The sequence below is a fragment of the Dermochelys coriacea genome, chromosome 11 (genome assembly GCF_009764565.3).
Source record: "Dermochelys coriacea isolate rDerCor1 chromosome 11, rDerCor1.pri.v4, whole genome shotgun sequence".
In the NCBI taxonomy this organism is placed as follows: domain Eukaryota; kingdom Metazoa; phylum Chordata; order Testudines; family Dermochelyidae; genus Dermochelys; species Dermochelys coriacea.
This window is the reverse complement of record NC_050078.2, coordinates 73,061,138-73,205,316: the sequence shown is the minus strand read 5'-3', so window position 1 is coordinate 73,205,316 and position 144,179 is coordinate 73,061,138. Positions and strand designations below refer to the sequence as shown.

The 144,179-nt window shown below is 43.5% G+C and overlaps 2 protein-coding genes and 1 long non-coding RNA gene across 4 annotated transcripts in view; 1 reads left to right on the top strand and 2 right to left on the bottom strand.

Moving 5' to 3' along the window:
* The window catches only part of SPP2 (secreted phosphoprotein 2), a 25,233-nt gene extending 4,661 nt beyond the window's left edge, over window positions 1–20,572 (bottom strand). The window contains exons 1-6 of one of the 2 annotated variants that reach the window (XM_038422431.2): window positions 20,437–20,572; window positions 20,224–20,348; window positions 17,937–18,059; window positions 15,451–15,561; window positions 10,969–11,023; window positions 6,718–6,825 (exon numbers count right to left, since the gene is read on the bottom strand). In XM_038422431.2, the coding sequence (XP_038278359.1) occupies window positions 6,728–6,825; window positions 10,969–11,023; window positions 15,451–15,561; window positions 17,937–18,059; window positions 20,224–20,348; window positions 20,437–20,488 (564 nt within the window). In that variant the 5' untranslated portion in view covers window positions 20,489–20,572 and the 3' untranslated portion in view covers window positions 6,718–6,727. The remainder of the gene's footprint in view (window positions 1–6,717; window positions 6,826–10,968; window positions 11,024–15,450; window positions 15,562–17,936; window positions 18,060–20,223; window positions 20,349–20,436) is intronic. The other variant, XM_043504844.1, reaches the window with a different exon arrangement.
* Window positions 20,573–42,711: 22,139 nt separating this feature from the next.
* On the bottom strand, window positions 42,712–124,252 carry TRPM8 (transient receptor potential cation channel subfamily M member 8). The gene is made up of 25 exons (XM_038421737.2): window positions 124,148–124,252; window positions 120,905–120,978; window positions 112,697–112,853; window positions 108,812–108,989; window positions 107,586–107,758; window positions 106,093–106,267; window positions 104,247–104,314; window positions 100,395–100,592; window positions 95,341–95,443; window positions 88,788–88,906; window positions 87,483–87,773; window positions 85,152–85,247; window positions 82,879–83,008; window positions 80,991–81,136; window positions 79,988–80,100; window positions 79,026–79,239; window positions 71,897–71,988; window positions 69,605–69,746; window positions 67,197–67,368; window positions 65,963–66,140; window positions 58,661–58,851; window positions 54,762–54,861; window positions 48,559–48,592; window positions 47,119–47,206; window positions 42,712–44,335 (listed from the first exon to the last, which is right to left on the bottom strand). The coding sequence occupies exons 1-24, from the start codon at window positions 124,244–124,246 to the stop codon at window positions 47,156–47,158; spliced, it is 3,294 nt and encodes a 1,097-aa protein (XP_038277665.1). The 5' UTR covers window positions 124,247–124,252; the 3' UTR covers window positions 42,712–44,335; window positions 47,119–47,155.
* Window positions 59,872–60,804, top strand: LOC122458209. Its single transcript, XR_006278124.1, has 2 exons — window positions 59,872–59,982; window positions 60,480–60,804. It is a non-coding gene; the product is annotated as an uncharacterized LOC122458209 (long non-coding RNA).
* Window positions 124,253–144,179: the final 19,927 nt, after the last annotated feature.

The following is a 144,179-nucleotide window of genomic DNA, read 5'->3' as shown; positions in this document are numbered from 1 at the left end:
GCCAGCTAGAAGAAAATAACTTGCATGCTAGAACAGCGCTGCAGCCTGACCATGGAAGTCGGAAGAAATTAGAAAGGTCAAAGATTACATAAAAAGGAAAAGCACTAATTAAAATGGTGTGTCAGCTTGCCATGACTTATGACTAGCATAAAAGAGGACAGACTTAGGGAAAGCATTATTTTTTAAATAGCGTGATGAAATAAAACAAGCCTTGATCTAGCAGAGTACTGGGTTTTCTCTTTTTAATTTTGACCTCTCGTTTGAAAGAAAAAGTACCTCTCCCCTATCGTGTAATTTTAAACAAGATTCTGGCTCAGGATCGAACAGCTGCTTGGGGTTTGTCAGTGACTCACTGACATTAAACTTTGTCTAAAACTATCATTTTTCCAAACCGGAGAAGTTAGTTCAGTCTCCTCACATATAGTATGGTATCCTAGCTCTTTCTGCCCGGGCTGTCAGCAACAGTGCCAATCGTGCTGTGGTTACATGGTGAATAGGAACTGCACACAGGCCATCTCTTATTCTGCAGAAAGATTCTTCTGCTTAAAGAACAACTTTCCTTTTCCTCAGCAGACTTTGAAAGTGTTTAAAATGCTAACCAGCTATCTCCATGGTGTGCACATTAATCTCATTTAAAATCACTTTCCTTTAGATTAATTTCTCTGTCGCATGATATGGTGGGTGAAATAGCAGCAGCAATTAGAACGACTCCCACGCAGCCTCTCAAAAGTAGGTTAGCAAAGACAGTTTGTGCAATGCAAGACTTACTGAAGCCAATGAATTGCTTGTGCCTTCACTATTATTTGCATTAATTAGACTCTAAATATGGTTACCCTTGCAGCCAGACTGCAGGTGGAGGTGTAATGAACAGCTGCTGCAGTTACATTGCTTCTTTGTTCTCTTAGATACTGTAATACAGAGGTAATGGTTTGTATGACAGTAGGGCCCTGAGGCTCCATTGTGATAGTCAAAGAGACTGCTCCAGAGACCTTAGACTCTAAATAGACATGACAGACACAGGGGAAGTGGATGTGTCCAAGGTCACAGAGCAGGTCTATGGTGGAGCTGTGAACAGAGGAGAAGCCAACGGAGGGAGTTTGCCTGGGAACGGTCCGAGAGGAGCTACAAGTGCTGCATTAGGGGGGCTGTATTCTGAGCTGGTGGGGTGAATATCCGAGTGTTTGTCTGCTGTGACCATTTGTTGGACTGGAGCTAATTTGACCCTGTGGTTCTTTGTTTGAAAAGTGTGAATTGAGAGTGCTTTGTTTAGGTGGGCCTTGAGTGGTTGATTGGAGGGAAGGCTTTGAGCTGGGGCAACTGCTTCGAACCAGCAGCCTTATAAAAAAGCAGCCAGTTGCAAACCGAGTGAGTGGCCAACAGAGGAGAAGCCAACAGAGGGAGTTTGCCTGGGGTTGGGGGAGTTCCCATAGAGTTTTATCCTTTCAGGCTTCTATCAGCAGTAAATACAACATCTGAAGAGGCTCTAAGAAGGAAGACAATATGGATAGTGAGTGATCAGCTGTTGTGACCTGCACAGGATGTGCCATGTTTGTCTTTCTTACAGAGGATAGAAGTGACTTCATCTGTCCAAAGTGCAAGCTGGTCTCCATATCGAAAGAGAAGGATGAAGGACGAGAGACCCAAGTATCAACCCTGCGTTGCATCAGGGAAAATGAAGATTTTCTGGATAGAAGTCAGCGTTTGGTACTGCAGGTTCAGCATGCTGAAGAATCTGAGTGGGCAGTGCAGAACAGAAAGAAAATTGCAGCATGTGATCTCCAGAAGAAGAAAGAGGAGAACCCATGTACCTCCAATGCAGACAGAGGTAAGAAACCATTTTCAGGCTCTCTGCACAGGTACTATGGCAGAGAATGATTTGGAAGAGTCATCGGAGGGATGGGATCAGAAGAAGACCCCATCGACCAGAAGGCATGGGATGCATTGTCCTAGGGATGGGGGTTCCATGACCACTACTCTCAAGAAGAGGAGATGGGTGGTGGTGGTCAGGAACTTCCTCCTAAGGGGGATGAAGTCATCCATCTGCCATCCAAACCAGGAAACTCGAGAAGTGTGCTGCTTGTCTGGAGCTAGAATTCAGGATGTGACGTTGTGTCTGCCGAGACTGATCAAGCCCTCATACCACTCCCCTTCCTACTTCTCCATGGGGGCACCAAAGATACTGCAAAGAATGACCTTGAGCGGGTCACTGCAGACTACATTGCTCTGGGAAGAAGGATAAAGAAGTTTGAGGTGCAAGTCATGTTCTCATCCGTCCTCCCTGTTGAAGGAAAAGGCCCAGGTAGGACCATTGAATTGTGTAAGTAAATGTGTGGTTATGCAGATGGTGTCGGAGATGGGGCTTTGGTTTCTTCGGCCATGGGATGTTGTTCCAGGAAGAAGGACTGCTAGGAAGATATGGGATCCACTTAATGAAGAGAGGGAAGAGCATTTTCGCAGGCAGGCTTGCTAACCTAGTGAAGAGGACTTTAAACTAGGTTCGATGGGAGATGGAGGCCTAAGTGCTGAGGTAAGTGGGAAAGTGGGACACTGGGAGGAAACACAAGGAGGAGGGTGCAACAGGGAAGGCCTCCTGATTCATACTGAGAAAGTAGGGCAATCGGCTAGTTATCTTAGGTACCTATACACGAACGCAAGAAGCCTGGGAAACAAACAGGAAGAATTGGAAGTCCTGGCACAGTCAAGGAACTATGATGTGATTGGAATAACAGAGATTTGGTGGGGAAACTCACATGACAGAAGCACTGTCATGGATGGGTATAAACTCTTCAGGAAGGACAGATGGGGGAGAAAAGGAGAAGAGGTTGCACTGTATCTAAGAGAGCACTATGATTACTCAGAGCTCCAGTATGAAACTGGAGAAAAGCCTGTTGAAAATCTCTGGGTTAAGTTTAGAGGCGGGAGCAACAAGGGTGATGTCATGGTGGGCATCTGCTATAGACAACCAGACCAGGAGGATGAGGTAGACGAGGCTTTCTTTGGACAACTAACAGAAGTTTCCAGATCACAGGTCCTGATTCTCATGGGGGACTTCAATCACCCTGACATCTGCTGGAAAAGCAATACAGCAGTGTACAGACAATCCAGGAAGTTTTTGGAGAGTGTTGGGGACAACTTCCTGGTGCATGTACTGGAGGAAGAACTCGGGGCCATGTTCCTCTTAACCTGCTGCTCACAAACAGGGAAGAATTGGTAGGGGAAGTAGAAGTGAGTGGCACCCTGGGCAGCAGTGACCATGAGATGGTTGAGATCAGGATCCTGACAAAAGGAAGAAAGGAGAGCAGCAGAATATGGACCCTGGATATCAGAAAAAGCAGACTTTGACTTCCTTTGGGAACTGATGGGCAGGATCCCCTGAGAGGCTAATATGAGGGGGAAAGGAGTCCAGGAGAGCTGGCTGTATTTTAAAGAAATCTGATTGAGGATGCAGAAACAAACCATCCCAATATGCAGAAAGAATAGCAAATATGGCAGGCGAGAAGCTAGGCTTAACAGAGAAATCTTTGGGGAGCTTAAACACAAAAAGGAAGCTTACAAGAAGTGGAAACTTGGACAAATGACTAGGGAGGAGTATAAAAATATTGCTCAAGCATGCAGGGATGTAATCAGGAAGGCCAAAGCACAATTGGAGTTGCAGCTAGCAAGGGATATGAAGGGTAACAAGAAGGGTTTCTATGGGTATGTTAGCAACAAGAAAGTGGTCAGGGAAAGTGTGGGACCCTTACTGAATGGGGAAAACAAGCTAGTGACAGATGATGTGGAGAAAGCTGAAGTACTCAATGCTTCTTTTGCCTCGGTCTTCACAGAGAAGGTCATCTCACAGACTGCTGCACTGGGCAGCACAGTATGGGGAGGAGGTGAGCAGCCCTCAGTGGTGAAAGAACAGATTAAGGACTGTTTAGAAAAGCTGGACATAAACAAGTCCATGGGGCCAAATGTAATGCATCCAAGGATGCTAAGGGATTTGGCTGATGTGTTTGCAGAGCCATTGGCCATTATCTTTGAAAACTTGTGGCGATCAGGGGAGATCCCAGATTGGAAAAGGGCAAATATAGTGCGAATCTTTAAAAAATGGAAGGAGACCCCAGGGAACTACAGACTGGTCAAACTCACCTCAGGCCCTGGAGAAATCATGGAGCAGGTCCTCAAGGAATCCATTTTGAAGCACTTGGAGGAGAGGAAGGTGATCAGGAACAGTCAACATGGATTCACCAAGGGTAAGTCATGCCTGACGAACCTGATTGACTTCTATGATGAGATAACTGGCTCTATGGATATGGGGAAAGCAGTGGACATGATATACCTAGACTTTAGCAAAGCTTGTGTTACAGTCTCCCACACTATTCTTGCCAGCAAGTTAAAGAAGTATGGGCTGGATGAATGGACTATGAGGTGGATAGAAAGCTGGCTAGATCGTCGGGCTCAATGGGTAGTGATCAACGGCTCAATGTCTAGTTGGCAGCCGATATCAAACAGAGTTCCCCAGGGGCCAGTTTTGTTCAACATCTTCACTAATGATCTGGATGATGGGATGGATTGCATCTTCAGCAAGTTCGCGGATGACACTAAGCTGGGGGGAGAGGTGGATATGCTGGAGGGTAGGGATAGGGTCCAGAGTGACCTAGACACATTGGAGGGTTGGGCCAAAATAAATCTGATGAGGTTCAACAAGGACAAGTGCAGAGTCCTGCACTTAGGACAGAAGAATCCCATGCACTGCTACAGGCTGAGGATCAATGGGTTAAGCAACAGTTCTGCAGAAAAGAACCTGGGGATTACGGTGGATGAGAAGCTGGATATGAGTCAACAGTGTGCTCCTGTTGCCAAGAAGGCAAACGGCATAATGGGCTACATTAGTAGGAGCGCTGCCAGCAGATGGAGCAAAGTTATTATTCTCCTCTATTCGGCACTGGTGAGGTCACATCTGGAGTACTGCATCCAGTTTTAGTCCCCCCACTACAGAAGGGATATGGACAAATTGGAGAGAGTCCAGCAGAGGGCAACAAAATGATTAGGGATCTGGAGCACATGACTTATTAGGAGAGGCTGAGGGAACTGGGCTTATTTAGTATGCAGAAGAGAAGAGTGAGAGGGGATTTGATAGCAGCCTTCAACTACCTGAAGGGAGGTTCCAAAGAGGAGGGAGTGAGGCTGTTCAGTGGTGGCAGTTGTCAGAACAAGGAGCAATGGTCTCACGTTGCAGTGAGGGAGGTCTAGGTTGAATATTAGGAAACACTATTTCAGTAGAAGGGTGGTGAAGCACTGGAATGGGTTCCCAAGGGAGGTGGTGGAATCTCCATCCGTAGAGGTTTTTAAGGCCTGGCTTGACAAAGCTCTGGCTGGGATGACTTCATTGGGGTTGGTCCTGCTTTGAGCAGGGGGTTGGACTAGATGACCTCCTGAGGTCTCTTCCAACCCTAATCTTCTATGATTCTGTGGTTCCCATTCCAGTGCTCCAGCCACTAGACCACTCTTTTCCCCCACCACCCTGCAGCTCTAGATTAAGCTTTACATTAGCCATTATTCCTAGAACAGTCTGAATGGCTGCCAAATTGTACCTGTGTGTGTATTTGAATCAAATATGGCTACACAGCAGGAACACAGTCAGGACTCACCAAGAGATTTATAACATTTCAAGGTGTGCCCTCACATGAGACACCTCAACAAGGGCGTGATCTAGAGCCAAAGTCAATTGGAAAGGTCCTAACTACACATGATGTGCTTTATTGCTGACAGAAATTTCCCCTATATCAACCAGGACAGGTCGAGAAAAGTGGTAGAGATGGAAGAGTGTAGACCTGTGAACACCAGAGTTCATTCTAGGCTACTGAATCAAGGATTATTTGTGGGGATGGTTTTTGGGATGTGGAATGGGATTAAACCCATAAATATATCACAGTCTCCCCAAAAGCTATCTGATGGCACTCCAGTCACTATCTGTCATGGAGCCTTCCAGTCCTGAATGCCTGCCAGGCTCACAGAACATGTGCGGGGACGAGAGAGGGGGATGGTTAAAGAGACTGCCAAACTATTACATTTGGATGAGAAAGCAGATTGGATGGGCTACAAACTCCATCTTTTCATATAGTTTCTGTGCTTGCTGTGACATGTCAGTTTAGTGTTCATTAGTTATTAGTTCATTTCCACGCTGGACTACACAGCACATCACACAAAAGTGTTCCCTTAATTTGGCCATTGCGTTGTAGAACTGCAAGCATTTCTTTTTACCTGAGTAACACAGCGCTAATGCTGTTTCCATTCTTGCTTGTCTCATTGGCATTGCCACCAGTAAAGTCTGCATGACAAGCAAAAGCAAGTCTCAGAGCCTGGGTCCACAGACTGGGGCTCGCACTATAGTGCTAAAAATAGCTGCAGATGTTCAAGCTCAGGCAAGAGCTCAGATCCCAGAGAGGGCTTCAGAGCCTGAGCCCAATCATCTACACAGCTATGTTCAGTGCCATAGCATGAGCTCGAGTCTGTAGCCCGTAGCCCTGGCTCTGTGACTCATTGCCATGGGCTTCTGCTTGTTGTGTAGACATACCCTAAATTCCCAGGACAGGCTGGCTTCCAGCACACTAGTAGCCAAGTCACAGTTTATGGATTCCTATATTCCCAGGAGGTCATTTATTCTAAGCAATCAGATTCCGAAGTCCCCAGGACATACCTTGATAGAAGGCACATTCAAGAAAGTGTATTTACCTGAGTGGGGTTATTCCAATGCATAGGAGTTTGTTTTACTTGATTTGCGCTGAGCTTTATAGCTCTGGCGTCTTCTCCCTGCAGAGAAGGCCTCAGGAGCAAGTTCAGCTTTTGGAAAAACATGAAATGTTAGTGGGTCCCTTCTGCATTCTCATGTACGGTTTGAGCAGGACATTCTCCCAAAGCATCGGAGTAAGGGTTAGGACAGTCAGGGTCCAACTCCATACTGAAAAAGCACATACTGACTTCTGATGAGGTGAACATCATGATGTACGGACTTGCGGTAAATACTGAATGAGACCAAGCAGAAGTCAGGATTTTCTTTATGGGAAAATCATGATGTTCACCAGCATGAGCCATCGGTCTATGCTGGGGTATATATGTTCTGAACATAGCCATGAGTATGCGTAATCTCTCCATGGTGGCTGTGAATTGCTGGAGCATCATTGTATTTCCATTTTACACTGATGTTCCAAAAAGAGGATCAGCTCCCAGCTGCGGAGCTGGGATCCAAACTTTGAAGATGATGAGGAAGAACCATTACCACCTCAAAAGATCTCCATCAAGGAAATCTGGGACAAGCTTCCCATTTTGTCATGGGGCTGCTTTGAGCCAAAGGGCGGTGTTCTGTTCAAAATTAAATCTTGTGCAACTAAAGAATTTCAGCCCTCTAACTAAACATTCTCTTTTTTAAGGACTGACTTTACTGACACAAGTATTTAAACATGGAGCTGGAATCTGGCCCTTTATACAGCACAACTACTCCCTGAACACAGAAGAGAAACAAAAGCCTGCTGTAAGCCACAGTCTGCCACTGCCTGATCTGCCTCCTGCAGTCTAGAGCCCCATCTTCCCAAAAATAGAGGTCTCTGCCGCTGCATCCAAAGCCTTATGCAACAATGACAGCTGCTCTGTATGCACTTGTGTCAAGGTTCCTTCCCCACTCTGAACTCTAGGATACAGATGCGGGGACCTGAATGTTAAACAAAGAACAGGGAAAGAGCCCACGTGGAGATTCTTCCCCCCAAAATATCCCCCCAAGCCCTACACTCCCTTTCCTGGGGAAGGCTTGATAAAAATCCTCACCAATTTGCATAGGTGAACACAGACCCAAACCCTTGAATTTTAAGAACAATGAAAAAGCAATCAGGTTCTTAAAAGAAGAATTTTAATTAAAGAAAAAGTAAAAGAATCACCTCTGTAAAATCAGGATGGTAAGTACCTTACAGGATAATCAGATTCAAAACATAGAGAATCCCTCTAGGCAAAACCTTAAGTTACAAAAAGACACAAAAACAGGAATATACATTCCATTCAGCACAGCTATTTTACCAGCCATTTAACCAAAGGAAATCTAACACATTTCTAGCTAGATTACTTACTAACTTAAGAGAAGTTCTGAAGAGTATTCCTGACCTGGTCCCGGCAAAAGCATCACACACACAGATAGACCTTTTGCCCCACCCCCAGCTTTGAAAGTATCTTGTCTCCTCATTGGTCATTTTGGTCAGGTGCCAGCGAGGTTATCTTAGCTTCTTAACCCTTTACAGGTGAAAGGGTTTTGCCTCTGGCCAGGAGGGATTTTATAGTTCTGTATACAGAAAGGTGGTTACCCTTCCCGTTATATTCATGACAACTTGTATGGCTATGAAGGGTGGAGTAGGAGGTATGCAATCCTTTCCTAATCCCCCACTATACACACCTTTGCAAGGAACAGCTAGAGTCCCTGCTTGAACCCTGAGCACAAAGGAAGAGTTTCCATGATGCCCAGAGCACTAATTAGATGCTCAAATGGAGCAGCGGGGATGTGCTAATGGCCCAGCCCTCTCTGCATAGTCTCGTGGACAAGCAGCAGAGCTGGGAGCACATGTCACTCTTGCAAGGTGCAGCTGTTGTTCCAATGCACCTAGAGGTTCTGCCTCAGCATAGCCTCCACATGCAGCATGCCGCCAGCTGGGGTGCTGATTGCCTCCTGCACTAGCTCTAGCATTGGCAGGAAGAGCTACAGGATAGCTCTGTGGGCCATCCTGGGCCAGGTCAATGGTCCCTCCAGCCCAGTAGCATGTCTCTGACAGTGGTCAGTGCCAGGTGCTTCAGAGGAAATGAACAGAACAGGACAATTATCAGCTGATCCATCCCCTGTCATCCAGTCCCAGCTTCTGGCCGTCTGAGGTTTAGGGACACCCAGAGCATGGGGTTGCTTCCCTGACTATCTTGGATAATAGCCATTGATGGACCTATCCTCCATGAACTTATCTAATTCTATTTTGAACCCATTTATACTTTTGGCTTTCACGGGTTTGACTGTGTGTTGTGTGAAGAAGTATTTTCTTTTGTTTGTTTTAGCCTGCTGCCTGTTAATGTCATTAGGTGACCCCTAGTTCTTGTGTTATGTGACCAGGTAAATAACACATCTCTCTTCACTTTCTCTACACCAGTCAAGACTTCATAGACCTCTATCATAACCCCCCTTAGTCGTCTCTTTTCTAAGATGAACAGTGCCAGTCTTTTAAATCTCTCCTCATATGGAGAGATCTACACACCATGCTATTAAACATTGGCCTAGCAGGTGTAAAGTGTTTTGGGCAATTCGTCCAAAAAATGCTATTCATGAATTCAGCTCAAATTTGTCAAATTGTTTCAGCCCAAAACCGATTTTGAAAAGGATAAATCGACATTCTATTCCAGAATTGTATCAACATTCAAACTGTTTTATTCGACCTGAAGGAAGTTTTCAGTTGTTTTTCTTTTGTCAAGAAAGCCCTGAAAGAAATTCAGCTTCAGCTTGAAAGCAAGCTTTCCCTCCCCACCCCATTCAGCCACCGAACCAAAAAAAAAATCCATTCCTTGCTCAATTTCAGGGTAAAGGAACACCTGCCCAGGGGAATCTTGGAAAAAGATTGTGCTGGTGGGCACAGGAAGAATGCAAGTGTCACCACTGCTTGAGATTGCAGACTGCTCCTGTCATAAATATAAAGGTAAGGGTCACCACCTTTCTGCATACAGTGCTATAAAATCCCTCCTGGCCAGAGGCAAAACCCTTTCATCTGTAAAGGGTTAAGAAGCTAAGATAACCTCGCTGGCACCTGACCAAAATGACCAATGAGGAGACAAGATACTTTCAAAGCTGGAAGAGGGGGGAACAAAGGCTCTCTCTGTGTGATGCTTTTGCCAGGACCAGAGCAGGAATGCAGGTCAGAACTCCTGTAAAGAGTTAGTAAGCAATCTAGTTAGATATGCGTTAGATTCGGTTTTGTTTAAATGGCTGATAAAATAAGCTGTGCTGAATGGAATGTAATGTATATTCCGGTTTTTGTGTCTTTTTGTAACTTAAGGTTTTGCCTAGAGGGATTCTCTATGTTTTGAATCTGATTATCCTGTAAGGTATTTACCATCCTGATTTTACAGAGGTGATTCTTTTACTTTTTCTTTAATTAAAATTCTTCTTTTAAGAACCTGATTGCTTTTTCATTGTTCTTAAAATTCAAGGGTTTAGGTCTGTGTTCACCTATGCAAATTGGTGAGGATTTTTATCAAGCCTTCCCCAGGAAAGGGGGTGTAGTACTTGGGGGGGATATTTTGGGGGGGAGACGTTTCCAAGTGGGCACTTCCCTTGTTCTTTGTGTAACACTTCGGTGGTGGCAGCTTTAACCTAAGCTGGTAAAAATAAGCTTAGGGGGTCTTTCATGCAGGTCCTCACTTCTGTACCCTAGAGTTCAGAGTGGGGAAGGAACCTTGACAGCTCCCCTCTCCATGCTCTCAGAATTACTTGCCCTCCCATTCCTGTGAAAACTAGTGATAATCTGGTCCTTCGCCTGGTTGCATCGCTATCATTCCACATTGGCCACTCCCTCAAGTTATGCTTCCCTGTCTCACCCTCACCTGGGATCAGTAAGTCAGGGTTTTTTTACCCCATTCCAATCAGAGCATTCACCCAAGCCTCACTATCTCAAGAGTATATTGAGAATTCAAAGCACCTATGCTTAGGTTAGGGTGGCTATATGGTAGTTGAGAGGGTAAGAGAAACCATGATTTGAGGACTTCAATAGCCAGACATAGGTGAGAGGTTTATTGTAGGAGAGGGTGGGTGAGATTCTGTGGCCTGCATTGTGCAGGAGGTTAGACTAGATGATCATAATGGGCCCTTCTGACCTTAATATTTATGAATCTATGAAAATCTTGTCTGTTAGGCTGCCAACCATATGCATCAAAGCTCTGAATGACAAAGAGTCAATCACCCAGATTACTTACCTTCATTGCGACTGTCACCCCTTCTATCTGGGGCCATCATTTCCATGAACATCATCTAAAAATAAAGACATCTTTTAAAGGCATATATACCGAGTTGTCAGAGTAAGCCGCAGTCAAAGGCAGCCTTTTGGATTTGCAATGATTTTATCTTGTTTAAAATTACTCTGATTGGGAAAAACATCACAGAACCAGCCTAAGGAAATATGAGTACCAGAAAGGGGACAGTCAGTCCAAGAGGAAACTGGCTTGCTAGCCCTGGCTGGCATGCAGGGAAATCACCTTTAAAATAGGACCCTGGAAATAGAGGCTCCCCCCACAAATCAAGAGGAGCTTTTCAAAGGTATCTCCTTGTTAATTAGAGCCTCTGAAACCAATGAGATTAGGGATTTTGGCTTGGAGCCTTTGGGATTTTCTAGAAGCCTTAACAGTTTATACCAAAGTCACTCTGTCCCTGCCTGCCAGTAGCATCACATGGCCATGAGTCTGATCTTGCCCCCCATTTGAAGTCAATGGGAATTTTGTTGCAAGATGACTGGTCCCCAGGCCATTTATGGTAACAAACATACGGCCATAGAAATTCTCCGTTCCAGCAAGCCAGTTTCTCTGATGCTGTGCAACACTTCCAATCAACCCCACCCGCAAGCAAGCAGGAATTCTCCCCTCTCATGTTGCTGCAGAGACAAGTGCTTTGTGGTTCTAACTGAATTCACTGGTGCCAGGACTGGCCCTTCAGTCAATCCATGACAAGGCTGCCTCAGCCTTGTTTGTCTAAGCTAGCTTTTGTACTGTGACCGGGAAGGATGTGCCCCCTCATCCCACTCCCAACACCTATTCACAACATGCTGGGCTGGGATCACCTGATCTAAACCATAACCTCCAAAGGCAGATTTGCAGGGCACCTTTTGCAGAAAGAAACTTATTTCCTTTTTTCTCTGGCATCACTTCCCTTTGGCTTTTATGCTCCATAAATACTATAGCAACTGTTTCCTGACAGGAATAATGGCAGCAATCAACAATTTTAAATGACTGTTAAAGAGTATTCACCAAAATGACTCTACTCCAAAAAGTGAGTATTTACACTGTAGGAGTCATGTTAGTCAGGAAAAAGAATGAATGCTCCAAATATACCCACATAGCTTGAATTTTAAACACTCAAACTGCTTCCGTGCTACAGATCATGAATTCCTAGTATGTATTCTCTGAACGGTTTGGAATAGGGACTAAACACAAGAAAGTCACAAGCTATTCTGACAAATCAAAGATGCTGAAGTTTGAATCTTATTTTCTACAAGTTATTCATTGAGCTCTACCATTTAACCAATGGCACAAGTTGTCCCCATACTCTGGCACTATAAGCTTTTGCCTGAAATGAAAACTTCATTTCTGAACATAATTATTGGGCACAACTTTAAACACCATGGCAATTAACAAGAAACAGAGTGGTGCAAAATGTTCAAACACCAAATGTAACAAAATCAGGTACAAAATCAGAAAAGCAAGTTGCAGAATGAGTTATACCCAGAAAAGGACATAAAAGACAGTAAGGGCTTGTCTACACTTAAAGTGCTGCAGCAGCACAGCTAGGAAATCTTCCGTCAACCTAACTCTGCCTACACTGGGGATTAGATTGGTTTAACTGCATCACTACTGGGTGTGGATTTTTCACATCCTTGAGCCACGTAATTATACCAACCTAATATCCTCGTCTAGACCAGTCCTAATAAAAGGTTCTATAAATACACGGGAACAAGAGAAAGACAAAGGAGAATGTAGGTCTGCTACTAAGTGGGCAAGGACAGCAAATAATAGAGGACATCAAGAGGCCTTAGATGTTACATGCCTATTTTGCTTCTGTCTTCACTATAAAGACTTAATTGTGACCAGATGCTTAACAATGAATATTAAGAAGATGGAAGGAATACAAGCCAGAATAGGGAAAGAACAGGTTACAGAATATTTAGGTAAGTTAGATGTTTTCCAGTCAGCAGGGCCTGACACAATCCACTGTAAGGTACTTCTGGAACTAGCTAATGCAATCAGAACCATTAGTGATTATCTTTGTGAATTCACAAAGGATGGGTGAGATCCCAGAGAACTGGAGAGAAGCAAACAAAGTACCTATCTTTAAAAGTAGGAATAAAGATGATCCAATCAGCCTAACTTTGATACCTGGAAGGTTACTTGAATAAATATTAATTTAACAATCAATTTATGAGCACTTAGGGGCTGATAGAGTAATAAGGAATAGCCAGCATGAATTTGTCAAGAACAAATCATACCAACCTAATTTCCTTTGGCCTAGTGGATGGCCAGGAAACAGTAGACATGATATATCTTGATTTTAATAAGGCTTTTGACAAAGTCCCACATGACATTTTCATAAACAGGCAGGGATAGTGTGGCCTAGATGAAATTACTGCCAGGTGGGTGGCACAACTGGTTGAAGAACAGAACTTAGAGAGTAGTTATCTATGGTTCACTGTCAAACTGGGAGGGTGCCTCTAGTGGAGTCTCACAGAGGTCCATCCTAGGCCTAGTACTGTTCAATATTTTTATTAAAGACTAGGATAATGGAGTGGAGAGTATCTTATAAAATTTGTGGGGGACACCAACCTGTAAGGGGTTGTGAGCACATTGGAGGACAGGATTAGAATTCAAAACGACCTAGACAAATTGGAGAATTGATCTGAAATCAACAGGATGAAATTCAATAAAGACTAGTGCAAAGTACTACACTGGGGGGGGGGAATCAAATGTACAACTACAGAATGGGGAATGACTGGGTAGGTGGTTGTACTACTAAAAATGATCTGGGGGTTATAGTGGGTCACAAATTGCATATGAGTCAGTATGATGAAGTCACAGAAAAAGCTAATTTTCTAGGGTGTATTAACAGGAGTTCTGTAAGACACAGGAGGTAACTGTGCTGCTCTACTCAGCGCTGGTGAGGTCTCAGCTGGAGTGTTGTGTCCAGTTTTGGGCACCACACTTTAGAAAAGATGTGGAGAAAATGGAGAGAGTCCAAAAAACAACAAAAGTAATAAGAGGTTTGGAAAACCTAGCCTATGAGTAGGCTTGGCAGAGTTTGAAATTAAAAAAACTATGGATAATCTCAATGTTTATTTTTAAGAATTTTTTCTATTTTTATTTTTTAAAATTTTCACAATTGTGGGAAATTATGGGGGAATCAGACAATACCTGGTTAAAGACAGTAGACAGATATAAAAAGTTAAAGCTTTGTAAAAGTTAAAACACAAATTGCCAATATCTCATGTCAAAATATACAACTAAGAAATTCTGAAGCTTGGCCTATCTGTACATTTTAATGATTGTTGATGGAAATATTTTTTTCTCGGTTTGTGTGTAGCCAATGAAATTGACATTTACCAACAAAAATCGAATCCTTCCAAGTCTACCTATGAAGGAAGATTAAAAAAACTGGTCATGTTTAGTACTGAGAGAGAGAGACGGGGGTGGGGAGTGGAGGACCTGAGAATAGCTTTCAAATATGTTAAGGGCTGTTATAAAGAAGATGGTGACCAATTGCTTTCTGTCTTCACTGATGGTCGGACAAGATATAATGAGTTTAATCTGCAGCAAGGAAGATTTCGATTATATTTTAGGAAAATTTTAGGGATGGACTAGATGACCTCTCAAGGTCCCTTCCACCCATACATTTTGATGATTCTATGACGCCATCCAGAACTCAGCTGCTTCCATGCTTTGTTACAATCTGGAAATGCAGGAACATGTTTGTCCATCATTGGGAATATTGGCACCCAGGTGAACCTGGTTTTGCATCAAAGTCTTTCAAAATGTGCATATTTGTATGATTTTGAAACAGAGCCAGGTGGAGCTCAGCTATTTTGATCAACCTTTACTCAAATCTAGGAATCAAATGAGGCAGATCAAAACCAAAGAAGAATGTGGAACAGTTCCCAAAGTGAAAGTGCTTTAGTTATAATATGAAGTGCTTGGACTAGTGATGACTTGATCACCAAAACAGAAGTGTAGATGAATAAATTGTATTTGTTTCTGACTATTAGAGCTGCATATCTGCATCTTTATGATCATACATACAAATACTATGCAGGACAATGTAGAATTAGTGTCAAAGTCTGCAACTCAAGTTCTACCAAGGTATCCGTCAGGGAAGATCAAAGATCCCTGCTGATCTGGGGTGATGCCTGAGACAAAATAGCCAAGTTCCAGACCAGGAGAGGGGAACAGAACATTGTTGGGAGAGGCAGTTTTTGTTCTTTGTTGGCGGTGTGCTGAAGGACTGTTTCCCCCCCAAAGCGATCACCACGTTTGTCTCAGTCATTCACTGTTTCAGTGGAACAATCTATGAAGGCAGGGTGTCTTCAGATATGCATGTGCAATTCCTATTCAGGTTAATGGAAGCTGAGCCTATGTGCACCAGAGGCAGAATTTTCCTTAAGACAAAGCTGCATGGCAAAAGCAAATTTTCTGCTTGCTTACCTCCTCGCTGCTTGAGGATTCTGAGCTGGACGCATCCTGGCTGCAGTAAACTGTCAAGTTCTGTATCTGTTCTTCAGAGACCCGAACTGTACTTCTGCAGAAGGCCGTTTGCTGTAACAGATCAAAATAGAGTTCACCCATTCAGCTATGGAAGCTATGGCATAAGCCTACTGGCACTGCCTGGAGAACAAGTTTCAATCAAAAGTCATCAGCCTTTTGATAGCCAGCTACCAAAAGAAGGGGCTTGAGAGAGCACACTTTTCACAACCATGGATTAGCCTTTGGTTCCGGTCTTCCAGAAAAACTTATTTGTGGCAGTTTGGTGTAGTCACCAGTCTCTGGAGTCCATTTTTGAACTGGATGTGTATGGCTTTCGTGCTCCTGAAATACATCACCCCCACACCCTGGAGACTGTTGCCTTCTGCCCAACCACAAATAGGGGCATCATGGATAGTGCTAAGGTAAGGTACCTCACACCTTACTTCCCCAATGTTCCTCAGCCCTCTACAGAAGGAACCCCTCCAGGACAGGGAGAACATCGGTCCCTTCTGATCCACCCAATAGTTTTGTCTTCTGAAGGCTGTACGGTTTTGGTCTAATTCTGGTTGTTGGGCTGGGAGGTGTTTAGTGGCCTGTTATACAGGCGGTCAGACTTGATGCCCATCTCCATTTCAGAGGCCCTTTTCATCCCTTTGGCTCTCTGAGGTTGCAGATGGGGAGCCATACAGTGCTGAGCTGATAGTAGCCCATTTTTTTAAAATTACTTCTTTAATCACCAGACTGGAAGCGGTAATGATTAAGCGGTAGTTTCATCCAAACTGAAGTACAACTAATAGCTATTTTAGGTGATGGAGGACTCCAGGATTGCCCTTAGCTCCCTCCCGATGATATTTTGATACTGTACTTTCATACTTTTGCATGTTTATTAGGATTGCCTGTAAGTGACACAAAGCAGAGAAGACAGTTTGAAATTCCTATTCCCTCAGTTGGGGAACTTTCCTGTACATCACCTGACCGAGCTGAGAAAGGACACAATCGCAGACATAGTAATATGTGCAACACACACATGCATCAAATTCAGCCACTGGATAGGGACTCCCCTAAATGGTAAAATCCACTGACTAGTCGCCAATTGACTTGGGCGTGGCTCTGTGATAGACTTCAGTTGGCCTGTTAACAAGTGTTGCCTGATAGAGGATTCAGGGAGTCCTTCAGGCTGCTCTACTATATGCCAAGGAACAGGCCAGCATATAGCACAGCTCAGGAGTGGGAGACTGTGTGCAGAGGTGGCTTTAAGCCACATTTCCTTCCGCTCCCATCCTGGGGCTAGCTGGCTGAGTGACTATCAGATAAGCATTGTTTTTTAATGAATCCTAAATATCCTCAAACAGCTTGGTTTTCATATTATGCTCATCCTGGTAGCAGACCAGCTACATGGGGGACTACGCTGGGATGCAAGAAGGACTTTGACATCATGGTGAATAGTCAGCTGAACTTGAGCTCCCAGTGTGACAGCATGGCCAAAAGGGTTGATGTGATCCTTGGGATGTATAAACAGGGGAATCTCGAGTAGGAGTAGAGAGGTTATATTCTCTCTATATTTGGCACTGGTATGACTGCTACTGGAATCCTGTGTCCAGTTCTGTTGTCTCCAATTTCTCAATATCCTTCTGGAATCATTGAGGGTTTAGAAAAGAGCCACCAGAATGATTAAAGGATTGGAAAACTCAAGGAACTCAATCAGAAGCTTAAGGGATGACTTGGTGAGCATTGAAGTACCTACACAGAGCATGGACATTTGATAATAGAAGGCTCCTCAATATAGCTGACAAAAGATACAACAACATCCAATGCCTGGAAGTTGAAACTACATCAATTCAGACAAGAAAAAAAAGGTGTCTCTTAAGCGTGAGGAGAATTAACCATTGGAACAATTTACCAAGGGTCGTGCTAGATTCTCCTTCACTGGTCATTTTAAAATCAAGCCTGGCTGCTTTTCTAAAAGACCTGCTCTAGTTCAAACTGGAATTCACTCAGGGAAGTTCTCTGGCCTGGGTTCTACCCATGAGGGGGCATTCTCGATGATCACAATGGTCCCTTCTGGCCTTGAAATTTATGAATATGCTGGAGAGGAAGATGCAGGAGCAATTTTTCAGTCGGGTAATTTTTGCTGTGAAAAAAACATCTTAACTACATCTATGTTGTTAAGTGAGGCAATATAAAATAATGAAGATGGGCTTGGTCTGGTCCTTTCTAACATGGCATAGAATACCCCTCTTTCTCCCGCCTTGTGCATGTTGAGCAGGGAGGAGTCTACAGCAGCTTATGTATAGTGGCCAGTCCTCAAATGTCATTTACTTAATGCTTCAAGCCAGGTATTTGCTTAGCAAAGGGCTTGAATGTTAAGCACAAAAGCTGACAGAATCCCAGGCCATGTTCAATTACACAGAGGGTGTTTTCCATGCTAGGAGACCCGGCACACTTACCACATAGCGTCCCACTCTGAAGTCACACAAGGACGGGTCCTTCTCTGAATCTTTAGTGCAGGTGGTTTCTCGAACAATGAAGTCCAGCATTATACTGTAGTCATTGTTATCCAACAGGTCAACCTGTATAAGAAGAAAGGACCAATAACATGTGTGATTGCTGCTTGAGATGTTTTTCTCTATGTACAGTACATGGTACTATTGCCTCTTTGCCAAACTGCGACAGAAATCAGGGCCTTGGGAGTCAGTATCCTATCTGGAGCAGAATGTCAGGGACAGGGTAAGGGTATTTTCTTGTGGACATTTTGTAAATAAACCAGTTACACCATGTCTTATTTCCTTCAACAGAGTTGGTAAAAGCTGCACACAACTCCTCCTTCAGAAGCCTCAGGTAAGGCGCGATGGCCTCAAGCAGCACCTGCCATGAGTGACTCTCTATGGTCTCTCACCAGTGCAAATTGCTTAATTAAACAGTTCCCTTCCTGCCCCAGTCCTGGGGTTTTACACCTAGTGCTCCCCTGTAGCTCACAGATTTCCTCTGGGAGTATATGGGCTCTGAAAGAGTCTGAGCATCAGCTCTCCTGTGTGGCTGCTTTGCCATCCAAAAGGAAGCTCAGAGCTCTAAGGGCTAACACATGAGACTGCTACTTTAATTCACATTCTATCTCTAATGACACACACTCACACACACACACGTCATTAGCACCTTTCAGCCCAATAGCAAGGCTACTGTTGAATCACAGCTCTGCCTTGTGTGCTATAAACAGTACCAACAATGAGCTGTCAAGGCTAGAGAATCAGAGACCAGTTACAGTTAACCTGCATCCGATGAAGTGGGTATTCATCCACGAAAGCTTATGCTCCAATACGTCTGTTAGTCTATAAGGTGCCACCGGACACTTTGCCGCTTTTACTGTATCTACTGTTAACTACCTTATTTATAAGGAATCTGTTACACCAAAAAAACCCAAGGATGATTGCGTTAGAAAAAAAAACTCCCTAGTGAGCTAAAAGGAAATCTTTCCTGGGTTTTCTCTTTCAATCATTACCCCTGCAATTGCAACTTACCGTTCACCCCATGGTTTATTCATGCCCGGCGAGGTTATAGGTCTGTCATCTCATTATTTTAGCTTATAAATGTCACAGAAGCTGTATAACAATCAATTTCCAAAGTGAGACCCTTAAAAAGAGTGTCTGTACAGTGCCTAGCACCATGGGGCCAAATCTGGTTGTTGTCTTTAGGCACTACTCACAATATAAGCGTTCAATAATATTAAACAATAATACTATTACCAGAACAGGTGTTGAGTAGTACCATTCAGCAGGAAACATGATAAACTTTAAAGGCTGGTAGGTACATTTACAGTTATATGTATTAAGGTCTTCTCTCCTCTTCCTCCCATTCTTATTGACTTTTCAAACCCAGTGAATCTCCCTTTCACTTTCAGCACCTTATTTTCCAACCTTGCTACCTGCAATATTTCCAAACTAGATTTATTCCAGCAGGACCATGGGACCACTCATCATGCAGGAGTAGGTACATTCCAAGTTCAAAGTTTAGAAACAGTGGGGCTTTGGGTTTGTCTGGGAATGCAAGCCTCTTAATTTTATATCAAAATGCAGTAGTTACAGCATATGTCACTGGGGCTAAAGGTGTGACAGTCACATTTGGTTTTTTGCTTTTCAAAAAGTCCCTTGTGGAATAACAATTGAGCATAAGAAACTTGAGCCTGTTAAAGCAATTTTCTAAGGAAGCTGTAGGCACTGAAGGCAGCGATTACCAGCAACACATGACCAGTAGAATTGCTGCCATGATACTACATACAGATTGAATATGTTTAGACTGCATGAATGGTGAACGTAAGTGATGAGGACAAGTGCATCTACTAAATATTATAAACACTGACCAAGAAATGTTCAACTGAGCCACATTATAATGCATCCAAAAATGGAAAGCACTTTTCTAGAGCTGATTGAAAATGCCAATTATTTTTCCAGGGAAGATTATGAAAAAATGTTTTTCCTTCAAGTGTCCCTCAAAAAAATCCCAAAACCCATGGTTTTTATGGCAAATGAAAAGCTGAAAACTGACAATATTTTGGTTTTCCAAAAAACATGATTTTAGTTTTTGAAAACCAAGAATTTTGACTGAATGACAAGAAAAAAAAATTTTTTTTGGAAGAAAATGAGCACATTCCAAACCAAAAGAAAATTGGTTGACATTTCCTGGTTTTTCCCCACCACAAACATTTTTCAGTGACATTTTTTTGACTAGCTCCACACTCACCCCTCTAACGTAGCTCTTTACGACGACAAACAGGGCTGGCCATTGTGATCTAGAATTCACTCTTCCAATGGAGGCACGCAGAGCTTCTTCCGTTATGGACAGTTCATAGTCATACACTGGCAACGCTGACACAAACATATCACAGGCCCATTAAAACAAGCATTGGTCATTCATCCAGTAAAATGGATGCTCTTCCTATTTAGAGGAACTTACCAGAACAGGACAAAACACTCATCACAAGGGCAAAAATGAATAAGGTCTTCATGGTTTCTCTTCTGGAAAACTTAACTTTCCCCCTCTAAGCAGCAAAGTCTTCCCATCAGCTTTCCAGCATATATTTCTCTGCCTTTATATAATGCAACCTTGATACTCTGCCTGACCTTCCTGTGTCAGAGCTTAGCTACAAACATTGCACTTTAAACAGAAAGGATTGATCTAATGGCAAATATTTGTTAGGCTTTCTACTGCTTGTGGGATTTCTCCATCACAGGGATACTGCAATACTTCTCCACAGGTCTGTGACCAAATCAGAGATGTCAGGGAGCATCAGAAATACAGCTCCTAACAAGCTCCACGTCCAGTTATATCGGTTTGCTTCTAGCCTTTGCTCTTCAGTTTAAAGCCACTGGACCAGACATAATCCAGCCCCTTTGCATCACTCCAGAGACAAAAGGTCCACATTCTGGTCCCATTTGGGCAGCAGAGAATTCCCCTGGCATGGGGATTTTTTTGTCCATGTAAAGCTGGTCTGGCCAATTCTTAAGCCACCCCTGTGCCTGGCCCAGGTGTAAGGGATGTGCTGCTGTGGCAGGGGCATGATCAGGGCACTGCTGCACTCTGGCTATTATCAGCTGCAGACAGTGCTGCCAAGGACCACTGCCAGCTGGTGCAGACTAGAGAAGCCCCTATGCTGCTCTAACTTTTACCAAGTCTAGAACCAAGCTAAGCAAAGAAAATATGGCCCAAACCAGCTCCCTGATACCCTCTGATGCTGCAGTAAGCAGATCTCAGTTGCAGCAGAGCAATTATGGATATTTAGTCTACTTTTAAAGTTAGAGATCTTTGGTCAAGCTCTAAGAGTTTACAGGGTGGAATCGGAGACAACAGGAGTTGGACACATGACAACTCAGTTTACAGATGATTTAAAGCCTTCATGCTTCTATTTTGCCAGAAGGCAGCTAATCAAGAGATTCATGGGATGTGATCTCAAACATGCCAAAAGCGAAGCGATTAAGCCCCAGTCAGTCCTTCAGTTCAGATTATCAGATGTCCGAGGCAGCTCTGATGCCTGTACCACAGCAAAGCCACCCAACAAGTCTGGGTAAAGTTTTCTAAAGCACCTAAGTAATGTAGGTGCTTAAGTCTCACTAACTTTCAGTGAGAGCTAGAGGGTAAAAGTTTCAAGGGCGCTCAAGTGATTTACAAGCCTATCTGCAGTAACGGGACTGTCATGAATGTTATTCTGTGCATTAAGCTAGTGCCCGTAAGTTTGTAGATCTGACGGCTAAGATTTCTGACTTGGTCTTGAAAATGGCAGGGTTATTCTTACCATGTAGGTGGCTGAGTCTTCGTTTAACCTTCCTGAACATAGAGGACACAAGGGAACTTGATAGACAGCTGCATGTCAAATACCTACTGGTCAGAAGCCCAGATTTAATAAGTACTCCAAAAATGAGGGGAGAGAAACATTACATTAGATTGCTGGGGGCTGGGACAAACAAGGCTTGGTGGATTCTATCAGCCCTCAGTACCACTGGTCTTGTGTTGCCTGGATAATCCTTCTAGCTACCTCACATACACCTTAAGCAGGTGAGGTGATGAAACAGAACCTTACATAACAGAGCCCTCAGAAGCAGCCTCTGGGAACTTGCAAAGAAAGGGCCAGAAACACTCTAGGGGGATTCCATCTGCCCTATGTGACACTGTAGACCCGCCACCACAGTCAGCATGATCAAAGGCATTTAACCAATCAGCAAAGACTTCCTTAACCGCATCGCTCAGAGTACCTTCTAGCTGAGCAAATGCTCATGACAGTTGTCAGAACCCCCAAAATGAGTAGCAGGAATGACAAATATGGACAAGAGGCCAGGACTTCATTAAATATGGTCTCGGAAATAGGTGGGGATAAGGATTAGGTGCATAAAAGGGAATCAATCTTCACACTTAATCTCATTTTAAAGGGAACCACAGCCCCTCAGATTCGTAAATATAAGGGATACCATCTCTGCTGTTATTCTCATATTGTTTGTCTTTTGTAATTTTGCTTTCATTGATTGTGGTATTAATAAAACTCAGTCTCTGCATGTCACCAGTAATCTTCTTCACTAATCTCTATGTAGCCACCAAAGAACAAACCTGTTATTAGCAACAAGTGCATTTTGCAACCCCAATTAATAATAAAGCTACACTTGGGAGATCTGGGTATGAGTCCCTGCTCCACCGCAGACCATGTGACCTTGGATGAGTGACTTTGCATCTCTGTGCCTCAGTTCCCCATCTGTACAGTGGGGATAATAGAGCTGCCCAGCCTCACTGGGGGGTCGTGAAGATACCCATACTAAGGATTGTGAAGCACTTTGAAATCTACTGATGAAAAGTGCTATGGAAGAGCTAGGTATTATTGTTACAGTATGCCATATAAGAGTGGCACACAGCAATGCTGTTAAGAGTTTGAACTCCCCCCAGCTCTTGCTACCCAGTGCAGATCAGGGATGTAAAAAGGTTAGTACTCCCCTCATGTAACAGAGGTCAGAAGCCACTAACTCCAGTACCCGTGACACTGCAGGCAGGCAGTTGCAAACTTCCCCCGTGACATTATGAGTGTAATATAATATCTCATTGAAAGGTGACACAGGTCCAGAAAGAGTTAATTAACTCACAGACTGACCTGACCTATGGCCAAACTTTAAAGACTGGTTGGGAAGATATGTAAATGAAAAGAGCTTGAAATGCAAGCCTTCATTGTTAGAGATAGAAGGGTAGCTGTTTGCTCGGGTCTTGTGATGTAAGCCAACAATTCTTGTCTATTACTATGGCTTTGATTCAAAGATCAAAAAAGGAGTATTAGCATTTAGGAAGATATTTGAGTAAAATAGTATTAGGGTTTGTCTGTATGTTTTTTTGAAGGTTGTGGTAATCTGTATCTGAACTGTTTAATGAATACATTACCCTGTGCTAATTGCCATGATGTTTGGGAGACAGAAAGTTAAGCCAATTGTTTTCTCAGGCCAAGAGGCTACTGGAAAATGTATAAAAATCCTGGGACACCATCCTGTTTTATCTCAGATCTGCTTTGGGATTCAAGAGAGGGAAACCTTAAGCCACAAGAATTGAAATCCCAGACATTCCCAAGACTGGAGTCACCCTGAATATGGACATTGGACTATAACCTATAACTGGTTCTAAAAGGACTTTTGGCAACTACAAATTCATCTCTGCTATGTATTTAACCCTCAAGAATTGAATTCAAGTCTGTATGTATATTGACCTTTTAACTGAAGCTCTATCTCTTTTCTTTTTTAATAAATTTTAGTTTAGTTAACAAGAATGGACTAATAGCGTGTATTTGGGGTAAGATCTAAGTTATCATCGGACCTGGGTGTGTGGCTGATCCTTTGGGGTTGGACAAACCTTTTCTGTTATATGATGAGATAAGATTTTCAGTCAACAGCATCGTTTCTGACATGTGTGTCTGGAGGGAGGCCTGAGGCTGGGCACTTTAAGACTGTGTTAATTGGACTTCTGAGTAACCAGGGAGGTGCTATAGAAGCTGTTTGGGGCTGGTTGGGTAAATCTAAGTGTTGGAATATCCACCAGCCTTTGGGGTTTATCTGTCCCATTCTGTTTGCAGTTCACCCTAATTGAGTGACCTCAGCTGGCTCCCACGGGAGCATCATCACACCCCCTCCCAACTGGATGTCACATTGTAATCCAGACTTTTTACCCTGAACTACCGCAAATTGGGGCATGTCTAAAACAAGGCCATGCTGCATTCAGTCCAACTGGAGACTGGCTTTGCTGTGCCACAGAGATACAGTACATTGCCTGGGTTCTAGAGGGAACTCCTCAGAAGCCTGATTTGGACACCAGCTGTTCAATTTTCTCCAAAATCAGTGAATGCGCCATCTACAGGGTAGCTCCCAAAAGCCATAAGAGAACCAGCAAAATGCAACACAGAGGAAAATTTGAGTTCTGACCATGCGCTCTGGAGTACCAAGCTCAGGATAAGGAGTTAGCATGCCCTGGGGATCATTTAACAATGACTCACTGTGAGACCATGGCAAGTTACGTCCCCCATCTCAGAGTCACATCATCTCAGTTTCTCCAGCTGAGAAATAGCAACATTTACCCATCTACTTCAGACAGGCTGAACACATATTGTTTGTCCAAGGGGTTGAACGCGTAAAATGCCATAGAAATGCCAAGAACCATCATAAAATAAATAGTAATTGCAACAAAGGAATTGATGGAGTGTTTTGAAGATTCCAATCTTATCCTAGAGACAGTCCCTGCGCGGCGATAGGAGAGGTGGCGATTGGTGCTCAGAAATAATTGCTTGCTGAAATAAAAACTTCCTCTGCCTGGTTCTGGCTTGCCTAGTAAACGTGGACACTATGCATTTCATCTACCTGAAGTTTGGCTCATTAAGTCTGTAATGAGCTCAGTAAATATTTCCCCTGTGTCTCGGTTGATACATTATACACTCCAGTAGTTTTTGAAGTTTATCAAAACTGGTTTTGCTCAAGATATTAGTAACTGATAAATTTAAGGAAGAGACAAGTTTACATTCAGTTTAGATATCCAACCACAGATTGATTCTTGGGTCCAGAGGTATTATTGTAAGCAGGGGGATGGGTGAAATTACCCCTCTCCCCACCCTGATATTTCCCCAGCTTTTGGCTTGCTTAAGAAGGAAGGGATGGGGTGTGCCGTTGAGGTGGCTGCTTTGAGCCTTAGGCTCTCCTCCCTCTGGCTAGCTGGCTAACAGTGGTTCACTTCCTGGTCAGAGCAGGAATCTCACTGCAGCATCCTGCCAGCAAGGGCCGTTCCACCCCACTCCTGGTTAGGCAGAAGGTCAGCAGAGAGCTTCTCTGCAGCTAGCCCAGCTCTTTTCCTGCCCTTCCAGAGGAGCCAAGAGCTAGTGAGGCAGAGGTAGCCTGCTGTCTGGCCCTTCAGGAGGGAGCTGAGCCAGTCAAGGAGTCAGCCACCACCAGCAGCTTCTCCACCCTTTAGGAGACAGGTAGCTGCAAGGTGGGTGGGAAGAAGGGACTCCTAGAAGGAAAGGAACTTTTGGGGGGCACCAGTAGAACTTGGGGGGGGGTTGATCTTTAGTGGGGATGGGACGGACCAGGAGTACAGGACAGAAGGGATCTGTAGTGGGGACGGGGGATGGAACCAGATGAAGGCAGGTACAGGAGCACTGGGAGAGGATACAGAAGGTAGCTTGTGGAGAGAGAACTCTTTAGGGGGACACCCCAAGAGGACAGGAGTGGGCCCCAGGCATGTGGGAGTCTGATGAAGCAAGGGCAGGAATATTGTGAGAGATAAGGGATGGGTACAGGGAGACCTGGGAAAAGACTCTCAGAAATCTGGAGGTGTGGAAGAGGAATCTTGTCTACAAGTAGAAGAATGGAAAGAAACAGTGGACACCTGGGGGAGGGAAAAGGAAGTCTGTGGCAGGGTTGGGAAGCTAACCTCATTCTCCCAGGTCACAGACCAGACACTTATCCATTGAAGAAGTAGAAAGGAAGATCTGAAGGGTTCTGCTCAGATCTGTTGCAGAAGTCGAGCCAGTTCAGCCATCACGTTTATGAGCTCTGCCTTTGAAAGTGAAAAAGGTCTGATAGCCCCCAGCATACTGCCTATGAACTAGAGACTTCCCAAAACTAGACTCATGATTTAAACATACCGGAATTTAGGATGGTTGTTGTAATTTGAACTTAGATCTAACACCTCAGAACATTCAACATCCAGACCCAAGGTTGTTTTTCAACTGTATTAAAAACAAATACATTTATTACTGTCACCCCCACCTTAACGAGTTATGTCTTTGTAGCATTGTGTGGTTTTGTCTTGTCTGCTCCTGCAGCTTTGATGAGTTGTAAAATTGTACAGTTCTATTGGAGATCTCAGGTAGCGTGCTGTTTTGGAAACATACACAAGCTGGAAGCCATTCACCTTGTTCTATTTTTCACTGTTTCTTTATAAAATCAGTTGAAAAAAAGTAAAAATCCAAAGCAATTACATAAAACATATCACATGACTTTGGACAGCACATATGTTTCTGAAACGGATTTGCATTATGGCCTACCTGGATTATGTACCTCAATTCAGAAGTTCGCCTACAAGAATCTACATGGTATACAAGTATCTTTGGGAAAAGACTCTACTATTAGCTATTTAATGCTATGAACTAATCATAAGGCAGGTGTATAGCTATGTCCATCAGATTTGGCAAATAGAACCAAAACCAGACTTTTTAGGGTATGGAGGGAGATGTGGAAAGATCAAAAAGTTAAACCATTTGATTTTTTTCAAAAGTACTCCATTGTTGATCTAACTCTGCTCCCACTTAAGCCAATGGGAGTTACATTGACTTCAAGGAAACAGAGCTAGGCCAATATGGAACACTTGAAATATAGCCTTAACTTTTTGGTTTTCTCTCTCTGCCAGGGCCAGAGAGAGAAAACTCATGGCATTTATGTACTATCTGGATAGTATTTCCAACTTAATCAGATTTGGGAAGGTCTAGGAGACTTTCAAAGAGAGCCTGAACTAGCACAACTGATAGAAAACTTTATGGACACAAACAAAAATGTCCTTGGAAACAGTACTGAGTCTGTCTTTCAGGATATCCTTAAATCTTCTGAAACTTAAGGGGGAAAAGAGATACTTTAAGACAATTTAAGTGTTGTGCATTAGTTCCCCTACCAGCAAGTTCCAGATGCCAAGATTTCTGGGGAGCTTTTTGTATCCAATTTCATTTCTGCAATGAAGAGATATGCACCCTTTATGAAAAGAGAAAATTAAGGAACTTAATAGCCCTCAGTTAGGCGACAATTTGCAGGCCAGTTTCACTCCCTGCAATGAAGACTACTCCTTTCCTAGACAATTGAGAGAACAATAATTTCCCTTTAGGAGAGAAGTTTAGATAATTAACGTACATTGTCATCTAAAAGGATAAATCATGAGGAATTACTGTATGTTTACACTTCTGAGAACATGCCCAGTTGCATCATCTCAGGCATTTAGAACTATCATTCTCCCTGAATAGCTTCCTAAGAAGATACTGTTGGTTTTGCCGATAACCTTCTGCCTCTTTATTGTTCCTCCAGGGTAGATTTCCTCCTTTGAGCCTCTGAAGAGTGGCACTATTGTGCTTGGGCAGAATCCAGAAACAGGAATTCTATGACTCAACTGGTTAAACCAAAGTCAGGCACAAAGGTTATAAAGCCTGATTCAAAGCCCATTGGAAAGATTCCCATTGACTTCAATAGGCTTTGGATTAGGCTCATGTTCCCTTTAAGAAACTGGCTAAAAGTCTGCTCTGACCAGCCCACAGTCACTCCCTGCAAACTCGTCTGAACATTGTTGCCCTACATGTCCCTATGATGGAGTGTGCAATGGAAGAGAGCTGGATCGAGTATGCTTGTTCTTCTGGCTTCTCCATGATTGTTCTCTCTCTCTCCCCTCAGATTCAGTCCTTTGATGTGACACATGCCTTCATCATCAACAAGAGCAGAAGGTGAGCTCTGGCCCACCAAGGGTGAGCTCTTTGTTTTAAAGATTAGCAAGGAGCAAAGCAGCTGAAGGCTTGGAGCTTCACCTGGGCAAGAACAGCAAAAGAACAGAAATGCCAGAAACAGGAAGCAAACTCAGACAGTCAGGTGCCACCAGATGAGAGCGTATTCTCCCATAGCTATCAAATTGAGGGTATGCCTCTTATAAGAGTTACAGTCTACATCAGTTCTATATTTCATCGGCCTTATAGAAGCACCCAACAAAGTTACTGCCTTGTTCTTTTATGGCCTTTCTGTTGCCTTCACTAGGATTTAGTTTAGCCCCTTGAACAAGTATTTATAGGTAAGACCTGGCTTCCTGTGTGTGAAAAGGTTTGGGTTGGTACAGAGAAGGCACTCACAATTTCCATTGGTGTTCCTGGAAGTGGACTTCGAACGTGTAGCATTGGAAATATTTTTTAACCTCAAACAAAACCTTGATAACACTGTACAACCCTTATGAAACATCAGAGGGTGCATGAGAATCCCACAGCTTTTAGTTCTTATTTCTTTGAACCTAGCTGCCTTTGAAACGTAAATATTTATATTTGCTGTTTCTGCACGCTCAGCAGTTATCAGCTCTGATATGGAGTGACGGGGACACATTTTAGTTTTGTTGCTGAGTCAAACCTTAACCTAGAGATCTAAAGAATTGGCAAGTATGAAGCAAGGGACAGATTTTTTAAAGACTATATTTATTAATTTTCACAAAGTTCTGTAGTCCAATATGCAGGGCATATACACTCTTGTAGGTGTGTTGTTTTCTGTACGTTTCAGTTTATGTAGTTAAGGCTGTTAACAGCAAATAAGCAAATCAATGCCCATAAGAGCCAGGAAATTTAGACTAAAACCCACACCCTCTCCCACACACATCTTCCCTATGCCAAAAAAATCAACAGTAGCCAACCAGTGTCTTCAAGGTGACACCTAGTCAATCCTTACTCTGCCCTCTGTTGAAAGCCTTCTGTCATTGGTACACTCTGAACAGCCTTCTTGTTGCTAAATTAAGTTATTGGCACATTACAAGAGTTTCTCTGTCATTGCCCTATTGCTACTGCAGCAATCTGATTTATAAGTAATGTGCATTCCTTGCTGTGTGTGAGCATTGTGAGTAGCATGATGGTCATAAATTTCAGCCTGTTTGCAAGAGGTACAAAAGACAACTTCCCCAGACTGCCACGGGGTCCACACATCATAGGTCAAGCCTCCTCCTGCCCGCTCTGGGGATTAGCTCTTTCCAGGTTCTAGGTCCCCTTCTGCTACTCATTGAATGCCCTGCTGCTGGTCTCTCACTCTCTGGGGGGGTATCAAAGTCTTTCCTCACCAGCAGTCTTAGGCAGTCTTCCCATTCACTGCCCCTAGGCTAATAGGGATAGCTGGGCCTGCCCCCTACTTGGGTTCCAGCTCAGGGACCCTGTAATCCACAGCCAAGGTCTGCACCATCGTGAATCTTGCTGCCTTTTCCCTGAGACCCAAACACTCCTCCCTCAGCAGTGACTGCAGACTACTGCCCTGCAGCCCCTATCTGCTATCAGCTCCCTGGCTTTATAGAAGCCCCACCTTTTCCTGCATAGGTGAGCATCCCTTAATTAAGGCCTTCCTCTCAGCCTTAATTCCGTCAGCTTGCAACCTAATAGGTTAATTGGTGCCTCTGGCCTACATTAACCCCTTCAGGGTGAGTATGGGGAACACAGCTTATCACACAGGATAGCTACATATTTTTCCAAACAAAAAGATACTTTACTCATTTAATTTGCAACCCTCGCTCTTGTCTCTTCTACCAAGTGTGAAGCAGCTAGCAGTCAGCGTGGTAGCTTCTCTGGCTAGTGCTGGACATTTGGAAACTGTCAACAGGTCTCAGTGTCAGAAGTAGCCCCAGCTGGCATGACTTATAGCACAGAAGTCTGATCACTGCAGGCATTCACACTGGGTACATTTCTAAGCACGATGGTTAAGTGAAGCGTAGCAAGCCATCCAAGCAGTCAGCCATTTGACAGCCCCAGAGGGCAAGTTTTCGGGCATTTGAGCAAAGCAGTAAGTAAAGAGACCCTGGGTCACAGTTGTCCAAGACCTGCTGCTATGTTTTTCCAACTCATTGCTTTAGACTCTGAACTACTGAATACCCACAATGCCCAGTGAAGTCAAAGGTGCTGAAGGTTCCCCGCACCTCAGGATCAGGCCCAGATTCTGGCACATCATAGTTCTGGTGCTTCTGCTGGACACGCAGCATATTCCCTTATGTCCACAGTCTAGCCTTTATGGTATCAGGGTTCTGTTCTGACAGCCAGTAAGAGGCCAAATGAAATCTGATAGAGCCCAGCTCACTACCAGAAAGCATGTCCCCCTTGCCAAACCATGACTTTAGTGCCCCAAATACAAAGCTGTTCATGCCAAATACACATGTGTAATATAACAGAAAAGCAAAGGAGAAAATACCCAAGTAATTCCTGTGAACAATTGCCATGGTTTAGACACCAGCTGCATGGCCATCCTGCAGCCACGTACTACAAAAACCTTCCCTTAGCACTGCAAACAAACAGTAATCTGTCCTCACCCCTCCCCAGAGAGACATTTTATTTGTAGCCACATGGTAGAGATGGAGAAGCTCAATGGTGCAGCAACTTGTGTCAGGCAGAGGGAATTCAGGGAAAGCACCCGGAACAGAATTCAGCAGTTCCTGGCTCTCAGGCCAGTGTCCTAGCAACCAGCTCCCACCACATGCTAAAGGACATTTTATAAATTAACTTGGAAAATGGACACATTGCTGAATACCCCTACTGGCTGAAATTTTATGAACCAATTTTAAATGCTGTAATTACTTTAGAAGGTACATTTTGCACAGAGCTCTCCGGCTTCAGGAGAGGACAAAGGAAATGGCTGATAGAGGGTGCTGGTCAAGAAGAAAGCAGAGTTTGTGTTGTCTCATTGTTTCCTTGTATTCCCATCTGTCTCCAGCCCTCTGTCATCTCGTCTTATGCTTAGCTTGTCAAATCTTTGGGGCAGGGCCCCTCCTTTTTTCTGTGTTTGCACAGCGCCCAGCACTATGGGGGCCTGGCCCATGACTGGGGCTGTGGTTATACCCATAACAAGTGCTCATGGTGGAAGCAGTAAAGTTGTGGATAAGAGAGATGAGGCTATTGGCTGGACGAGCTCAGTGTTGTTGGTCACAGCAGGAGACATGGGGGGCAGGAGATGGGCTGCGCAGAGGTGAGGGAGCAGAGCAATGGGGCTGCGGTAAGGAAGCAGGAAGCAGTACGGTGTGAGCAAGGCAGGGTAAGGAAAATTAAGGAGTATGTGCAGGGACTATGAGTCCCATCCTTGTCCACCTAGCAGACCTGTAACAGCTCCCGCAGAAGCAGCTTGCCATCCTGGCAAGCCGTAAACACGCTGAAGCATGCAAACATTGGATCGCATCTACTCTGCAAGTAACTCTCTGTCCACGTGCAACCTGCTGTGCCAACCAACAAAGGATGGGGGTCCCTTACAGTTCCCAGCTAGAGCCTGGCTCTCGTGCTCAACCAGCAGTAGTAACTCATACTTTTCTTTCTGGAGGACCCTGGTGCGTCGGACGAGCTGACAGCCACCACACACTAAAGCCAGGCAGCTGGGCACCCCAGCCCAGATCCTCAAAGGCATTTAGGCTCTTCACTTCCATTCAATGGAAGTCAGGAGTCTTCTGATCCCCAGCCAGCCGGCGTGCGTGCCCACTGGCATGATTTGTGCCAAATGACTGAGTGCTTACTCTGGGGGCACAGCCAGTTATGCATGCCAAAGTGGGCAGAACTGGAGGCCAGCTTGAAGCTGGTGTTGAATGCGGTCCTTGGGGTCCAAGCTTTGGAAAACACCTACCAGCTATTCTCACACCTGTCTGGCTCTTCCCCACTGTTAATGGGTCCATCTGCAAGAGTCATTTTCCCATGCTCTGAGAACTGTCCTCCCTCAACGTCCCTATCTGCTCTGTTGGCAAAAGGCAGCATAGAAGCATGTTTGCTTAATTGTGACTCATTGAAAGACTCGGAGTGATTAGCTTTACGAAATTGTTCCAGGTTTGTGCTTTGGCATCAAACAACTGCTTAGATGATATGATCCATTAGGAACCCGTCTTACAGATTTGCTAATAACCAGCTCAGAGCACCATCTGGGTCAATAAACTTTCCAATTCATCGTGGGGAACTCTGACACCAATCCTACCTCTGTAAAGTTATCATAGAAGCCCGGGCTCACCCCCTCCAGTTTGGTGTATTTATTACTAACAGTCAAACCAAACAGGAAGAGCCCCTTGTCCCAACTTCCAGACTCTCAGTTTCACAGCAAACTGTGAAACTGCCCACTTTCCCTTTACCGCTAAAAAATTGGTGAGGGAGAGTGGTTAGAGCACTAGTTTCGACTTCAGGATACTAGAGTTCAAGTCCCTCCCTCTGCCACAGACTTGACAGGATGTGTTATGCAGCTAAGTGCGTTCAGAGCAGTGAGGTGTTCGGAAACTGTGGTCGTGGGAGCCATATAATTTCCTGAGTACAGTGAACCAAGCGTGAGCATCCTTCCATTTTCTAGTACCTCCAATCTGCAGTGACTAGTTAGGTGAGAACTGCACCTTTGCCAGGGCATATGGAGGAAGGGTTCTGAACAGCTACAGCCCATTTGGGAGCTCGGATCAGAGCCTCTGCTCCCAGCCAGTCATCTCTTCTGAGGGAAAGTCTTTGTAGTGAGTGTGATCAGCTCCCATGTGCTTCCTAGGCTCTGCACCAATCCTTTCCTTCCCTCTTGGGTGCATGGAGCATATAAAACCCCCCTCAGCTGTGGATTCTCATCCTTGCTTTAGCACAGAGAAGGTGCATTACATGATCAGAAAATCTGTGGCAGTTACCCCCATCTGTAAAGAGGGGACCGTGAATTCTTTCCTACTTCACAGGGGGCTGTGAAGGTTAGTCCATTAGCATTTGCAAAGTGCTTTGAGATCCTTGGTTGGAAGGTGCAATAGAATGGTTAAGTTTTATCAATGGACTCCTGACTGCTAACAAATCACTCAGGTATCCTTCCACTGAGCAGATTTGAGTTAATAATTCAAAGCAATCTTTTTTGAATTTGCCTTCTCTTATGGAATGTCCATGGACAGATCATTATTTTCTCAAGTGTATACAAACACTTATTAATCAGAATTTGAAATTCGAGCTATGTTTGATTGCAACTAGTCTCATGCATCATGTGGTACTGGTTCTGTTCCCTGACTGGATTAATTTAGCCATTGCAATCAGATTTCCAGTGCTAAGTGACAAAGTGATTCAAATTTATTTTCTGTATATATCAAGCCTGCAAACTCGAATATCCCAAGAGCATTTATATTAGTAAAATGCAATTACACCGAATTGGCAGACCGTGAATGAAATAGGTACATGCACATAACTGAATTGAATCGATTTAGAAATTCATGGTATTCTTGAAGTACTTGCTGCTTTAGTCTCCCCTCTCTACTCATTAAGATAATCAAACAATTAATTTCTTTGTTGCAAAATTTCTGCCTATCCTATAAGTTCTAAGTGCCCTTAATGTAACTTTGTGACAGAATATACCCATGTTCACACCCTACACACTATTGCAATAATGTTTGTATGAGGTATGCCTTGTAAGGTATTGTTTGAAAACTTGTAATTTGCTGGTCAATATTGTATGTGGCAACATTGTATGTGAATTTATAAGATTCTCCTGTATGATGTTATTAACCAAACCTTACAGACCTGCCCAAACAGAAGTTGACAAACAGGTTTGTCCTAAACTAAGGAATGTGCATGCTGCTTAATTTGCATTTAAGCAATAAACAGAATCATCAACTAGGAAGGGAAGACAAAGGGCACTCAACCTGGTGAAAAAATCCAGCAACCAGCAGGGAATATCCTTCCATATAGACTCTGGCTCTTGGTTCTCAGCTGGAAGTGTTTTTCAAGATTGGGACAGAAACTATAAAGAGGAAGAACAAACACCCCAAGCCCCCCCACCCGTGCCACCTTCTCTGCACCCGAAGAGACAAAGGAAGCAGTGGTTGGATTCTGGGGGAGAGGTCCTGATCTGACAGTTTGTTCAGTAATCGGCTGGAACATATGGTGACAAAGTTTGCTTTGCAGCTAAGATAGTTTCTTAAGTAGATATCAGTAAGTATTTTATCTTTATTTATCTTGTAACCATTTCTGACTTTTATGCCTCATTACTTGCACCCCCTTAAATTTTTTCTATTTATAGTTAATACACTTGTTTCATCTGATCCAGTGTGTTTCAAGTTGAAGAGTCTGGATAACTCCATTTGGGGTAACAAAGAATAACAGACTCAATGTACAGTATTTGTACTGTCCAGGAGAGGGCTGAGTGGAACAGGACATTCATTTCTTGGGGTGGAGAGGGGGCAGGAATCAGAGAGTGGGAGTGTGGTGGGGTCACCCTGGGGTAAGCTTTAAGGTTGGTAAGAGCCAAGGTGTGTCTGGCTGGCTTCAGCACACACACACATAGCTGGGAGTGACTTGCATGCTGGAGGCTGTTTGTGAGCAGTCCAGGCTGGAGGCACTAGCAGCAAGCCATTGTAAAGGGCACCCCAAGTTACAAGGTGGGGTGACTGTCACTCCTTAGTCTGGATTCTACCATGGTATGTCACAAACTTGAAGTCCACAATTGTATCAGTACCGTATTACCAATCCCAACCACTCAAACATGTATCAGGCCCCAAAACATCATGAGAATTTTTTAAATTAAGAAATAGGCAATGTTGGGATTTTATTGGCCTTCCTGGGTTTGAGTCTCCAGGGTTTGTATTTTCAAGCTTCTCTGAACCCATGAGCACTAGAAATGTCCTTAAAAAACTGGAAGTTGATTCCCATATACAGTAAAAGCTTTTTTATCCGGGATATTGTGAGAATGGGGGGTGCCGGTAAGTGAAAAATTCGAGTTAACTAAGAGGGAGAGTGTTTGGGTGCAGGGCTGGGGTGCAGGAAGGGGTTCAGGGCGCAGGCTCTGGGAGGGAGTTTGAGTGGGGAGGGGGCTCAGGGCAGGGGGTTGTGGCATGGAATGGGTTTCAGGGTGCCGGATCCGGGGGGCACTCACCTTGGGCGGCTCCCCACAAGTGGTGACCTGTCTCTGCTGCTCTAAGTGGAGGCGTGGCTAGGCAGCTCTGTGTGCTACCCCCAACCCGCCCTCTCCTGAGTGCTGGCTCCACAGCTCCCATTGGCTGGGAACTATGGCCAATGGGAGCTGCGAGGGCGATGCCTGCAGGCGGAGGCAGCACGCAGAGACACCTAGCCATGCCTCCACCTAGGAGCATCAGGGACAGGTCGCCACTTCTGGGGAGCCACACGGAGCCAGGTAGGGAGCCTGCCAGCCCCACTGCAACCTGACTATACACCGGATTGTCTATGAAGATTAGAAATGCTGGTTTATAGAGCTTTCCGGTTGGAACAGGGCCAGATAACACAGCTTTTACTGTAGTAACATGATTGAAGAGGCTAAGGCATAGACACACCTTTGGTAAAGGGACTGCTCAATATTGAGCTAATTTAGTGATTTCTGCCCAGTCCATGAAATCATGATTGTCTCAGAGCCCTAATTATAAAAAAAAGAACGATGAGCAAGACAAGTCGAACCTGAGACGGTATTAAGAGTCACCAGCACTTTCCCCATAATAAAGATTACAGCATGTGTCAATACAAATCTCTCACTGCCCACAGCCGAGTCAAGCTGAACCAGGAGAACAGCAGGGTCTTAGAAACTACAGCGTTAGTCCTCAGAAAGTTCACCCCACAGACAAGCAGTCCCCAAAATCTTTTCAGTATACAGTATACAGAGAACAGCCTGCTCAAGCAGCAAATCTCTCACCTGTAGAGTGCCACAGGAATACTCTACTAACATCCTTTTCAGCGCCCCTTTCTCTGGTTCTCTTTCCCAAATATTATACAAGAGCCAAAAGCGCCTGTCTTATAAAGGCTCCAAACTCCTACCCTTCCCAGCATGCTTTGCTTTAAGGAGCTTGACAGGTAGCCCGGTCTTTCCCACTTTTCTCAGTAGAACCAGCCTGCTTTCCACCAACATCTGGAATCCATCTCCCAGGTGAGGACAAAGGTATCACAGCCCGTTTCATGGAGTTTTCCCCTGGAACCAAACTACCAATGAATGTTAAAAATGGGAGGAAACCAGGCTCCGCACTCCTTTCTCTCCAGGCCTCCCAGACAAACAAGGAGGATAAGCTCTGCTTGTTAAAAAGCAATGTCTGCTTCCCCAGGGCTCATCCTTAATCCTCAGTGCCTGCTCATTCCATCACAAAACCTTGCTTTTCATCCCCTAGCTACATATATGGGCCAATGGGGTTGGAAATTGGCCTCGGGGGCTCAGGTCGCATTTTTCCATAAAGTTTCACAAAGAGTGAGCAGGTGGTCCCGGAGCTGAGCCCCTGCCCACCTTCCCACCTTCCCAAATCCAGTAGGAGCTCACAGTTTTGTTTGTTTGTTCCTGGAGTCAAGGGGTGGAATGAAGAAGCAACAAAACAAATCAACCACATGAGTACAGCAAGCTGCACACCCGAGAAGAACGTAGTAGCAAACGCCCAGGCTGTGTGCACCTAGGCCTTCTGGAGGCATGCTGAGCTAGGTGGGTGGCTCTCCATTTAACTGTACAACGGGCTGTCTCCAGTCGGTACAATCTAGCCCAAAAGTTCTTCCTGATTGCTGGGGGTTTCCCTCAGATGCCTTTGCACTGAATAAAGTGTGTGATGAAAATGGATGTCTTTCAAGAAAATTGATGTGTTTAAATAGGATCTGAGCACTTGGAACATTAAGGCTCCCAATTTAAGTTTATTCTTTCTCATAGGATTAAGGCACATCTGTGTGTACACATGTGCGCGCGCACACACACACACACACACACCCCTATTCTGGCATCTTCAAACCATCCAGGTGGTAGAAAGAGGCTAGAAAATAGCTGGATCAGGGCTGTTAAGAATTCCCCACCATGGCGTTGGTCTCAACTCATATCAAACTAACATACCTGGCGCCTACGGAAACTGCACCACTGTGCTGTAATGTAGGGGGCATGTCAAAGGCTAGGGGTCCTTTGTCTCCTGCATAATTTAAAGGCGCCATAGGCAGTTTTGCTCTAAGCAGCAGTGAGTGCAGGTATTCCCTGAAAACTCAGAGCTGGAGCCAGGTCTCAGTTGCTCCCAAATCTGCCCTGTGTGGTTCTCAGCAGAGGAGAGTGTCTGGGCCTTTATGAAAAGAAGTACTTGTGGCACCTTAGAGGCTAACAAATTTATTTGAGCATAAGCTTTCGTGAGCTACAGCTCACTTCATCGGATGCCCCGATGAAATGAGCTGTAGCTCACGAAAGCTTATGCTCAAATAAATTTGTTAGTCTCTAAGGTGCCACAAGTACTTCTTTTCTTTTTGAGAATACAGACTAACATGGCTACTACTCTGAAACCTGGGCCTTTATGTTTTACCCTACTTCTTTTATAACAAACTCAGTAAGACATGTAACACAAAACCAGGTTCTTCCTGCTGAAGAATTGGCTTCTTTCCTGATATAACCCATTGGCCCTCCCTTCAGCCAGCTGGCCGGACAAAGGGGCCTCTTGTAAAGCTCCCATGAAGCTGCCAGGAAAAGGTGTGTGACACTGAAGTAGCAGTCACCTCCTTTCTGAAACTTCTGGGAAGAAAATGCTTTATTCTGGGAGCTGGGTTTACTTGAGCACAGTGTTCATTGCTGCTGCTAACTTAGTGGCTCATGCCTCACCAGTGCATTTTGCATGGGGCTGTTCCTTGGTGCCCTTTCAAGTTGATAACTCAAATCACAGTGCATACAACTTTGATTCTAGTTACTGCGCTCTGCCACTTTAAATGTAAGAATTCTGCCTCCCAATGAGGAGCCAAGGCTGTGGCAAGGTTCAAGCTATGGAAGCTTAAAGGGAAAACATGTTAGTTTGCATATCATAGGGTGAAATTCATTGTGGTGCTGAGGGCCAAAAGGAGGGTTATGCACCACAGCAGCCTTGTACTGGCTCTGAGCCACAGTGGATTTCATCTAGGGAGAGGCTGGACCTACCTCGCCACCTTGCTTCAGCCATTTACAGCCATGCTAACTCACACTGGACAGACATAAGTGCGGACACAAGATAGAGATTCAGATGCTTGAGCACTGGAGTCCTAAATCTTAAGGTGGTCAGCTAACTTGTGCGCATATCCTTTGCCCTGTGCCTGGAAAATATAATTGCTTTGGGACAGTAATATCTAGCAATTTTATATATAGGTCTTAATCCATAGTTCGTGGTAAAGCACAAGCTGGCACAGCTGTGAATGTCAGTAAAACAATCCCTTTGAGTATGCAGAGCCATCTGAGTATGCAGAGCAGCCTAGCACCCTGTAAATGTACCTGGTGTTAGAATGATGTCTCGGGACAGGGCCATGCTAATTGCACATTTGGATGCTGACAGGAAGCCTGGGAGCAGAGGGAAAGAATGGGGATGACCACGTAGGAACGAAGGAGGAGGTGGCATACCAAAGGCGCTTCCTGCTACCAATAGCGTGGCAGAGCTGGTCACTTTAATAAAACCTCCGCACCCATCTCAATGTCATTATGTGGCATAAAGCTAGAGTAAGGACTCAGACTCCCTCTTGCTACATTTAATGTTTAATTTATGTACAGAAGAAACTCATCTCGCCTCACCCACTTTGAGTCCATTACACAGCTCTGCCCCACCACTGGGATCGAGACGGAGGGGGATGATTCCAAGTGCCCAGGGTCTGTCAGACTGAAATCTGACAGTGCTGGCACAAGTCTCATAGACCAAGCTCAGAGCCAGCATTCCTGGCTGCAACAACACTGACGCTGGATTCCAAGACTCGTTTCCATGTAAGTGGTAATTGTCCAAAGGGCAGCAGTGTAATGATTTCAGAAATCAGCGTTGACTGGTGCTTTTCCTCATCAGCCTCTCTGAGGTGCAGTGAACCAGGGTAAATGGGCTGTAGGGAGAATGAAGGTGAATTCAGAGCAGCATTTGCATGTGTCAGACAAACCCCTAGGATGTGTCTCGCTGGAAAGCTATTTAGCTGCAGTTCCGGGTCACTGGGAAACATGGCTCCAGCCACTGGCATCAACCCAAACACCTGAGCCATCTGAAACAGCCTAGCAGGGTGTGAAATGAAATTCAGTTGCATCACTGCCCCAGTTTTACAGCACTGAGCCCTTTGTTTTAGCTGAAAGGGTTTGAAGAGAGGAATATCCCGCTGCACCCAAGCAGAGTGCTCAGCTTAGAGCCCTGAGCAGAACAAGTCAGCTGGGGACTTCTGCACTGGAGAGGAGTAATGGACTCCCGTCCTGGGAAGCCTCACACTATGAAACATGAGTGCTAGGACCAATTCTCCTTGTTATTTGGGTTCTCTCTGTGGGATTTTTCCATACCAGAGCCCCCGTCCTATTTAGCAGCACAGGAAGGGCAAGCGGGACATAAACCCCTGGCACATCTTTACAACCCCTAGCTTAGGGCTATTGTTTCAGGCTATGTTCAGACAGCACTGGCCTCAGTTTATATTCCAGACGTTCGCCCTGCAACTAGAAATATAGGTTTTAAATGAAATGAAGGTGGTCTAAAATCCTAGTGCCGCAGGGCCTTCCCCCAGGCCACCCCTTGCTGCACTGCAGCACTCTCTGTGCTTGTGCTGAATAGGTTGGCAGAGAGGGGTGTCCTGTGGGGCACAGGCTATGTTCTAGATGACAGATTGGAGTAACAGCCATGCAGCTGCAGGGTCTATCCCTCTAACCTTAACCGGGTTTCCTCCACCAAGGCCATGGACTTGGGTTTTGTGTAGTGGGGCTTTCCATTGATCCTCACACTAGTACAGCTGCATCAGTGGTGAATAATGGGCTCCAATTTGGGACAAGGAAGACAAGGCCATGGACAGCAAGAGTACACGTGACTGATGCTCCTCTTCCCTGCCCTGCAGAGATAGCAGGGAGGCAGGTTTTCCTTCCTCTTACCTTCTATGACATTTTCCTCACTTTCTTGCATTGGTGAGCAGCTTTCTGAAATAAAAACACTTCAGTTTAGGGCTACACTGCAACTGGAGGTGACACTCAGCACTTGTAGATTTACCCAAGCCAGCTTTGACCTAGCCAGCTCAAACAATAGCAGGGAGGCTGCACAAGCCCTGAGGGACCCTGGGTATGCACTCAAGTGGCAAGCCCATGCCATCGTGGATTCACTGCCACGATTATTTCAGCTAGGTAGATCAATGCTAGCTCAGGTACGTCTGCATGTGGTGCACTCACACCTCAGATACGCCTACAAATGCTGCAGTTACACCTTGCAGTGCAGACATACCCCAAGTTAGGGAAAATGTGCAGCTGTGGAGCAAACCAGTTGGTTGACCCTTCCCAGGAGTTTTATAGCATGGAAACACATTTCTCTGATTATTTCCTAAGAGCAGTATGAAAGCTTGGAAAGGATCTCAGCATGGGGCAGCAACAAAAGGATATTGACAAGATGATTCCATCTCTTTCATAAGGATCTGAATTGTACCCTGGGGCCTGATGCTGAATTAACATCAGTGGGAGACGTGGGTGCTGGACCCTTTGGGAAGTGAGGCTCCCTCACTGCAGAGAACAGCATGCTCTATTGGTCAGGAGGAAAGGCCAAAATTCAGCAATTTCCAAATGGACACTTCAGAACCAGTCATCGGGGCAGTGGATTTTTTTTTTATTTTCAGTGTTGGTATTTAACAATTCCCTTTTACTTTCACTAAAGAGGTATCAAATTACTTCAAGAGGTGGCACTTACAGGACATACATGACATTTAACCTGGCACAGCACAAAAAGCAGTGTGCTTGTGTTGTGCGTTGTACCGCTGGAGCATCGGGTGCTAATCAACTCCTGACACAAGGTACATCTAGAATGAACCACACTCCCATTCTCATTTACTATAAACTAAGCCAGGATTTTTACAATATAATAGGATGCTGTGGGGGAAATTGCTGTTAACCTTGCTGTTGAAACTGACCCCATCCTATTCTGTGGCAAAATCTATGCACTATATGCAACATATGCAAGAGCTGTAATGCAAGAGGCCTACAGGCCTGAATCCTGTATCCTTGGTTTAAGCTAAAGCATTTACATATGCTAGGCTGTGGCACTTGACCCAGATAATGGACTAGGCCAATTTCTAACTAGAAAAGAACCAAAGGGCCTCCAGAAAAGTCCCTAGCTGTCCATTATATGCACCCTCCACCCTGCAAAAGTCCCTAGTCAAAACGCTGCCACAGCAAACCGTAGATCTTGATAAGATCTTGATAATAACATGGTGCATCAGCACTGTGCTAATTATGAAACTGCCCTTCCATTAATTCCTTATAAGGCTTTATTAATAATGCTTGAGTGGTAAGGAAATGTATCATTTGGCTTGAAATTGGACCTATACAAGTCTGGTATTATAGGGGCAGGGCAGAGAGAGACCAGGGTGGCACCTGTGTGTGACCGACTTTATGTCCCTCTCCCTGCATGCTTGTATTCAATAAAAGACCTCAGGCTGTTTGAACCAAACAGATGGTGTGACTTGTTTTCAACAACAATGCTTATGAAGCTGCCAGCTGTGGTCTGGTCTTTGCAGATTAGTAATTCCATGGTATATTCTTGAATTGATCATTCTGTTTTGGTCCTCAACATTACACTTTTTTTTTTAATCTTGATCACTAAAGATTAATCCGATTTCATTAAATTTTGGCTCTATCCCCTATGATACAGCATGGCCAGAGGGCAGCAGGCAAGTGATAGAGGGGAGATATGTAAGCCCCAGGATGATGAGAGCCTTATTCCCTGTAGAGGGAAGAAAGGTTGCTATAGATCAATTAGAGCACCTGAAACCAATTAGAGCACCTAAAGCCAGTCATCTGATAAAACCCCCCGGCTGCAAGCAAATAGTTGGAGGAGTTGGAGCAGAGAGCAGTTTGGAGAAGTGCTGTGGTAGGTCAGAAGACCAAGACCCTAGGTAAAGGGAAACCCGGCTTGTACAAAGCAGAGGGACTCCACAGACAAGGGGTTGGGAGAAACCTGGCCCAAGCAGAGAGAGGGCAGGAAGCCCCACAAGCTGAAGGGCCAGAGAGGGAAGTAGCCCAGGGAAAGGAATCACTAGTTCAAGTGGTTTGCCGCTATCCCTAGGGCCCCTGGGTGGGGACCTGGAGTAAAGGGTGGCCTGGGTCCCTCCCTCTCCACTCCCCTTCTTTGGAATACTAGTGGGACAGTTGATACCCCAGACTAAGGGTGAGAAATGGCATCCTGAACCCCCTACAAGAAGAGAAAGCATGGGACCCATCATAGTAGTGCTGGCAAATTTGCCACACCCCCTAGAGAAATCCCACAGGCATTGACCATCAGAATGTCTTTCCTCTCATTGGAGAATCCTTTTCAAACAGAGATGGGTGCCTAGTGCGATTGTTTCCCTAATTATTCCCAAAGTTGTCTCAGTTGTGTTGCAATTCCTAGAGTAAGGCAATGAGTGATATGTAGCTGGCAATAACACAGAACACTTGCCTGTAGAAATGAGATTAGATAAAGAAATACAGAAAGTGTCACGGGGTAGCAATGGTAGCAGAAACTATTTGGCTTAGGAAAATACCTTGTTTATCTTTTTCCACCCTGAAATAAGGCAAGAAGCCAGAGTTAACTTACTATTTAATGTGTATGTTCATAAAGGTACATTTGATTCTTTGTTACACTACTCATAGCTACATCCAGCACAATACGCAGGGGAACAACACTGTTACAGGTACCATAGAGTATGGCATGGCAGACAATAAAAATGGAAGGAAGACACATTATCCACAGTAAAGGCAGACACAAGTGACAAATGAAAATCCATTTATATAAAGTAGATTTATCTAAGTCATTTAGGACCCAATCCAACTTCCATTGAAGTCAGTGGGAGTCTGAGTACATCCTGACAAGCCTTTCCAATGTCTGACTACTGAAATCTTATGTTGCACTGCTGAACAGATATCACCTTTGGTATTCATGTTGTAATCAACACTGAACTTGACCTGTTTCAGTGCATTTGGTAAGTTCGGATAGCAGATCAAATAGCAAAAATGTGAACAGCAAGATGCTGAAAGAGTTTTACTGTAACAGGCAATTAATAATGCTTCCCATGGAAAATATATTCAGTTGTTTTCTTATGCAGAGACAACACAGCAGTCATTTGAATTAATAGCTTGTTAGGACTTGGCTCTCCAGAAGACTTTCAGCATGTAACGCAAAGGCAGAGCCATTCTGGTTGAGCCAAGCTGACATCCAGCTGATTTTGCTACAGGCAGCATTGCATTTAGAAGCCCCTTTCCCCTCCAGGAAAGAACACTCAGTTGGAGACACTTGCTTTCTAAACTACTGTGATACCAGGAGCTAGCCCTGCTGTTGCATCAAATGAGCAGTGAATCACATACCACCTCTTGATTGTTAATGAATCAGAACACGAACAGGCCATACAGAAACTTGAACAAGTGAAACCAAATGCAATATCAGGGCCTTGCAAAACATCACTGAGGCAGCAAGTAGTGATCCTATTAGACTTATTTATGAACTGCATGACTTCAGCACTGTGGTGTGGGCACTCACAGTCTGGGCTACAAAATAGTATCTCAGCCTAATCTGAAGAAGTCTTTATTGTTCACCAGGAATCCAGGTGGCAAGTTAGTTTTGGATGCTGAGTGCAATATTTCCTATTAGGGAAGACAGGAGGCCTTTTATCTTCATACACCAGTGTGTAAAAATTTAGTCACGGTTTGGAAATACACTATGTGAGTAGTAAGGGAGGCAGGGGAGGAGATCATTGGGGGTCATTAAAAGAAACAATGAGATCCAAATGCTCAAAAGTATTTAGGCTCCTAACTTTCTTTGAGCTAGGAGCCTAAACACCTCTGAGGAGGTGCACTTGAGTGTCTAGTTGATGCCTGGGTGAAGATCCGTTCACGAGCCTCACACCAGAGTGGTTTGGCAGCAGAATTCTTAGAGTTAGGAAAGTGATCTCTGAGCAGCTGATGAGAGCTACCTGCTTACAGACAATAACTAAGGACTGAGAAGAAAAGCAACAGATCAACTTTTAGAATTTGGAGCTCAACTAGGAGGATAATTTTTTATCTTCATCATGTAAGATGACCATGGAAATAAAAGAGACCAGAGCCCACAGCTCTGAGACGTGAAGAGCAGAAATGTCATTTTAAAAGCACCATGCATCCTCCTCACTCCTTCCCAGGTGCTACAATTTGTCGCAGGATACATTTCACTTTGAGACATCTCCTAGAAATTAGTGTGAACAAGTAAGTACCTGCGTGAGCAAATAAAATAAAAAGAGAATTTTAGAATAAATCTCCCGCTGCAGTCAGTTGACACATTTTGTTTTCGTTCCAGTATCTGTCAACATGGAATCCAGGGATCTAATCCTAACAAATGACCAGGGATAAAATGAGCTTGCTGCTGTGCTAAGAAATGAGGAAGAGTGGCAGCTCTGATGTCTATTAGATTAAGTAAGAGCAGAGGCAGAATTGGGAAGTTTTGGGGCTGTCAATTCAGCATCTTCTGCAGGTGCTGGGCCTGATTCTCCAATGCACTGCAGTGTATACTGTGATTTCCCCCTGTACCAGACGAGTGCAGCGTGGATGTAAACATTATCATTCTGATTGGCCAAAATACTACAAAGATACAGCTTCAGCTTCTTGGGAGGCATTGGCTTGTCTGCCCTTCACATGAATCTAGATTAGTTAGTACATTGGGTCATTTTTTGTGGGAGCCCAGCTTCAGAACCTGGACAGCTCATACGCAAGAGAGCATTCATAGCATCCAGGAAGATTTCACTGAGCTGCCAGCAAGCAGTAAGCCATTTTTCAGATGGATCCGGCATCCTCAACTTCCATTATACTTCATCACTTAGGAACCAGAGTAGTCCCCATGCTAGAGACTCAGACTAGAGTTTAGACCTTTTACCTGACTTGAGCTAACTTACAAGTTGAACAACTTGGAATTTACTACATCTAAGGATGTGGCTAAGGACTAGAGAGACTAAGCCCTTTCCTTGAACTGTGCAGTTTACTCCCATGAGTCTCTCTGGCATTGCGCCTAATATAATCATTTACCTCTCTGTAAAGTGGGTATAAAATCATACACCCACTGTGAGCGAGTGGAGAATTGAGTTGATAGTGTTTAACGTTCATTTTGCACTGGCAAAAATGATTCTCTACAAGGAACAAACCTCTTCAATCCTTGAAAAAGAGCCTTGTGTCTTTAAAGCAGGGGTGGGCAAGCTTTTTGGCCGGAGGGCCACATCTGGGTATGGAAATTGTATGGCGGGCCATGAATGCTCACAAAATTGGGGTTGGGGTGAAGGAGGGGGTGAGGACTCTGGCTGGGGTTGCAGGCTCTGGAGTGGGACCAGAAATGAGGGGTTCAGAGGGCGGGAGGGGAAACAGGGTTGGGGCAGAGGGTTGGGGTGTGAGGGGGTGAGGTCTCTGGCTGGAGGTGTGAGCTCTGGGGTGGAGCTGGGGATGAGGGATTTGGGGTGTAGGAGGGTGCTCCAGGCTGGGACTGAGGGGTTTGGAGGACAGGAGGGGGATCAGGGCTGGGGCAGGGTGTTAGGGCATGGGGCGGGAGAGGGGTCAGGGCTTTTGCTAGGGGTGCAGGCTTTGGGATGGGGCCAGAAATGAGGAATTCAGGGTGCAGGAGGGGGCTCCAGGCTGGGACGGGGGTTGGGGTGCAGGGGGGTGAGGGCTCCAGCTGGGGGTGCAGGCTCTGTGGTGGGGCTGCAGATGAGGGGTTTGGGGCACAGGAGGGGCTAAGGGTGCAGGCTCCAGGCAGCACTGACCTGAAGCAGCTCTTGGAAGCAACGGCATGTCCCATCTCTGGATCCTAAACGGAGGCGCAGCCAGGTGGCTCTGTACGCTGCCCCGTCCGCAGGCACTGCCCCTGCAGCTCCCACTGTCTGCAGTTCCTGGTGAATTGGAGCTGTGGGGGCAGCAATTGTTGTGGGGGCAGTGTGCAGAGCCCTCTGGGCATGTCTCTGCATAGGAGCCAGAGTGGGGATATGCCGCTGTTTCTGGGAGCCACACGGATCCACAGCACACATGTGCAGAGCAACCCCTGACCCTGCTCTCCGGCAGGAGCATGGGAGCGGGGCAAGCCCTAGACCCCACTCCCCAGCAGGAGCTTTAGGGCCGAATTAAATCGGCTGGCAGGTCAGATGTGGCCCACAGACCATAGTTTGCCCAACCCTGCTTTAAAGTTTAGTTTGACATAGTAATTCCAGATAGTCCTCACTTCCACACAACCACATTTTTTATTCCGTTTTCTCTGCAAAGGAAGATGCCAGTCATTGCTAGTTTGGATGTTGTTCTACATCACTCTAGTCTTTTCGTCAAGCATCTTAAATTCCTTTTGCTATCCCAAGGGCTCTTAATCCCTCACACTATTCGGTAACACCAGTCAATCACAAACTGAAGAAGAATAAGGAAATCTATCAAAGGAAGTGGACAATTTGCTGAAAGAAAAAGGATAGCCTTGTTGGTGAGCGTACTAGCTTAGGACTTGGGAAATCTTGGTTCAGTTCCTAGCTCTGCTATAAACTTCCTATGTCATTTTGGGTAAATTACATTCTGTGCCATAGTCCCAGGGAATAATAATCCATGCTCTCTCATCCCCTTGGGTCTGTCATTTTGATTTAGCTGATCAGGACAAGAACTTTCATTGTGTTTGTACAGCACCTACCACAATAGGACCCTGATCTCAGTTGGGGCCTCTAGTATAAATAATACATAAATTGGTTCAGCTTGGAGCTTTTCAGCAAACAAGGGGTCAAAACAAGACAATTCTGATGGGGTTTAATAGGGTTTTTTTAAAAATTACCATCTGGAAATTAAAGATGGTGATAGCATATCCTTGGATTTAATCCAGAATGACTAAGTGAGAAAGAAATCCAGGGCCTAGTGTTCCCTTTTTAATGCTGAAGTTATAAATAGAAGCATCAGTAACCAATGCCAAATGGAACACTTCCTCTCTAGTAGACAGATGCATTTAAGTACCGGAGATGCTCTTGTATGTTAGTCAATAAAGTGATCTTACATTGCTGAGGTTTGCCTCCTCTGCTTTCAAGCTGCTTTTATTTTATTTTGTTAGCAATCTCTTTCAGAAGGCCTTTCAGATCATTAAGCTAAAAACAAAAACGAAAAAAAGATTCATGTTAGTCTGAAGCCAGGCTAGCTTATCCCAAGGCATTTCTGCAGCTTGGATAACAGGCAGAGAGATGTATGCGGCAAATAAGCAGTAAGTCCTTTAAAATGCCCGGGAATGGCTGTAAAACAGTAACAATAACTCCCATGGCACCTCCAAGTTAAGCTCCTGTCTCTTTGGTTACCCTCTGAATGCCAGCTGTTAGTGACTGAGCATTAACCAACTGCTATTTGCATTTAATAGATGAACTCAGCTGTGCTGATAAACAATGCAGTGCTTATATTTATATTTCACAGGGAAATAGACCTAATGAGCAATAGAAGTGCCTCTTCAAACATTGCCCCAGTACAATGGAAGGACAACAACAATTACAATTTTCATCAGTGCAATAAATGTAGTGAGTCCAAATGCATACATATTTCATGCATTTAACAAGCAGGCATCATGAAACCAACTGACTCCAAATTACTCTGAATCTGCATTTACTCCTGAGACAGGATCTGGTCATTGGAGTTTTGTGGAAACCAGTCTACTTTAAAGATTGTTACCTTTTTACATTGGTTTCCTCCAATGCTTCTTTCACTCAGATGCGCACACAGCAAACTCTGGGGGCAACCTGATACCCTTACTCACACTGAGACATAACTTACTTCCTGTGAAGTCTGTGGGACTACTCATGGATAAGGTGCTGTAAGGGGCTCACAATCTTGCTTGATGGAATTAACTGGACAGGCGACAGCGCACACTGCCGTATGAGGTTTCTGCCTTCAAAGTGTATTTACAATGGGGAAAACACCTTGTTCAGTTACTATGCAACCCTGACATTCCCTTCTGCTTTAGAACTCTCTAGTGGTTTTCTAGTAATCAAGCAACAGGTCTGACAAGTACATTGCTCTGAGGCAGTTCATTTAAGGCATGTTTAAGGCACTATTTAGAAATTAAATCCTACCTAATAAAGCTCTTAGAAGCAGCAGCACCAGCGTGGCCTCTCTCCACCTTTGCAGAGCTTAGACAATATCTGCTCTTTCATTCATCAGCACAACTAGATGCTTCTTAGCATCTAAGCGACCTCATGTGGATGTTGTAACCTTATCAGAGGTCTGTGCCACACACACAGTTTTCTGCTTGAGGCACATGTGCCCATCTAGGCAGTGTACCTCCACACTGCCCCCAATAAAGGACAATACCTTGAAAGTACAGCCCTAAGAAAATAATATCTGACTACAGTTAAGTGTAAACAGTGCATAAATACAGGGGTCCAGTTTCTATATATGCCACTAGCTGTCATATCAGATAGACACATTTTCCCCAGACCAATCAAAAACAAAGTACCTTCATATCCAGTTGTCTAAATCGATGTGCCATCCTGTGAAGAGATGACAAATACCAAAATGAGCCATGTGGGACTAAAAATTAAACTAGCAATTGGCATCTACTCCTTGATTTGGTGCCAAACTGCGCAGCAGAACATTACATACAATTAATTTAAGGCAGGACATCTAGTCACATAGGAGCACCTAAAATGTGGAGCAAAGAAAACTATGGGCTCTTGGATCCTGGAATGATCTTCTACTCTGAATGCACATAGTTGAAGGTTAATGACAAGGCTGATATTGACTGCAGGTGTTATTGCCTGGGAACTCAAATAGTTCCCATTCATCTTTCCAGGATGAGACAAGTCATTATGGCTGTGTGCACCTGGTTTTGATTACAATTCTGTGTATAAATTACTGTCAGTGCTGCTCTTGGCAAGTTACTTACACGACCCCTTTTGGCTCAAAATTTGGCCACTCTAATTTGAATACATCTAGCTTGTAACTTAATGCTGAGCAGCATATGGAAATTCTTACTAATGCCTTTAAGGATGAAATGTCCATAACAGGAAAGCTGCATGCCCTAGTACTAGTGAAACCCTTCACCCAAAGTTACCAGCTTTTCAATGCCAAAAATGGAAATGAAGAACACCTAGACACTATTGAAGGGTTGCTACAAAATAAAGCCTTTTATATTCAGTAGCACGTTGAATAAAGTTGCATGCGTGTTCTCCAGGGGAATTAAGTACCTAAATACCTCTAAAAAGCTGGCCCTATGACTTTTGACAACTTTGTTCTCTGATTCTGGTCTGTATACATTTCTTTTTTTCTTGGCAGTTTGTCTGACTTAGTTGTTGCTCTAAAAATGCTCTAAAAATGATCTGAGGAACTCTGAGGCTGATCAGCCAAGTGTCAGGATTTGACAAAGGTTTTTGAAGCTATAGCCTTAGGGCATAATTAACCTTTCAAGTCCCAACTAAAAATTGGAGACCCCATCTACTACTTGTACTAAGTAAAGATTTCTGGTCAGCTTGGAATCCCCACAACCTATGTATAACCTTATTTCTCAAGGTTATATGGCTGGTATTCTCCATTAATCTATGTACAAATACTACCTAGCTCTTATATAGCACTTTCAATCAATGAATCTCAAAGCACTTTGAAAAAGGAGGAAAGCATGAAATTTTGGGTTAAGTTTAGAGGTGAGAGCAACAAGGGTGATGTCATGGTGGGTGTTTGCTATAGACCACCAGTCCAGGAGGATGAGGTAGATGAGGCTTTTGTTCGGACAACTAACAGAAGTTTCCAGATCACAGGCCCTGGTTCTCATGGGGGACTTCAATTACCCTGACATCTGCTGGGAGAGCAATACAGCAGTGTACAGACAATCCAGGAAGTTTTTTGAGAGCGTTGGGGACAACGTCCTGGTGCAAGTGCTGGAGGAACCAACTAGGGGTCATGCTCCTCTTGATCTGCTGCTCACAAACAGGGAAGAATTGGTAGGAGAAGTAGAAGTGGGTGGCAACCTGGGCAGCAGTGACCATGAAATGGTTGAGTTCAGGATCCTGACAAAATCAAGAAAGGACAGCAGGAGAATGCGGACCCTGGACTTTATAAAAGCAGACTTTGACTCCCTACGGGAACTGATGGGCAGGATCCCTTGGGAGGCTAATATGAGGGAGAAAGGAGTCCAGGAGAGCTGGCTGTGTTTTAAAGAAACCTTATTGTGGGCACAGAAACAAACGATCCCAATGTGCAGAAAGAATAGCAAATATGGTAGGCGACCAGCTTGGCTTAACAGAGAAATCTTCAGTGAACTTAAACACAAAAAGGAAGCTTACAAGAAGCGGAAACTTGGACAGATGACTGGGGGGAGCATTAAAATATTGCTTGAGCATGCAGGGATGTAATCAGGAAGGCCAAAGCACAATTGGAGTTGCAGCTAGCAAGGGATGTGAAGGGTAACAAGAAGGGTTTCTACAGGTAAGTTAGCAACAAGAAGGAGGTCAGGGAAACTGTGGAATCTTTACTGAATGGGGGAGGCAACCTAGGTAAAGTTCTCAATGCTTTGTCTCGGTGTTCACGGACAAGTCAGCTCCCACACTGCTGCACTGGGCAGCACAGTATGGGGAAGAGGTGAGCAGCCCTCAGTGGTGAAAGAACAGGTTAAGGACTATTTAGAAAAGCTGGAAATGCACAAGTTCATGGGGCCGGATGCAATGCATCCAAGGGTGCTGAGGGAGTTGGCTGATGTGATTGAAGAGCCATTGGCCATTATCTGTGAAAACTCGTGGTGATTGGGGCAAGTTCCAGACAATTGGAAAAGGTAAATATAGAGCCCATCTTTAAAAAAAGGAAGAAGGAGAATCCGGGAAACTACAGACTGGTCAGCCTCATCTAAGTCCCTAGAAAAATCATGTGATCAGAAACAGTCAACATGGATTCACCAACGACAAGTAATGTCTGATCAACCTGATTGCCTTCTATGATGAGATAACTGGCTCTGTGGATATGGGGAAAGCAGTGGACATGATACACCTAGACTTTAGCAAAGATTTTGGTGCGGTCTCCCACAGTATTCTTGCTAGCAAGTCAAAAAAATATGGATTGGATGAATGGACTATAAGGTGGATAAAAAGCTGGCTAGATCATCGGGCTCAATGGATAGTAATCAATGGCTTGATGTCTAGTTGGCAGCCGGTATCAAGTGGAGTGCCCCAGGGGTTGGTCATGGGGCTGGTTTTGTTCAACATCTTCATTAATGATCTGGATGATAGGATGGATTGCACCCTGAGTTTGTGGATGACACTAAGTTGGCTGGTGAGGTAGATAAGCTGGAGGGTAGGGATAGGGTCCAGAGTGACCTAGACACATTGGAGGGTTGGGCCAAAAGAAATCTGATGAGGTTCAACAAGGACAAGTGCAGAGTCCTGCACTTAGGACAGAAGAATCCCATGCACCGCTACAGGCTGGGGACCAATTGGCTAAGAGGAAGTTCTGCAGAAAAGGACCTGGCGGTTACAGTGAACGAGAAGCTGGATATGAGTCAACAGTGTGGCCCTGTTGCCAAGAAGGCTAACGGCATAATGGGCTGCATTAGTAGGAGCGCTGCCAACAGATCGAGCAAAGTTATTATTCTCCTCTATTCGGCACTGGTGAGGCCACATCTGGAGTTTTGCATCCAGTTTTGGTCCCCCCACTACAGAAAGGATGTGGACAAATTGGAGAGAGTCCACTGGAGGGCAACAAAAATTATTAGGAGGCTGGGGCAAATGACTTATGAGGAGAGGCTGAGGAAACTGGGCTTATTTAGTCTGCAGAAGAGAAGAGTGAGGGGGGATTTGATAACAGCCTTCAACTACCTGAAGGGGGTTCCAAAGAGGATGGAGCGCAGGTGTTCTCAGTGGTCGGAGATGACAGAACAAGGAGCAATGGTCTCAAGTTGCAGTGGGGGAGGTCTAGGTTGGATATTAGGAAAAACAATTTCATTAGGAGAGTGGTGAACTACTGGAATGGGTTACCTAGGGAGGTGGTCAAATCTCCATCTTTAGAGGTTTTTAAGGCCCAGCTTGACAAAGCCCTGGCTGGGATGATTTAATTGGGGTTGGTCCTGCTTTGAGGTCTCTTCCAACCCTAATCTTCTATGATTCTATGATTATCCCCACCTGACAGATGGGAACATTGAGGCACAGAAAGGTGATTTGCCCAAGTCTGCCCTAGCAAGCTAATGGAAGACATTTTTAGTATCTAATTGTACATAAATAAATTTATTTAGCCAGGGCTGGTGTAACCACTAGGCGAACTAGGCGGCTGCCTTGGGTGCCAAGATTTGGGGGTGCCAAAAAGTGGGCCCAGTGGCAGCGGGGCTTGGTGAGGAAACGGGCGTCTGCCTTGGCTCAGCCTCCATGCTCAGCCCCAGCGGGGGGCACGGAGAGCGCGTTCACACTCCCCTCCCCCCCAAGAAAAAAAGAGCCTCGCGCAGCAGCCCAGTGGAGGAAGAGGATGCTGGTGTATTGGCCAAGGTAAGCGCTTCCCCACAGCTTGCGTGCCAGCTGGTCCACACTCCCCTCGTGTGCGGGCGGCTGGAGAGGATGGCAGCCCGCAGAGCTGAGCTGCCCCAGTGCCTTCGCCCTGTCCCAGCCTCTGTCAGAAGGGGAATGGTCAGAGCTGCCCTGGGCTGGGGCTTTCTGCAAACTGGGACCCAGGCGGGGAGAGAGAGACAAAGTCAGACAGACACTGTGCCCCAAAAAGAGATCAGGGCTAAAGGGAAATGTAGAGCTGCACTAATGGCTTCAAATACAAATAGCGATTGATTGGCTCCAACTATGCGGTATTGGAGAGGGAAAGGAGTGTAGGGCAAGCAGGGACCTGCAGTACTTCCTAGCTGAGTCTCTCCATCCATCACAGGATGGTCCTGCCAAGACTGACAGTGCGACTACAGACACATCAAATTTGGTTATTAATGATGCTGCAAAATGTTGCTTGGAGGCAACTGCCTTCTTTGATATAGTTCAGCGTGTTTATGTGTATTTCTCAGCTTCTACACGTGGCTGGGAAGTTCTAGCACACCATGAATCTAATCTCACAGGTAAGCCATGAAGTGAAATAAGATGGGAAAGTCGAATCGATGCCTTGAAACCTCTTCGCTATCAGCTATCAGCTTAGTGACATCTATGATGCTTTGATAGAGATCTATAATGACACTACTTTAACAGAATCATCTGGCAATACGTCACGAGTTGATGCAAAGGATCTTGCAAAAGCCATTTCTAGTTTCAAATTTCTTCTTCCTCTTGTTGTGTGGTATGACATATTGTTTGAGATCAACATGACTAGCAAACAACTTCAGCTGAAAGAATTCAACATATGTGACGTCATTAATCAACTTAGAGAAACCAAGAAGTTTCACTCCAAGAAGTGATGCAGACTTGGAGAAAACATTAGTAGATGCGGGTGAACTTGCGGAGGAGTTGGATATACTGGCACTTTTTGAACCAGATCCAATCCATACTAGAAAAAAGAGAAAGCAGTTCACATATGAGGCAGATGACAAACCTATTTATAATCTGAAAGAAAAATTCAAAGTGAACTTTTACTTTGCAGTCATTGACACAGCAATACATTCGGTTGAAGAAAGATTCACATTGATGCAGCAAATTAGTTCAGTATTTGGCTTCCTATATGATGTTTATAGTTTGCAAATACAACACCGAAGCAAATTATGGAACATTGCTTGAATCTGAAGCAAGCTTTGCAACATGGTGAATCCAAAGATATTGATGCCTTTGACTTGTGCAATGAATTGCAAGCTATTTCAAGACGAGTCCAAAAGAGTGCATCACCGCAAGATGTATTGAACTTCATATAGAAAAATAAGCTGACAGATAGTGTCCCCAACACAGTTATTGTTCTTCGCATCCTCTTGACTCTGCCAGTTTCTGTGGCCAGTGGTGACGAAGCTTCTTGAAGCTCAAGTTGATAAAAACATACATGCAAACATCAATGTTGCAACAAAGACTCGGGCTATCTACCTTGCCAATAAAACATGACATTGCTCACAACATTGACTTAGAGGAACTTGTTTCTAAATTTGCTAAACTGAAAGCACGGAAAAATAAATTCTAAATTATAACGTGTTACTCTGTGACAGTGTATTGTGTATAATGTATGTGATTTATTTTAAGATCCATGCTATGTTGTGCAAAGTGAAAACAATAACAATGTCAACACTGTCAGGTTATTCATTTATTTTCATTAAATATGTAGACTAAATAATGAAATTAATAAATTTTCAAGCCGAATGTGTATTAATTCTAATGAACAATGCCACATTATGCAGTATTCATTTTTGAAAGTTTATAATAAGCAATGCTCTGGGGAGAGGGGAAGGGAGGGGGGGGGCGCAAGGTGGAAATTTCGCCTAGGGCGCAAAATACCCTTGCACCGGCCCTGTATTCAGCACATATTGTGTGAATAATGTGTCATGTCAAATTTGCAAAATTGTAATGAAAATTTAACAGCCTAGGCAACCAATGTATTGTAAAATCTCCAATATTTTACTTGAGGCAGAATGGTGAGCTGTTTTAGGCTGCTTTTATTAATATATAGTGTATAAGCAGACTTTCTAAACGTAAAAAAAGGTTTTATTTTTCTTATTAAAAAAAAAGTTTGCAGAAGTGAAGTTTAGTCTAAGAATATAGCAGAGAGAAAAAACAGACATACTCCTCTGATGAGTCGTTTGTTTTGGAATTGATTTTGACAAGGTAATTTTCTTTCATGACAGCTTCCCATGCGAGCGTTTCATTGTCTTCATATTTTGAACCTGAGAAATACAAAAAGGCATTAGACTAACTTAATTTGCCTCTACTGTTTTGAAATGTGAAAAAGCCTGCCAGTGTTTCTGTTCACCAGAGCTAACGGAATTCATTTCTCTGCATATGGAAAATTAGCAGCGATAATGTAAATAGAACATTAATGTATTTTATTGCATGGTCATTGGACAGGACAAGCTAACTGGGTTTGTATTAAAAAGAGGAATTGACCCACATTTCCACTCCAACCTCTGAATGGACACTATTTGAGGTTTAGAAGCATTCAGCTTTGGGGAGGTTTTAAATGAAGTATGAATTTTCTGGCTTCAGGCAAACATCAAACATGCAAGTGACACTGTGTGACAATTTGGGGAACCTCACAATTTAGTCATTCTGTGTGTAATTATGAACTCTGTATGTACCTGTGTCAGACTGCAAACTCCATTTTGATTGTAAGGCTGGCCTTCTCCTTCCTACTGCCTTTTGATCTCCATCTTGAACTAGAATTCCAGAGGGGTGCTAGCATAGGGCTAATAATAGAGGGTCATTAAACTTTGATGACAACCAAATGACAAAGAGATGGTTGCTGCTCACGGCAACCCAGTTTTTAAAGTATCACGTTTACTTATGGGGAGGGAGGTCACCTTGATGACAAAGTCACCTGGGAGGAGCCTCTAGTCACCTGAAGGTGTCACCTGACAGAGAAGACTGGAAGGTTATAAAAATAGAGGAGCTGATCTACGGGGGGCCATTTTTCCCAAGATCAAGAGGAGGGAGAAGCAATCCAGAAGTAGATGCCTTATGAAGCTGGGAACCCTGCCTGCTTACCTGAATCCAGCCTAAGCATTCCCCAGGGATGAGGAGCAACTGCGATTAGGATTTATGTTATGTTCTATATGAGCCCTACTCCCTTGTGCTTTATGTAAAGTAGAAGAAGAGCAATAGTGAAACTGGTAAGGTGTCTGTACGGGTTATATACCTCACAACTACTACGTGCCTTCTGAGAGAGTTCAATAGTGACCCAGAAAGCTCACACCTTGTGGGGGAGTTCTGGGAAAGGGTATATTTAAGCTGTAGAGGCGTCTAAAGGTCAGCACTGAGCCCAAGGGCTAGGCACTAGACCAGCAGTCTAGTGAGTGGGCAATGGAGGGTGCTCGACTGGCAACTGTGACATGCTGAATGGACACTCCTGCAACCTAACCAGGCTTCTGCCTCAGTCAGGGCTGCCAAGTGACTTAAGCCCTGATTTTGCAAGCTGCTTTCTATGAGCAGTCCCCTGTGCCCACATTGAATCCCACTGATGGCAATGGGAGTCCACCCCACACAAGAGTGAGTTCTTAGCCATCTTTCCCCACTCCTTGCACTGGAGCTGGAGCTAGAGACTTATGGCTGCCTACTGCACAGGGATTAAGCAGCCCCCAGTGCTCTTTACCAGCAGCACAACCCTGCTGGAACAACCCTGGAACAACCCTGCCAAAAATTGGCTCTAATTAAGTCCTCCCATTGGTTCTAGAAGTACAAGATAAACTATAGACCAGCTCAGCAGGACTTTCTACAGTTAGATCATCATCTGTCTGGTAGAACAGAATCATAGAATATTAGGGTTGGAGGAGACCTCAGGAGGTCATCTAGTCCAACCCCCTGCTCTAAGCAGGACCAACTCCAACTAAATCATCCCAGCCTGTTACCCTGTTAAAACTGGTAACAGGCTGTCCTTGAATAATGTATTATAGTGCCCATCCAAGCGTCATTAGCTGAAGGAGAATAAATAAAGGGCAAGGATACATATCAGTGGGTCAGACTGGGGTGGGGGGTTGGCCTATACTTCTTATATTTTAAGCCATTAAAACACCAATCCACTAAGATCTAATAGTTTTGCCACCCTCTTTGCGTAGTGACATGAAGGCCAAGACTATAACAGGATTCAAAAAAGAGCTAGATAAGTTCATGGAGGACAGGTCCATCAATGGCTATTAGCCAGGATGGGCAGGGATGGTGTCCCTAGCCTCTGTTTGCCAGAAGCTGGGACTGGGCAACAGGGGATGGATCACTTGATGATTACCTGTGCTGTTCATTCCCTCTGGGGCACCTGGCACTGGCCACTGTCGGAAAACAGAATACTGGGCTAGATGGACCTTTGGTCTGACCCAGTATGGCTGTTCTTATGTAAGTGTCCAAATCAACAAATCAGGGGGAGGGAGAGGGGGAAGGGGAAGAAAACTATGAAAAGGTAAGTACTGATTGGAAAAAAAGGGGAAGTGATCTTGTATTTAAATCTTGTTGAAGACTTTAGTGTGAGAGCTGCTGGCTCAGGCTCAATTCACTCCCAAGCCTCATCCGAGACTGTGCAGGAGCGCACCACTGCCAATTCTGATGTTGACAGGAAATGGATTAAGATGATTTACTCCTTTCATATACAGGCCTGGCTGCCCAGCATCAAATAATGATTTTCAGCCACTGCCAGCCTTGACTAGAACTGAATCAGTGCCCTAATGGAGAAAGTCTCTGAAATCTACTAAGCACTATATGCACCTTGAAAGGTGCAAATTTCATTATTTTAAAAGTTCTTTACAAATATCAACTAATTATACCTCAATACCTCCAGGATAAAGAATGTACAGGGATAACTCTGCCCACCACTGAACTGCTTTAGCCTTTGGGGTGGAATGCAGGAGCTGCTTACCTCAGCAAAAATCTGGGCAATTTAGAGCAGAAAATGAAAACAACTTACATTATGTCCAAGTGCAAATTTAAAAGGCAGTTATAGGTAGGTAGAAGTATGGTGTTAGCCCCAAGGTCCTGGACAAATTTTAACTTAGATTTTAAGCACAGTGGGAAGTTTATTCGTCACAAGAAACCAGGGACTCCATTTTACATCTACTCTGAAACATGGTACCTTCAGCAGTACACAGTGACAACCTACTGAATTACCACAATCACCTCCTACATCATTTAGTTTCCCCTGGAAGGTCTCCCATCTAAATGCCAACCCCATCCAATTGTTGCTTGGCTTGGGAGATCCAACAGGATCACAGCACACAGTAGTGTGGGTACAGGCTATTTACCACAGCACTGGCTCCATTAGGAGAGTGAAGAATGTGGGGTATATGTAATGGTTTTATGAATATTGTGTGTTTGAGCACTGCAGTATGGCTGGCTCTGTGGAATACTAAGGGTAATGCCAGCTGCAACTCTTAGCACATACCCCAGCAATCAGGCAATGACAAGTTCAATTAACACTGCTCACATGGACAATAACGACAACTCCACTACTAGAAGTCTGCCTCCGTCCCACCTTGGGAGATGCATAAACCAGACTCACCAGGTTCAGGTGTTCCAGGACAAAGAAAGGGACTTTGAAATAGATAGGAGACTGCCTATCAATTCAGGATGGAGACAGACTGGGGCTGACTGAGTGAGTGGGTGCTGACTGCCTGGGACAAGGTACATTTGCAAGGTAAGGTTTATGTTGGAGGGCATAAGTATAGGCTGTTTGTGGTGTTCTGATGAATAAATACATACTTTGTATTGAACAAAGTGTTCTGCCATTGGACTTTCACACCGACTCCAGGCTCCTGGAAAGAAATCCAGGGCCACCTGGGCCAAAAAAAACTCAGTGGGACCTACTGAGGACACTGGTGGTCAACAGGGGTGCTGTAACCTGGTGACCCACTCTAGGAATGGGATTCTACCCTGAGAGAAGTACAAACACTGGGAAGGGTACCTACAAAGGGAATGAGTGTGGGGACAAAGGAACAGCTCATCCTGGAACCCTAACAAGGGGCAGAAACAACACACAATATCACTTACAACAGATGGATGGCTCTTTGCATTCTTTTTTACAGCAGCATTTAAAGCATTTCTTCATCACCATGTAGATGTAGGCAAAGATGACGAAAGGAAATGGAATAGTCAAACGGCTGCCATACTCCTGAACCAAGAAATAGCGCTGGAACTTCCACACCTGGTCATTGTTTTCTTGTACTGATCCAACCGTGTAACTAAGGGGCAGATTAAAAGATAAACTTCTGTTTGTCTAAGAGTACCACTAGTAATTTATTATCCAGTGAAGATTTTCATTAGATCCAAATAACAGAAATTTTCCTATTAGCAAGGGTGGGGAATTGGTGTTGCATAGTTTCAGTCACATGAACATCCTGGATTTAAAAGTTGGACTCTGATTTGGAGAGACTGGAAAATGGAGAAGGAAGTGGAGCAGAGGAAAGTGAAAATACAAACAGATTGTGAAAAAAGGCACCCTGAGTAAAGACTAATGAAAGATTAAATGTTGTATGGAGCTCAACCTACTTCATAGAATCATAGAATATCAGGGTTGGAAGGGACCTCAGGAGGTCACCTAGTCCAACCCCCTGCTCAAAGCAGGACCAATCCCCAACTAAATCATCCCAGGCAGGGCTTTGTCAGCCTGGCTTTAGGGGATGTTCTTCTAGCTTTGCCATACAACACATGCTGCCCTAGAGCTAGACAATGTGTTGCATAAATAATATATGCCAACTTTTACAATTTTGTGCAAAACTAGAAAACAGGCTGTTTGCAAAGCCTGCAACTCCTCCAAGTTTATTATTAGGAGTAATATTATAGGAGCCCAAGTCATAGACCAGAATTAGGTGTTGTACAAACAAAACAAAACGATGGTACCTGCCCCAAACCTTTCCCTACTATTATTAAAGGACAAATGAGATATTTCAAAATGTCTCTTTCAAGAGCTCTTAATAGGATCTTCAGAAGGTTAAGATAAACTTTAACATTTCTATAATCTAGTGTGAAATACCCTTCAGTTTCCAGTTCTCTAAAAAATTAATTAAATCCTTAATTTTGCAGACAAAATTATTATATTACTTGAAAAGAGGAAACCAATATTGATTCATTTGACTGAGTTGTAGCTCTTATATGGTATGCCAGATGATGGTTGGCATCTCCATGGTATTTACTTATATTTTAATATCAATTTTAAAGATAGACAGGATATGATCTACATTATTCTTGCTCTATTGCTGCAGAACCAGAGTCCGCCAGCAGCATTATTACAAACTGACAGATGATCAGAGAAGATGGGGAACCTGGGAGAAGGAATCATAGAAGGAAGTATCCTTTGTCTGGTTTTTCAGGATGTTATCACATCTCAGAGGCTGCTATTTGCCTGACACACCTGAACTCAAAGTACAACACAACCCACTCCTCTCACCTGGCTCAGTCTCTCCTTTAGACTGCTAGCATTTAGATTTGCTCCCTACAGCCTACTCTAACCTAGGAAAGCTTAGAAAGGTCAGCTGGTACAGCTATAATGGCAAAGTGGGGACACAGCTCCCACAGGCAAATTGTACCTATACTAGTTTGCCAAATGAAATCTATTCCAGCAAAAGTCATTTTTAGCTGGTACAACTGCATTTATACTAGGGCTTTTATTGGTATAAACATGCTGTAAAAAATAAAATCATCCCCCTAACTGACCTTGCTACACCTGCAAAAGTTTTTGGTCCAGACTCAGTCCTATTCTGGTTTGATTGTAAAGTGAAAGCAAATAAAACCAGTCAGTCACACGCACATTCCATTAATAGGTATGACTACGCTCTGCTTGTGGGTTCCGCAACATGTTTTACATACATAGGTCTACACCCAGACTGCTACAGGAGCCCCAGATGGCCACAACACAGATCATAAACCAGCAGACAGAACCACACTTCCCACCTACCAGAGTCCTCCCTGGCCTCCACAGACCGTGCAGACAAACAGGCTTTGCAGCATGAATTGAGGATCGACAAGCTACTATAAATGTCAGACCAGGTTTCACACAGACTTTCATTTTCTGACTAGCTCCGGTCCATTCTGATTTTACCAAAAGCAGTTCATCTGTTACTAAAATAGTGGATATTTTTAACTCTGTTTATCTGAAAGACCCACTATCCTAAGGATCCTTGTGATAAGGTGAAAAATGACTGATAGCACATTTCAGATGTCAGACTTACCTGCCAGGCCAGTCTAGCCTCCTCAGTGCTAAACACATGGGTAACTCCCATCTAAAATAAAAAGCCAATAATATCTCCCTAGAGGAAGTCTCTCTAGTTCTTCCATTCATCCACCAACGATACAGCATGGTGCTAGTGCTATTTATCAGATTGATAAATAGCAGGAACATTCAGGCACTAGTGCACTGAATGTTTGCTACAAATCATGCACCAAAGCAGTAATTCTGGTTATTATTGAGTCATAAAAAGAACGCATTAAATAAGAACTTATCCATCTGATCTGGTGTATTGTGCTAACTGCAAGATCAACTGATGGAAAGCGCCAGCTCATGGTTAATAAAATGTTGATCTAGATTTCTAGCCCCTCCTAAGCTGCAGGGGCTTGAGTCCAGCCCAGAGAGATGGAGAAGAGCTACAATTGTTGGATCCAAATCTGAGTTGGGATTCAGAACCCCACACAAAGGTGGGGGGCTCTCTCTAGTTTTGGAAGTTTAACTCTGCTGAGGTCAAATATTTTAATTTTGGGAAGGGACTAAAGGCAAACTTTTTCAACAGCACCTACTTGCCTTAGGAGCTTACATACCTATAGCACTCAAATGCCCAAAGTCGCTTTTGAAAGTGGTAACAGGGTGCAAATTCCAGCAACCAGCAGCAATAATCTTGGAAGATTAAAGTTCTAGGGTCCAGTTTTCAAAAGCACCTCCCTGATATAGAAGCCCAAGTTTTCCCCGGTATGGAGAGTCATTTAAAGTTGTTAATGCAGTAAGGTGAGTTAATCATCCACAATTACTGATTCTGGCTCCTGGAACAGACACTCAGTACCCACAGCTAACTTCCATTTATCTCTTCAGGCTCTGTTTGTAAGCAGCTGGCTTGTGCATGTCTACATTCATTTCCCTCTGCAGCCAGGTAACCCCACTGCTTGAGCACTGGAACTGGATTTATTCCAACCATTCCAGTGTCAGCGTTCACCTCCAAAATGGGAGTAAGAGAAACCTCTCCCTGATGGGCACAATCTGAAATCATTTGGCAAGCTTTGGAGGCAGTTCTGCCAGACATAGGGAGGCCTGTGGGAAAGTCAGTTAGTGCCATGTTTTAAGTCATTCTCATACAGTAACTACTGCATTTTAAGCATAACGAAGGGCCAGTTGGGTGTTTAGGAAGTGGCTTTAACCCTATTCTTGCCAGAGACTCAGTGAGGCCCTTTACCTCCATCAGAAGGAGATGTAAAGGAGTCTGAGGGTTCAGAGGCTGCAGAAAGACACTTGACCAGCCTTTGCATATTTTCCAGACATCCCATATCGATTTTATAGACATTGCAATGGCCACTGCGTCCCATCAGAAAAATACAAGGAGCTATAAAACCAAGGGGTGAACTAACTTCATTTACAATGTGAAACAAAATTTGTAAAAGGAGTGTCAGGGAATATGGCAGCAACAGGAAACTGAGTTTCTGCTGGGAAAAAGTTAAATCATCAGATGGGAGGACGCCACCAATGTGGAAAGATTACCTGGCAAAGAGCAAAAATTGATGATCGAAAGAACTGGGCTTGAACAAACAACATTAAGGCATGGCAGCTTCCAGAGTGCACGGAAGGGATAAGCCTGAAGGAGCTGATGGCACACTGTTCAGCCCTGAATGTGAAACCTATGAGCTGAAAGCACTGTTCTTCCAAGTGAACAGCAGGGTTGTGTGATGAATGCCCCAAGTGGCAAGGAGAAGAGAAGCTTTGCGCACACACATTGTGAATATAACTTGATTGCACTTTAACTCCTCTAAAAGTTGCCCACTCCTATACCACTGTAATACCCGGGGGTGCTGAAAACTAAGACATTGCAGCCAGCATCCAACCCTGCTGGACAATGAACAGCCAGCCTATGCAGGGATGAGGAAGAGGGTGTGACGGTGGATCCACAGGCATGTGACTATGGCATAGTTTGCCAAGACTCTTTTATTTTAAAGCTAAAGTACCAGTTGATTTTGACTTGTTAGTAATCTTTGCACCAGATGCAAGAAATAATCCATTGGCTTTGAAGTGTCAAGTGGCAGAACTTCTGGTCACAAGATGTGAACTTTCTATCAATATCAATTAAGTCCGACTTTGTCATGCTATCCAATATGGGTGTGCAAATCCCCTTAAAGTCACTGGCACATACATTTCTCAGGGGAGTCTATGGGCCTTTTAGCAAACATTAGAGGCTTCCAATTTCAAATGAAAAACGTTTGTGAGCAGTGATACTGAACAGCAACAAATGTGCATGTTTTTTTGGAAAGGAAAGGGCCTCCCTGATAGATATTGACTTATGCTGCATGTGTGTGTCTGAGCATGAGAAGAAGTAAGAACTTCCTCAGACCCCTCTCCAGCCCTTGACTTTGGATGCACTTTGGTAACAGTTTGGTACTGTTATAGCGCAGTACTAATTACAAACCCACCGCCAGGAACAAATAGAGGAACAGGGAAGGAACTGTGAATATAGTTTTTTTCCCTGGGAAGCTCTTAGGATAAAACAGCCACAAGTCGTCCCCTTACAACGTGCTATGTCAAATGGGCACAAACTAGACCAAAGGATGGTTAGCTACTCCATGAAATGCCAATTGTGCAGAAAGCTGTACCTCATCAGGGTCCAGTTCGTAACTCTTGTCTTGAATTGCTGCAGATAGAGGATGCTGCTGAAGACTATGGTGGATGTATTTTGTTTATGGTCATGGCTTCTACTATCTTTAGGTGTCTGTGCCTTCCAATGTATTTTATTGCCCTTGTCCATGTAGCTGCAGTGTATGGTGTGGTAATAGATGCTAGGTGGTTTTCTAGTTTGTAATTTTGGAACAATATAAATAAATACGAAGGAACTGAAATGACAAGCACACACATAAACAGAACGTAGCTCCTGCACATGGCCAATTCTATTGCTCCCCACCATTCTCCACTTATCATAACCCACTGCCTGGGAAAGAGATTCTGGATTCTACTCCAACTGCTGTTACCTCCCCTATTGCCCACCGTCGCAAGGAATGGGGGGATACTTAACTCCCCAGTGTCCTGAGCAGCCATGTTGGGCCTCAGGAGAACCCTAGCCCTTAGTTTGGACTGAATCATTTATTTGAATGAGTGGACATTTGGGGGAAGTTTGACAACTCTCCTACAGATCTGACAAGTGTATGTTTTAGTCCCCACCGAGTGTTATTTCGGACCATAAGCATGTGTTAAATTCCACCCATGGAGAGCGCAGACATACCGCCCGCTATCCATTATGGGGCAGTCTGGGCATGTCAGCATTTAAAGCGTTAATAGGACAGTAATTACACAAGTGTAGAATGTTACACAAATGCCAGATTATCATCCACACTGAGGATAATTTAACAGTCCTGAAACAGACAGAATTAAAACCTCTCAGCAGATCCCTTGGTTAATTCAGACCTGATCCGGCATCTGCTCTCCTATTCCCAAACTCTCCCTGAGCTCTACGGACATGCCATAAAGGAAGGCACTGCAGGGCTGGATCCCAAGCTTGTAATAAACAATCGGGGTAGCTGAAGGGTAAGGACAGTCTGTACTTAAGGCACTGCACTGGGAATCAGCCTGGGTTCTTCTGCCACTGACTCCCTGGGGGACTTTTAGGACAGTCACATGGTCTCTTTGTCAGTTTCCCCATTCATAAAAGGGAACAATAATACTCTCCTCCTCCCACCCCAACTTGCTAATTACACTTAAGCTCTTTGGGGTAGGGACTGTCATAGTATAGTGTGCACAGCCTCCAGTATAATGGGGCCCTGGTTTTGGTTTCGGGCTCCAGGCGCTACTGGAATATAATGATTTAACAGAGAGTTGGTCGATCTACAGCACCATGTTTGGCGCTTTTGATTGAAAAGCATCATGGGTCTGAGCACTCAGATTAATCTAGGAGTGGCAGACTGAACTCCATATCCCCCCCTCCTAAAATACAGTTACAGCATCTCTTTAAAATGCTTTCATTCCCTGTACTAGGGCTAAACCCTCCACCCTAAAGGCTAAACTTTCGCAACCATGCAGGACAGTAAGCCACCCCAGCCTCACTCAATCAGTGAAGACTTACCCAGATCTAGGGTCCATGTCTGGTGCAGAGCGCAGCCCCTGCTTTTCCCACCCCAGCTGCAACACATGGATAAGGAAAGGGTGGAGAGGAAAGGGGGAGGGGCCACAGCATTGGGTCCACCACCCTGTATTCCGCTGTCAGTGGAAATAGGCTGGCATGAAGGAGTGAGAAAGCTGCAGTGAGTAACACGCCCAGAGGAACAAGCTGCAGTTCCTTCCCAGGGCTCCTCCCAGCACAGCATAGCTACACAATGCTTCTCGAACAGGACTGAATGTAAACTTGCCATTCTGCCCTCAGTTCTCAGGAAAAGAACCAAGCTGTCTCCCAAAAGAGGAGCACCACACATGTGCAGGTCAGTTTGTAAAGATCTGCTCCTCCGGGAGGAGAGGTGCTACAGAAATATGAGTTCTAAGTACAAAGAGATGATCAGTGTATCTAGTAAACCTGAATCTGTGGCTCCTGAAAATGCTGCCTGGACATCATGCTGTCCCTCTGCTGACTTCACTCATGAGCCAGCAAGTGACTTAAGTCATCAAGAACATTGCTCTTCGTTCCCTTGAAACAGCAGGATTCTTATCAGCTCCATGTCCTACAGCTCACAGAAAGAGAGAGGCTCTTGTGCATGTCATGTCACTATTGCACATGTTTCTCATTCACATGTGCACTTGCACCACATCTAGTGCTTTAGATTTATTGATGGCAAGTCACCTGAAGGAGCTGGGATTTCAGCAGAGCTGCCATTTTTATTTTGGCGAGGTTGGGAGTTTCTTTCCGGTAACAAGGCAGATATTTAATTTATGAGTGAGGCCTTCTTTTAGGCTGGAAAATCTTGAAGCTGTCCCTCTAAACAGCACACTACACACACCCCGGTCTCTGACTTTCTTTGGTGAGTGTTAAACCTGTGGAGTCTAACACAGGGCTTTCTCCAGCTTTTCCACTCCTTAGTAGACTTTCTAAGAGGGAGGTTCCCTCATGGACCCATTTCCCCCCTGTCTGGCCATTCTGCAGACTGCAAGAGCCACCATCAGAGAACCGCTCATCTAATACATACCCGAACATGGCAACCAGCAGGTTAACCAGGAGGATATTGGTGGAGAGCATGTAGATGCACACCAGGGGAATGGTGATCCACTCCGGGAAGCGGGGATGGTTGTTAGCATCCAGTTCTACACACAAAGGTTTAGACTCATTCCCAGAGAAGGTGCAGCGATCAAAATTGTATGTGGTACCTAGAGCAAGAGGAGGAGAGAGTGAGACTGCAGGGGCTGTGGAAAGGAAGCCTTTCGCTCTCTGGTGTGTCTGTAACATCGGGGATTTACCCCAAGACCACCCACTGATGCTACCATTTAGTGTAAACGGATGAAATGCAATTTGCCTGGGAGGAGACTAACACAGCTTGAAACCAGTGTTAGTGCCATCAGCAGTATCTCTGCCTGTTTGCATTAGGCACTTACAGCAGTGCCCTGGGCTGCAGTCATTGCTGGTCAGACATCAGTGCAGTTGCACTAGGGCAGTCACTGCAATGCACAGGGGAGGGCAGACCGTGGCCCTGCAGTTTACATGGAGATGGTGGTTGCAAAGGGCAGCTTGTGAGCTAGACAAATGAACATGGCAACGATATTCCATTAGCACCGAACACATCAGACACATACGAGAGAAAGAGTGCGCCAAAAAGATCTGGAATTAGCCATTTAATGTCAGACAAGTTAGAGAAAGACTGTAACAACCACCCCTCTATACTGGAATGGATTGCATGGGATAAAGTCTCATGTGAAAACCCACCTTCCTGCTGTTTGGAAGGAAGGCGTCAAAGAAGGTTGGAGTAGGAGCCTGTTAGGGGGGTTGATTGGAATGAGTATGCCTGGAGGGAAGGGCAGTGGGAACCGGAGGGGCATGCTGGAGGCCGGATCTGGTGAAGTGCTGGGTGCCAGATGGGAGGGGAGTGAGGGCTCCTGTAAGAGGGCCCAATTTTCAGAGGGCTGATGAACCACATTCCTCTAAGGTCTCCAATCACGCCCCCACTGTCATCCGATGCCTTGGCCCCAGCCACTAATATTCTATCCTGCTTTAACACTGGCTTGGATAGTCTTTGAGAGTCAAATCCTGCAATCAGCTGTCCATGGGCAGACCTGAGTCCCTGCAGAACCCCACTCAAGACAGCAGGGCTCAGTATAGACACAGGTCCAATGCAGAATCTGGCCTCAAGAGACTGCAGGCTCCCTAGCTGAGCCAAATGAGTGCAGCCCCTCCCCTGCCCAAGGGAGGTACACACAGAAGATGGCTACCATCAATGTCATCAGGGTACTGGCCAAACATGGCCAGGTAAGGCTCATAGATAACCGATCGGAAGATCCATTCCCAGCGGTACTCATTCTTCCTCAGGATGCCCTGCCTGGCCACACCAAAGGCCACCATCCACACACCGAAGAGGAACAAGAAGAAGAAGACATCAATCATCTAGGAAAGGAGGGTATAAAAAACAGATCAGTGCATCCTCCACATTCCCGCAGCAAGTCACACTGCAGGAGGCCAGGAGTTTGTTCCCCGTGAATTAAACAGAAGGTTTAAACAGAAGTTGGGAACGGATGTGAAAATCCAGTCACTCGGCAATACAGTATAGCCACATTTTCAGATGGCCTCCATCCAGTCTCAGACGTTATGCTTGAGCTTAAGTGATTATAAGATCAGGGCCTGATCCAAAGCCTATTGAGATCAATGGGAAAATCCCAATGACTTTCACGGGGTTTGGATCAGACCCCAAAATCTACACACGCAAGTTCTGTATACAGGTCCAAGATGAATAACTGACCTGATTCACAGACAAACTTAGGTCTTACGTATGCAATATTTAAAATAAGCAAAACCGGTAACCACTTCTGACAATTTGGTCCTGGCACCTTGAAAAAGATATGCTCATTTTCTAGATGCCCACAGGTGATGAATTGCTGAATTCTTTCCCCTTGGTGTTCCTGCAGAGACTATCAACAGTATGTATTCCAGGAAGCAACTTTCCATTTGATTCACCCACAAACGACAGGCGTTCTCTCGTCTCCTCTATCCCCTCCTCCCTCCTCAAAATATTACCTCTTTCCTCCAAATACTGGGAATCTGCCATTTGAGAGACTGACAGAGAAAAAGAAAAAAAATCACACTAAAGAATAGCCCCTACTTTGAGGAAGCAGGAACAACATCCTCCTATCCCCTGCCGCCCCACCCCTTCCACACTGTAGGCCAAGAGGCTGGCCTTTGTCTGCTGTCTGCCCGAGTTAAGATGCCAGATCTTTGTTTGCTCCGCCCCATGTGAGGGTCAGGGCATGCTAGACTTGTACTTGTTGTCAGCCCCAGCCAGGGGCCTGTGGGCTAAAGCCTGTGCCCTGCTCAGCCCCTCCAAAAGAACCAGAGCCTAGATTGAGTGTTTGCTGGCTGCCTTAGCCAGGGGGTTTAGGCTAAAGCCTGCTCCCTGCCCTGTCCCGCCCAAAGGGACAGAGATTCAGACTGTGAATTACTGCCCCTCCAGCCCTGGGGCTGCAGACTACAGACTGCTCACCGCTTTGCCCTGACCAAGGGGACAGCAGCACCAGATTGTTCCTACTGGTTTGCCTCTGCTAGGAGGCTACAGAACTAAAGACTTCATATGGCTCGGGTCCACCAGCAAGGCCCAAGTCTGGGGGTTGTTGCCTGATACAGCGAGGTGGAGCAGCCTCCCTCCCTCTTGAGAGTGAGAGACCACTACAAACCCCTTATTTAGTAAGAGCCCAGTTCTGTGACCCTTTGTCACCAATAGCAACTGGGGGGCCAGGATGACCTGACCATCACAGAAGTGGCAGAAAAATGGAAGTCAGCGATGTAGCAATTCTTTAAAAACCTCAGTGTTAATTTCACCTGCATGTACATTCAATTGCTCTCAGTGCCATTTCTTCATAAGTTCCCCAGGTTCAGTGCACCCCAGGTATGATCAAAGCCGCTTTTCCTTTCCAGGAAAGTCCAGAATCTCTATGGGGTAGACAGGCCCAGCCTGTGTGCACAATCCAGTATCTTTTTCAGCTCACCATCCGTACTCTGACTGAGAGCTCTCTCCAGAGCCCCCTTCTCTGGAGCTGTTCCTTCAGTGGCATGTCTCTTCTCCTGCCACAACTGAAGTGAGCCGAGCCACTCTCCAGTGTCTCCGACTCCCAGTAGGCTTTGCCAATGATTAGTAGTCAGGGCTCCCTTCCCCACTCTAAAAGGGAGTGAAGTCAGCAAGACCACTCCCTAGTCCAATTCCTGAAGTAGGCAAACTCCCAACAGCTGCTAAGTCTAGCTTCTCTGAGGAATTGAGTTTTTCCTTCCTCAGCCATACCCTTACTTGTGTTGAGTAAGGAATCTTCATGTGAGTAATGAGTTGGGCTGCAAAATCCAGCTCTGAAGCATTTAATATGCCCTGAGGCTGAAAGGTGCTGTGAAACCAAGCTTGTTGTCTTTCCAATGTTAACTGTTCATTCAGAGTGAACCCCCCACCCCCTCACAGAAAGCCAATACACAGCCCTGTCCTAGTTATGTCCCTCTTCAATCTCAATTAAACCCTATTTTGAGGATGTACGAGGGGCTTGGGCCTTGTGCTGGCCCTCTGTACAGGGGGGAATTTCACTCTCTAAGAAGAAAAGCTTGTCACATCGTTTATTTAGAATGTTATGAACAATTGCCCATGTCTTACCATCCTCTGAAGCATAATAATTTTTGGTCCTAGATTCCTGCTAACTGTGAAAATGTGGATCAGCCTTAGAGTAAAAATGATGTAGTCCAGGCAAAAAATGACTCGCCCAGAGTACCAGGAGCTTTCATTGGAGGAGCGGAGCCTGGGGAAGAAAAATAAGTGTAGTGAAACATTGGCTAAAGTTATGACAAATATATGTTGAAACAGCCTAGTCCCATAAAGAAGAACCTGATTAATCCATGTGTACTTATTTGCACACTTTATAGTCTTTGCAAAAGTTGGTGGTCTCTTCTATCCTCTTAGCAAAAATGTAACAGCAGATGCTGTACAGGTCTCATTCCTTTCATTTCTTCCCCCAAAAATATACTACAAACTTTTACTAGTGTATGATAACAGAGTAGCATCAATAACTGGAACTACAATTGACAAAACAAGTGAACAAGGTATATTGCAGGAAATATGTATCCGTGCCTGTTTATTTACTTGCCCAGTCATAGAATCTAGTCTGTACATGGTACACAGGAGTGAAGTTCTATTGTATAGTGTATGTAAATTATAGCAGTCCTCTTAAACCATACTAAAAGGCTAGATTCATTCTATTAAGTGAGATTAGATGTCAGACAATCCAGAAGAAAAATCAGCAGCTTCCCACACACCCCTTTCATGACCAAAGACATCTGAATTCTGCTACAGAACAGGAGTCTCCATTCCCATTCTGTCCTCTTGGCCCCTTTTTTTGAGGCTGTCAAAAGGTACAATTAAGTTGTAATTATGAATCTTTTAACTGACGGGGATATCTGTCCATTAGAAACCAAACTAACAGCACTAAGGGCCCAATCCACAGCCCATTGAAGTCAATGGCAATCTTTTCCACTGACTTCAGTGGAAGCTGGCTCAGGCCTCAAGTTGCTTCACACACCGTATGTAACTATCAGCTGATTAACAGCTTTCAGCCACTAATAAACGGGGGCAAAATCTCACTGGCAATCCAGAAAGCTTCATGCCCCATTACCAGTCAGCAGAGTCATCCAGTTCATGTCAAATGTTAATTGGGTATCCGGATCTTTAAACAAGGTCAAAACTGATGAAGCAGCAGTACAGGATGGAACTAGACAAGGCTGCTAAGGCCAGGTCTTGATTTTGCAAAACTAAATCTAAACCAGAGATGGTTCAAACTGAAGGGTACCTTACTCTGAACCACCTACCTTTGTGGAGGGGAGTGTGGGAGGTTTGAGCTTTTGCAAAAACTCAAGGAAGCTGGTTCAGAGCCAGGTTCCATTTTACTCCAACCAATGGTTTGAGGATAGAGAGTCAGATGGAAAATTCTGGTTCTGTCCCCACAAGAAGTCACAGATCCTAATCAAACAGGCCTCTTTAAAGGAAACCTACAAGACGGTAGCACATAAGCATCAGTCGTGCATCCAACCAAAGAGCAGAGATCCTCAGGATAACCCATCAGTGCTACTGCGGTCAGGAGGACAGAGGTATTTCCATTGAGCATACTTCAGGCCTCGTTGGGCCCAATTCTGACCTCAGCTACACCAGCATCAATCCAGAGTCACTGCACTGACTTCAATAGAGTGACACCGGATTCATTCACATGGTGGTAGCGGAAAAGACAGCAGGCCTCATGAAGGCTCTTAAAGAGAAAGACTGGCACCCAAAGGAAGGCTGGGGAGCTCATCCTCAGAAACATAATGCCAGGTGTGTGGCAGGGGCAGGAGCTGAAGCTGGGGACCTCTGCCCACTTGGCTTTTGATGGATGCACATCAGAGAAGGCTGAAGTAGCAAGGCAACCCTCTCTTACCAGGAGCTACAATAGATACTTGGCGAATCAGGAACAGACACTAGGGCCAGACAAATGACTTGAGTCAACATCTAAACCCCTCAACTAGCTCTGTGTGATTCTGCTAAACCATACCCTGTATTCTCTATAACTCTGGAGTGCACTGTGCTGCTGGCCTAGAAGGGCCCTGAAATCCAGGAAAACATCCTCTGAGTCCAGAGAATCCTCTTACTGTAGCAGCACTCAAATAATATTTCTCTGGGTTAGTTAATCATTATCTGAGCAGGAGAAAAGTTCCTCAGCACAAGTTCTCCTCAGCCCATGAGCTGTTCTGCAAAACCAGTTTTTGTGCCTTGGAACCAAAATCTACAACCTTTTTGACTTTAGGGAACACAACAAGTTTGCTACTGACTTCAAGTGACTTTGTTCATCATCTTGTCACAGCCAGACACATACCATACCAATACCTGGCATGGTAACATGCCTTTAGACCGAACACTACTCACCTGAATATAATCCCTGTTATGAAGTAAAAGATTCCAAGCGTATCCATGATGTTCCACAGATCTGAGAAATATTTATTCCCATTCATGTACCACTAGAAAGGGAAAAGAACAGAAAATCACCATAACAGCACGCGTCAGCAACGATTACTCCCATCGTGGGCCTAATTCCACCACCGTTACTCACCTTGGGTACCTGAGTCTGTGAGTGCCCTCGTGGATTTCACTGAAGCCGCACATGCGGTAAGGCACTATTCACAGTAAGTGTGGTCAAACTCGGCCCTTTACAACCATAGAACTGGCTCTTATTTTTCCATCTCCTTGTTGAAGACATTTATTGGCTGCAGCATAGTTCAAATCACTGACATTTTAGGGAAAACATCATTCTCAATATTGGTGTGTTTCATCGGTCACCTCTATCAGGGAGACACAAGTCAGGGTTTTCTAGCCCTAAAGGTTCATTTCAAAATGCTTTTGCTATGGCAGTCTGAGTGCTAGACTAATTTTCTTGAGCTGCAACTGGTCACTCATGTGAGTAGCATCATTGGCTTCAGTTGGAATACACAGCTGAGTACAGCCCACCAGGGGAAATAAGGGGTGAGTACAGCCCACCAGGGAAAATGATGGATACACAGGAGGGGTACACAGGTAGGAGGTGTCATTGCCAGTGTGTGAAGAAATACACATACTAGCTATGATCAAGCTAGTGCACTAAATAGCAACATGTCCATGGCAGCATAGGTGATGGCTGGGGTTACCTAGTACAATCCCAGAGGACCTAGGTATGTAATCAAGCAGCTAGCCTGAGCCACCACCAATAGTGGCCATACTGCTATTGTTAGTACACTTGCACAACTAGAGCTATTGTGTATGTCTATTCAAATTGGGAATTACACCTCTCAGCCACTGTGTAGACAAACCCTAAGGTAGGTTGAACAAATTTGTGGAGTGTTTCATCTGATGGCTGGATTTGCTATGTCTCATCAGCAAGAACTGAACCTTGGATCTTTTAACCTAAAACCATGCCCCTCTACTGCTTAAACTATAGGAAGACAGCCATTAACTGGAGTCAACACAAATCTCCTAGTAAGCCAGCCTCAAGAGAAGAACAGAGTCCCACAGTGTGTTAACATGCAGCCTACGCATTACCTCCGCTGAGACATTAATTGGGATACTTGTGGAACACAGGCAGCAGCTCTATCGGATGGGCCAAAAGAAAGTCCTGCTTTGGACAATTAAAAGTGATCACCATTATTACTTTGGCCCTAACCTTTGCACTCAGTTTCTCCCCCCTGGAAGATGGATGTAGTAGAACTTAACTACCACAGAGGGAGCTGCGAAGTTTAACTAAAAGTTGCACAGTTCTTCAAAGATAAGTGCCTCGTGGACCAGCAGTGGTCCATGGACCACAACTGGAGAGCCACTGAGATAACACAGTATTCTTTGACTGTGTCCCCTCACTTCTTGTCCAGCAAAGACACAGCTTACTGCTGGAATTCCACGGAAAGTAACTGCTAACTCACTATTAAATATTTTTGGATCAAGAGTGTTTTTTTCCTAAAACTCTCCAAATGAACAATATTTACCTGTATGTATTTTCAACCAATGATGGCTCTGAAATGCACACTCAAATTTAACCGCCCCCTCCTGCATTTTATGGATGGGGTCAGATTCTGACCTCCAGACCAGAGCCCCCATTCAATGCTTTGGGGTCCACATTGGGCCTGAAATGGGGAAGGATTCTGAATCCTGGCCACATCCGACAGAAGTACTGTGTGATCAATCAATAAAGAGATTTCTGCATTTTGACCCATTCTCCTCAAAACAGCTCAACAGCACTCAGCCCAACAAATCTTATCCCAAACCTTAGTTCTGTTTCATCTTTGAACTCTATCTTAAGGGTATCACAGATCCAAATATCACCTCCTTCAGTTAATTCTAAACTCCTTTTGTATCAATCAAAAAGAAAATGATATAAAAGTATCAGATCATTTCAAACAGCACACAGAGATCTGGTCCAAATGCATATTCAATCATTATAAAGAATTGTCATGTACTGAGAGTTAATCACAGATTTAACAATCCTTTATATACGTTTTACAACCATTCTGTTCAGGACCAAGAATCCTACTTATGATACAAGTACTTGGGTGTGTTTATGAAGTGGAATGGTGGCATCTAGTGGCTGGTTGAATTAATTTCAGGGTTGTTTTTTCCTCTTGGTATCCCATTCTGGGGATGACAGGTTTCAGAGTAGCAGCCGTGTTAGTCTGTATTTGCAAAAAGAAAAGGAGTACTTGTTGCACCTTAGAGACTAACAAATTTATTAGAGCATAAGCTTTCGTGAGCTACAGCTCAATTCATCGGATGTATTTGGTGGAAAAAAACCCCCCAAATTTGTCCACCAAATGCATCCGATGAAGTGAGCTGTAGCTCATGAAAGCTTATGCTCTAATAAATTTGTTAGTCTCTAAGGTGCCACAAGTACTCCTTTTCATTCTGGAGTAATATCTTCCATGTATAGGCTCATTTTTCCCTTTGTAATTAAGTATCATTAGTTTAAATAGTTCTGAATCTTTGGAATAGGATCAATTACTGTCAGCCCAGTTGCATCTCAGCCACTGGAGAGCAGTGAATACCTATTCAGTTCTCCCTGCATTTGAAAGAAAACCGTGTACTGGACATTTTCACCTTTTTATACCATGACATAGCGTAGCAGAGTGCCTGGTGTATATGACTTTTTAACTGGTGCTACTCAAATCCATCTATGGTTGCTGTCATTTTCCATAGTATGGGAAGAATGGTTAATAATGCACCATGATTACACAAATTTTTAGATTAGAAGCTGCACTGCTATTGTAGCCAGGTTGGTCCCAGGATACCAGAAAGGCAAGGTGGGTGAAGGAATATCTTTTATTGGACAAGCTTCTGCTGGTGAGAGACAAGGTTTCAAGCTACACAAAGCTAAAGAGTAGCAGCTCTATGTAGCTTGAAAGTTTGTCTCTCTCACACCCAGAAGCTGGTCCAATAAAAGATATTCCCTCACCCACCTTATCTCTCTACATTAGCACTTGTCAAATTCAAGATATTTCTATTTCTGCACATGTTCAGCTCATACCTCGCTTTGAACATTGGGTGTTGGGAAAGGCAGACGCTCAAGGGAGAGAGAATGCAAGTCAACCAGACTATCACGGTTATCCTCTCATTAGGGCTTTGCAAATGAAATTAGAAATCCCTTGCTTTTTTGAACCAAAAATGGCCAGAACTGACCTGGATTAAACATTTTATTGTAGCAATTGAAGATCTAGGAGCCAAGTCCAGGGCTAGACTCCCTTTGAGTCACTGGAGCTATACAAGTTTACACCAGCTAAGGATCCAACCCGAGATATATACTCTCCTCTAGCACTGCTGCCTATTCATATCAGAATTAACTATGAATAGGGAGGGGCACATTGCTTCAAACCAACCAGAACCCTGGCTCAAACCTCAAAGCAAACCCAAATCCAATCACTGAGGTTCAGTGAAGTGTTAACTCTTTACATCATCATTCGCTTCTGCTGTTTCTGGATCCACACATACCCTACCCTCCAGTGTATCTACCTCTCCTCCCAGCTTAGTGTTATCCATAAACTTGCTGAGAGTGCAATCCATCCCATCATCCAGATCATTAATGAAGACGCTGAACAAAACCAGCCCCAGGACCAACCCCTGGGGCACTCCGCTTAATACAAGCTGCCATCTAGACATTGAGCCATTGATCACTACCCATTGAGTCTGATGATATAGCCAGCTTTCTATCCACCTTATAGTCCATTCATCCAATCCATACTTTTTTAACTTCTAGCAAGGATACTGTGGGAGACTGTATCAAAAGCTTTGCTAAAGTCAAGGTATATCACATCCACCACTTTCCCCATCTCCACAGAGCCAGTTATCTCATCATAGAAGGCAAGCAGGTTGGTCAGGCATGACTTGCCCTTGGTGAATCCATATCGACTGTTCCTGATCACCTTCCTCTCCTCCAAGTGCTTCAAAATGGATTCCTTGAGGACCAGCTCCATGATTTTTCTAGGGACTGAGGTGAGGCTGACCAGTCTGTAGTCCCCCAGATTCTCCTTCTTCCCTTTTTTAAAGATGGGCTCTATATTAGCCTTCTTCCAATTGCTGGAACTTCTCCCAATCACCATGAGTTTTCACAGATAGTGGCCAATGGCTCTGCAATCACATCAGCCAATGCCCTCAGCACCCTTGGATGCATTGCATAGAGCCCCATGGATTTGTGCATGTCCAGCTTTTCTAAATAGTCCTTAACCTGTTCTTTCACCACTGAGGGCTGCTCACCTCCTCCCCATACTCTGCTGCCCAGTGCAGCAGTGTGGGAGCTGACCTTGTCTGTGAAGACTTAGACAAAGTATTGAGTACGTCAGCTTTTTCCACATCATCTGTCACTAAGTTGCCTCCCCAATTCAGTAAGGATCCCACACTTTCCCTGACCTTCTCTTGTTGCTAACATACCTGTAGAAACCCTTCCTGTTACCCTTCACATCCCTTGCTAGCTGCAACTCCAATTGTGCTTTGGCCTTCCTGATTACACCCCTGCATGCTCGAGCAATATTTTTATACTTCTCCCTAGTGAAGAAGGAGAACCAGGCCACTGGGAACTTTGGTGCTCAGATGTGGACATTTAAAACACAGAGCATGGCTGGTTATTCATCTGCAGACATCCAGCTCAATCCACCTTTCTAAGATGATTTGACCTTGAATTCAGAACAAAAACTGAGAGTAACTTGGGGGGGGGAATTATCATTTCCTTCAGCTGATAGTGGTGAATATTGCTAATAGCACCAAGAAGCTCTCCATGTGCAGGAGTCCCACTGAAGTCAAATACAGTTCCACACATGTAGGTATTGAAGAAGTGGGCCACGGGAAAACAAAAATCAGTGCTGAAAGATGAACTGGCACCCATACCAGTCCCATCCAGCCACTCCTCAGTGGTGAGCCAGGCTCTTAAGTTCTCCTTTTATTTAGCTATGTCAATCGAAAGAAAGCCTCCAGTTTGAGGCTAATTCTGCCCTTAGTCAGAACGTTCATTTCTGACGAATGAGAGGATGGCTTTTAATTGGCTTAAAATGATCTAGGTGTATCAAAAGTGAAGATAGGCTGAAGCCAAAGAGTCTGGCTCCAGATCGAAACCTTCCCAAAGATGTGCAGTTTAGGTTTGGCCCATTAGGGTGGTAAGGGCTGGCTATTGGTTGGGGGCACACTCTAGTCAAAAGCTTACTCTGCAGAGCCAACTGCAGTGTTCCCTTGAGTACACTGGTTCAACTCATTTCTCAGCTGCGTGCTTTTAAACAATCTGGATTGTCTTCAGTGGAGCCCAGGCAACACTAATCTTCCTTAGCATCTGAGTGAAATTGGAGCTTCAGACATGCCCACTTTCCTCAAAAAGCCAGTAAGTATAGCAGCCAGGCAAGAACATCAACTGCATTTCTCTTTGATATTTGCCTGCTATGCTCCTAGACAGTCCAAATCAAAGAGAAACCAAGTGTTGGGATTTCCCAAAGAACCTAGGGGAGTTGGACGCTTCATTGACTGGCTGGGATTTTCAAACTTTTCTTCTGCAGCCAAGCCACACAACACAACAGTGCACTGCCAGAGTCAGCCTGACTGGGTATCGACATCCATCAATGCAAATAAATGAAATGCCTGGTAAGTGCCTATCCTGCCAACCTTTACTCAAATGTAGAGACTTTGGGCATGTAATCCTCATTAAAATAATCAGGAGTGAGACTATTTGCTTCATGCCTGCTCACATGAGTAAGAGCCCTAGATCTGAAGCAGTTCCGGCTGCCCCGACTGCTGATGGGTGGTACTGTAAGAGGAGGGGAAGAAAGGTTTCCCTTATGGCCAACTGCTTTTTCAGATGGGTTTTCTGATCATCCAAACCCTTCAGTTTTCATTTTCTGAACTGAGAGTGGCTTAACACTCTTAACTCAGCTGCTGCAACTAAAAATGGCTGGCAGGCTATGTTGTGCTGCTCAAGTGGTGGCTGGGCCTACACGGGAGGTGCAAGGAGGGGTCCAGAGAGACCAGAAAACCTAATCAATCAGACAAGAATAATATCAAGGTAGCAGACCCTTATAATCTTTCCCCTTCCTCTAGATGGTACATCTGTCTTGCCAAAGGTGCCCTCCTATTTATTTGGTAATGGATTTATTTTTTCCTGAAAAAAAAAAAAAGATTAAATAGCAGGGTTACAGCCACTCTGGTCATGGCAGAGGCTCACCCTGCAGTGGTCTTTATGAATGCAGACCTTGTGCTGGCACTTGTCCTCTGGCTGCATGCCTTACACGGTACTCAAGACTGCACTGAACAACTAATAAATCACACACAATCTTCTCAATGACAGATCGTAAGTTTCCATGACCTCTTCACCAGCCACAGTCTAATCCCCCAGCATTCTGAAGGACTTCTATTACTAGAGGCATTCTCTCCTCAGAAGTAAGCCATTTCCCCCCACACACAGACAGTCAAACAACTCAGCAAAAAAAATAAATCAGTGCGTTTCATCCAGAGTACCTTGGTAGTGCATAGACATGTTCCCTCTTTGTGGTGCTGGGTGCTGGGCCTCCCTCAGCCACAGTTCACTCACTCATGAAATGACAAATACCAGTGATAGCTGCATAGGTTTGTCAAAGAATTCTAGAGCATTATGACACATTTTCCATTAAACAGTTAGTCTAAATGACCTAGATTGCTTTGACAATTTATACCACATGATTTTGAGAGCTCTCTCTAATGGCAAAATCCTCAAAGATATTTAGGTGCCTCAATCCCATTGAAAGTCACCTAAATATCTTTGAGGATCTGGGCCATGGACTAGTACATACAGCACAGGATCAGTGTGTTTCCCTCAACACACACACACACACACACAGCTTCTACCAGCATTAGCAGGAGTTGTGTGTGTCAATTGTGGTGAACACAACCACTTCCTTTGGACTCTCTGAATGACTTTTGCATAGCATTTTGCACATAACCGTAAGAAGGTCTCCATTTCTTTCTGCATCTAGGAGAAATAAATAAGTGTCTGCCTGGAAATAGGCCATTTTGGTTTGCAAGCGTTGCCTACTTGTCTCACTTCATCACAAAGCAGGATGAAGACCAGAACATAGAGGATGAGCTCCAGCATGGTGGGTTCTTTCTGGAAATCCATGAGCAGCACGTAGGCGAACAGCAGCAGGAAAACAATGTAGAAGATGACATTCCAGGAGAAGACCACAAATGGGGAGGTGAAGAATGAGGCATAATACAAGAGCTTCTTGCTCCTCTCCACAGGCTTTTTCCTAGATAAATAAAGAATGATCTCAAACACACATCTCTCACGCTTTTAAAAAATGTTCCTTGTGAAATTAAAATAGTGACCATGCAAACGTGCCTGATTTTTTAATTGAAAAAATCACTTTGAAGTGCTATCAAATAATTATAGTCTGAGCAGCATCAGTTAAATGTCCTGACTCACGGTACATTGGCAGGGTGGCCTATCTTGTCCCTGAAGGACCAGAGTAGCTCTGTCTCTGGCTCATTCAGCCACTCGACATCTTGTTAGCAATCCCAGCCAAATTAGCATTGATGTGATCACTTGTCAACCAGGAATTTTGCCGAGGCCATGCCTCTCCTTTTCATATAGGCCACCAAACTGCGGCAAGATGATAACAACTTGTGTTCACTCTTTTCAGACTTTGTCAGCCTTGCTATCATGCTCAGATTAACCTCCATAGCAGATGGAATCTATCAGAGCAAAGATGGATTTGCATTTAAGATACTGGAGTGGGACTCAAGAAACATGGGTCCAATTCCCAGTTCTGCCACAAACTCCCTGCATGACTTTGGGCAAATCATTTCGTCTATCCTGTGCCTTGTTTTTTCATCTGTAAAACAGGAACGACACTTCCTGCTTAAAAAGGCTGTTTGGGATACTTTCATTGTTTGGGGCACTCAGATACTACAATGAGGTGAGCCAGATATTAGCACCTAAATAGGTTATATAGACATGCTTCCCTTCTGTTTTTCTACCAATGAGAACATTGTTACCTGAAGGAGATGAAACCACAGCCAATTAAAGGAAAAAGGAACAGACACAATATAATCTTCCAGTTCTTAGTGTCCCTCGAGATCTCTCCATACCACTGTTTGGAAAGGAAATTCTATAGCAAAGAGGAGAAAGATTCATCCAGGTTTTATTGAAGCAGGGTAAAGAAAGCAGAACTGTAAAATATGTTTGATGTTTAATGCAGAAAGCCCAACAATGATTTCTACTGAAACATATTAAGTTGTTGGATTTCTGTAGCATTGGAGGCCTTGGGAGCTGCAGAAATATTGAGCTACTCAAGTCAACAGAAAGGAAAGGATACTGCATAAGCCCACTGCTCCATCTTGTGCCATAGCCTAGCATCTCCAGGATGTTCCAAGAGCTTCTGAGGTAGGAGAAGCAGTTTGTTTCATTTAGTTGAGGGAGTCTTAGGTAAGGACACTACACCAGATGCTATGCCCAAGAACACGAGCAGAAGGAAGAGATGCACTGTGAGTAAAAATCTCAGGCAGTCTCCATCAGTAGACCCTCTAGGAACCCTAGCTGTAAATTAAAACTTCCCTCTCTTAGCATAACACCTAGGGGTGAATCAGCACTCCTCTCCCTGTGTACTCTGCATCATTCAATGCATACTTTGCACATGCAGGTTTCAAATGCACCCCTCCACGTGGGGCGAGGGCATCAGAGAATCAGTTATACAGCATGTTCCTTTTAGCAGTTCAACCACCACTTTAGCTCATCACGCATGGGAGGAAGTAATTCACAATTGCAAAAGGACATCATTCATGTTGCTGTGGGATCCTTCTCTGAAACTCCCGACTTCCAAACAAATGAGAGCTTCAGCCATTGTATTTCTTTAAGATGGGTTTTTTCAAACAATCCATCTATATAACCTTTAAAAAGGAAGTGAGCACAATATTTACTAGCAAGTGAGCAGCCTTTTCTTTTTCTTTTTTTGGGGGGGGCGTGGAGGAGGAAGAATCACTGCTTTTTAGCTTGTGTTACCTGCACTCCCGGCTGTGCAATGAACTGCTGATCTTTAGCTTCCACAGCAAGTTCCAGACAATTGCTCCCACCCCAGGCTTCACAGGAATAGGTCAGCAGCTGTTCAGCCAGCTCTTCGTCACTGCTATAGCACTCAGAGAACAGCTCTAAAGGAGAGACAGTCCCACAAGGACAGAAGGAAAAAAGAAAACCTGTGTCAGACACGCACCTCTTCACTCTACCCAGATCCCTGGCCCCATTTCACTCATGCTTGCACAGATCAAGAGGCTGGAAATCTTGAGACTAAGGTTCATATGCAACATTAACTCAGCCATTTTGCACATCCTGTATATTTTACAATATAATCGGTGACATGCTAAGCTATACATTTAATAGGAATAGGAAATACTATGTTTGTGCAACATGACTGAGCTAATGTAGCTGCAGGAGTCAACTCATTTTTTTCTGACTGGCTTATTTGCTTGTATAATCTTCAATATGCATTCGTAAAGTTTTTGGCAATTAATGTACAATACAAGAGCTCCTTCCCAATTTTCACAACTATAGATTAGAATAGTGGACTGTCCAAATTTAATATCTGCATGGAAAAGTGTATGGTGAAATTCAAACTGATTTGATGATTACATATTGATATCAAAACTAGGTTGTGATTCAGATCTGAGAAGTGGTCCAGTAAAAATGGCACCTTCTTACTTAACACATCTCCTCTGTGTGCGTGTCTGGCTACTGGTTGCAATGATCAAAGTGAGTCTTTGTAGCATTTGACTCCTATTACCCCTGCAGAACCAACACAGCTAAAAGTGAGCAAGCTTACAAAATTCCTTCTGTGCTGGCAAACCGAATGCAGACAGCAGAGCTGCAGCAGCAGTGTTACTGAAGGCATAGGTCTTACTTGCTGAAGCTTTACTTCTGGTGATGTGCAAGAAGTGAAGAACCCAATAAGACTTGCGAATGCCAGGGGGATTTTGTAGGGATGGCAGTTAGAAAAAATACCCACTTTTAACCAGCACATTGGATAGAGCGTTTGAGACTATATGCAGACAACCTCACAATTCCATTCTTCAAAAGGCCTATGAGAGCTCAGTCCTGGGCCAAGCAAGTCAATAGCAGTTTTGCCATTAATTTCAATAAGATCAGGACTGAGCCCCAAATTCTGCTGGCCTTATTTCCATGAATAACCCCATTATTTTTAACAGGGTTACCCAAATGAGGACGGTTGGCAGCACTCTGGCCTTAATATTTTTTATTTTATATAAAAATAAGGACGAGGAGAACTAAGGCAAGATTTTTTAATGGTATTTAGGTTCCCAAAGGTGCAAATAGGTGCCCTGTAGAATTTCAAAAAGCACTTAGGCACCTAGCACCCACTGATTTCAATAGGAGTGTTTGAAAATCCCAATAGGCAACTAAATCCCTTTTAAAATCTGACCCTATAAAATTAGACAATTTTTACAAACACTGCACATTAAATAAAATGTTCTGACAACACCTATTAAGGATTTCAGAATAACCTGTGAGTTACAACCAGCTCCTCAAGTGAAAATTCAAATTCATTTGAGAATTGGGCATGTTCGTGCAAGTTTTAAAGACACAGGCCTCATTAGCCACCACAGGATTTTTTTTTTTTTTTGAGCGTTTTGCCTATCCAGGGCCAGGAGCTAGCAAAGAATTTTCTGTCTAACTGTGTTCTCTGCGCCAGTCCACAGACACCCCTTCTTCTCTCCTTCCCCTGGAGGCTCTTGCCAGCCCAGCCACAGGCTGTCCCTACAACATGACATCCCATAAAGCTTCAGTGAAAAATCTCGCAGCTATGTAGCTGTCATTACAAGCTGTTGATCACCATCTGAACACAGCTCATGTTTCCAAGTCTGTTAACACAGGCGCTTACCTACTGCTCTCGTCTCGTATTCATTTGCCAGCTCCTCAGACTCCCCAGCAGCATTAATGTCATTTTTCACTTTTGCCAGGCTTTTTAGTAGTTTACTGGCCCCAAGTGCTGCCAAAGTGCAGCCTCTGGTCTGCAAAAAGACAGAGAATCAGGAAGTCACATGGAGTTCTTTGCAAAGCATGGCCATCACCATTCTTCTCCACTATTGGCTCAGAGCACCAATAGTTCTTCCTTACAATGAGAGGATGTGTTCCATTGCTTAATGACCCACAGGATCCTTCCACTACCCCCTGTTGCATAACTGCTTTGTCTTTCTTGCCTTGTTTGCTTGTTCTGGAAATTCATTAAAGGCTGGTGAATAGTGCCACGTTGTCAGCAATGGAAAATGAAGATACAGATCCACAAAACAAGCATAGTCTAACCACTCAATACAACACCATCACACCAGGCTGTAACTGCACAATTCCAGGCACAAGGTGACTCATTTTGTCTCTGTGGTTAAAATCGCCTTAAAACCCTCTCCAAGGTGTCCGGAATTTAGACACGAGTTCTGGAGTCAGATGTTTAGAATGCTCTCTACAGTCTTACACTGCAGCGCACTCACCTGGACACCTCCTGATCCCTGCTGAACTTGCCATGGTTTGGCATGGACACAGGGACCTGTATTAGCAGATTGGGTGCTCAGCTTAAGACACACAAGCCAAAAGGATCAGGAGTGTCCAGAAAATTTCAGGTGCCTCCATTTTTGAGTGTCCAGTTAGATAACCAAGAATTAAGGAACCCCTTAACTAGGGAAAATTTTAGCCTATGGCCATTCAGTCTTTGGGAATGGATCACTTGATGATTAACTGTTCTGTTCATTCCCTCTAGGGCACCTGACATTGGCTAGATGGACCTTTGGTCTGACCCAGGATGGCTGTTCTTATATTCTTACATTCTTATGTATGTTCTTATGTCTTTCAGGGTATGCCTATGATGCAATAAAAGATGCATGGCCTCCACACAGATAACCTGTTCCAACTGACTTAGGTTCGCCAGACTTGGGCCCCAGGGCTAAAAATCACAGCATAGACATTTGGACTCAGGCAGAAGCCCAAGCCCTGAAATCCCATGATGGGGGTGGATCTCAGCCCGGTTCCAGCCCAAGCCTCTACACTGCCACTTTTAGCCCTGCAAGCCTGAGTCAACTGAACCAGTCTCTAAGACTCAGTGCAGCAGGGTCTTCTATTGCAGTGTAGATGTACCCTCAGTCAAGTCTGCCAACAAAGAGGTTAAGTAGTGCTAACAGATACATACAGAAGGTAAGTCTACACTGCAGTCACGGGACAAGGGACCTGCAGCCCAGTTCACACAGGGAGTGACTTCAGTATGTGTTTACAGACCCAAGCTACCTTTCATCTAGATAGCTCAGGTACCAGAGCAGTGAAGCTGTGGCAACACAGGCTAGTCACTGGACCAGTTCTGCAGGGTGCCACGGGCCCCATACAGCCTGTGCTGCCACAGCTTCACCACTTCAGATTAAAGCTAGCTCAGGTATGTCCACATGCGCCACAATTACAAACTACAGAAACAATGAGGAGTTCTTGTGGCACCTTAGAGACTAACAAATTTATTTGGGCATAAGCTTTTGTGGCCTAGAACCCACTTCATCAGATGCATGGAGTGGAAAATACAGAGCAGGTATAAATACATGAAAAGATGTGACCTACCAGGTACTAGATATTACCACTGTATTTTCCATAGGCTGCCGATGTACTATCAGGTCATCAAATCACTTTCAGTCACTGTCCATAATCAGCCAAGCTCTCAATCGAAAGATAAGAGGCCTGAAGCCAATATACAGTTTTGGTTTCCTTAAAAAATATACCTCTCTCTTTTTCATTGGAAGTAGAAACTGGATCAAACCATATGCCTCGATCACATGATCTTCATACTGTGAAGATGTTCATAATCCAAACCTTGAGTCCAGCTATGAATTTCACAGCTAGCACCTTTCAAAGGCTGAATCAACCCCTCCCTCAAACTTAGGTGAGGAGAGTGTCTTGAAATCCATATATGGATCCAGATCCAGATCCAAATTTAGTAGCTCAGGCCCATTTAGTTAGAAGATTGAGAGAGGAAAAAATATAAAATATTTTAAATCGGAAGCTTATCTATCATGCATTTGAGTTCTCAGGTGGTTACTCTGGGGAGGACAGAGGGCAAATGCTTGCAAAGGCTTAAAGTGCCAAAATAAATACAACAGTGCTGGGGGAGAGGGTGGTATACCCTACCTGTTCCCAAATGACTTTGGATAACTCCTTCTTGTTCTGAAGAACCGACCAGATAAAGAGAGCTTGCAAGGGATGCCTTGTAATAGAAGATTCATCCTGGCAGGAAGTAAAGGCACTATCTGTTCAATGACCTTGGCTTTATTTTTTAAATCAAGTATATATTAGGTTACTAAACCTCTTAAATTTGGCTCCCTGCTTTGTCCTCTCTGCACTGCTGCCCAGCAACATTAAGGCCGCCTTAAGTTGTGCTGGAGAATGAACTGGCTCTCAGCTGCTCCCAAAATGGAAAACAATGGAAAGGCAGCAGAAAATCATCTTTGCTCCCATGCTACTCATGCGCAGAGCGTGGCTCAGTCAGCCACGAGGATATACACATAGATTCATAGGTAAATGAATGATAGGTGGAAACACCTCCATTCTATACATTTCAGTTAAGCCCTTAGTATTGAACCAGACCTCTTACCATAAACTTGAAAATATTCTGATAATAACACCTTCCATTATTTTATTTCATTTTAATATAGCATGCATCCATTTATGACACTCAAAACGTATAGCCCTCTGATAAAATTATTACTGGACATTAACTGCCATGCAGCAAGAGTAATTCAGCAGAAAATGGGGAACAAAGTGTTAGTTGAAGACTTCAAAGCCAACAAGGGGATTTAAACAGACAACTCATATTAATTTTAATGGGAGTTGTGTGTCTGAATTCCCTAGCTAGTTTTGAAAGTCTCAGCATTGGGGTTTATACTTTCACAGAGCGTAAGGCCAGAAGGGACCATTAGATCATCTCTCTGTGTTTAAGTTTCACCCCATTTCCCCTACATTTAACTCAATAACTCAGGTTAAAAGGAAGAAAATCAGTCCCCAGGAGACTAAGCATTTGGTGTGCCACAGGCAGAGAAGAGGAGGGACCGAGATACCACCAACGCCTCGGGCCCGCTGCAAAGACAGGCAATTGTTTAGGTGAGATATATCCAGATGATCCCAGCAGGCAATCCACAGAGGAAAGCAAAAACACCCAAAGTCCCTGCCATTAATTCCTTGCCAAGTCCAAGTCTGGTGATCAGTTTGACCCTGAGCATGTGGGCAAGACCCACCAGCCAAGCATCTGAGGGTATGTCTACACTGCAAAAAAAAAAAAAAAAACCCTAACCCATGACAGTGAGTCTCAGAACCTGTGTCAACTGACTTGGGCTTGCGGTAGAGAGCTAAAAATAGCAGTGCAGACATTCCCGCTTGGGCTGGAGCCCGGACTCAGACCCAGTGATGGGAGTGGGAATGTGGGCATGAGCCTCACAAGCCCAAGTCAGTTGACCTACGCTCTGAGATTCACTGCCACAGTGTGGGGAAGAGGGTTTGCAGTGTAGATGTACCTTGAAAAAGAAAATTCTCTATACCACCCCACCTGGTGTCCTGTATCCAGCTGTGGCCAATCCCTGTTGCTTTCAGAGGAAGGTGACCAAAACGCAGCTGGCCAAATGTGCATCAGGGAAAAAAATTCCTTCCTGACCCATGCAGGTGGCCAGCTAAAGCCCTGAAGCATAAGATTTGACTATAGTCATTGTCTTAATGCAGAGCAGCAGGCGTTATGCGCATGAAGAGGGCAATGGAGAGGTTCTTGTTCTCTCCATGGCTCATGAAGGACGATAATGTACAGGGAATCAGATTCACAAATTCTAATGCCAGAAGGGGACCATCCAGTCCAATTATCCTTCATGCACAGGCCTTGGAAACTTGGAAGTTCCAATTCTGTAATTCAGGTCAGGATTAAAGGCCTGATCCTGCCCTTTTGAAAGCAATGGAGAGTTTGGTGGTACATGGCAATAAAAATAGGAGTAGGCAGACCCAAAGTAGCATGGGACCCAAGGGGCTAGAAAGATGCTCTTGAAGTATTGAGTTAAGTTGTCTGGACAAGCTGGTCTCTTGTGAAATGTCATGTTTTCTAACTTTTTCTTCCCAATAACATAAAAAACAATTTCCATTTCCTTCACTGAGCCATTTTCAGTTGAAAGCTCTATCATCCACAATGATATGGATTGGGGTTCTTTATAGGCCTTAATTAGAACATATTTTCAAACTGCTCTGAGATAATCACAATATGGAACCATGACCCTCACACAAAAGACCTACTTATTTTTCTAGCACTTGAGCAATGCAAAGGTCCACACTGTAGATTAACATGTGGAATGCATCAGTACGTTCAAGACCATTGCACCCCACACAATTTGTAGCACTTCTTAAACACCTGAAATGCAAATTCATTACTGCTATAATGGCAATAGGGAAGACAATTCTTTTCCTACTAAGGAACACATGTTTACTTACCAACAGCCGTATTTCTGTCTCATCCTTGCCATTCTTATCCTCTTTTTTGATGCCTCTTCGGAAGTCCTCAACCATCTTCCACACAAATGTGAGGAGTGCATCATTGTAGGAGTTCTTAGCAATCTGCAGGTTCTTAAACACCAGGCTGCTAAAGTTGTTGGAAAAGAGCTCGGTAAGGACCTCCTTGCTGAGAAACTTCTTCAGGTTTAAGCCATTCTCCAGAAAGAGGCGAACAAATTTGGGCCGGTCCTTGATAAGAGCTATAAACATGACATCCTGAAGGTCTGCAGACTACGGAGAAAGTGAGGGAAAGCCCAGGTTTATCATAAGGCCAGCTGTGGATGGTTGAGCAGAGTTCATTGTCTCCTACCCATCTGCTGTTGCTCACATGTTTTGTTACAGATAAATATTGGTCATATTTTGCCTTTGCTCCACATTTCCTTCAGAATCCAGCCATGGCTGTGGTTTGGGAAGTGAGTGAAATTAGCATACTTAGCTATTCCATGTATAAGCTTCAGCAAGAATTTCCAGATTAAAATGTGTTAACATTGTAAAAATGAACACACATTGCTACCCACAGCAAGGTTCTATTTTAAGCATCACTCCCACCCCATAAACACTAGCAAAGCAGAGCAGAACAAGACTTGTTATTCCACAGCCTTCATGATGTTTCAGATTAACAGTTGACTAACAACCATGTCTATGCTTTGGATATTTTTCTTCTTTCTTATACATACATTTATGCCCATGAAAGCTGTTGGACTGACACACACTGAATATAAAGCATGGTATTTGGCCATAGAATAGGTTTTGACAACACTGCCAGCAGCAGAGCTACCTTCTGCACTCTGCCCCCAAAATGCCCAAATCTGACTCTAGCGGGCCCACTTCTAGAAAAGGTGGTTCAGTCTCTGGATTCTTTCAAGCCTTGACCTCTGCCCACAGAGCAAAAAATAATATTAATCATCAGCTAACATAACCACCACCATTGTGGCTGACAAGGAACTGGAGTATGACCATCAGTTTCCAAGTCATCGAATAACCTACCTGAAGTAATGGTAAATTTCAAACCCAGGTAAGCTGTGACTTTGCAATGCCACCATAGCAATTGCTTTGCCATATTAAATACCTGATAGGTTAGTGTATTTTAAGCCCATACATCCTCCTCACATCAGAATGAGCTGGAATTGAATTGTTATTTACAAATATCAGAATAGCGGTGCCTATATAAATGGTGCATGTAAGAATTTCACTCCTGATCTCCCCCAACCCCAATAGTTGTTCCAAGGTGCAATATTTGACTACCTCCCAGCGTCGGTCATTGGTGAAGATCTCATCGCTGGCCAGGTCCAATTGGTTCCACTCCAGCAGCAGCTTCAGCTGCCCATTCCAGTTATCTTTGTCCTGTTCATTGGTACTGAAAGCTGGAGGAGGAAGAGTCAGCTAAGTAAGGACTAGAAATTGGAGAGCGCCTTGGCTTATATTCTACCATCCCCAACTCTCTCCCCATCCCAGCCACAAAAGAAGCCTCTATTGTCTTTTTGTAATGCTCGCTTATAGCTTTAACAGGGCTTCAGAGGTTGTGCACATTTTAAAACACACGTACCTACATGGTATGTATGGACTGAACTGCACTTAAAATGAACACAGATTGCATTACCTGAAGGCAGATTGTCTATGTAACTCCGCAGAGGGAGCCTCTGACCCTAAGAGCATCCCAATGCCAGAGGCTCACTAATATCAGGTAAAAACAAAAGGAGTACTTGTGGCACCTTAGAGACTAACAAATTTATTTGAGCATAAGCTTTCGTGAGCTACAGCTCACTTCATCGGATGCATTTGGTGGAAAATACAGTGGGGAGATTTATATACACACACAGAGAACATGAAACAATGGGTTTTATCATACGCACTGTAAGGAGAGTGATCACTTAAGATGAGCCATCACCAGCAGCAGGGGGGGAAAAGGAGGAAAACCTTTCATGGTGACAAGCAAGGTAGGCTATTTCCAGCAGTTAACAAGAACATCTGAGGAACAGTGGGGGGTGGGGTAGGGGTGAGAAATAACATGGGGAAATAGTTTTACTTTGTGTAATGACTCATCCATTCCCTGTCTCTATTCAAGCCTAAGTTAATTGTATCCAGTTTGCAAATTAATTCCAATTCAGCAGTCTCTCGTTGGAGTCTGTTTTTGAAGTTTTTTTGTTGAAGGATAGCCACCCTCAGGTCTGTAATCGAGTGACCGGAGAGATTGAAGTGTTCTCCAACTGGTTTTTGAATGTTATAATTCTTGACGGATGATTTGTGTCCATTCATTCTTTTACGTAGAGACTGTCCAGTTTGGCCAATGTACATGGCAGAGGGGCATTGCTGGCACATGATGGCATATATCACATTAGTAGATGCGCAGGTGAACGAGCCTCTGATAGTGTGGCTGATGTGATTAGGCCCTATGATGGTGTCCCCTGAATAGATATGTGGACAGAGTTGGCAATGGGCTTTGTTGCAAGGATAGGTTCCTGGATTAGTGGTTCTGTTGTGTGGTGTGTGTTTGCTGGTGAGTATTTGCTTCAGGTTGGGGGGATGTCTGTAAGCAAGGACTGGCCTGTCTCCCAAGATCTGTGAGAGTGATGGGTCGACCTTCAGGATAGGTTGTAGATCCTTGATGATGCGTTGGAAAGGTTTTAGTTGAGGGCTGAAGGTAATGGCTAGTGGCGTTCTGTTATTTTCTCTGTTGGGCCTGTCCTGTAGTAAGTGACTTCTGCGTACTGGATACTCTCATAAAGAACCAACCTTCCACACAAACTTCCTCGTGGCTGGACTTTACAAAAACTAGACAAGCCATTTACAACACACACTTTGCTTCTCTACAAAAGAAAAAGGACACTAAGCTATCTAAAATACTACATGCCACAAGGGGCCACAACAGTGGTTCCCATAACCCACCGACCAACATTGTTAATCTATCCAACTATACTCTTAACCCAGCAGAAGAATCTGTCCTATCTCGGGTCCTCTCCTTTTGCCCTTCCACCCCCACCAACATGATACAGTTCTGTGGTGACCTAGAATCCTATTTTTGACGTCTCCGACTCAAGGAATATTTCCAACACACCTCTGACCAACATATTAACCCACAGAGACCTTCCTACCAACACTACAAAAAGAAGGATTCTGAGTGGACTCCTCCTGAAGATCGAAACAGCAGCCTGGACTTCTACATAGAGTGCTTCCACCGACGTGCATGGGCTGAAATTGTGGAAAAGCAGCATCACTTGCCCCATAACCTCAGCCGTGCAGAACACAATGCCATCCACAGCCTCAGAAACAACTCTGACATCATAATCAAAAAGGCTGACAAAGGAGGTGCTGTCGTCATCATGAATAGGTCGGAGTATGAACAAGAGGCTACTAGGCAGCTCTCCAACACCACTTTCTACAAGCCATTACCCTCTGATCACACTGAGAGTAACTAAAAGAAACTACAGCATTTGCTCAAAAAACTCCCTGAAAAAGCACAAGAACAAATCCGCACAGACACACCCCTGGAACCCCGACCTGGGGTATTCTATCTGCTACCCAAGATCCATAAACCTGGAAATCCTGGACGCCCCATCATCTCAGGCATTGGCACCCTGACAGCAGGATTGTCTGGCTATGTAGACTCCCTCCTCAGGCCCTACATTACCAGTACTCCCAGCTATCTTCGAGACACCACTGACTTCCTGAGGAAACTACAATCCATTGGTGATCTTCCTAAAAACACCATCCTAGCCACTATGGATGTAGAAGCCTCTACACCGACATTCCACACAAAGATGGACTACAAGCCGTCAGGAACAGTATCCCCGATACTGTCACGGCTAACCTGGTGGCTGAACTTTGTGACTTTGTCCTCACCCATAACTATTTCACATTTGGGGACAATGTATACCTTCAAGTCAGCGACACTGCGATGGGTACCTGACTGGCCCCACAGTATGCCAACATTTTTATGGCTGACTTAGAACAACGCTTCCTCAGCTCTCGTCCCCTAATGCCCCTACTCTACTTGCGCTATATTGATGACATCTTCATCATCTGGACCCATGGAAAAGAAGCCCTTGAGGAATTCCACCATGATTTCAACAATTTCCATCCCACCATCAACCTCAGCCTGGACCAGTCCACACAAGAGATCCACTTCCTGGACACTACGGTGCTAATAAGCGATGGTCACATAAACACCACCCTATATTGGAAACCTACTGACCGCTATTCCTACCTACATGCCTCTAGCTTTCATCCAGATCATACCACACAATCCAGTGTCTACAGCCAAGCTCTACGATATAACAGCATTTGCTCCAACCTCTCAGACAGAGACAAACACCTACAAGATCTCTATCATGCATTCTTACAACTACAATACCCGCCTGCTGAAGTGAAGAAACAGATTGACAGAGCCAGAAGAGTACCCAGAAGTCACTTACTACAGGACAGGCCCAACAAAAAAAATAACAGAACGCCACTAGCCATCATCTTCAGCCCCCAACTAAAACCTCTCCAACGAATCATCAAGGATCTACAACTTATCCTGAATGACGACCCATCACTCTCACAGATCTTGGGAAACAGGCCGGTCCTTGCTTACAGACAGCCCCCCAACCTGAAGCAAATACTCACCAGCAAACACACACCACACAACAGAACCACTAACCTAGGAACCTATCCTTGCAACAAAGCCCTTTGCCAACTTTGTCTACATATCTATTCAAGGGACACCATCATAGGGCCTAATCACATCAGCCACACTATCAGAGGCTCGTTCACCTGCGCATCTACCAATGTGATATATGCCATCATGTGCCAGCAATGCCCCTCTGCCATGTACATTGGTCAAACTGGACAGTCTCTATGTAAAAGAATATATGGACACAAATCAGACGTCAAGAATTATAACGTTCAAAAACCAGTCGGAGAACACTTCAATCTGTCCGGTCACTCGATTACAGACCTGAGGGTGGCTATCCTTCAACAAAAAAACTTCAAAAACAGACTCCAATGAGAGACTGCTGAATTGGAATTAATTTGCAAACTGGATACAATTAATTTAGGCTTGAATAGAGACTGGGAATGGATGAGTCATTACACAAAGTAAAACTATTTCCCCATGTTATTTCTCCCCCCCCCACCCCACCCCCCACTGTTCCTCAGATGTTCTTGTTAACTGCTGGAAATAGCCTACCTTGCTTGTCACCATGAAAGGTTTTCCTCCTTTTCCCCTCCTGCTGCTGGTGATGGCTCATCTTAAGTGATCACTCTCCTTACAGTGTGTATGATAAACCCATTGTTTCATGTTCTCTGTGTGTGTATATAAATGTCCCCACTGTATTTTCCACCAAATCCATTCGATGAAGTGAGCTGTAGCTCATGAAAGCTTATGCTCAAATAAATTTGTTAGTCTCTAAGGTACCACAAGTACTCCTTTTGTTTTTGCGAATACAGACTAACATGGCTGCTATTCTGAAATAATAACAGGTAGTGAGTTTCAGAGGGCCTGACCAGTTCAGTGTGCCTCAATTCACTTATGTCAATCTGTATCTAATAAGTGTCATGTAAAATAGCGTTGGAAAACCAATAATACACGCTGACCATTAATATTCTTGTGTTGTCTATGTAGGGTAAACTCCCAAAGGACTGAACAAATGTCAAGGAAATATGGGACCAAATGTGTTTGAACCAGAAAAGTCTGGAGAGTGGGCAAACTGTTTTTTTTTTCCAGACAAAGGAAAGGATTGCACCTCTATCCAGGTGCAATCACAGACAACTGGCAGTCATAGTCAAGAGGCCATTCACTGGCATATCAGCCCATGCAGGACAATCAATCTACATTACAGAAAGCATCAGCAGGGAAGAAACCAGCACAGAACCTTCTTCATCAGACTCCATGGCACCTTTCCTCACTGTGGGGGCACTGGACTTTGAGAAGGGCACATTTCAAAAGTTCAGTTGACTACAGAAGAGAGGGGCAAAGAACCCCAAGTTATCTTACGTTTAATACATAAAAGGAACTAAGCACCTTGCAGGAGATCCTGACTATGGGGGTGGTCAGATCATCTTGATGATAGGAAGTGCAGTAAGAATCTTATCTGGAAGCAAGGCTGTTGTTTCATTAAGTCTTAGTCACTAGAAAGTATTTTTCATTTTTATTTGTTTTTAATCATTTCTGACTTTAGCACTTATACTTGACCTCACTTAAAATTCCCCTTTTTTGATTAAATAAACTTGTTTTGTTGTTATTTTAAATCAACCCAGGACTATGTTTGACCTGAAGTGATGATTAGCTCCAGGTAAAGCAACAAGCTGCTGTGCTTTTGTCTCTTGAGAGCAGCAATGGACCTCAGTACTCCGAGTGTTTCAGGAGAGGGAACATTTCAGGGCAGACGGTTTTGGGGAAATTTGGGACCGGGAGTATATTGGGGGTCACAAAGTCGTAAGCAAGGCTGGTGGAGACCCAGGGAGGGGCCATTGTAGGTAGGCTGCTGGGATCAGTACTGAACCAGCAGGCAGACACACACTCAGGGAACTGCATGCTTGTCTGCTGGCTGTTGGTGTCTGGGCTCTGAACAATAGCAGCAGAGCATTTAAGAGTTACAGGACAGGCAGTGACACAACCTCTCACTGATCTGGACTGCATCCCAGAATGTGTCCCCTGCCTGCCCACATGTAATGGGGGAGTGCTGCCTCTCTGGCACAGTCCCTCACCCAGTAACCCAAGCAAACTCCTCCATCGGTGCTCCATGCAGAAAGAGCTGCCCAGAGTTTGGGAGAGGATGTAGGAAGGGAGAAGGGGAGCAACCATGCCTTGGAGCACTGACCCACCAGATGAGTTAATATCTCTGGTTCCCCTCTCTGGTTGCTACTAAGCGGTGAGTGACCACAATCCGCTCAGTGGAGTCAAAACCTTTCCAGAGCCACCCTGATGGGACTGGTAGCAGAAAGCATTGGGGGAAACCTGATATGGGGCCCCATTCTCCATTCACACAGATGTAAAATCAATAGAGTTTAACTTATACACTAGTGGGACTGTGAGAAGAATCTGGCCCCAGCACATCTCACTGCAATGATTACATGGAATTTGCAAGTAAGAAGGATCAGGTACCATTAGTGAAATGAACTATTAATTGACCATCACCTCATTGCTGACTGTCAATCAAAGTTCTCTCTCACCCAGTGCTCTCAAGCCTTTTTATTATGAGTTTTACACCCCAAGCTGCTGAGTAATCCATCTACTACAGTATAATTGGAGAAACCCCTTTTGTATTGGTTTTCAGTCATTTCCTAATCTGCAGAAAATACTCCATATTATGTCAAAGTCAACATTTTAGAGGATCTAATTCCTTAGTATTTGCAGTGGGCTTCCCTCTCCACACTGGAATTACCAGGCCTGAGTTACTCCAATACTTTGACTTGCTTCAGTAAGAGTATGGAACCACATTTTCTTCTTCTGCAGCCATACAACTGCCAGGAGAGGGTACCAATGCAGGATGGGGCAAGGGGATAGTCTCCTGTTCTCAATGCTTGTTTCTCATATGCAGGGTGCACTCGCCATTTCCCCATGAATTTAACTCCCATTAACATCAATGGCAGGCCAAACTGGGACTTCCTTTAGGTGCCTTTGAAAATTCCACCCTCCACGGAGATGGTCCAGCAGATAAGAATCATGACAGGATGGGGAGCTAAGGCACAGACAGACTTGTCCAGGGAATTGAACCCAGATAGCCAGCTTCCTAGGCTACTGCCCTAGCCAGGGGGCCATCCTTGTACCTAAGAGCAAAATGAAATGAAAGCCAATGGGCGAGAGCTCAGTGCTCACCTTTATACAGAGCAAACGAAATGGCATTGCTCACGATTTCATCTCCAGCTTCTTCTATTTTAATAACAGTTAGCAGATGAGGGTTTTCCAGGATTTCTTTGATCTACAAAAAGAGAAGTACAATGCTAAAGCTCTCTCAGGACTTTGTGGTTTATCTGCTCATGTCCCTTTGGAGAATGTCCCATCATACAGTATTATTCACAGAGCTGTTTATCATAAGTCCTCTCCCTACACATAGTTAAAACAAACTATGTAAAATGAGAATTCCAGCGATTAAGTTATAATAAACTCATAGTAGTACAAATTAAAAACAGTAAGATTAATGATCCTTTAACGTATGGCAATTTCTTGTCATTCCCTTCCCCCCCCCAACCCAGAAAATGATGACCAATTAGGCAATTCTCACTAAATTAAAAACTAACAAGGAATAAATCTCAGATACCGTGGTAGTGCCAATTCCCAAACATCTAGAAGTTTATATGTTAAGGAAAAGTTTATTCTGGCCACTTTGCCTAGTCTAAAAACAGAGCTTATGTTCTCATAGCAACGCGCTTTATGAAATTTCCCTCTTTCTGTCAAGTTAGAAATCTGAGAGACTGTAAGGAATTTATGTTTACACTTTCAGCCTTTGAATGAAGCAAGAGAAGCAGAGTCATGTGAAATAAAGTAGAAATGAACCAAAATTACAAAACGCGGATACAGAACTTGACTGCAAATGTCTTCCAATTCAGTTTGGATTCCAGGCTTTGGTTCATCCAACTATAAATATACACTGCCAGATGTGAAATAAAGATCCATATCTAGACTGAACTTTCAGGCAACCCCAAGGTTCAGTTCTATTTGGGAGTTTTGAATCATGGATCATGCTTTTTAAACATATGAAGTAAGGTTCATGTTTGGTTTTAGGCCAAAGTTGCAGTTTTGTTTCTGACCTGCAGGGTGGATACCACATCACTGTTAAAAGACTGTAATTTCACTTCAGCTATTAAGAATCCAGCAGCCTATCAGTTCTTTCATTTCTCAGCATAGCCATGAGCTGGGTTCAAGAATAAATTCTTACCTCTGCCATCTCTGGGATGGTATTGCAAAATTTGGTGCATTATAAAAGGTTTAAACCTTCCTTTAATAGCAACCAATATATAATGTTTTAAAGACGATACTGCACAAGACGGGCAGTTGGTTTGCTCCATCATCTTGTGATATGCATAAGCCATGCAGAACAACCACCTTGTGTTGCAGCCTAGATAGAGAGATTTATTCCCCCCATCATGGCATTTCCAGAAGGGCACAGAATTGTAAATGATACACAACAGTCTTTGCAAGAGTTCAATGGAGAAGTTTTGTTGCTTGACTCCGATGCCTAGATTTGTAAAGAATATGTTAAAGGACATTCATTTAAAAAAATAAAATAAAATCATGATGAAAATGAAGCTAAGAAGAAAAAAATAATCAAAAAGAGTACAGAAAGTAATGGCACATTTTCCATAAACTTAACATTAGGAATTTTAACAGATGCTCTAACGAGCAATCATTCCCCCATTGAGATGATCACAGCCATAAAATAATTGACCAACTGAAAGATAAGGAGATCCCACGATGAAGCACTGGGAAAAGAAATTGAGAAAGCCAATTACCACATGATAATGGGTCCTTGAGTGAGTGCTATTATGCACTGCATTTCTAAAAATAACTAAACATTAAGGTTTTCATCAACTCAGTTTTTCCTACCACTATTAAAGAGGGTAGAAACACAGCTGAAACAGCTCAGCCTGTTGGTTAGGTGGCAAGGGAATCAGATTTTTATCCTGAGCATGCCAACATCTCCAAGCTGGCAGCACTGCAGACACAGCACTTTCAGGCATCATGGCAAGAAGGCATAAGCCCCGTAAACCACCCAGAGTGATGTCTAGTGTCCTGAGGCTCTCTCTCTCGTGTTAAAGTAGCAAGGGGAAAAAAGCAAATCTGCTGGGAAAAGACAATGTTAATTTTTTATCTGCACCCAATAAACAGTAGTAGTGAGCTTATACTTCACTGCAGGAGATGGGTGTCTGTGGTGTACTGCTGTGACTAAAGAGTGGCCAGTGTGCGTACAAACTTAGCATTACTAGCTTCAGCCCAGTCTAGAGGGGGAAGGGGGAACTTGTCCGTGGCATTGTTAAGCCTGAAAGGAGGGGAAAGTAAGTGAATAAACTTGAGCAATGTTATACATTTAACATAGTAAGTGTGTTGCCATAAGAAAACCTATGGAAAAAGAACAGAATGACGTGTCAGCTCGGAGACATGCAGTAGTTATAATGCTTGTTTAGTGAATGGTTGTGTCAATCAGCCCAGACCCCAGCATTTTTCTTCTTTACAAAGCTTACATAGGAGCTGCCCTGCTCATCAGATCAAAGGTTCCAAGGCCAGAAGGGACCATTGTGATCATCTAGTCTGACCTCCTGTATAATACAGGCCAGAGACCTGCCCCACAATCCTTCCTAGAGCAGAACTTTCAGAAAAAAAATCCAATCCTGATTTTAAAGTCGTCAGTGATGGAGAATCCACCACGGCCCTTGGTAAGTTGTTCTGATGGTTAATTATTCTCGTTGTTAAAAATGCATGCCTTATTTCCAGTCTGAATTTGTCCAGCTTCAAATTCCTTTCTCTGCTAGATTGGAGAACCCTCTGTTAAACATTTGTTCCCCATGTAGGTACTTCTAGACTGTGATTGAGTCACCCCTTAACCTTCACTTTTTTAAACTAAACAGATTGAGCTCTTTGAGTCTATCACTTAAGGCTGTTTTCTCATCCTTTAATCATTCCCGTGTCTCTTCTCTGAATCTTCTCCAATTTAACAACATCCTTCTTGAATTGTGGGCACCAGAACTGGACACAGGATTCCAGCAGCGGTCACACTAGTGCCAAATACAGAAGTAAAATAACCTCTCTGCTCCTACTTGAGATTCTTTTCTTGATACATCCCAGGATCATAGCATCATATTGGGAGTACATGTTCAGCTGATTATCCACCCCTCTCCCAAATCTCACTGCTTCCCAGGATAGAGTCTCCTATTATCTAAGGATGGCCTACATTCTTTGTTTCTAGATCTCTATATTTACATTTAGCTGTGTTAAAATATGTATTGCTTGCTTGTGCCCAGTTCACCAAGCAATCCAGGTCACTCTGAACCACTGACCTGTCCAGTTCATTTTTATTCCCCCAATTTGTGTCATCTGTAAACTTTATCAGTGATGATGTTATGTTTTCCTCCATGTTATTAATAAAAAATTTAAATAGCACAGGGCCAAGAACCAATCCCTGTGGAACCGTACTGGAAACAAACCCGCCTGATGATGATTCCCTGAGTACAGTTACATTTTTAAACATATCAGATAGCCTATCAGTGGTTCCTCTAGTCCAGTATCCTACCAAGAAAAGCAGCTACTAGCTGACACTTTAGATGAAGGTGTAAGGAATCATGTAGTAAATAGTTATGGGATAACCTGCCCTTAGTTGAAGTTTCTTCCTAACCTCCATTGATTAGAGTTTGGCTTGAGCCCTGAAGCATGAGGGTTTACATCCTTCTTTAAGCACCTTGGTATTTTACATTTTAATCCTTATTATAGTAACCCTTGGTGTTCTTGTTATCCAGGTAAACATCCCATCTTTTTAAAACCCCTGCTAAGCTCTTGGCCTCAAAGGTATCTTGTGGCAAGGAGTTGCATAGGCTAAATGTACACTGTGAGAGAAAGGGTTTTCGTATTTATTATAGGAAAGCTCTTTAAATGTTTAAAATACTTTAGTGCTTAACTGTAGCCCTTTCCCCGCTGGTCCCCCTTGTGACAGGTTCGGTCACAAAGACTCCCCTCGAGACTGTCACTCAATGATCTGGAATACCACTGAGAACAACCCTCCTGCCAGTACAGGTGCCCCTCCACTCCTGTCTTGCTGAGTTAGACTCTCCAGTCAGCTCCAGCACAGACCAAGAGGTTGGGACACGCCTTTCTGCAGTTCACTGAAAATGAGATTCACTCAGTCCAGGGGGTTCTCAGTTAACAGGGACTTTCCTAGCCCAGTGTTCAGCCTTTCTGGGAGTCTGAACTCCAAATAAATACGTTTTACTGGGTATAAAGCTTATACAGGGTAAATTTGTAAATTGTTCACCCTCTATATCACTGAAAGAGAGATATGCACAGGTGTTTTCTCCCACAGATATTAATCAGTTACTCTGGGTTTATTAATAAACAAAAGTAATTTTATTAAGCATAAAAAGTAGGATTTAAGTGATTTCAAGTAATAACAGCCAGAACAAAGTAAGTCACAAAGCAAAATAAAACAAAACACGCAAGTCTAAGCCTAATACATTAAGAAACTGATTAGAGGGAATATCTCACCCTCAAAGAGGTTCCAATAAGCTTCTTTCACAGGCTAGACTCCTTCCTAGTCTGGGCTCAATCCTTTCCCCTGGTACAGTCCTTGTTAGTTCCAGCAGACATCTCAGCTGGTAAGCAGGGTTTTTCTCATGACTGGCAGCCCCCTTTGTCCTGCTCCACCCCCTTTTATAGCTTTGGCACAAAATGGGAATCTTTTGTCTCTCTGGGTCCCCACCCCTCCTTCTAAATGGAAAAGTACCGGATTTAAGATGGGTTTCATTATCTGGTGACATGGTCACATGTCACTGTAAATCCCCTAGTCTCCATTCTTCCTGGGTTGGCCCACACGTACACAGGAAGGCTGGCAGGTAAATAAACCATGTACAACCAATTGTCCAAGTTAATGGGAGCCATCAAGATTCTAAACCACCATTAATGGCCCACACTTTGCATAATTACAATAGGACCTCAGAGTTATACTTCATATTTCTAGCTTCAGATACAAGAATAATACACGCATACAGATAGGAGGAACATATTCAGTAGTTTATAACCTTTGTTATGATACCTTACAAGAGACCTTTTGCATGAAGCATATTCCAGTTACTTCACATTCATAAGCCTGCTTCCATGCAGCATGTGGAGTGCACCGTCACACCCCTTTCCTATCTGTCTCATCAACACTATGGCAAAGCACCTACCCATCTGATCCAGCTTTCAGTCTCTTCTTCCGTGAGTCTCGAAACAGTGTGAGGCAGGTATCGGAGCAGCCTCTCCTTGACAGATGAAGAAGCTAAAGTGCCTTCTGCCTCCACTAAGCTCGCTATTACATCAGCAATCTGGCCTGAGCCCTCCACTGCTATGCAGGGAATTTTACTCTTGATGGCAACATTGATAGCCTAGGAAAATACAGCAGAGAGGGACAGAGATAACAGTCATTAATAAAGGTTCAAGCTATTTGAAGTCTATTGTTCAGTAACCAAGTGAACAATTTTTGGTATGGCTTGTGCGCAGGCACTGAAGAATTCCCCAGCTCTAGCCAATATTTTCACTATTACCAGCAAGGGACATTACAATGCCAGTTCTTTACAATGGTCTCTAATTCAGTGGTTCTCAAGCTTTCACACAGCAAGCCTCTGAGTGTGATCCCCCTTATAAATTAAAAACACTTTTTTATATATTTAACACCATTATAAATGCTGGATGCAAAGCAGAGTTTGGGATGGAGGCTGACAGCTTGCAACACCCCCCCCCCCGTACGTAATAACCTCGCGACCCCCTGAGGGGTCCCAATCCCCAGTTTGAGAACCCCTGCTCTAATTCAATAAGAGCAGAGGGCCATGGAGAGTTGCATGGGTGCTCAGGGACAAAAATCATAGTGGGGCGAATGTCAGAGTAAATAAAGAAAACAGGAAAAGTAGGAGGAAATTGCACAAAAGAGAAGGCATTTCCAAGATCGGACAATGCTGCCTCCTGAGAAATGACCTGAAAGTTCTCCTCGCCCAAGGATCTTTTCCTGTGTGGGGCATAGCGAACATTAAAATAAGGAAGGAGCCTGAAAGATTTCCACTTCTATTCTGCTTAAACTGAAGTCAACGATTAGAAAAGAAACACACAAGCCTTGTGTATGGCCCCCTCTCAGATTCTGCCAATTGCTGACATCAGTAAGACCTATCAAGCATGACTATTCAGTTCGGGTCTCTTTTAGCAGGAGAAGTTGACAGCTTGGAAACTATTGCTATGCCTCCTTGGACTAAAACAAAGTTTTATCTGCTTCTGGAGATGATCACTCCAGCCATGAGCTGTAACAATGGAGACATGAACATCTGAACAACATTCCAGTGTCACTGACAAGTAAATAGTCAGACTGTCACGGACCCTTGTCTGGATTATGAGCCAGTTATTCTTCAAAGTTATTAAAAACTTCGACACCTAAAACAACCTGAAGTTGATCTTAAAAATATTTGATTTGTGATGTTAAATGAATTGATATTGCTTTAGAAACAAAGAACAATTTTAACTATTAAAATTAAGATAGAGTATATTGAAACAATTAAAAATCTACGTTAATTAATGCTACCGGATGTAAATACCTGTGGGTAAAGCCTACTTAATGCAGGCATATTAGAACATCATTCAATCAGTTACTCTGAGGACATACTTTAATATTTCACAGTCTGTGTGTGGCATTGACAAATTGATTAATTAACATTGGTGAAGAAATTATACAGATGAATTTTAATATTGATTTTGATGGGACTATGATCATCAGTATAACATAAGTTTAATTGGCATGATACATTTATATATTAAAGTCATCTATCTCCGTGAGTGTTGGCAGCAACAAGATTGATAATCATTTCTAATCCTCTTCTGACGAGACAACTACTAATCAGCTTTGATTATTTGTACTGAATTTATTATATTTTACAAACACATCTTGAAAAGTTTGGGTTACAGCTGGACCTGACAAGAGTGTCAATAATTCAATTCATCTGCCTAGATAGCTTCTCTGGAACACAATCTAGCTCATTATAGATGGTCCATGCCATTCATGCAGCCCCAGACATGAGGTTATAGACTCACACATTTTAAGGCACTAGGGTCAATTCTATTATGTGTGACTGTAGCAATTCCCTCTGTCACCAGCAGGCTTTGAACCCTGAACCTTCAGCACAGATTTCCACCACATGAATCACCAGAAGAGCCACAATATTGTACCAGTTTTCCCCATGCAAACCTGTAGCCTCAGTATCCCCTCCAGGCACTGCATAGTACTACCCACAATGCCGTATAATTGGTGAGCCTCTGAGACACATTGGTTACACAGATATGGCAATTTCTTCCAATATCCTTGGAAACCTTATAGTATTAACTTTAAGTATCTTTGGAGTCCGTTGCATTAAATGCAAAGGTAATGTAGTATTGTGGGCTGGGATCGTATGCTGGGGGAGATGTGATATGAACCCAGGTGTGGCAGGGTGCTGAGCAGGAACTGCTGAGCCAGCCCTGTGTCACTCCAGCTTCAATTAAGGGAGGTGAATTGGAGTTGGTTAGACCACCTGGCCCTAACTGGGGAAGCAGAGACAACTGCTGCCTAATTAGGCTGGGGCTGTATAAAAGCCTCAGGGGAAGGAAGCCAGGGGTGAGCAGGCAGAGAGGGAAAAGGCACGGAGTGGAAGCAGGGAGGTAGCTCCCCCGCAGATGGTAAAGGTGGTGGGAGTACAACCTGTAAATAAATTGCACCAGTGGTTACTGAATCCAGGGTCTCCGAGTGACTTTATCAGCCCAGCAGGGGCAAGAGCCAAGATAGCCCTGCAGCACCTTGTTACACCTGGGAAGTGTGATGAACTTCAAAGGACTGTACTGAACGTGTCAGATAAGAATGGGATTTCAGATAATCTGTCAAGTGGTTTGCCTGGAGAATCTCTAGGGGAAATTTGCATTCACTTCCCCATCTCCAGTTATGCAAATCCCCAGCCTTTTGAAGCTATGCCTGAGAAGAGGTCCACACTCTACTGATAACCTGTTCAAAATCAAAGGTCCAAGCTGTATACAGCAAAGACTAAGTTATTATAGGGGTACTAGTCCAGAGCTGAACTAGTATCCACAGAAGAACCCCTTGGTGAAGTGTTCAAGGACTCATTCCCACCACAGCCCTGGCGGGAGTTGGGGGTGGGGGGAGAGGGGTTGATTTCTAGTAAACTTATTAACATGTGTGTTGGTTCTTTTATTGTTTTTCATATGTTTTCTCTGTAATGCTTTCACCTTAAGAATAACCCTGTTTGCTTAGAAAGAGCTGTGTGGTAACTTGTTAACTGCTGGCCGTTACAGTTGTTCATAGGCTCTCGAGAGAAAGCCAAGTGCTGACGTTGGCCTGATCAAGCAGTCTGGGTTGATGGGAATATCACAGAAGAGGCAGGGAACTGTGCAGCCTGAAAAAAAACCAATTGAGAGAGAGAGAGAGAGACCTGCATCTCCGCCCAAGAGAGTTGACTGCTGAGGGGCATAGAGTGGGTGCCCCTGTGGACCATGATGGGGAAATACAGATGCAACTGCCCTGAATTGTGACAATTGGTATAGCCCAGAGCTGCAATTGCAGGGAATGTCCTGAATGGGATTGAGATGGAGCATGCCCAGTGCAGATAGAATCCTCATAGAATTTTGCTGTTAAACTCTAGACAGTCTCTACTGACAGTCTCTACAGCAAAAAGCAATCTAACACAAGTCCCTGCTTCAAAGCATAGGGCACTACAGATTCTCAAATTAAAGGTCACCAGAGTTTTGTTTGGTTTTTTCTTTAGCCTCTTTCTCAGAAACAGCTTATCCATGTTGGCTGAAACTTCTTAAAACATTTCGGCCTGAGACAGACATGTGGCACGGAAAATTTCAGCCCAAATTTGGAAAAGTTAAACACAATTGAAAATAGAGTCTAATAATGGGAAGTGTCAGGCAACGTTAATACTTTGCTACCAGCCTCACCCAGAATACAGTTAAAATTGGGACAAGACACCACAGCACACTTAATTTTTCTGTCTTACTTTCAGACTTACCTTCAAAGTTTCTTTCCCTCCTCCTTGGGTGAAACACACAATTGGAATCTTCCCACCATAATTAGAATCTGAAATATACCAAAGAAAAGGGAGAGGGTCTCACTTAGCAGTGTTGATATATTTGAACAATTTTTATACTTCACAATAATTTTTAACTTCACACTTATGCAGTGGTTTATTGGATTTAGCTTTGATAATATTTTACACACAAATACTCGTATTCCTGGCTTTCAGCTGATTTAACCAAACTCTTTTAAATGTCATCTATTCCATTGTTACATGACCTTTAGTTATTCTCACTAACCCATTTTGCCTAATCTAGTGTAGGACATCAACACTGAGATGCAGTATTCCCAGAAGTAACAAAGCAAGGCTAAAGTCTTAAGTAATTAGTATCACCAATGTACAGTGCTTAAAAAAAAATGACATGATTTTGACGGGGGGCAGTTTATTTGCATGTTGGTTTCTGACCCTTTAGTATTCAGGTACATTGCCTAGCACCCAAGAGGAGCAGAGGAGGAATTGTACTTCAGAGGCCCAACACTACTCATGAGTCAAGTCAGATCACTCCTTTACAATACGTAGGGTTTGAGCTGTAAATTTAGATCTACAATTTTCACACACACGAGTTTGGGACTGCTTGAGTTCAAGGTTTTGAATTACTCTGGTATAGGGTGGGGAATACCTGAAACATTCGTATGTTAGCTCAATCCCGACTGGAAATTGGGAGTGTCAGACTGTTTAGGCCTATGTCAAAATCTGAGATTCTTTTCTAAATCTACCTACCACAATCCTGTGTTTGTACTATCTATACACAAAAATATATATGTGCGCACACACACGCACACACATAGGATCATGGTAGGTAGATTTATACATTAGTAATTATTAAAGGAATAAATTAATCAAGAAGTTAGGCTGAAGGACCATTAACATGAATGTAAAATTTAATTATTAGAAAATTAAAATATAGCACCTACAATTACATCTAAAGGGTTTAATGTAATAGGAGTTTCATATGTTAAACACTAGTTGATAACAAAAAGCATATTTATTGAAATTAAAGCCATGTGATGAGTTTGTGCAGTTTTATTGTCTGAGTGAATATATACTTAATAACAATAATGTATAATACTGATTTTATTTATTTCAAAATGATTCATGTAGTGGCTAATAATCAGCATCAGTTATTATTATTTATATTAACATAGTGGCTAGGAGCCCCAGTCATGGTTCCCACCGTGCCATGTGCTGTACAAAGTACCACACAATAAAGACCAAAAACATCATAATAAACAAGAAGCAACAGTCGGCCTAAAACATACAGCTAGTTGAGTCCAGAGGTGTGACAAAAGGCAAATCCCAGATTCCTCAGGCAACCCTTCCCCCAACACACCAGCATCTGTCAAAAGTGATGAATTCCCAACACACAGAGTGTAAGGATGGAAAGAAACCTGGGCCCATCAGGTGATCTCCTCTGACACAGCAAGTGAAATTGCTTTGATTCCCGAACTGAAAGGAATGTTTATTTCATATAGTACTTGAAATCCACCTTATCCAGTAAATTGTGCTCTGTGGTGAACCTCAAATTATTGCATGAGTATGTAAGCTCTACTTATTTGTACCTATAAGAAGAATGTTCTTCTTGAAATACGCACAAATCACCATGGGTCACATTGACAGTATACTGTCAGAAGCCTTCTTTGTTATTAGGCAATGAGCAAAAATACTTGTCATCCATAGCATGGCAACATGAGAAAATTTGTTTCCTCCCACAGTATGTTCTGTAGCATCAAGCCCTGTAGCACCTGAGCAGAATGATCTGAAGTTAGAGAACTGCACCAACCTGGGATAACACGTTCCGAAATGTATTTTTCTAACTGTGTCCGCAGCTTAGCCTCTATTGCTGGATGTCCATGGGTGCCATTATCGACCAGCAATAGGTGAGTGTGGTTATTGTCCAGGCAATACAATGGGTCTCTCTTAAGGTCATCCATTATGTAGTGGGCTGAATAGTACCCCTAGAAACATCAGCAAAGGGTTTCCATTGAGATCAGAAGGGCATGGTGCATGCAGTACTTGAAATGGGGAGTCAGTGGGCATGACTATTGTTCTCTTATTTTCCAGATTTTAGCAGCATAAACATTTCCAGACCAGGTCAGACCAAAGGACTATCGAGCCCATGGCCAGCACCAGCTGCTTCAGAGGAGTTGCAAGAGCACTCATAACTCAGTTATGGAATAATCTGTCCACAGAAGACATTCTTTCCTTCCCCCATGCGATGGGCTTGTGCCCAGGAGAGTGAGGGTTTACACCTCCTATAATTTTATTTTATATAACGGAACTGTGGATGTTCTCATCACTCGTATAGATGTCAAGTGATTTTTGAATCCTGCTAGGCCATGTTGAAAATTAACAATTCATTTCTCCTCTGTTTTAACCACTTTCTAATTTATGACCAACCTTTACCCCTCACCCCAAGACTTAATGCTACTTAGTGAGGGTTTTTATCAATGGGTTTTCAAAAAAAACCCAAACAATCTATTGTCTCCTTTGTCTGCTATTTTGCTGATATACTCTAAGAAATCTAGCAGAGTGGACGTAGGATAAGACATACTGGTTTGTTCCTCCTCCTCTTCAGTTGAAATTTCTGACTTTTACCGACATATACAATAATACTGTTGCATTACAGAGATTTCTGGCAGTTGTCCAAGTTCAATCCAAGCACTACTGAGTGCCTTTTTGCATTCCCCACAGCCTCTAATGCTGCCACAACTTTATATTCTTATGCCACAGCAACCAGTGGCTGCTGAAATAACCTCTTAAGATCACTAGCAGACGAATGAGTTAGAGCAGCCTTGCTTACCCAGGGACATGGCCAGCGCCAGAAATGGGACAACACAAACATGCATAAAGACACTTTTGGACCACCCAACTTGTTCCTGTGCAGAAGTGCAGCTCAGCTGGATGAGAGACTATATTGCCCCCTTTTTTGAATCCACCTGGCTGATTCTAAGTAGCACATCTTTTCCAAAATCCAATGCACAATTTGTGAGTGCCATATATCTCATTTGTTGTTTAACTATTATCTTTAATAGGCAATGACTATTTTACAACACAGTGCAGCACAAGTTCTGTAGCAGGAAGAGTTTCTAATAGGACCTCACATCCAAATCAGCCACAGGCCAATGGCATCAGGCTCCATGCAGATAGTGGTGTGGATGGAGAGCAGTGAGGCATTTACTGAGAGTAGATTGCATTTAGTCAGAATACAACTCAGTTTTGTAGGGTTTTCACTGGCTTCCCATAACCCCATTGACAGCACTACATGTTCCTCACCTCAGTATCACTACTTCTGATCAAACTATCCCGGTTGGAAATCATGCCCCAGGCTGCTATGCCGATAGCCACCACATTCTCCTCTGAGCTCCTACTGATGGTGTTGTCTCTCACCACCTCTCCAATGTATTTCATCAGTCCATAGTGAGTGCCTCCTGTGAAAATCCAGGCCCCTGAAGATGACAGGTACCAAATGAAATTTAGCCACAGACTACCACTGTGCACAAAAATTGTTTTGTCTTTATAGATATGTGCATGTGTCATCCCCAATTCTCCTCTGCCCTGCAGCTCGTGTAGTCATGAAGGCCTGTGTTACGTGGGTGCAAGAAGCTGATGTGGCAGTACTGCGCACCAATGCAAGTGACAACACAAAAGGGCAAGGCAGTGGGGATTTTGGCCCTTGGGGTTGTTTATCTTCAAGACACTAAGCCAACACATTTATCCTCACAGGATCACAGGAAATATGTTAATTCCCATATGATACAGGAAGAAGAAATGTTAGGAGATTTACTCAAAGCTACAAAGGACATCCTTGTCAAAGCCAAGAATGGCTCTCCACCCAGTTCCCAAGTCATTAGACTGTACTTGTCTGAAATGGACTAAACAGGCAACCACTAATAGAAAGCTCTGCCTCTCTGCTGACTATTCACAGCTTCTTCTTCTCCATTATTTGGCAGAAGGCTAATATACCAGCCGACTGAAATATTCACCTCTCACTTCAGCTAAATCACAACTGCACTTGCTGAACCAAGTTCTTCACTTGCTTGAACAATTCTGACTTCAAAAAGGGGTTACACTAGATGTGAATCTGTATTAAAAAACTTAGCCCAGGTTTTTTTAATACAAATTATTACGATTTTTATTATCCTGCTCTATGTGCCAATGGCTACAACTGAATTCACAGGTATTAATTGCATAAATGATTGTAAAAGGCATGGGAACACTCAAAGGGGCATCAGAAAAGATAGACTTGCCCCAAGATATATGCCTAGTTTTTTCCCCAAATTAAGCCCACATTCATTTAACTAAAAGACTCTCATGGACTTCAATGGGACCAGGATTTATCTCTTGATCCATATTCCATGATAATCTATTTTCCTTTCCCTATTTTATTTCTAACATCACAGTTTATTCACTATACTGACAAACCAAGAGATACCAGGCTAGCCCAATGGCAGAAAACATAAAAACTAGTAGCTTCAAGGCAGCCCAGATATCCCTTTTACCTTTGGACTGGGCAATGTAGATCAGCCTGCTGAATATCTTGCGCATCCGTGGCTTTAGGGCAAAGTTTTTTGCTCCCCCTGTGACTGAGATGACAAGGTTGGGATTTTTCAGATGCCAGTGTTGAGTCATCAGATCATAGAGCATTTCAGAGTCTGTGTCGTAGGATAACCGGATGTACTTCAATGAGAGAGGACACAATGCAGGGTTAGCAGCAATAAATGGCAACAGAGTAATTCCATTTGGTCTCAAAGAGATGGCCCGGTTCCCCACTCCCTTGCCCTCCATGCAGTCATGTATATCTAGACAAAATACAAAGCAGGTGTCAGAATGGTTCCATTACGTGACATTTGTCACCCGCATTGCACAGTAGTAAATGACCAAAGTGCAAAGCAATGGAGAATTAGGCCCAGTGTGTGTTTTCTAAACACTAATTTTATGGCCTGTATTTTCCCCACTCCTAGGACACCTGAATAGAGATAGGCTAAGTTTTTCAAACAAATTTATTCAAAAAATGCAGTTTCAGCCTACCTGAAACTATTGGTGAATTTGATCCAATTAGTTTTGGTTGGGAAAAAAGTTTTTTTAAGGTCAGCTTCAGACAAAGGATGTGTTCCCCTTTCTCTGCCCTTATAACCTTTAGCCCAGTGGTTAGGGCACTTGCCTGGGATATGAGACCCAGGTTTGAGTCCCCACTCTGGATCAGGGACTTGAACTCACATCATGTCCCTGCCAGGTAAACATCCTAATCACCAGGCTGTAGGCTAGTCCAAGGTGGGTTGCTCCCAAACTCTCTTACCGAAGCTGTTCCACTTGTATCAATTCTTAAATATTTATTGGGCCAGAGAGAGAGAGAGAGAGCATAGCTCTCTGCATGGTGATTAAGCCTCTCATCTGGGAGGTAGCAGATGGGGATTCAGATCTTCTCTCTGCTTGTGATTTACCTGTGCATGAAGTCATCAGCTCTTAGGAAACTCCAACAGCATGTCTCCCCAGCAATATGGGCTACCACAAGCACAGTCCTGTTCTCTGCTCTCTGCACTGGCTTTCCAAGGAATACTCAGGCCTTGTCTACACTAAAGGGAAAAGTCGATCTAAGCTATGCAATTTGAGTTACATGAATAGTGTAATTCAAATCGACATAGCTTAGATCTACTTACCTCAAGGTCCACGCTATGTGACATCGACAGGATCTGTCGACAGACCCATCAACTCCCCTTACTCTTCTTGAGCAGGTGGAGTATAGGAGATTACAGGAGAGCGATCGGTGGTCAATTTAGTGGGTCCTCACTAGACACACTAAATCGGCTGCCGATGCATCGATTGCCAGAGTGTCGATCCTCCAGTAAGTGTAGATAAGCCCTAAATCACCTGCATGGTCCCAGCGAGGCATTTAGTAGCTTGGGCCCATGATGTTTAAGAGATGGCCTAATGCTTCAAGGTGGAGACTGTGTTCAACGAATCCACCCCTCAGGCACCATGGAACTTCCTATCAAAGGATAAAGCTTGTCTGTGCAGAAGACCAAGCTTCCTTGTGGGCTGGTCCCAGACTGTGGAATGAGCTAAGACTCTTACAAACCTCACCACATTCCACTCCAAGTGCAAAGCACACTGCTCCAACGTGCCTTCTCTGCACACACAGGCTGCACATATTTTAGGGAAAAAAATATAAGAACCCCATCACAAAATGGCTCCATTGTGCATACACACCCCTCTGTGGACAGCAAGAGAGACAGAACAAACCCCTGTCGTGAATATTAGTCCTGTCGCTTAATGCACTATTTATTATTTGGATTGCAGCAGCGCCTATAGCACAGTCATGGACCAGGACCCCACTGTGCTAGGCATGGTACAAACCGAACAGGGACAGTCCCTGTTCCAACCAACTTATAGGTGTAGAACTCATATCCCAGACAATTGCACTACTTTGTTAATTCTGTTTGGAGTACTACAAAGGAAGGAAATAGATTTTCAAAAGCACAAATGGCACTGAATTCCATTAACTCCCAAGGGGCACTTAGGCCCCTAAATCTACTTGTGCTTTTGAAAAAAAATCTAGCCCAACATCAACTGATCCCCACAGGAACACACCCATGGAGACTTTAATGTCTTCATTTTATCACACATAGAATAGGCCATGGAACCAGCCTCCAACTCCAAGCAATATGGAGGATTAGCCGGAGGCCAGGACCCTCCACAAACCTCCCTGCACACCCTGAGCATAATGGAGAGACTGATGTCTTCTGCAGCTGGTGGCCACCCTGGGAACTTCCTCAAAGGGGAACCACAGTGCAAAAGGGACCAATGCCACTGAGGGATGTATTATTGTCCTGCCCTGATCTCTGCCTGATATATGAAAGGATGATGTGCATCTCTTCTCAGCCCTGGCCTGACCCACCTTTTCTCCCCAAGCCACTTCAGCCAATGCTCACCCTTTACCCCACTAATAGCACCCAACTCTGGACAACACAAGTGCTGAACATGTAATGGGGGAAGCTGTCAGATGGCAGGTGCGAACTCACATATAGATCTGCACGCTAAGGGTCCCCTTCACAGGTGCACCAGGGATCAGGCCCATTATTGATTAGCAAGAGAACCAGAACTTGAAGACTTGAATGTATGCACCTTGCTTTACAAGTGTTGGATCACATTTATATAACAGATCATAGGAAGGTGGGGAGAACGAGCAGAACCTGCTCCCCTTCAGCTGCCCTGCAGTTCAGATGACATGCTTAAGATAATCAATTTTATGTGCCCATAGCTCCATTTTAACAGTGACAATGGCGGGGACTTCCATTTTTTCATATAGCCCCCTTTAAACACTTATTCTAAGTACCATAATCTGGTTCTTTACAATATGGCATCTCCAGCTATCACTCAAAACAGACTTCCTCTCTTCACTTACAATTCTTTTGTTCCTTTTTCAGTTGTGCATAAAGCTAGGACTGATTGTATTATATGCCAGGATGTCAATGACCTCAATGAACAAACCAAGCAATGTTCCTGAACATCTCAGAGCAAAAATAAGTTTTTCTTTTTTTTTTATTAAGGTGTTACGGGGTCTTCAAATATGGCCATCTGAACATTTAAAACTGGGCATAAGATCATCCAAAAGTCTCCTAAATCCATATTGAGCTATGTGGAAAATGGGAATTTTCCCTGCAAGAAACTTTGCAAGAAAAAAAATCCCAATTGAAATTTTTCAACCCAATTTTTTTCAGTATTCCACAGAATTTTTGCATTTGAAATTGAATGAAAACAATTTCATTTCAAAACCATTTTGTTTCTAAATGATTTTTTTATTTCGATTTTTGAATTTTTTTGGTTTCTTTTAAGGTTTTTACCCACTTGAAAATGTGTGCATGTGGTGGGGAGTGGTTAAAAATGTGCTGATGTGGGGAAAAATTCATTTGTGACTGTTTCCCCAACTTTCTCCAGTTGGAAAAAACAAGAATTTCAAAACCAGTGTTTTTTCCCAAAAATAGTTTCAGTTCATATAATTTCAGAAAAACAATTTTTTCTCCAAAAAGCACATTTAACCCTATTTTCCAACATTAAAACAGGTCAATTTTTAACATCTCTGTTAAAATTTAAGTAAGTTGCCATTTTCCAAAATGCTCAGCACCCAGCAGTTCTCACTGACTTCAGTGGAAGATATTGTGGGCTTAGAATGCTTGGAAAAATCAGATTGCTTATTTAGGTACCTAAATTTAGGTTCCTTGTGTTTGAAAAATCTAAACCTTTTTTTTCCCCTTTTGATTGTTTTGGCTTCTTTTTAATTATGCTGAATTTATTTCAAAAAGGCTAATGCAAAAAGCCACAGGGCAGAAGCTATTTATGGATAGGCTGGAGTTAAAATACCCAATGGCAGCTCAGCATTTACTCACCTTCCCTCTTTTCCCAAGATTTTCAAACTGAATGTCACCAAAAGCATCAGTGGGAAGTTCCTTTGTGTGTTTCCTATAACTCCATTTCTCAGTGTTATTTACCTGCGTCCCCTCTATATGTTGGCTTTTGGAATACCCACACTTACACAAGTTGTCCCTGCCAAGAAGAGTGAATAGAAAAAAGAAACAGATTAATATATTTTGCCCAGAAAACTAATACTTTTTTCTTTCAGTGACTGATAGCATAATGACAACTAAGACTGGTGAGCAGTTTTTCCACATGTATTTGACAAGTAGGTTGGCTGGACATCATTCAACTATAATGTTACAACTTATGCTTGAATAAATATGATACTTCTAAATTGGAATTTAAAGGTTTATTCTTGAACAAGTTATGGTGCTTGGACAGAAAGATGCACAAGGCCCAAGGTGAAATGTAACATCTATAGCTGAGGTCTACGCAAGTGGGAAAGACTGAAGAAAACTAAAACTCAAGTGCTAACATGTATTTTCAAGTATTCGTGTCATGGGCCTATACAACAAACAAAAACTATATTTTGTGTTCTAACTTTGTAACATTGCAGAAAGACCTCAGCTTGTGTATGTACAAAATCAAACACATGTGTCAACACCTACTCTGCTCCGTATTAGAGGGGCTCTGACCTGTTTCTTATTTAGACAATGAGGGATTTTCAAATCCCTCTCCCTTTTGCTCTGCTTTAGCCAGATTGAAGCTCAGTTTATTAGTGGCTTTCGGATGGTTTCCGTCTTAATGTTCTAACACCATAACATTTGCTTCTAAACTAAATCCTGTCATGAGTCAGATGATGCCAACTTGAACTTAACTATGTTAACTTCACTATCTGAGGCCTATGACTTGGGGACTCCCAATGACTACATCCCAGGATCATCTCAACATGTCTTGGTATCCACCACCCGGATAGATTGAAAGAACATATAAAAGTTACAGTATGCAACTCCTCTTGAGATAGGCCTTATACACAGGGCACCAGGTGTTCCACCACCACCCAATTTACATCATACCACAGAATTGTGCTCCAGGATCTCAGCTTTGCTTTTAATAAAAGAAAAAAATTCCTTGTTCTTATGCTTGTGAAGATAACCTTGAAAACATAGAACAGGAAATCAATTCAATGCAGTAAATCAATGCAATGCATGTGGCACCCATCTGAGTCTGCAGAAAGCTTTAAACAGTAACTCCAAAGGGTGTGACCAGCTCCATTCATTTTACTCGAGGCTTCATGAACTCTGGTGTTTTCTAAGATGTATAGGATTCAGCAATTCTGCCACAGATTTGGCCATTTTGCTGCAGCTGCAGCCAAGAGCCGAGCATTTTGTTACAGGCAGAGCACAGCCCAGTATCTGCCTCTTGCTCTCCAACTTTCCTCACAAGGCAGTGTTATTGGATTACACTGGGGGAGGGATAGCTCAGTGGTTTGAGCATTAGCTGCTAAACCCAGGGTTGTGAGCTCAATCCCTGAGGGGGCCATTTAGGGATCTGTGGCAAAAATTGGGGATTGATCCTGCTTTGAGCAGGGGTTGGACTAGATGACCTCCTGAGGTTCCTTCTAACCCTGATATTCTATGATACACTGCCGGCTTCTTGCACGGGTTCATGGTACCAAGCAATAGGGTTTATGGAGCTAAAGTTGGAGTCCGGTTTGCAGCCAAAGGAGCTGGAAGTGAAGGCTAGTGAGATGAGATACCTGAGCCATTGAAGCTAACTACAAGGTCTCCTTTCTATGGATGAGGATGCGGGTTCTGAGATGGGTTACCTGGACAATATTGCAGAGAGTGAAAATGGGCTGCTTACAGTATAGAGGGGAAACCCATCCTTAGAAATAGTCACTGTCAAAAATAATCAGAAATTTTTGGGTCCATAAATATTTTCAACAATGGGTTGAATAGGTGGTTGGATAGCGATGTGTGAGTGGTGGGAGGGGAGAGAGAGCTGGGAATGAAGCACATTTCATGGTAACAGAATATATTCACATTGCCTTGAAATTTAGGGGTGGATCATGCAGAAATTGGTCCCAAGGTGATATGGGGTACACAAAGGCTGTTTATAAGTGGAGAACTAACTGGCTAAAACCTTTTTTCTCTGAAGTAAGATATGTGAATTGCTGTGGTGAGGGTGCAGGCTGTGAACTCTATTCATAATGCTAAACAGCATGACACAGGTGCTAATTATATCTTTGAAAAATCAAAAAGTAAATGCCAGATCATGTAAAAGTGGCATCCCACCAAATATCACTGTGAAGTAAAAAGGCAACAGACCAAACAGACTTTAAAGTGAAGACACAAACAATTGCCTAGGTCTTTAGGCTTTACCCGTAATCTGAGACAGGAATGGCAAACCACAGCCAATGGGAGCTACGGGGGGGGGGGGGGGGGCGTGCCTGCAGACGGTCAATGTCAGCAAAATGTCTCATGGCCCGCAATCAGATTATCCTGATCGGCCGCTTGCGGCCCACAGGCTGCTCACCACTGCTTTAGAGGATATAGCTCACAGGAAGTCTCTTTAATGAGAGGATTGTAATATGTTTCTCAGCAACACTGCAGTTCATGAATATTAATTAGTTCTCTTACTCAAGTAATCCAAATGTACTCCAGTCAAATAAGCCGGTAAGGTTTTGATGTTGTCCTGCATAAGCCAAAGATCTGGAAGAGACACTTGATCCAACACCATCCAAACAGAGCTGTTTTGGACTGTTGGAAGTAGCCCCTAGGGTGAGTCTTTATGCGCATGAAGCTAATGGAATGCAACCCAGCTGGACTCCAACCTCCATTTTTGTACTGTACTCAAGAAGATACCTACAGTGGTCTGGCCATCTATAGTCGTAAGTTTATAAGAGTGTTAATATCCCTGATTATCTGCAAGGTCTCTGAGGAGTTCTCTCAGGAGATGATTATGGACAAGAATATGTCATATATTCCTTTCCCTTCTGACCATATCAGAACACAGTACTGACTGCCTTCAGAAGAGCAACTCAGTGCAAATAGGGAAGTTGAAATAAAGAAGGGGAAAAGGCTTTATGAATCCAGGTTTTCCAACACTCTAAAAGAACTGGATTGAAGATTATTAGCTTGCCTATTCTAGAATTCTAAAATGCTTCATAAATTCTCTAGGAATATAAAGTGCTGGTGTGTTAGTTGGGAACTCTGATGAAAGACAACAGTATATGATGTGTTCTCTCACCAAGCAGGCACAACCCTCTCTGGGATTGAACATGGCAGCTAACCACACCTATCCCTCCTGAAAGGAGAGGATGGCAGTGGGCTCTACAGAATGAAAATGCTGCGGTAATGTCTGATATTTTCCTCCTGGATTTGTGGGGGGAGAATCTGGTGAGAATCAGATCACTGTCCTTTTTCCACCCTTCCTCAAAGCTGGATCCCTACAGAACTCCAACAAAGGGCTTCTCTGAGGTTAGGGAAGCATGCCACAGTTTATATGTGAGAGGAGAGGCGTCTGTGCCAAAGGGGAGCGTGCAGTCCTCAGACATGCAACAGTTGGGTTTTGTTGCAGTATCAATTATTAACCAGTTTCCTTCATTTCTAGTTTGCCTTTAGGTGAGATGTAAAGCCAAAATCCTGACAAAGTCACGGTGCTTAAAAACATCCAGCAGGCCTTTACAAGTTTAGTTTTTACACACATAAGGTATTAATTTTTTCTGGAGTCCTGACCAAATATCAGCCTGGGCAAATAGATCCTGACCTAAACTTCTTACCTACTCTCATTTTTGTGCTGCTTTAATTATACTGATTTAGATACTGACATAGCTAAAGTATTACAACCCTCGAGGGTGGGCACAATTATACCAGTATACAGATGCTTATATTGTTATGGCTCATTCTTGTAAATGTATGGGAATAAACTATACCAATATGAGCACCTTTATACTGGTGTGACTGGATCCACGCCAGGGGGATTATCGATTTAACCATTTCAGCATTAAAAAAGCCCACAGCCCTAACAAAGAGTTAAATTGGTATAAAGAACTGTGTAGGCCAGGCCCCATGCTTTCAAGAAGTGATGCAGCTACATTCTATGCACCTATCCATAATGTGTGGGAGGAAAAGCTGTATTATCATGGGGGCTTCAATTCAATATGCTGTAGATCTCATGTTGCCGGTATTAAAATATCCTTGCAATTTCTAAATATTAGAAGTGACAACTACCTAACTCAAAAAGTACTGTAACCACCATGGCAGGAGTGGGTGGGTGAAATTCTGTGGCCTGTGTTGTGCAGGAGGTTGGACTAGATGATCATAATGGTCCCTTCTGACCTTAGTATCTATGAATCTATGAATCTATGTTGCCTTGACAGATAAAGAGGAATTGATCACAGAGGTAAAAAAATCAACTGTAGCTTGGGTACCACTTTCACCAAGCTGAAAACAATTATAAGCCAGCTCAGCTGGGAGGAAAAATTTAATCAGAAAAATGTGAATGATAGATGGGAATTGATTAAGAACACTTTACTAGATGCCCGAAAAACCACAACCAAGGAAGGCAGCCATATTGGTTAAAAAAACCTACCTAGTATAGAGGGAAAATAAAGGCAGCTATAAAAATGTAACATATGGAAGAAAGGATAAATTAATAGCAATGAATATAAATCAGAAGCTAGCAATTGTAGAAAAAGGGAACCAAAGGGACACAAGGAGAAATCTATGGCCAGCACAGTAAAGGACAATAAGAAGGAGATTTTAAAATATATTAGGAACAAGAAGTTTCCTGACAGTAGTTTTGATCCATTACTAGATGGAAATAACCGAATTATCAATACAAATGAAGCAAAGGCAGCCATGTTCAAGTCTGTGTTTGAGAGGAAAAAACAGATGATGGAGTCATATCATGATGAGGGTGATGATAACACTCTTTCCATTCCACTAGTATCTCAGGAGGAGGTTAAGCAGCAACTCCTAAAGTCTAGGGTGACCAGATGTCCTGATTTTATAGGAACAGTCCCGATATTTGGGGCTTTGTCTTACATAGGCACCTATCACCCCCAACTCCCATCCCAATTTTTTCACTCTTGCTATCTGGTTGCCCTATTAACATCTGACATTTTAAAATCAGCAGGTCTGGATACCTTGCACCCAAGAGTTTTAAAAGAGTTGGCTGAGGAGCTTGCTAGACTGTTGAGATTGATTTTCAGTTAGCCTTGGAATACCAGGGAAGTTTCAGAAGACTGAAAGAAAGCTAATGTTGTGGCAATATTTAACTAGTGTAAATGGGACGGCCAGGTAATTATAGGCCTCTCAGTTTGACATTGATTCCAGGCAAGAGAGTAGAGCACCTGATGCAGGATTAGATTAATAATCAATTAAAGGATGGTAACACCAATCAATCAACATGGGTTTATGGAAAATAGATCCTGTCAAACTAATTCGATATCCTTTTTTCATGTGATTACAACTGTAGTTGATAAAGATAATAATGTTGATATGATATATCTGTCAGGCACTTGACTTGGTACTGCATGACATTTTGATTAAAAAGTTAAAATGATATAGAATTCATATGGCACCAATTACTAGGGTTAAAAGCAGCCTTATTGATAGTTCTGAAAATGTAATTGTAAATGGGGAATCATGATCCTATGGGTGTGTTTCTTGTGGGGTCCTACAGAGATTGATTCTTGGCCCTATGCTATTTAACATTTTTATCAATGACCTAGAAAAGAACATAAAATCATCACTTATGAAGTTGGCAAATGACACTAAAATTCAGAGAGTGATAGATAATGATGGTGACAGGTCACTGACAGAGTAATCTGGATTGCTTGGCGAACTGGACACAAGCAAACAATGGTGTATTTTAATATGGCTAAATATAAATGTAAACATCTAGGAACAAAGAACATAGGCCATATTTAGAGGACAGGGGAAGCTGAGAAGCAGTGACTCTGAAAAAGATTTGAGGAAGATCATGGTGGAAAATCTGCTGACCACGAGCTCCCAACACAACATTGTGGCCCAAAGGACTAATAAGAATCTCAGATGCTTAAACAGGGGAATCACTAGTAGGAGCAGAGAGGTTATTTTAACTCTGTATTTAGTACTGGTGAGATCGCTGCTGTAATACTGTACCGAATTCTGGTGTCCACAATTCAAAAAGGAAGTTGATAAATTGAAGAAGGTTCAGAGAAAAGCCATGAAAGTGATTAAAGGATTCGAAAATATGCCTTTTAGTGACAGACGCAAGGAGTTCAATCTATTTAGCACTTAACAAAAAAAGAAGGTTTAAGGGGTAACTTGATTACAGTCTATAAGTATCTACATGAGGAACAAATATTTGATAATGAGCTCTTCAATCTAATAGAGAACAGTATAACACAATCCAATGGCTGGAAGATGAAGATAGACAAATTCAGACTGGAAACAATGCGTACATTTTTAACAATGAGAGTGATTAACCATTGGAACAAATTTACCAGGGGTCATGGTAGATTCTTTCTCACTGACAATCTTTAAATCAAGATTAGATATTTTTCTACATGATGTGCTCTGGGAATTATTTTGGGGAAATTCTCTGGCCTGTGTTATACAGGATGCCAGACTAGATCATCATAATAGTCCCTTCTGGTCTTGGAACCTATGAAATTTCTGAGAGTTGTTGAATTTCTCTAGTAACTTAGTTCCTTCTAAACATACAGTGTAAAGAGTGCCCTGAATGCTACTGGGGATGAAAGATTCTTTTATTGAGGCTCTTTTCAGCTCATGTCTCAATTACTGCAACCACCTTCTCTTTGGCCTTGACAAATGCAGTCTTGCCCCATTCATATCCATTCAAAATCCTGCTGCCAAGATCATTTTCCTAGCCTGTCGCTTTGACCATATCACCCCGCTCTTTGCATCCCTCCACTGGCTCCCTCTTCACTATCACATTGAACAGTAGCTCACCCTCACTTTCAAAGCCCATCCCCATCCTCTCTCTTATCTGTCATCCACTATCGAGATGTTGACCACCATCTCTGATTGGCCCATGATACCAACCTTCACCACCTGCTTGTTGAGTTTTCAAACAAGCACCTTCTTGCTTTCCCCCATGCTGTCCCTGCTGTGGAGCTCCTCCTAAGCATCAACACCCACAAAGCTATCTCATTATCCGCCTTCAAAACCCTCTTAAACTCTCCATTTCTGTGATACCTACAAAAACTTTAGAACACCTAGGCCACAGGTGTGCTGAAACCACTGCCTATCATACTGACCAATACTGTCTCAGTGTTTCCTTGTACTCCCCTTTCTGTCTGTATCCATCTGTTGTCTCTTGTTTTAGACTTTGAGTGTCAGCTCTTTGACGCAGGGACCATCTTTTTGTTCTGGATTTATACAGCACCCAGCACAGTGCTATGATAATACAAATAATAATAAAAATAATATGCCACCTCACATCAATCCCACTAGACCCCATTCACTTCAATGGGATGCTTGCCAGGAAAATAATGCTATATCTGACCCATACAACATGACATCTGAATGTATTATTTCCCATAGCACTTGATGTTGGAACATTCAGCAATACCCAGCCAATCATTAGGGCCCTGGATATGCCTTGTTCCTTGATCCCTGTTTCTTCATCCTTGTTGCATCAGTTTAAATTCGGAATATCAAGGAGAAGCTACTGTGCTGGCCATGAGCACTTCTGTCCCCATGTCTATGCTATCCAGCTAGTTGTATGCAAAACTGGCATTTGGGAACCATGGAATCTGCTGATGGGGAGGGAAGATGCCTGCTGGTGGGGTGCGCCCCACATTGGCATGACTGTCCCAATTTTAAAGTGGGATTGTGTGGCCTGCTCTTTGAGTGCATTTATCAAACTCACTTCCCAGAGTAGACTAGACTGTAGGCCTGCTCTCTCTTCCCAGCCAAAGTGTTGGAGGCTGGAGTAAAATCTGCCATTCCAACCTCTTAAGCATAACCAGAGCTATATCAGGCCTCCCCCGGACCATGACCAGAACACAGGGAGGAGGACTAGAGAAGGAGAGAAAAGAAAAAGATTGAAGGCATTTGTGGAAGGCAAAAGTGAGACTTAGAAGATGAGGGTGCACAAGGAAGAAGTGCACTGGAAGTTCCCCAAAACCCTAATACTGGTGTTGACTGTTACTTCATTACGTTGCTCTCAACCAGCACTACCTCCCGCTCCCGTAAAAAGCAAAGCTCAGAGTATTTGCTTACATTGACTTGGCATCTCTTGTGAAGAAGACACATTCTCTCTTCTTAAAATGTTCTTGGATGAAGGTGACCAAATCCTTTGGGGGAAGATTAGAGGGGAAAGTTTTAGCTCAGTGACTCCCAGCACTGCAAACTCTTTAAAGGTAGCACAGGTACCTTACACTGGCATTTAAAGGAAAACTGCAGTGATTCACTGTAATTCATTTGTTCGCAACGTAGCATCAGGGCCTGTGTGGACGCAGCTGTTCAGGAGCATGGCGGGCGATAGCTAAATCCTTTAACTATAATTGGAATATTAAAACAGGAACTTTAAAAAAAATTAATGAATAACTATCAGCATGTCCTAGTAGGCGTTGTTTAGATCAGGAAAAAGGTGTTTTTAACAACATGATGAGCACCAAAGCAAACAGTTCTTGCATTGTCCCTTAAGCGCATGCTGGACACAGGTGTAACGCCAACAGACTCTGGTCGTCGTTGGGTGGGATTAAACTGGGGACCTCTGGAGCTTAGTGCACAAGCCTCTACTACATGAGCTAAAAGCCAACTGGCTGTTAGCTAAGGCTTTAGAGCAGACTCATTAATTGCTCTCTAAGTGGTCTCTGTGCCACTAGATGGGACAGAACGCCACACCCACGAGGTATGTGGGTTACACAGGCTCACATTTAGAAACATGGCTTCATCTTCCTATTTGCTCTATAAGAGCTCTATTGGTTTAACCCAGCATGTTCGTACAACAAACATCCCAATAAGGTGAATTTCCAGAAGTTACAAAGTAGTCCCCACTTCCACCACAATTTGGAACACCACTCAGCACCTAATGTAGACCTGGTTTAACACCTTTAGAAATGTTATGGGATCACAGGTAACCACATCTGCTAAATGGTGTTGAAAATCATATCACCAATATTCCAAACAAACCCTTTTTCCCCTTAGCCCCTACCAAAAGCGATGCCAGCTCCACTTGCTATTTTAATATAACCCAGCATGCCCCAGTAGGAGGTTAAGTCTCTCAAGTCAAACCCCAGTGGAATTCAGAGTCTCCAGATTGTTTTAAGGTAATTTCCAATTCTAATTTAATAATTAAACTCTGCTAAATTAAACACACCAAGTGTTTAACACTATAATATCCCTTACCTTAGAATGATTGGAAGCTCTCCGATATGCAGCTGTTTCTATGGAGATGTTAATTCTTTTGCACCTAATTTGCCTCCAGAGACTAACAAAATGGGAGCTTCCTATCTGATCATGAAATGCTTTTATTTGTCTTTTATTTACTCTTATTTGTTTAGGGCTAGTACGTGGCATGGACTGTGCTGGCTCCAGACGTGGAAGGAGAGACTGATTGCACTCCTGCCTCATATGCTCCTGCTCGGCCTCCCCTGGCCTTGGGCGCAGGCACTTATACCTGCTACTAATCCCATGAGCAAGTGTGCAGAGAGTTGGCAGAACTGGCAGAAATTGGCCCACGCTCACATGTCAGCCAGAATGAGGGATGTAGTAGGTTGCTACCATTATGGACGAGTAGCAAAGTTACTCCCCACCTGGAACAAGAGGAGGGGAGTCATGTCCCTCTGAAGTACAGTTTCTTTCCTTGCTGCACATGGCCCCACACACAAGGTCTGCAGCCCATAGCAGTTTACTCCCTTTTGCAATTAGTTCTATGGCCATCTGAATCTTTTCAGTACAGTGGAGTTCTCCTTTAACCATTCAAGAGTTCTCAAAGGCACCGCCTGTTTGGGGCCTTGTTGCGCAGCCGCTGCTAACGGGGGAGTTTAATCTAGACCAGGAAAGAAGCCTGGATAAAAATTCTACTGGAAATAAAAATTTCCTTTGCTAAGCACTTGGAAAGACCTCAAGTCTGACGTGCATTTCAAACCAAGAGATCCATATATATGAAAATCGACTTTGCATTAAACTTCAAGTGTTTATTCAAAAGTGGGCCCTAACCAAACCCACCCAGTCCTGAACATCCCTAGACTATGAAAGAAGGAGGTGGGACAGAATCCAAACACAGACCCCATGTCACATTTTGCAGCTGCCCCCTGCCTATGAGCCAGACCAAAACCCTGGATCTGAACATGTTTCAATTTGGGGTGTTCTGAATCCAGACTTGGATCCAACTGAAATAGATGGGCCCATCTCAAAAGTTACTTCCTTTGCACTGTTCCATTTCAGACGCCTGCCCATTTCATGAGACAACTTCATTCTCTTGGTTTTATATGCTCCCAGCATAGGAACCTAAAGGACATCTGAAATATATGGGAGATCTAATACTTATACTTCAAAGTATAGTGCCCTTTCAGAGATGATACTATTCACCAAAGCACAAAGCTAATACGATTTTACATTAATAATTCATTATTTTGGCAGTATGAAAAATAATTTATGGAGACCCCAAACCTCACACTTGTTAGGAGCCCATCTGCAGCCACGCACAGCATCCAGGCTCCAAAGTCCATCACATTGCAAGGATTTTTTACAGCTACTCTGATCTGGTAACTCCACAAAGTGCAAGGCAGCAGAGGGTCAGAGCCAATGAGTCTTGATTGGCATGAAGGAAAAATCCCTGGAATCCAGGATGTGCGGAGGTGGGAGGATGTAGTGCTTTAAATTCTCATTTAGTTTCACGTGATAAATTAGATCATGACTCATTCTAATTTAACTTTGTCCATAATGGAAACCTACCCACACAATTTGGCAGCATTCTATTGCTGCTCAGGGAAGGTCCAGAACTGTGATAAAGTTCTTCAAAAAAATGTTCTAGCATTCTGTAACACTGACCTATCTACTACATCTTACAGTAGCTTTAGAGGCCATTGGCTATAGAATAGAATAGTATTTTTCTTTAAGGAAAAAGTGCTGCAAGACCATTATACATCTTCCTCCTTGTGTATGAGACTAATTCATAATTAGAAAAGGAGTACTTGTGGCACCTTAGAGACTAACAAATTTATTAGAGCATAAGCTTTCGTGAGCTACAGCTCACTTCATCGGATGCATTTGGTGGAAAAAACATTTTTTTCCACCAAATGCATCCGATGAAGTGAGCTGTAGCTCACGAAAGCTTATGCTCTAATAAATTTGTTAGTCTCTAAGGTGCCACAAGTACTCCTTTTCTTTTTGCGAATACAGACTAACACGGCTGCTACTCTGAAACCTGTAATTCATAATTGTCACTGTGGCAGAGTTCCAAGTGAGACTACACCCATGCACGTACCATGGAAATGCATTGCACCAGTTACTTACACTGTCATTGTAGGACACATCTGTGCTGCGAGATATACTGGAGTAAAGAACTTTTGAACCTTCCAAAGTGCCATTTCGTCTGTTTCTCGTGGTGCCCATGCAAACTTAAAGAAGTCGCCACCAGCCTGTGGGGGAAGAGAAGGATTTTGGGGATCAACATTAGTGTTAGCCTTTCCCCCGCCCCAAAGTAGACCAAAAAAATTTGCAATCACACCTGGTGCTTTGGGTTCCATTCAAATCCTGTATTAGTGGATTTGTTATTCTAGTTGTTTTTTGGAATATGAAATGCAATATCTAAAACCTCAAAAATCCCTCATGCCAGAGTATTGAAAGAAATAGGTTTTCCTCCCAGGACTGACTTAACACCTTTAGGCAAAGGAAGTGTGTAATATATTCCATAATGTATAGATGTAGAGATGCTGAAATTTCAGCATCTTGTGCAGTCCTGTAGTAATTCACATACTGTGGTGTCTAGGGTCCCATCAGAGATTAAAGCCTTGTTGTGTCACTAGGCACTGTATGTACAAACAGAAAAAGAACAGTTGCTGCACCAAAGAGTTTACTGTCTAACCAGACAAAAGGAATTATTCCTAGAGAAAGTATTCTAAGGCACAGAGAGGTCAAAGAGTTTGCTCAACATCACAGATGAAGTACATGGAGGCAGAAACTGAAATCAGATCTCTTCAATCCTACTCCAGCTATTTAACAAGAATATCCTTCCTCACCTGGGTTTCTGACAATCTTCTCTGATTTCTATAGTGAAAAGATATTTAATGGCTTCATTCTAGTCTCTCTTCATTATAAAAATTACTGTATTAATATGCCACATCTAAGCATAATTCACAATCTAGTCAGAAGGACCTTGAACTGCAATAGCAAGCAGCTTTGAAGTTAGAATCAAGGCATAGGGGCATACTGCTGGATTGAGAAAGTTGAAATGGATGGATGGGATCTAGTTCAATTCCCAGTTCAGGCGCAAATTTCAAATGTGACCTTAAGTGCCTCTATCTTTCTGCTCCTCAGTCCCCATCCATAAAATGAGGCCAATATTACTTCCCTTTTCCGTCCTTGGACTATTTAGAGTGTAAGATGTTTGGGGCAGGGACCATATACTCCTCTGTGTGTGGAGAGCACCATGGTGTCACTTAGCACCTCTATATAGTAAATAATAAATACTCATACTGACATACCATCAGGTATTATTTATTTACACTTCTCTAATGAATGTTTAGCAAATATTTAATGTGTGTTCCTAGGCTAGAAAACTGTTCCACTCAAATATTTAATATCATTCTTCACTGTGGGACAGATTCTGATCCCAGTCACATTGGTGGAAATCCAGACTTTCACTCCGTAACTTCACCAGTGTAACCAAGATCAGAATCTGGCCCTACATCTGTAACATGCATTCCTTATTGTCATCCCAAAAGAGTTACATCTCTTGCCATTAGATGTCTTTCAAGTAATCTCAATTCCCAGAAATTTTCCATCAACCTTCTCACTAGCTATTATCAAAAATAACGACACCGTTGTGTCCCATCATTGCGAATACACTTCATATGCTCTGTAGAGCACTGATTATAAGATTTATAAGAAATAAACTCTGTATAATTACTTGTCTCCCTGGCCCATGTGCTCCATAGGTGTTCCATTACAATTCAACATTACTGAGTTAATGGATTCTTAAAGCTGTCCCCAGATATAACACTCCTTCAGTCTTGAAGTCATTTTGCCCCTCAAAGGCTTTTGTCATTTCAAGAACTGCTGGAAAGGGATTCTAGTGAGCATTCCCTTAGCAACAATAGAAGTATTCCAGCTACATTCGAGTATGGCAGAGTTTTTGCCAGTTGGATTATGGCGCACTGGTGGTAGCAAATTGAGAGGCCTCACTTTCGACATGTGTCATAGAGTAGGCATACTTCAAAGATGACCTGCAGAAGGGGGGAGGACTTGAGACAAAGTCAGGTTAGGCACTTCATGATGTATAAGGAAGGCTGGATTAAAATGTCAAGAACAAGGGTGTTTTCCACCTTTTCTTTTAATATAGGAAATATGATAACTCAAGAGTGAAAGCTGAACAATTAAGATGCAATGAGACTTAAATCAATTTGTTTAAAGCTGCTTGGTTAACGCCTATGTAACTAATGAATACTTGAGAGAATATCCCTCACCCCAGGCTTTCACAGAAGCTATGAGCTCACATCACATATCTGGAGACCTAAGAAAGTCATCCTACAGGAGCAAGAAAGACCTGACTTCCCATTCCGGTTATTTCTAGGGTAAAAACAAAAGCATGGAAAACTATATGAAGCAAAAAAAAGGGCACAAATCCAATTTAAAAAAAATCATTTCAAGTTACCTTTAAGTAACACTAGTACATGGAATCTGCATTCTGTCAGATGACAAAACCAGGATACTCCATGTAAATCTGACAACCTCCCCATTCAGACCTTACACGTGTACATTACAGGCAGAAAACATTCCCCCTGTCTGTTCTTTATGGAAGTCACTCTGGTCCAAATTGTGGCTCAAGCACCAACTCCTCATGCATAACCAGAGACCAAGTTTCCTACACATTCTTCCATAAGGGATTGAGGATGATGGTATTTTCCTCCTCCACTCTCTCACCTCTGCAGAAACAGCAAGCAATGCACCCTCCAGAACCAGGGCCACTGGAGAACCCTCCACATCCCTGAGAGCCCAGCTGCAATGAAGCCACGTTCTCAAGGATTCTTTCATTGCCACTGTCTTTCCACCCCATCCCCACCCAAATAGAAAAAGAAAAACACTTAGTTGCAAACAGCACAAAATCTCCACTGAAGTGCAATTGTAGTGTGGCTCAGTGACAGAACTGCTTTTGTTTCCCACGAAGATTCTCTCGAGCCAACCAAGATCTTCCTGCAGGATCCAGCTTCTCACTGTGGGTCTGGTCATTGCCAATCAAAATGGTGAAGATAATGGCAAAATTTCAGTGGGAGCCACCACAGGTGTCAGGTGCATGTTATTCAATGGACAGAAGTGTGCCATGGAGCAAAGAGTGCCCACGTTTAAAAGTGTATCCACACAATCTTTTCACGGAGAAGCCCTATCACCTCCATACTTTGGAACAGGGGGTTGACATGTGGCTGAGGTTGCTCTGGTATTCGGAATATGTCTTTTGCTATCCCCATGAAAGTAACAGTTCACACCTATTCAGTGGATGCTTGTTAGAGTTTGGCAACTAAATTCTCTGCAGATTCCTTCTGTACTGGACACATTCCTGCCCAGGGATACAGGACCCAATCAGGGTTGAAGTTAACCTATGATTGTTTCTCCTCCTGGCTGCCAAAGACCACTGTGGCACCAAATACAGGAACTGAGATCAGGGAGGCTGTGCTCTCAATGCTGTCAGTGTTGATGCTCAGGAGGAGCTATCAGCCTGAATGGGCAGCAGCTGATAAGCAGGGAGCTGACAGCAGATATGGGGGTACCTGGGGGAAGAAGAGTTTATAACCACTGGAAACCACTTCCTTGCAGAACCCGCATAGAACCAACAAATCCCAAGTCTCAACATTGCTCCACTGTCTAGCGAACAGCTGTGAAACTCCCTGGCAAAGTGTGTCACTTCCTCTAATGACGGATCCAAACACAGGGTAACAACCAGCTACTGCTATTGATTGCTCGGTTAGCTCAACTGATATTAGATTGGGGGTTTAACAGTACCTCTAAATGTTGCAGGGATGCTGATGACCCACATGGGGGTCTGCATAGTTCCACAGGGTGCAATTTTTTGTTTTTTTAAATCTTTGTTTTTTTAAATCTAGGAAATTACATACAAGCATCTATGGCAAACGAATGTTCAGTTTGAAGAGACAAGCACTTAAAAGTTTGGAAATGCTAGAATCACACGATCTAAGATACAACTGCATTTGCTCCAATCCCTCAGACAGAAACAAACACCTACAGGATCTCTATCAAGGGTTCTTAAAACTACAATATCTACCTGCTGAAGTGAAGAAACCGATTGACAGAGCCAGAAGAGTACCCAGAAGTACCCAGAAGTCACCTACTACAGGACAGGCGCAACAAAGAAAGTAACAGAAGGTCACTAGCCATCACCTACAGCCCCCAACTAAAACCTCTCCAGCGCAACATCAAGGATCTACAACTTATCCTGGAAAACGATCCCTCACTCTGACAGGGAGGGCAGTCCAGTCCTCGCTTACAGACAGCCCCCCAACTGAAGCAAATACTCAGCAGCAACTACACACCACACAACAAAAACACTAACCCAGGAACCTATCCCTGCAACAAACCTCATTGCCAACTCTGTCCACATATCTATTCAAGGGACACCATCATAGGACCTAACCACATCAGCCACACGATCAAGGGCTCATTCACCTGCACATCTACCAATGTGATATTTGCCATCATGTGCCAGCAATGCCCCTCTGCCATGTACATTGGCTAAACCAGACAGTCTCTGTGCAAAAGAATAAATGGACACAAATCAGACGTCAAGAATAATAACATTCAAAAACCAGTCGGAGAACACTTCAAACTCCCTGGACACTCAATAAGAGACTTAAAAGTGGCAATTCTTCAACAACAAAATTTCAAAAACAGACTCTAACGAGACACTGCAGAACTGGAATTAATTTGCAAACTGGACACCATCAAATTAGGCCTGAATAAAGACTGGGAGTGGATGGGTCATTACACAAACTAAAAGCTAATTTCCCCATGCCAATTTTCCCCCCTACTGTTACTCACACCTTCTTGTCAACTGTTTGAAATGGACCACAATGATTACCACCACAAAAGTGATTTTTCCTCCTGCTGATAATAGCCCACTTTAATTGAATTGTCTGATTAGAATTGGTAAGGCAACCTCCATCTTTTCATGTAATACATATACATATATCTTCCTACTGTATTTTCCACTCCATGCATCTGATGAAGTGGGTTTTAGTCCACGAAATCTTATGCCCAAATAAATTTGTTAATCTGTAAGGTGCCACAAGTACTCCTCATTGTTTTTGCTAGAATTAAGGTTGCCTATGTAACCTTCATTCTGCCCATGTGTGCATGCATTATATTAGTCTTACTTGCATGATCATATATTTTCCCACAGGCCCCTTGTCTTATTCCGTGCACCGGATGGATCTGCTCTGGGGATGAACTGGGGTCATGTAGTGAATGAGTCTATTGCTTGTAGGATCCAGGCCTCCTCCTGTGTGCAGGATGTACCAGGGTTGTGCAATGAAGGAGACTTGCCTGAAGGACTCCTATCTCATTTACTGCAGACGGTAGAAAATGTGTTGTGAACGAGGCAGGGTGTTGCAGGAAGAGAAAGGAAGGGTGCTTGGTTAAGGCAGCTGAAAGCCACCCTAGAGAACTGGATTCTATCCCTCCCTCTTAAATCAAACATTTTCACAGGTGACCCCTAATTGTGGGATCCTTTTTCTATAGGTGCCCAATTTGACACCCAGAGGTGAGATTTGCACAAATTACTTAGCACTCATAACAGCAACAGAAGTTAATGGGACCTGTAGACTGAAATATGAAGTGCTATAAAATACTAAGTACTCTGAAAAACAGGTCCTAGGCTTCCCAAATCAGACACCCAAAATAGCAGATGATCTACACAATGCTGTCTCATCTCTCTGTGCCTCAGTATCAATAAAATGGTGATACCTCTCTACTTCAGAGGGACTTTGTTAAGCACTCGATTATTACAGTGATGAGTGCCATGGAAAAGCCAAGGAGGAAATTAAATAATTCTGGATTCAATGGAGGATTTGGTGGTGCACAGTCAATAAGGCAAGAGGCCAACACACTGAAAGATGAGGATAAAAAGAAATATTTAATAGCTACCAATTCAGGAAGCACTATCCATCCTGTGCACTGAATGAGGAAGAGGTCCTGTGGAAAAAATATTATGCTATCATGTAATTAGACTATTGTAGTGCATATGCACGTGGGGGCCAAATTACAGTTGCACAGATGACGAATGCTGACATTTCCTAATTTATGAGTGCTTGACTATGCAACCTGAATGCTGGTTTAATGTATTTTTTTGCACATAATGTATTTACGGGTATTTCACATTTACGGGTGTTCTGTCCCAGTGAGATAATCTCTTTCTAGTCACAGACACGAACTACAATGGCCAAAATCTGCTCCCAGTTTAAAATCCAGAGTAACAACTCTGCATTTATGGTGGTAGAACAAGGAACCCAAACCGGATGCCTAGACTACATCAAAATTAAATACAAAAATATAAAAAGCAGAAGAAAAAGAAGGCTACCACAACTCTTTAGGTCCTGCTTTTGCAGGCTGGTTCTTCTGGTGGATTAGCCATCATTAATTAGATGGGAGGTACCTATATGCCAAAATCTTTTTTTTAATCTGATAAAATTTCATAGCACATAAGAACTATATAAAAGACATGGCAAAATAACTATTTGGGGCAAGTTTTGCCAAAAATCTTGACTACCAAAGTCTATGGGATCAGCATATAATTACACCAGGGGCAAACTTTTATTTGCGTAAAACTGACAGTATTTGGCCCACTAACTTCCAGCTCACAACCCTGTAAAGCAAATGCTTTTAACTTTCAAGAATTTCCCCTCAGGGTAAAGCTTCCTTTAAAGCTACATTTCAAGGTAAAAACTCCACAGGGAGAAATGCATTTTCATGTGTATTTAGGTGATAAATTTATTAAGCAACTCAACATATAAAACTCAGCCAATAAATCTAACACCCAGAGAAGTGACCATGGACATAACTGCATTTAAAAAAAGAAGTTAAAAGGAAATGAAAGCTTTAAATTATTCATTTAACACTCAAAAGGATTTCAATTCTCTCGCTGTCTTTGTAAATAATTGAAAAGATTCGCTGTGCTACAGCAAAACTAAACAAAGTCTGAGAGGACACAGAATCAGTGCAAATCCTGTGCCCCATCTTTAATTTAGGTTTCAAAGAGTTCTGATTTCTATCACTGTTAGAGAGCTTGTGAGAAAAAAGTAGCAGCTAACTAATTATGGATAGTTCATATAAAGTGCTCGATACGCATAATTATGTTTTGGTTAGAAATAAAGGTATTGCGCACATTTAAATTATATAGAATAGTATGAAATACAGAATTTCAGTTTATGAGAACTGTCCAACTACCCAAAGCAATATGTTTCCTTCTTTTTTTTATAGAGTGTATTGCAATATGTTTATGGAAAAACACTAGCTTTTTATAGCATGGGCTATTCCATTACAGTTTAGCCTTCTTAACCAGCAAGTTTGAAAGGTATTATACCATCAGCTAAACAACAGAATAATCATCTTAACCATAAGAATGTTACTGTGAATTCTGTAGCAGTTCCAGCAATAAGTACATTCCAGTGAAATCTTTGTACCTGGAGCTAAATGAAGTAACTAGAAATGGTAATTACATTTAAATGGTATTTTTAAAAAGTCTTCAATACTTCACGCCAGCTTTTCAAACTATTTTCTAAACTGAGCTGTACTTGGTCCCAACTTAAACAAGGAAAACTTTAATGCACAAAAATATTTCTCACAGTTCAATGTATGCTTCTAATGCCAATTTGCATCAGTCTAATCATGCCACTTAGCTTAAAAAGCAAAGATTACAAACAGAAAAGAAAAATGTTACAAAGTACATTAGTTAATAAGTACATTTCCTGAGCCACCGCCATCTCTTCTTTGGACTTCAAAGGCATTTGTTGAAAATCAACCCCAAATGACATACCAGTGTAGAGTGTTCAGCCAAAATCTCCTGAATGTTTGTCCCAGCAATCTTGTTGTATACATTACTTTTCAAGAGGAAGGGTTTGATATATTTCAGCATTCAAAGCCCCACCTTTTTTCATGTGTGTCATACTCCCTTTTAAGGGGGATGGTCGGTGGATGAAAAGGTCAGGACACAGAAATCAAGAGCAAGATTAGTCAGTGATTGATAATGAGTAAGAAATGAATAATTGCAGCAGGATATTTATAAACTCTGTTGAAATAATACTGTTTTCCACTTCACAGTATGGCTATCAATTTCTACCGTACATTGGTAGTAGGCAATTTAATTTCTACAATTACCAGCACTATTAGAAAGCCACAAATGCAACAGAAAATGCCCATTATGAAAACCAATAATCTGTGTTAACTAATATCTTTATGTTGATAACACAAAGATTTTATTTTTAGGATAAATCTGATAAGAACCCTGATGAGAATGATACTGAAATTTTATTGCCAAGGATTGAGATCTCAAAAGAGAATTTATTCCACATTTCACAGCTTTTTTTTTTAACTGCAAGACTTTTCTTTCTCAAAACATCTCAGACTATTCCACTGAAATGAATGAAACTGCACTGATTTTTGAAGGCTCAACTAATCACCTCGCTTGAAGAAACTGTATTTATAGGGATCGCATTACATGGAATCCCTGAAAATAGCTACAGACAAACAGACAAAGAGCTGGAGTTTTAACCTTCTCGGCCTTGTATCCTGGGAAATTATACAGCACTGAAGTGGATGTAAATGTTGCAGGAAGCAGAGGTATGTGTTGTAGCTCTGTTATACAAAAGTAGATATGCCACTACAACACTGTGAGCAATAAAAGTACATATCTGAGGCAATATTGTTTGGAGTGTCTCAGGTACAAGACAAGTGTTTGATTTAACACAATTTTACTTTCAGGTGATCTGCAACACCAGTGCAGTGTGCTGCCAGCCCCTGTTAAAGCCAACAACCATGGAGTGTAGTTTTCTTGCGATCTCTGGTCCTCACTACTGTATTAGAATCATAGAATATCAGGGTTGGAAGGGACCTCAGGAGATCATCTAGTCCAACCCCCTGCTCAAAGCAGGACCAATCCCCAATTTTTGCCCCAGATCCCTAAGTGGCCCCCTCAAGGATTGAACTCACAACCCTGGGTTTAGCACGCCAATGCTCAAACCACTGAGTTTTATCAGAGCACCTCACAGTGTTGACTATATATAACCTCACAGCCACCTGGTGAGGTAATGAAGCATTAGTTACCCCCATTTTACAGGGGGGGATGTGAGGCACAGACACACTAAAGTGTGTCTACACTGCAACTGGTAGGTTATCTCACTGTCTGGCTCACAACCATGAGTGCTGACCTCAGGGCAGACTGTCAAAAACAGGTCAGACACTCCAAACTGGTGGTGTGTTCTATAATTAGATTTCACCAAGCCAGTAATTAATGTGAACTCCTGGATCACTATAACATTCTTACCATGAAAACTGCAAGGAGTCTGGTGGCACCTTAAAGACAAACAGATTTATTTGGGCATAAGCTTTCATGGGTAAAAAACCCACTTTTTCAGATGCATGGAATGAAAATTACAGATGCAGGCATTATATACTGACACATGAAGAGAAGGGAGTTACCTCACAAGTAGAGAACCAGTGTTGACAGGGCCAATTTGATCAGAGTGGATATAGTCCACTCCCAATAACTGATGAGGAGGTGTCAATTCCAGGAGAGGGAAAGTTGCTTTTGTAGTGAGCCAGCCACTCCCAGTCCCTATTCAAGCCCAAATTAATGGTGTTGAATTTGCAAATGAATTTTAGTTCTGCAGTTTCTCTTTGAAGTCTGTTTCTGAAGTTTTTTTTGTTCAAGTATGGCTACTTTTAAATCTGTTAAGAATGTCCAGGAAGATTGTCTCTAGTGGCTTTTGTATGTTACAATTCCTGATATCCAATTTGTGTCCATTTAGTCTTTTACGTAGAGACTGTCTGGTTTGGCCAATGTACATGGCAGAGGGGCACTGCTGGCACATGATGGCATATATCACATTAGTAGATGTGCAGGTGAATGAGTACCTGATGTGTGGCTGGTGTGGTTGGGTGCTCTGATGGTGTCACTAGCGTGGGTATGGGGACAGAGTAGGCAACGAGGTTTGTTACAGAGATTGGTTCCTGGGTTAGTGTTTCTGTGGTGTGGTGTGTAGTTGCTGGTGAGTATTTGCTTCAGGTTGGGGGGCTGTCTGTAAGCGAGGACCGGACTGCTTCCCAAGGTCTGTCAGAGTGAGGGATCATTTTCCAGGATAAGTTGTAGATCGTTGATGATGTGCTGGAGAGGTTTTAGCTGGGGGCTGTAGGTGATGGCCAGTGGTGTTCTGTTATTTTCCTTGTTGGGCCTGTCCTGTAGTAGGTGACTTCTGGGTACCCATCTCGCTCTGTCAATCTGTTTCCTCACTTCCCCAGGTGGGTATTGTAGTTTTAAGAATGCTTGACAAAGATCTTGTAGGTGTTTGTCTCTGTCTGAGGGATGTTCCTGGACACTACAGTGCAAATAAGCTATGATCACATAAATACCACCCTATACCAGAAACCTATTGACCGCTATACTTACCTACATGCCTCCAGTTTCCATCCAGGACACATCACACAATGTCTACAGCCAAGCCCTAAGATACAACCAAATTTGCTCCAGTCCTTCCAATCCCTGTAACAAACCTCGTTGCCTACTCTGTCCCCATATCTACTCAGTCAACACTGGTTTTCCACTTGTGAGGTAACTCCCTTCTCTTCATGTGTCAGTATAATAATGCCTGCATCTGTAATTTTCATTCCATACATCTGAAGAAGTGGGTTTTTTACCCACAAAAGCTTATGCCCAAATAAATCTGTTCGTTTTTAAGGTGCCACCAGACTCCTTGTTGTTTTTGTGGATACAGACTAACACGGCTGCCCCCTGATACTCTTACCGTGGAGTCTCAGACAGTCCCCTTAGACTCTCTAGTCTCACTTGTCACCCAGACAAACTGGACTTGGTGATAAATGGTCACTTACACCAAAAATCACACCATATTCAGGTTTCTTCGAGTCCCAAGAGACCAGTCACTTACCCTAGATCTTACATCAAAGATGATACCTGTAGCCAATCCTGTAACTAATTATCTAAAGGTTTATTAACTAGGAAAAAGGAATTTACAGGCTAAAGCAAGCAAACACACCCATAGATAAGTTACCATCTAAATCCTAAGAGTGACAAAGTTCTAGTGATCTATCAATTCAAAGTGTCTTTCTGGGAAGACTCAAGGGGCAACCCCTGGGGATCTCTGGCTTGAGCTTAGTGTCTCCAGCCCTTCAGAGTTCAAACAGCCAAAAGATGTGTCGCCTCCTTGTCAAGGATTTTTGTTCCCTTCCCCCCAGAGTTCAAGATGATTGGATGAGTTCACGTGCACATCTCCTCCTCGTGTGGGGTGCGGTCAACAGTCTTTTGTCCTCTGACATTCCACAATGATTTGTCTAGTGTCTATTGGTCTTCTTTTGCTGGGCAGGAGATAACACCTCCCATGGCAAAAAAGTATTTCACACTTGGTAATGTTTCTCTCCTGACTGTGGGGGTGTACAGTTTCAGAGCAAACACTTAAATATTACCTTATAACATGGGTCATAGATATTATACATGAAATTAATGCAGGCAGCACCATACTAGCATTTCACAAGGTCTAAAGACTAAATACATTCTTATAATACTACTACCTATTTTGAGCAAAACTAACATACAGGTGACCTGGTTTGGTCTCCAGCTATGAGGGTTGTCAGTTCTTAGCTAATGCCTGCAACCTGGGAAAAAGTTGGCATATGGCCTGCCAGTATCACAGAAGTATTATTGGATCACATGTAGATGTACCCCACCTAGCTAGCAGCAGAGACTGCCTAAGGCCCTGTGTGCATACTCGAGTGGCTGCTGCTCAGTCTAGCAATATGTGTTGCCATCACACCTCCTGACTGTAGCATAGACCCACCGTAACTAACTTGCCCCGTGTCCCACAGAGGATCTGCATTAGCACAGGGAATTGAACGTGGGTCTTCAGAGTCTCAGGCTAGCACGCTAACCACTGGACCATCCTTCCTCTCAGTATCAGGTTCCTAATGAACCTTATGGCACAATAGTATATGTACACAGAAAGGTACCTACAATAGTCTGGCACTTTTGCCTTCCACTGCTGCATGCTGATAACACCATCAGCAGGATCTGAACCTTCAACATTGCACAGGCTGCTATCAGATGAACCATAGAACTAACTACATTAGCTGGCAGCAGAATAGGGCTAATCTCCCAGAGAGGGGGATGGGCTGCTGGCACTGTGAACTGGATACAGAGTGTGGCTGTGGGGAAGCAATGGGGTGGCTCCTGCCCTAAGTGGTGTCCGCAGAAGAGGTGGAGCCTGGGTTGTGTCTCTCCCCCACATCTCAGGAGTTAGGAGAGCTCCTGAACCATGTGGTGTTCTCTCACTCTCACTCCCGCTCCCAGTAGGTGGAGAAGCTCCTATCCCATCTGGTCCCCACAAGGCCGCATACTGGTTCAGGAGTGTGGAGCAGACAGCTGCAGCGGCACAGGAGCCAGTAAACAGAGCTGTAAACAGGGGAGTTTGAAAGGGGAGTTTGTGTTGTGGTGCTTGTTTGGGGTTTGTTTTTGCTGTGGGTGGTGGTGTTGTGGTGCGGTTTGTGTTTCCCAGGTTAACAGGATTTAGGGGGGAACGCAATGACGGATACAGAGGCAGCTGTGGGAGTGACCCATGTAGTGGAATACACAATGAGGATGACTGGATGTGGAAGCTGCGGTATGTACATGACCCTGGAGGGGGGACCTGGTAAGAGTTTTGTCTGCATGAAGTGCCGTCTGACAGAGCTGATGGAGAAAAAGATCTGAGGATTGGAGATGCAGGTGGAAAGTCTGGTTGAGTTTAGAAGGGGGTTTGAGCGGATTATGGAGCAAAGACATGAGGCAGCTGAAGGGTAAAGCTCAGACTTGCAGATGGAAACAGGACTGAAGAATTCTGAGGGGAGATTGCTGGGTGAAGAAAATGGACAGTGGAAGCATGTGACTAAGAGAACCAGGGAGAGGAAAAGACGAGCTAGTGAAGGAGAAATACAGCTCAAGAACAGGTTTTCAGAGTTGGAAAATGAAGAAGGGGCTTAGCAGGTGGTCACAGAAGGTGGAAAGGCAAGGAAGGAGAGAAGAGGAGCTAGTCCTCTGAGAAAAGGGGAAGAGTCAATGGAGACTACACCAAATATGAGCACCAGGAGGGTACAGGATGGGTTGAAGAGGATTACAAGGGAAACTGGGAATGGAAAGAACTTGCAGCCAGAGGGAACAGGGAATAGACCGGAAAATTGCACCGTCAGCAGGAAAAGGCAGGTCTACGTGATCGGGAAATCCTTACTGAGAAGAATAGACAGGCCGGTAACCAGAGCTGATCCAGAGAATAGAAGGGTGTGCTGTCTTCCAGGTTCTAAGATACAGGATGTGGACCTGAGGTTGAAAAGGATCCTAAAGGGAGCGGGAAAGAATCCACTGATTGTTCTCCATATGGGAACAAATGATACCGGTAGATTCTCACTGGAACATATCAAGGGAGACTATGCCAAGCTGGGGAAGACGCTTGAGGAAATTGAGGCTCAGGTGATCTTCAGTGGGATTCTGCCTGTTCCTAGAGTATGGCAAGATTATGATGCTCAACAGATGGCTATAAGGAGGGCTTTGGGATGTCTGGCCACTGGGAGGCATTCACGGACAGAGGACAGTTCTCTTGGGATGGACTTCATCTGAGTAGGGAAGGAAATAGACTTCTAGGATAGAGGCTCGCACAACTGATTAAGAGAGCTTTAAACTAGGAATTTGGGGGAGATGGTTGGGAGATGTCCAGGTGATCTCCATGCCGGATTTTAGGATTGAGAGGGAAGAGAACAAAGTAAGAAAGGATACAGTCGTTGGTAGGAGAATGAACATAAGGAGGAAGGGCAGTGTGGATACCAGTCTAATAGGTCAGAATGGTTGTAGAATGTCCGTGCCTAATCGGGTAAAGAATGTGAACGAGGCCAAACAGCAAAAATTAAGAAGTTTGTACACCAATGCGAGCAGCCTAGGTAACAAAATGGAGGAACTAGAGCTACTGGTGCAGGAAGTGAAACCAGATGTTATAGAGATAACAGAAACATGGTGGAATAGTAATCATGACTGGAGTACGGGTATTGAAGGGTATGTGCTATTTAAGAATGACAGAAATAATGATAAAGGTGTTGGAGTAGCATTGTATATCAAGGATGAGGTAGAATGTAAAGAAATAAGAAGCAATGGAATGGATAAGACAGAGTCCGTCTGGGCAAAAATCACATTGGGGAAGAAAACTACAAGAGCTTCCCCTGTAATAGTACTCGGGGTGTGCTGTAGACCGTCGGGATCTAATTTGGATATGGATAGAGCCCTCTTTAATGTTTTTAATGAAGTAAATACTAATGGAAACTGCGTGATCATGGGAGACTTTAACTTCCCAGATATAGACTGGAGGACAAGTGCTAGTAATAATAATAGGGCTCAGATTTTCCTAGATGCGATAGCTGATGGATTCCTTCACCAAGTAGTTGCTGAACCAACAAGAGGGGATGCCATTTTAGATTTTGTTTTGGTGAGCAGTGAGGACCTCATAGAAGAAATGGTTGTAGGGGACAACCTTGGTTCGAGTGATCATGAGCTAATTCAGTTCAAACTAAATGGAAGGTTAAACAAAAATAGATCTGTGACTAGGGATTTTGATTTCAAAAGAGCTAACTTTAAAAAATTAAGGAAATGAGTTAGGGAAGTGGATTGGACTGAAGACCTTATGGATGTAAAGGTGAAGGAGGCCTGGAATTACTTCAAGTCAAAGTTGCAGAAACTATCAGAAGCCTGCATCCCAAGAAAGGGGGAAAAATTCATAGGCAGGATTGTAGACCAAGCTGGATGAGCAAGCACTTTAGAGAGGTGATTAAAAAAAAGCAGAAAGCGTACAAGGAGTGGAAGATGGGAGGGATTAGCAAGCAAAGCTACTTTATTGAGGTCAGAACATGTAGGGATAAAGTGAGAACGGTCAAAAGCCATGTAGAATTGGACCTTGCAAAGGGAATTAAAACCAATAGTAAAAGGTTCTATAGCCATATAAATAAGAAGAAAACAAAGAAAGAAGAAGTGGGATCGCTAAACACTGAGGATGGAATGGAGGTTAAGGATAATCTAGGCATGGCCCAATATCGAAACAAATATTTTGTCTCAGTCTTTAATGAGCCTAATGAGAAGCTTAGGGATAATGGTAGGACGACAAATGGGAAGGAGGATATGGAGGTAGATATTACCAAAAAAGAAAAGGAGTACTTGTGGCACCTTAGAGACTAACAAACTTCTCTAAGGTGCCACAAGTACTCCTTGTCTTTTTTGCGAATACAGACTAACACGGCTGCTACTCTGAAACCTGTAGATATTACCATATCTGAGGTAGAAGTGAAACTCGAACAGCTTAATGGGACTAAATCAGGGGGGCCAGATAGTCTTCAGCCAAGAATATTAAAGGAATTGGCACATGAAATTGCAAGCCCATTAGCAAGAATTTTTTATGAATCTGTAAACTTAGGGGTTGTATCATATGACTGGAGAATTGCTAACATAGTTCCTATTTTTAAGAAAGGAAAAAACGTGATCCGGGTAACTACAGGCCTGTTAGTTTGACATCTGTAGTTTGCAAGGTCTTGGCAAAAATTTTGAAGGAGAAAGTAGTTAAGGACATTGATGCCAATGGTAAATGGGACAGAATTCAACATGGTTTTACAAAAGGTAGATCGTGCCAAACCAACCTGATCTCCTTTGAGAAAGTAACAGATTTTTTTAGACAAAAGAAATGCAGTGGATCTTATTTATCTCGATTTCAGTAAGGCATTTGATACATGGGGAATTATTAGTTAAATTGGAAAAGATGGGGATCAATATGAAAATTGAAAGGTGGATAAGGAATTGGTTAAAAGGGAGACTACCGCGGATCATACTGAAAGGTGAACTGTCAGACTGGATTGAGGTTACCAGTGGAATTCCTCAGGGATCAGTTTTGGGACCAATCTTATTTCATCTTTTTATTACTGACCTCTGCACAAAAAGTGGGAATGTGCTAATAAAGTTTGTGGATGATAGAAAGCTGGGAGGTATTGCCAATACAGAGAAGGACCGGGGTATCATACAGGAGGATCTGGATGACCTTATAAAGTGGAGTAATAGTAATAGATTAAATTTAATAGTGAGAAGTGTAAGGTCATGCATTTAGGGATTAATAACAAGAATATTAGTTATAAGCTGGGGATGCATCAATTGGAAGTAACAGAGAAGGAGAAGGACCTTGGAGTATTGGTTGACCACAGGATGACTATGAGCCGCCAATGTGATATGGCCGTGAAAAAAGCTAATGCGGTCTTGGGATGAATCAGGCGAGGTATTTCCAGCAGAGATAAAGAGGTGTTAGTACCGTTATACAAGGCACTGGTGAGACCTCATCTGGAATACTGTGTACAGTTCTGGTCTCCCATGTTTAAAAAGGATGAATTCAACCTGGAGCAGGTACAGAAAAGGGCTACTAGGATGATCAGAGGAATGGAAAACCTGTCTTATGAAAGGAGACTCAAGGAGCTTGGCTTGTTTAGCCTAACCAAATGAAGGTTGAGGGGAGATATGATTGTTCTCTATAAATATATCAGAGGAATAAATACCGGAGAGGGAGAGGAATTATTTAAGCTCAGGCTCAGTACCAATGTGGACACAAGAACAAATGGATATAAACTGGCCATTGGGAAGTTTAGACTTGAAATTAGACGAAGGTTTCTAACCATCAGAGGAGTGAAGTTGTGGAATAGCCTTCCAAGGGAAGCAGTGGGGGCAAAAGACCTTTCTGGCTTCAAGATTAAACTCAATAAGTTTATGAAGGAGATGGTATGATGGGATAACATGATTTTGGCAATTAATTGATCTTTAACTTTTCATGGTAAATAGGCCCAATGGCCTGTGATGGGATGTGAGATTGGGTGGGATCTGAGTTACTACAGAGAATTCTTTCCTGGGTATCTGGCTGGTGAATCTTGCTCACATGCTCAGGGTTCAGCTGATCGTCATATTTGGGGTCAGGAAGGAATTTTCCTCCAAGGCAGATTGGAAGAGGCCCTGGGTTTTTTTTGCCTTCCTCTGTAGCATGGGGTACGGGTCACTTGCTGGAGGATTCTCTGCACCTTGAAGTCTTTAAACCATGATTTGAGGACTTCAATAGCTCAGACATATGTGAGAGGTTTATTGCAGGAGTGGGTGGGTAAGATTCTGTGGCCTGCATTGTGAAGGAAGTCAGACTAGATGATCATAATGGTCCCTTCTGACTTTAATGTCTATGAGTCTATGAGCAGAGGTTAAGGAGGAATGCGAGCTCAGCCTCAGAACGTTCAGTGCTTCTGGCTGGCTTCACCATCTAATGGTTTACAACTCCGCTGAATCTGAGGGGAATTTCACCTGACAGAACAAACTCCCTCTTTCCTGAGGGGATTCCCCCTACCCGACAGCAGAAGCCTGCTGCAAACAATGTAGATGTTAGAGCTTCTCAGAGAGAGAGAGCTCCTAGAATCCTTTTGTCACGGACAGAAAGCTTCAACAAAGTTAGCCCAGTAGTATTCAATGCCCTTCCAGAACCATCGAGTTCAGCAAAACCCAGACATCTGAAAACCAGGAACTAAAGAGTTGAGGGACAACGCAACCTTAACTTTACCCTCTTTGAGTCATGTCCCAATATACTCCGGGCACACATACTCGCACTCTTCCTTTACAGCTGCAGCAGAACACCGTGGGGATGGGCCACTTGGCCACTATAGGACAGAGTCAAATGCCTCCTCTTTGCTAAGGCAAACCTTGCGTTTCAGTGAGCTGTTCTGAGCAAGGCCTACCTACACCTGCCTGAGACTCAGACAAACATACACCCTACTCCACAAAACTACCATGGCCGCTCAGCTTCACCACGCCTTCTCCCACACCAACAGGACTCCATCTCACACTCTACCTTCACACACCTACTGACCACCCACACCCCACTTCACTGCTGACAATCCTCGTGGCAAGAGGACCCCTATGCACGGCTATGACCCCCACCTACAGAACTTGTCTCTAAAACGAGGCATCCAAGCTCTCTTGAAGCAAATAGGCATCTCTTTCCTTGGATCACACACAAGGGGAGCACGGAAAGGGGCTCAGAACCCCTCCCCAGAGAAGAAGGGGCCCTCCAGCTGTCTTCATATCACCACCACAACTCTGGCAAGCTGCTCCTACTAATCTCTCCACCATTCAGCACAGCAACCACAGTGAATTCAGCAGGAGAGCACGCAGATAACTGCCAGTGGCTATCACCAGCTCCAGGTGAGTTTGTCTCCCCATCACCACCACCACCACCACCACCATAACATATAGCTCCTCACTAGCATTTCCTGCTCACCCTCCCCTTCCTGTCCCATTCAAACATCAGCACTGCAGCATCCATTAGCATATAAAAAGTTGCTCCTTGTCTGGTGCCCCCTGCTGCTGTGTCCATATCAGACAGCAGCTGACTGGAGGGCTACACACGTCCTTGGGTATGGAGCCCGAGCTGTACACAGAGCCATCCCCTCCGCCCCACACACTATGCCCACTCTCCTCGTTTCAGCCAGGCCTCCTCCGTCATACCCCTGGCCCACCCAGTCCATTCCAAGCCCTCATTCCTCCCTCTTAATTTTATATTCCCTGGTTTTCAGAGTTTTACATTCAAATTCAGCAGGGAGAGGGGCTCAGGGCCCTCCAAACCTCCAGCACACACACAGGAGGGGTAAATGTGGGGCTGTTGCCCTCTTTCCCGAATCCCCCATTGCCTCTGTCACTCACCTCCATGTCACCCTCCCAGTGTCCCCTCCCCACCAAGCATGCTCCCCATTATCTTCCCCTCACCTCAGCATTCTCTGTATGCCCTCACTCCCTTCCACCTACTAATTCCACCATGTCCCTGCACCTTCTCAACCCCCACATCCCCAGCACCGTGCAGCAAGCATTTGCATGTGTTATTATCTTTCCATAAATAGTTTGAGCACCCTCTGAATTATCTCCTCTGCTCAGTTTCCATCCCCTCCCCCTGCAAAAAAAAAAATAAAAGAAGCCCTTGACATAAGGTTTCAGCAACATGCCTACAGTCCCTTCTCAGATTTTTGCCAATGGTAGGGTTAAAATTTAGAGTGCTTGGGTTTAGTTCAGGTCCAACAGGTACAGCATGTCCCCTTCAGCTCCTCAGGTCACATGAAAACTGGCTGCCTGGAAACCCTCTCGGCTAGTCTTTCTGCACATGTGCATTGCAATCTGTTTGGTACGCCAGTGTTTAGCACACACCAATCTAGAGAACTGAACCCTTCTTTTAACAACATTTTCAATATCACTTCCCCTAAGGAGCAGTGATTACCAAGCACTAAGAAAATATCAAGCAATTGAGATCAGTTTGGGAGTGATTAGCGTGATGGTTTCAGCCCCAAGTGTGCACAAAAAATGTTGGTCAACTGTGGACTTTATAGGTTTCAGAGTAGCAGCCGTGTTAGTCTGTATTCGCAAAAAGAAAAGGAGTACTTGTGGCACCTTAGAGACTAACAAATTTATTAGAGCATAAGCTTTCGTGAGCTACAGCTCACTTCATCGGATGCAATCCATCCATCGGTGTTGGATAGTGGTATCTCAGGAACTCCTTGCTCATATGACCCCAAATTTGTATCACTAACTCTATCCCTTATCTCCCTAAGACACAGCAAATGTCCAGTCAATCTAAGTACACATCCAGATTTTAGAGCGCTTGAAGGAGTCTTTCTTTAAACAGGAAGGGATTCACCTTAATTTTAGCAGAGCTGGCCCACCACTATAATAATGGAACACGTTAGGCAATCTAAATATAGGGGTCACTAACGGCTCTTCCTATTATATTTCATGTGTTTTTAACTAAAACCCATGTATATTATATGAAGTACTGTCATTTAGAGATGGCTAAAATGTTAGAGTCAAAACATATATTAACATGCAAGGAATAATACCTAGCAAGGTATGACTTGGTATGTTTTTTACAGCTAGCAACATAGTAAGATTCGGTTTTACAAGTATTTCCCACAGATAGAGGTTTCTACTTTAGAATTATAGTTATTTTTCAGTTTTCCTACAGTTGTCAGATAG

Excerpts from the sequence above, each read along its gene's own strand:
- TRPM8 (XM_038421737.2), bottom strand. The coding sequence starts at position 124,246 with ATGGGCACCACGAGAAACAGACGAAATGGCACTTTGGAAGGTTCAAAA. Across the intron at positions 69,747-71,896 it reads ATAACAGGGATTATATTCAG|GCTCCGCTCCTCCAATGAAA; the intron begins GTGAGTAGTGTT and ends TTTCTTCCCCAG. Across the intron at positions 66,141-67,196 it reads GTACCCTGATGACATTGATG|GTACCACATACAATTTTGAT; the intron begins GTAGCCATCTTC and ends CTCTTGCTCTAG.